We start from the raw sequence: 144,179 nt of genomic DNA, 5'->3' as shown, positions 1-144,179 counted from the left end.
GGTCTCAGTGCCACAGAAACAAGACTGAGACTCAAGAGGCTTAGGCTGAGTTCCTAATTCTGCTGGGCTCTATACAGAGGCTGTGTTTTAACGATTTTTCTCTTACTGTCTGGCCTTGAACAAGACAGCATTTCTGAGGCTGCTTTTATAAAATGACATAAATGTATTGATTCAGCTCCTTTACTAAGTCCAGACTGATTAATTCCCAATGAGAGAGAGGAAACAAGTTAGGTGTAAGTTGTTTTACTAGCTAAGAGGGTTAGAGTGGCATGAATTTACATGCAGATTTGTACATATGCATAAATACACGCATATACAAATTCTGCTCACAGCACAGAAGGGAAGGATGTGACATATGTGTATTTCCACAAATAAGGACGAAGAAATTTTTTTAATCTTTCCATAAAGAACCTACAACTGGGAGCAAAGAAAAAAACAGAATTTCATTATAAAAAGGATTAATTTTCTAAATCTCTGAGGAGAACAAATGGAGTTGTTCTAGACATGGAAGTGATTTTTTTTACTCTTGTACTTGCTATATTAAGTATAGTTGGATCAATATGATAGGCTGGCTTGTAAATATATGCAGTTCTTGACTGTGCTTTCTACATATAGTTATTTTGTGCTGTGTGGTGTTTTGAATGCAAATACATGGCCAGATATGTAGCTAATGGTGTTTAGTGATTGATCTAAAAAGCACTAGAAACGGTCTCCCCTGTATCTGAGTTATGGCTGAGTAGGTTAGAAGGATCCCCAGCTTATGAATGTCCCCTGAGTCCAGCAGGTCTCCCAGCAGCCTTGCTGTTCATGAAATCTGTCTTTGTCACAAACAGCAAATCTCGGGCTATGGAATATCACAATCTCATTATGGGATGTCATCCCACAGCACAAATACATTATTCTCTGTGGATTTACAAACAGCATAGCCGACATTGCCACCCAGACATGACAGATGTACTGGGTCTAGATTTACACCGAAACATGATTTACACTTGTCAGGACAGTGGCAAGAACAGGCTGCAGAGAGGACTAGAAATACTGTCAGGAGAGTTTCTCCTTCATGGTTCCTTAGACACCATAATCCCTGTCCTGAAGCATGGGAAGGGGGAGGGAGTAGGTCTCCCTTGCTCTTTCAATTACAGCTGGATGTAGGGAAAAATATTCTGCTCAGTATTTCTGTCTGCAGGGCCTAAGCTGTGCCTTCCACCTGTGGGAGCAAAGCATGTTACCCCCCCACCAGTAAATAAGTCTTGTAATGTCCTTGTCAGCCCAGTCCATGGATCCTAGAGATGTATCTTAGAGGGTGAGGGATAATGTCTCTGTCTGTCCAAGTTGCATTGACTTCAGTGCAAGTGGAGCAAGGATTGAAGGTGCACCCTCTGGTGGCTCCATAGCAGCCCTAGCTGCATATTTGTGTCTCCCATTTGATCTGCCATTCTTTGCACCCCCATCCACTGAACCAAAGGGCTCAGGCCATGCACAGAGAGCAGGGAGAGAAGGTTGTGCTGGTCTGTGCTGACTGCCTGCCCCGAGGCGGTTCCACCCTAACAAGCACATGCCCTTCTCCAAGGCTTTGCAGCAGTATGCAGTTCCCATTATCCAATTGCTACCAGCAGCAAAGAACTTCCAGTGCCACGTAGGGAAAGACAGGCCTTTAGGAGAAAAGGCTAGAAGCTGAGCTTTCCAAAGGAGAAACCTTATGGGTTTCTGCTCCTGTGGGGCTATGGGAGTGGTCTGGGAATTCACTAAACTAGTTGCTATGTTGAGTTGTCAAAGGAACCAGATTAGGCAGGAGACAGAGAGGGGCTTTTTCACCCAGGAGGCTTCAAATTGTACTCTGTGTGGTATGTCTCAGTACCATCCTGCACTCCCAGGGGAACACCCTTAGTGGCTTTCCAGGCACTCCTTGCATGCCAAGGCAAGCATCCCTTGGCCACAGCGTCTGCTCCCTGATTGAAGGCAGAGCTCTTGGCTTTGCTGATGCTTGAAATCCATCCTCCAGCTGAAGCTCTGTAGGAGCTACAATGCAGACCTGAGCTGCACAGGGAGCTGTCCTCACAGCAAGTATGCCTGCATAGTCAGGCTACCCTTTCAGTCCGTTGTCAGTTAACTGATGGAGGCAGGCTATCCAGCATCCCAGTGAATGAGGAGCAAAATGGTAATAACAACAATCATGCCAGTAAGAACAGGTAGGTTTTATTTAATCCAAGAAGTATCCTCCCTAAGAAGGGGAAACATAATTCTCTGGGAATTAAGGTAAATCAAACTGAAACAGGGAAATCAGCTCCACCAGACCCTAAAATAAATGTGAGCAGACCTCCAGGGTTCTGTGAGATGAGGCAAATGAGAGAGGAAATGATCCACTTAGAGCTAGAGTAGTCCAGATATCACGTTAGCATAAAGTGGACAGCAGGAAAGGCCTTAGGGGATGTCTGCAGAGCTCTGTCACCCACAGAGCCAGCAAGACTGATGGTACTCCATATCATGGCAGCCTGTAAGGCCAGCAGGGACCCACTGTTTCTAGGGCACAGGGAGGAGACTTTCACTGTTTCTTAAGGAAGGAGGCAATCAGAACATCCATGCATATGGGGCAGGAGTGTGGGGTGCTGCTGGGAAGAGGACGTACTCTGCTTTCTGGAAGTAGGAGAAGCAGTGAGGGCTGCTCTGAGGGAGCAGGGAAGGAAAGGAGCTTGGCTGGGATGTTAACAGAATTTGGAGAGAGGAGTGCAAGTTGTAGAGCTCACCCTGCTGTCTAGAATGGGACCTGCTCCCCAAAAAGGGGGTACTCTTCAACCTTTGCCTAAGGTTTGGACTACTATGCATCCCTAAAACACAGTACCCTTTCACATGAGCAGCAGGCCGCAATGAAGTGCTGAAGTGAGCTCTTGATCCAAATTCGAGGCCACCCTGGGTCAATGATCCTCTAGCCCAGCAAAATGGAAGCAAAGCAGAACAGAGCTGGCATATCTCCAACCAGCAACTTGCAACCTAATTTCCATTTCTCAACTCTGGGCATTTTAAGCCCAAAGCCTTTCTGAGTAAAGTGTCTGTGAAAATCAGGGCCTTTCCAATCCAGAGAGTTTGTTTATAGCTCAGGTCTGCATGAGTCTAGTGCTTGAATTTCCCATCTGTGAAATTTTAATGGGTGAGCTGTAGAAAGAAGAGAGTTCTGCATGGTTTTACAGTAAAATCACAGATTTATGTTTTAAATATCAGATATCCACTGTGCAAAATCACAGTCAAGTACAACGTGAGTAAAACAAAAAGTGAAAAGAAAATGAAAATTAAATGAAAAAAAATACCTGCATGAAAGTGAAAATCCATTAACAGATTACAGCTATGTTGCTGTGGTTACCAGTGCAACTAGCCTGTCTCCTTCCGTAGAAGTTAGTAAGCTAGATGATCACTTATCTCTTTATTTCTACTGAGGATACCTTTTTTCGCAAAGTTCATGCTAACACTGATTCATTCTGGGCTTTAAGTAAAAAAAAAAAAAAAGTGGAACTGACTCTTTAAATGCTGAACAAAAAAATCATACAGAGGAGAAATTGATAGTGTTGCCTATGCAATGACAATGTGATGTCCATTTACAAATCAGGTGTATCAGACACTGCCTCTCCCTAAAACAGCACAGGTTTGAATTCAGTGTATAATTACATTGTTTTTCTAACCCAGGGAAATGGGAAATCACATGCCCACCTGGGAAATGAGCACCTCTAATGACGAGGCAGCTGCAGAAGCAGCACACAGACATTGCTATATCTCATTAGGTCAGACTTGCGGGGGAAATTGGCAAAATTAAATCTCTACAGCCAGCATTGCAGCATGATTGTTATGGGTCCTGGTGCAGGGAGCAAAGTGGGGCTCCTGTCCAGCCGGTCCCCAGTACACAACTCCCCATTTGCCATCTTCTTTGGCCAGCATCCAGGCTGCTACACTGGGGGTCTTGTTGCTGTGTGCTTCATGGCTGCATCCTCCCACACAGCTTTGAAATTTATCTGGACCTGTTTCTCTTGACAGATGAATAAAATTGCTTCTGAATGCAAAGATACACAAGATATAGCTGTGAATAACAGCTACCCTTGAGCCCAATATTTCACCTCATTGCCTGATCAGTTGGAAAGAGAAGCAGGAGCTTTCTTGATGGTTGAAGGACTGAAATATCGATGCTTCTGTGCTGAATTCACGCTTCACCATAGCCTGTCTCTGAGCCTAGGCATTTCTGCTCACCCAAGATGTACTGACATTTACCTTCTTAAATCCATTACTCTCTGGCTATTCATGGGAGCAGCACCTCTTGAAATTCAGGTGATTTTAGTAAGTATCCAAGTATGAACTTCCTTTGATTTGGCTTCATAAAATGGTTCAGGGTTGCCCAGAGGGAGACACTCTGCTTTTGGGTTACCAGCACTTCCACCTGGAGTGAATCAAGAATGGCGTTTCTACTTTCACTCTGCAACTTACCATCTTGCAGACTGCCTTTCAAAATCTCACTAACTAGCAGTCCCTGAGGTCATACACTACATCATTACCAGAACAAGGACAAAGACCCAGAGCAGGAGAAGAGTCCTGTGAAACTGCTTGGCCATGAAGTCATAGGAAATAGCTGCTACATTGCTGAAGGCTATTGGTTAGAGCCCAATTTTCATCTGCAAGCAACTGCAATCTCATCTACATCCTGCCTGCAGTGCTTTGCCAGGAGCCCATGTATCCCCTTCTGTTATTCTTTCTTGATCATAGCAACACTCTGTTACTTAATCCTGGGTTCTGCCTCATGAGAACCCATCCATGGCAGAGTGCAGTCAATAAATGGATTTACCTTGAGGTCTTCAGTGGGTGTTAGATCAGCTCCAAAGTGTACTGGTGGCTCTTCTTAAATAACATGTGTCTTAAATTTGCCAGGCAACCTTTCCGAGTGTCTCTGTTTAAAGTTAGTCTTCTAAACCCTTCTTTTGGCATCTGGCTGAAGCACCAGAGCCTTCTGAGAGCATTAGCTGACTGATATTAGTGACACTGCAGCCATGTCTCCAAGATGTCAAAATACACACTTTGTTTGGAGTAGGAAACTGTTGGGCTGAATTTGTTTGCAACAGGAACAGAGTTTTGCTCTGAAGTTTGTTGTCTGTAGTACAAGGAAAGGTTATATTTTATTTATGGGTGATAGACCTTTGAATAAATACATCATTAGTGCCCATAATCCCAACACTTACTTCTGCTCTACAATAAAAATGAAGCATTCCATCACAGTTAGAAATATGGCAAGGCAAATATCAGCCTTTTGGAACTCTGGAAAACTTCTTAGGTCTTTCACTCTGTGTTTATGTGTGTGTTTTCACTGGCTGAGGCCAAAGCCTGCCTCTGTTTCTGTAGCTTTCAGTATTTGGCTTTGAGAAGAGATGAGAAAAACGTCTGCAGAGTTATCCAGCTCGGCCAAGGGTAATCAGACTCAAATACGGTGAGACTACAGGACAATGCCTATCATGTCCCTGGTGCCTTGAGTCTCAAAACAAAAGGTTTAGGTAGGTTGAAGGGTCCACTGAAACCTTGCCAATCACCCTGTGACAGATGATACAAATGTGAGATTTCTATAGGCCTTCCACATGAAGTGAGAAAAAGAAAAGAAACTTGTGATTTTCACTTCTTTGAAAGTCTCCTTTCCTGCAACACCAACAGGAATGTGATGCTGGGTGAATGTGGGTACATGACTCTCCATCTGTCATGCTGGCCAATATTACCTTGTTTCTGTGGTTCTTCACAGACTTATGCTTGTGTGAGAGTTCTCTGAGGCAAAGATCCTCTTTTTTTTTTTTTTTTTTTGGCACAGCATCTGACACAGTAGGGTTTGAATTCATAACCAGCTCTTGTGCGCTAGCATAAAACATTTCTGACATGAGCACTGTTTAAGAACAAATCAGACTTTTAAAACTGCATGTTGCTTTTGTGCTAAGCTTTTGTGTACAGGTGAACTCCATCCTTTGAGATCTCATAACGGAGCAGGGTTTCATGCTCTGAAGATGTGGCAAAGGCAACAATTTAGGGAATTCTCATGCCCTACATCTCACCCCACCTACCCGCTTGGTTTTATCAGTGCAACTCTTTCTGAGGCCTGTGCTAAGACCCAGAATAGGGAACTGATCTGGCTTTATGAAGAAGAAAATGGCTAAAGAATGAAACTGTATATTCACAGATGGACCACTAAGCAAAGTCTCAGACCCTTGTACAACCAAGGGAGTTCATTGCAGCAAGTGAATGGGAACCAGCAGTAGTACTGGGTTGAGTGTGGGAATCAGTATTGCTGCTAAATGCTTGATATGCTGAAACACAGTCTGGAAGTGGTGCTTTGAAGTCTTGTCTTCCTTCCAGTTTCTCTTTCACCCCATTAAAATAATAAAACCTCCTACCCACTTATTAAGAGCCAGTGTCTCTGTTCTTAGGGGAGATGCTGGGTAGGACAGAGCAGGAGCACTGAAGTGATGCTCATTACCTGAACTGGCAGAGGTGCAAATCTGGGTCAACAGGGACTGGTTGGGTCAGGCCAGGCCAGGGGTGTTGCAAGATTCTGTTTCAGTGCTACATATAGCTGCTCTGCTTCATGCACACTGATCTACTTCCATTTTCTTTCATCTCATGCAGAGCACAGAGTGCAAGGGGACAGGTGCTCTGATTCCTGTGATGAGCTGAAGTCAATGACTCCTAGTTTGCTCACCTGTGCAGCAGAGAATTCAGTCAGTTGAGGTAACATGCTGACATGCATTTTGCCCCAAAGCCTCTCCAGCTAGAGCTGTGAGAATGACTTTTGTTCTGCCACAATGGAGAGGAGAATTCTCATGTATATTTTAAACAGCATGCTGAAAGCAAGGACTGATCTTCCTTGCTAAATCCAAAGAAATTATATTGAACTCAATGAAAATTGCACCTGAAATCTCTCAGAGTGATAACAGCATCAGGTCTTGCAAGCTCTCTCTTATGCCTATACGGTTAATTGCCATTAGCAAATTAATTTTCATTTGCTTCTGTCTAAATGAGCCATGAGAATCCAGCCATCATTACAAGTACGTGTACTAACACTGGTAGCATTGTCCTTTCCTGTCTACTGCTTGTCTCCTGTCCTGAGTTGATTTGGACACAAGTGACATCAGTCGCTTCCAGAGCACTTGCAGCCAGGGTAAGTGGATGTGGCAGAGAAGGAAATTGCAGGAGGACCTGACCCAGCAGAGAAGCAGGGGGGTACTGCCAAAAATCAGTCCAGGAGAGGACTGTGACATCTGCAAATCTAATGGAAGAAAGGATGTGATTTTATGGCATCGCTTGTAATGCAAGAGACCATAAATTCATCTATAATCCGAAGTGGACTAAAACTTTCAGCAGACTGTTGATGGAGGATGTGTCCACTTACCTCACGCTCTTGCCTCAGAACACCTGATTGATAGCTGCTGGGTATGAATAAAATTGGCAGGTGCTCTTGTGTAGTCATTGTCTGCCTCATCATTATAGCTACAGTTCTATCCCATCCTTAATTTTGGTAACTGCTCAGGTACAAATTCTTGCATCTGCAAGGATTTGCACACACAAAATTGTATTTTAAATTTGGAGGCCTCTTTTCACCCTCTGTTTTCACTGGAGAGTGCATAGTTGCTGACTATGTTCCCTTCTGGGGTGGGGGACCCTCAAGTAGACAGATAAACAAGTTTGAAACTTCTTTACTCCAGCAGGCTCACACATATCTGCTTGAGGAAGCCACACTGCAGTGGAATGTCCCAACACAATGTAGGCTGGTCAGAAGAGGCAAGCTGATGTAGTTAGAGAAACCTGCCAGCAAGAAAATGAGGTTTAACTTACCCCTGACACCTTCATTGTAGGGGGCTATATGGGAAGAACATTTGACAGCTACCCCAATTTTACAATAAATTGTGCTGGTGTTACGGAGATGGACAGACAACTGACTGGCTGACTAACCTTTAGGCTTTGATACACAGTCATCAGTGTCAACTCCCCAACATGCTGCTAGGCACAGTTTCTATTACAGTTTTCCTGCTGGAAATTGAGTAAATATACTTAAAACAAAGCAAACTAAAAAGTCACAGTCCATTAACAATAACTGAGCAGAACTGAGAAAGGAATAACAGGGTAGCTCAAGGAGTCAGGAGCTAAATTACCTGTGGAGAGCATAGATAGGCAGGGATACACAGATCAGACTGTACCATAGTCACCAGCCACTGTGTATTATAGCCAAAATCTTGGTCAGCCAGCCATTTATCCATCTCCATAACACCTCCTGCATTGTGCATCTGCCCATCTCTGCTTGTCTGTTACACACAGTGCAGTGGGTGTCAACGGCTCAATAGCTTTCGCTTATAATATACCTGGGCTGGCCTGGCTGAAGGCATGGTTTATTGTATTTTTATCCATAACATTTTGCAAACTGTTCCTCTATCTCTCTTTTAGTCTTCCATGAGCAGCTGTTAGTCTTTCTTCTGCATACTTAAAGTCGTCTTTTTCTTCTCCTCTAGCAGCATGTTGTTTCCATGCCCTGATTGGAGTAATCAAAGGAACCTGAGAGATGGCTGGTTCATTCAGTTTGATTTTCTGCAGAAAGGTAGGCTCTTTCTTTAAACCTTGGAGTAATGTAATACAGGCTTCCTCAAATCTCCTTTCCCATAAAATGAAGAAGCCAGTTCTGCCCAGCTCAAGACGCTGTTTGAAGTCAGATTGTAGGTGTCTGTACATCAGTGGAAAATGCCAACATCTGCACTGAATTGCTATCACACTGGGCTCACAGCCACTGTCTAGTTTCATCCACCTGCTTCATCTACTTCAGAGCTCTGTGGATGAGGAACTCCTTTTATTTCCTGCATACATAGAGTGTAGCTGCCATACACTAATCTAATACAAACCATAAAACCACGGTACAATTTACAGCTAAGTTGCTGAGGTATCTAAACCTGTTCCAGTGGATTTCCTGATGTCGAAGCTGATGTTTTAGCAGAGCTTTTGTTATAGCTGTATAAAAGCATCTCTGCACTATGACAAAGACAGTTCTAAGTCTGAGACAGTTTCTCTGCCATGCCCTTGTTTCAGGGTACAACAACTTGAAAAGGACGTGGTGGAAGGAGGGAACATGTTGGTAACATCTGGTCACACAACATAATGCCCACATTTAGGACATGCCATTGTGCACATCTAGTTTCATAATGGAGATAGGCAAACAAGCCAATCATGTTTAAGCAAACATGCATGCATGCTATTGTTTTAGTCACAAGTGGACCAACATGAAACCATGAGGACCTTCCAAGGTCCTTTGTAAGCAGTAGCATTCCTCCTTGGCAAATAGATTGGGAAATAGTCCTGTGGACATCTTTCCTCATCATTTTCTCAGGTGAAAGGAGGCAATTTCTCAGCTCTGGGATGTCTTCTGGAATATATCAGCTAGCCATTGCTCTGTAGTTACTCCTGATGCACTTTCAGGACTCCCGTCCCACTCTGGATTTCCTCTAAGCTGCACATAGTGAAACAATGCAGGAGAATGAATGAATGCTGTAGAAAGGTCCCATGGGTCCTGAAACTTATGAAATTCAGGCTGCTGAGTGGGCTGGGATGCTGACCTGGATAAGGATTGAAATCTTGGCACTTAGCTACATCCCTAGGAGCTAGCAGCTAGGACTGACAGATTAAATTATTTGCTATTTCTCAGGTAACAGCTCCCAGCCTCCAGTGTGCATTCTCCTGTACCAGAGAGTTTTGTGATGTTCTGTATCCATGTATTCATGTTTATTTTCTGTCATTTAGTCTGTATGCAGGACACAGACAGCACAGTGGACCTGTTTCTCATGGCTTTCTTCTACTCTGACCATGTATGCCAAAACAAGTCTTTAGAAACACCTCCTTCATAGGCACCTCCATCCCTCCCCATCTGCAATATAAACACTTACTGGGGCTTCTCAGCTCTAGAGCAGAGCACAATGGGGAAAAAGGGCACACAAAGGTATTGTTAGACACCTCGTTCTTCCCCACATTCCTGCCCTGAATACCAGCTAAAGCAACAGAGAACCAGGCTATGAAAGGGACAAAATCACACTGGAGAGGAGATGTGTACACCCATACGCAGGCAAGGCACACGGACAAGGTATCAGGCTTGGTGTCTGGCATGAATGGGATAGGAAATTTCCTTCTTAGTTTGCAACTTCTCTCCTACCCTTGCCTGCTGCCTTACTATGTTTCACTGGTGGACAAGGTTATCCCTTCCCCTCCAAACATCATCATATGACTTGAACTGCCACTGAAGGAGCACAGACATGGGCCAACCCACTGCAGACCTGCGTGGGGTCTGTGCCAGGCAGTGGAAGGCTTTACCATGCTAATGCCCCATGTCGTCTGCTGAGGACTTCATCTAACAAGGAATTATTTATGTTCTAGTGCCAGGAAGTAATGTCGAAAAACACAATTAAAATGAATACTTCTCTGAGATATGTTGTGCAAGCCAACCTGGAGAGGAAAACACTGTAATCTTTTTGCTGTTATTGTAACATATTGCCCATAAGGAATAACAAGTATCAACTTCAAATTAACTGTGATACACACACTGAAAGCTAAGTGAAATGAATGAGGAGAGACCAGAGATAAAACAGGCTGCTCTCTAGATATTATTGTGAAAATTAAAGTGAGTGGATGGAAGATATACATCACAAAAATAATCTATTATGCTCAGTGTACTAGAGCAGAACTTTCACCCTTTTAAACTCTCATTAAAATGCAGCCATTTTTGTTTCAAAGGATTAATATGTTGGCTCTAAAGAGAGAAGAAAAATGTGATTCATGGTGTGCTTGGAATTAGATATTGTTAATTGAAAATATCCCTAGGCACTTACATAGTGCTTTTCAGCTCAAAATCTTGAAACTAGAATTTTTTTTGTGGATGAAATTCATTCATGTAAAGGGGCTGCTGAAAGACTTGTGTGCAGCAAAAATCTCACCAAACAGTACTGTGGGAGCTCTTGTATGCTTACACTGTGCACTAAGGCAAATATCACCTTTGGGCAGAAGGCTTTTGAAAATGTGGGGACTCACTGTCACATAGGAACAAAATGCCTGTCTGTAAAAATAGCAGAAAATGATTTATGATGGTTTGGCTGCAGCTGAATGGATATTTGTACAGCTAGGTAAAACAAGCCCCCTGGAAACTCTGGAAAAAACGCACTGGTGCAGTCTGACTTCTGTCACTCTGAACGTAGAAAAATATTCATTGTGAAGTGAGAACTTTGTAGCCATGTGCAAACTCCTAATCAAAATGAACATAGAGAAGAAATTACTAGTGGTGGTTGTTGGCCACAGCGGACTTTCCGATGCTCTGAATCCTCCAGTTTATCAGGGCGGCTCAGAGCATCATAAAGTCCACTGTGGTCAACAGCCACATCAAGGTTCCCCAAAGTACTTCCACAAGAGCTCAAAGGCAGGCAGACTGTTAAGGGACTTGATGAATTAGGGTCAGCAGCACTCAACTCACCTGCATAGCAAACAAGTTTCTGCTTGGTAATTGGGGAAACAGGCACACAGAAGTATGGTGGCTTGCCTAAAGTCACAGAACAATTTAGTCTGGAGTAAAATGAAAAATCCTTGAGTCATGTCCTTTTCCCCACCCTCCCAGTGTCAAATGAAGAAGGAGCACCATTCATGAGTTATGGTAATTTCATAAAGCATCAAGCCATTAAAATTAATAAAAGCAGAAACAGCTAATTCAGAGAGTGCTCTGTTCTTCTTTGGTCTCTGGAGTATTACAGTGACATTCTGTAGTGGTGCTGTGAGGATTTATGGTTTACTTGCTTGTATGGTACTGGCATTGACATGTTGGAGTGAAGATTTAGCTTTGTAAGCCATTTGTTTCTGAACTCATTGTGACTTTGTTTGCTGCTAAGTGGCTGGGATTTAGATTGGCTGGGACAGTGATGTAATCAAAGTCACACTTTGGTACGTGGAGGCAAAATAGGTAATTTCTATCAGTGCTAGGCCAGGAAATTTTGCAATGCGCCAACAGATGAAATAAATCACTCTGGAATAAAGATGAAGAGGGCACCACGCACTGAGAGGAAGGATCTGTTTGAAGTGGAGAGAGCAGGAAGACGTTCTTCATGTGGCTAATTGATGCAATAATTCCAGCAGGAAGTCTTGTTACTGATGAATGTATCCAACACCTTTGAAAGCCCCCTGGGAAGCAGAGGTGATGAACATCTTTGATAAGCCATTTTCTTCAGGCTTCCATAGCCCTTCTAGCCCCTAATGACCTTCTTGTACCATCAGCTGGGGTCTGCCACCTACAACTCCTGGAAACAGGAATAGGATCCTTTCACACTGTGTCTGGGAGGCAGATAACAAGATAGGGAAAGATATAGATATAAGAACCAGTGAAGACGACTAAATCCAAAGTGCTGTATTCTGTACCCAGCTTTGGCTCTGGCTTCTCCAAGGAAGAGCTAGCTATAAGCTGCATGTAAAAGGCCAGTGATATTAAAACACTTGGCTCTGAAGAGACCTGGGAATGAGAAATGCCTCACAGAAGAAGCTATTATTGTTGTCATTTTACTGTGGGCAGTTCCCTGTGAGCCTCAAAGAGTGGTGGAAGAGAAGGGTGGAATGGAGGAGGCTGGAAGAAAAAGCATTAGGATGGGCAGAGGGCACTACCTGGAGTGGGCTTATGACAGGGCTATGGACAAATCTCTTATACCAGAAACCCAGGGAAGTCAATGAAAAAGGAGTTATTGTTGTCAGCAAGGTCAGGATTTCACAGAGGCCTGACCCTCAGCTTTACGAAGTCCAAAGTATAGGTCACACCGTCGCAAGGGGAACTCCAACAAAGCATGGCACAGGAGTGATTTTTGCCTTTAAGCTCTTCAGTATGTCACCATGGCTTTTACGACCCTTTCTTCTCTCATATGTGTGACCTCTTCTCAAAGCTCTGCAGTGAGTTCCCTGCATTAGCCATTAGTGCCTCGCCTGAGGCAGCAAACATGGAGACAAGGGGCAAAGAAACATTTGGGTTTCACAGGAGCTCAGTACAACATTCTAGAAACATCATCTCTGCTTCCTGGACAAGATATAGTTAGGTAGAGAGCTGAGTTGGTTCTCAGATGGCTTTCCAAGCACATGGCTGGAAAAACACTAGCGGTGTTTCAATTAGCACTCTGCAGCTCTCCAGACATGCCACGGTCCTCAGGGCTCTGAGTTCACTGCAACACTGAGCCTCCATGTGTTAATGGAGTGGGACCTGCTGCTGTGTGCAATGCCTCCACAAAGCACACTTTCCCTGCCAGCCCAGAGGGAAGAAGCGGCAAAATCACTGAAATTGTTCGGCTCTAGCAGAAGGTGGAGTTTGATGTTCTGTTATAAAAATCACAAACAAGGACCCTCATCCTTGGCCCTCGCTGGCTCCCGAAATTAAGTAAATTTTCCACAGAAATGAAAGGAAATTTAATCTGAATAAACCTCCAGAATTTACTAGCTTTACTTTGGTTAAGTAACTAAGGAGAATTTAAATGGATCATTTATTTTCCCGTGGAAAAATCCCATGAACTGTAATAAAGGAGACCCTGAAAGGCTTTTATCTTAATTACTGCAGAAAATTACAGAGAATTAGATCCTTTCTAATGGTTTTCTGAATCATCCTTTGGGATTTGATAGCAGGAATATAATTCGCTATTGAATTGTATAGACTAGTGGAAAAACAATGCCTATAGAAAAGTGTTCACTATCTATTAACGTCTATAGGGCTTCCCTATAAAAGGTTTCTAAAAGCCTTTTATTTACAAATACTTCCAGGGAGTTCTATTATGCTGCACACCTTTGTTTATAATGCACATTCATTAGAGTAAGAAAAGCAAAAATAGACAGCACAGACCAGTGATCTAGTTTCTGGGAAAAAGGACTGTGTGAAATCACAGGAGACCATCCTCATAGCCCCATGAAAATGCATCACATCATAGCCCAGAAAGGCAGAAAAAAGCTAAGGTTTTGATCCTGCATGGAGTTCCTGCTGGCAGACCTTTGTTCCCACATAAACTCTGCAGCTCTAGGGAGGTGCAAAGAGCTTTACTTTGGATTACAGCTTCATAGACTAACACTGTAAATTGATAATGGAGTTTGATCATACCTTGGAAGCTTGCATGCAAGACACCATGACTGCATGTGTAATACAGCAATAACTGATCAATTCCTTGTTTACTTCCTTCAGCTGAGCAGCCTGCTCTTTCAATTGCAATTACAGACCCCTCCTGAGCAGACTGTGCTGTACACAGCCTGTTTCTTTCTCCCCTAGTACTTGTCACACTAACAGAATAGGACTCCCCAAACCCTACTCTGCACCCTCGCTCCCACCTCACAGATATCAATACCGTCACACAACTATAGGGAGAACGGGGTCTTAGTTGTGCAGTCACTTGCTACAGGTCCAGCCTCACAGTTAACATGCTTAAGCTTCTGAGGAATTCTTGCATTCAGAGCATGGTGGGGTGCTGCCATGCACTTGGTGTATTTAGGGGTGATGCTAAGCTCCTCTTCCAAACTTTCTGGTCAACGGGCTTTAAGTAATGACTACACAATATCTGCTTTGGGACTTTTCAATTTCTGATGGACATTTCTGTTCCTTTTTCTGCTTATGCTAACTCCTATTGCTCTGTTGTTATAGAACCTTGAAGGAAAAGACCTTGCTGAGTGTAGTTGTATGCTTTTCAACAGATTTGTTATTCCACCACCTGATGGGGGACATGCCTGACACTAGCGCTCTCTGCCAGAGTTCCCCTGAGTTTAAGCAGTACAGCTAAGGCTGCCAGATGCAAGTGTTTGCAGAGCTGAGAACAAAAGAAGTCATAGCAAATGTCTAGGCATCTATCTTCATTCACCTCTTGCAAGTTCACAGCAGGGAAAATGGAAGAAAGATGACAGCAGCAATGTCAGGATTTGCCTGTGTCTGCAAAAGAGCTGAGGAGGGAAGAGGAAACAGAGTGACTTTATATGACTTTCTTCCCAGGTGACAACATGCCAAGCTTTCAGAACAGGGTCACAGAGGGATTCTAGCACCAAAGGATATTGTTGGTTTTTTTGAGAAAAATTAAATTAGGAAAATGTTACAAAGGTCCTTCTGTGGCAGGTATCCCAACATTGCAGACCCATGCATTGAAAGTCCACATGACAAAAGGTGTTTGATAATCTCAGACTAAAGGATGTTTTTCATTTCCCAGGGACCCATTTATATTCAGGTATTTGTATGCCAGCTGCTGGCACAAAACACTTAATAGTAAATACAGATTATTCCGGCAAGCAGAAAACATCATGCCCAATACTGGAAATAGAAAATAAATTATTTTAGTTATTAGATTTATAAGTTGAACTAAACCTAGAAAAACACATTCATGCATGTTGCAGTTCTGGCCAAGTCCTGGCTCACTGACATCTTTCTTTTGTGAAAAGCACAATTCCTTTGATTTTCCATAACTTTCCTTCTCCACCCACCTCCCATTTTTTTCATTATTTTTCATTTGCAATTGTCTGTCTTGGCAGACAGACAAGTCCTGTGTTCAGGACACAAACTCCTACTCCTTATTATAGACCACTGAAATGTTTTATCTGACACATTTGCAGTCTGTCACAAGCATTACAGGAGATTTTTTTCATTATAGATTGTTGCTGCCTTTTGTTTATCCATCTCAGGTCTTCCCTTCCTCAGATATGAACCTATCTACCAGCCAGAGCTGTGCTGAATGCTGCTTCTCAGCAACACAAAAAACAAGCTCTTTAAAATCTGTCTGCAGTGGCCAGGGGACGTCCCTTTTGCCATCAACTGCAGAAAGGATTTTAGTGAAGTAGGGCAGTTAAATACAGCACAGAGCTCAGGCCTTCTGGATTTCATTTTATGTTAATGTATTTTTATAGAAAGACACTCAGAAAGCTCTTAGATCTTCGTGCTAATGAAAGGGAAATTGATACCGAAGCCAGTGGTCTGACAATCAGTTACAGATCAGGATATTCTAACAGGAAGCACAATGTGGGGAAAGGTGGAGGAAAGGGACTATTGGCTTTCAACACATGACCTGTGTTTTCTCTTTGTGTGGATGCTGCCACAGGGAATTGTAGCATTTCCTGCAAACCTCCTTTTCCCCACTGCTTTATGACAACTTGTAAGAAAGAAGTGTGTTCTCCAGGGACATAGGAAAGAGTCTGGGGGCTGGAGCCTTTCTTCTTTTCAAAGTTGGAAAAATATCCATCTTTTACAGCTACAACCACTACCCAACGGTCTGGAGAACTGAGTCACTGAGTCAATGTGGGATTTTAAATAACAAATGATGCTGGGATTGGTACATTATGAAGCGCCGAAGAAGTAGCAGAGATGTCTAAATCACAAGGACGGCTTCTATTTTACAGAGTTTGCATGAAAAGTGCCATGTAGAAATCTGCTCTAGAGCTCCAGAATATGATGTGGGGGTTAAACTGCTGCTGGTAGCCACCTTGTGAGCAGAGGGCTGGCACAGGAGAAATGGTGTAATTGGTTCTTCTCACCCTAGATCTATACATCACTGCAGGCACAGACCCGCTGGTAACTTTTCTAAGCTCCTGGGTAGCAAGAGAGTTGCTGAGTGACGTCTCTGAGCATACAGTGAAATGAAACAGAAGTGCTAATGACCAGTTCTTCATTATGTTTATATCTGGTTTCCAGTACAATAGGGCCCTGATTCTCATTTGTGGCTTTTGATATTATTGTAATACAAGTAATTAGCTACAAATGAACAACAATGAGTGTAGTCAAGCCATACATAATGCATGTAGATGTGTAAAGGAGCATATCTTGCTGTTTTTATTCTCCAATCTGCCCCACTAGAATTTATTTATTATATATGGAACCAAACCTAAACACCAAAGCTGTATCCTCTCCATGTAGGGGGAATTTGCACGTAGATCAGGGATTTCATGTTCTGGACATATCCCTGTACCAGAGCATTAGCTCCAGTACAGCACTACAGTGCTCAACGCTGCTCAGATCTGAATCCAAATTTTACTACTTTAGATAATCCAAATTTAAAAACAAAACTAATGACAGAAAATTGACAGAAGCCAGGGAAATGAGCAGCAGAAATATTTCCAAACATTGTTTACAGAGGCCCTGAGCCAGCCCACTTACAGACTATGAAGTTTATCAGATCAGCTTCAAAGGTGTCTGTGTACAATCTAATCACACTTAACAGCAATGAGATAAACAGATCACCAGTATATTTTCACCAAAAAAAAAGGACACTGAGGCAAGAATAGTAAATGATCTGGCTGGGGTCTTTCAATAGTTAGTGTCTGAAGCTGGCTGAGAATCAGGAGTCTGCTTCTTAGAACCTTACTACAAAAGCCTCGGTGGATATACGAGCTAGATATATTTCTAGCTTGGGATATGCACGAAGCATCTGCTATTCTTTTAGAAAATGTTTTAAGCATCCTGAGTATGGGTACTTTGAGGCTGGCTACGACAGATGCAATGCCATTGTTTCAAAAGATTTTAATGAGCACAGCTCCACTGCCACGTGGATGGCTTGATGCTGTATTCTGCTGACAGGATGCAGGAGATCACAACTCTTCACAAGGGGAGGCATTTATTTTTTTTAATCTGAAGGAAAAGTTTAAGTCTGTCAAGGAGGCAACACACCCCTTTTTAAAATTGTCTCAAGATTGTGGTGTGTGCTGGGTGCTATTGATCTGTCATAATCCTTTGCATAAGGAAATTGTGCCTGTAAATCACCCAGATTCTTATTTACAGACACTAACTTAGACAAAGTCTCTGGTGACTGGAGGGGGAACAAGGGCAGGCAGAGCTTCTCATGGTCTCTGGGAAACATCTGGGACATGCTAGGTGTTTGGAGAGGGACAGAGTTGAGTATAATCCACGCTGCTTTGGCTGCCAAATTTCACAGCTGGTGCCACACATGTCCCTATGTGGAGACAGCTCCAGGTGGTGAAATTAATGGGGTCCATGGGCCAGAATGGGACTGGCTTTCCTCTATAAATGGGGGAAGGGAAGGGGGAGCCCTGGGTACAGAGCAGGAGCCAAATTCCTTGCCAGCTCCAGATTTCCAGAGTCTGTGAGTGCTCTGGTAGGGCTGTGTGACTACATGTTCACTACACTTCCTTCAAGTCTGGCCTCTTTAAAGCATGCAACTTGAATAGCAGAGCCAGGGAGAGATCATGAGTCCAAACTTCATCTGAAAGTCTCTCTTTGCCCTGAGTCTACACTAAACTTGGCCTTTGTTGATCCCAGCCTTGTGGAGCCTGAAGACTGCTACCTGTAACTGCTGTTTTGAAGACATTTTTGGGCTGCGTGAAATAAAGGCAAAGTTTCTGGCACCAGAATGAGGGGAAGTCCTGACGCAGAGAAGCACAAGGAGTGCTTTGGTGATGTCATGGCATGCTGTGACATTCCAATCCTGTCTGGGAGTCCCAAAATGCCTCACTCCAGAACCAGACTAGGGACTGATAATGGAGGGAAAGACCTGAAGAGCAGCGAAGCAGCTGAAGTACATAAGGGTATCACTGGCAGCTTAATGAAAGTGAGGTCCTGATAAACGTGAAACTAGGTTTGGTGCTACTCTGGGCTCCTTCCTCCTGGGACTGTTGCAGATCTGGGAATTAAGGCCATGCAGAGAAAGTGTGCAGGGAGGAGAAAAGCGAAAAGAGGGAAATCTCAGCCTGGGTTCAGCTACCAGTGGGAAGAGCAGAGCTGGGTGTAAAGACAGTGAAGGAGAGGAAGGAGGATAGCACAGCAGGATCCTTGGTCTGCTGCTGAGCGAATCCCTCCGTGTGCACAGCTCACATCCCTGCTCTGTGTCACTTTTCTTATCTGCACAGGCAGCCTGTTCTATAGGCCAGGACCAGGTTTCTGCAGCACAAGGCACAAAGAGCCCTCGAACACCTTAGAAGGTACCACAATAATATGAAGCAGAAATTGCAGCCACCAGATTGGAAAAATAGAGCACTTCCAGCCAGTAATTTTGTTCCTGGTGAAGCCCCTTGCCACATGAAACTTGAGTTACAACTGCTTCAGTGCTAAGTACAGAAAGGGAAGATGTTTCTCAAGTTTACTTTTAGTCTCAGAAAATCTGGGTACAATTTCCATGAAATGAGGGATGAATCTAGCTCACTCTGCATCATACTCTAATTACCAGCTGCAGTGAAATATCCTAAAATGATGTATCTGAGGCTCCATCTTATTTCTGGATCTTGTTCCAATTAATTCCCCCTACCAGTTTGCAGCACCTAAATGAAATGCAGTGAGCGTCAGGCCTTGGGTTGCCTGGTCTTTCTCCCTTGGTATCCTGGGCCAATTGCTCTTCATATCTACTGCAGACTTGTTTTGCCAGTCTTAGGATGGTGGTATTAATACGCACTTGCTATCCAGCAGTTTTTTGAGACAGCCTATTCAAGTGTGAAAGGCATTTTGAGGTCTCAGGTCATGCTACAGAAGTGAGAACAGTTATTTCTTCTCTTTCGCTTCATTTCTCTGTGGCCTGTTCTATTTCTAAATGCTGGAAGTGGCGCTGAGCAGAAAAGAGGATATCTGTTCTGCAGGAGAAAAAGAAGATGAAGTCTGTTTTGCAGGAGAAAAAGAGGAAGATGCTTTGAAGGAAAGAGAAAACACATGGAAGAAAGGAAGAGTGGATGTGAGAGGGAGGGCACAGATTCCAGGGCAGGCAAGAAACAGTTTAGTAGTCAGGGTGTTCAATCCCTATCCTGAATAAGGTGAATATCCTCATTGGTAAGTCTTGGGCCCAGTATGGCAGAGGCCATAGATTCCTCCTAGGCCCCAAATAATGCTCACAGGAGGAGCTTTGAGGATGCTGCAATGTTTCCAGAGACTTCCATTTCAGAAAGAAAAAAGATTTGGTAGAAAAACTCCTGGCCTTGCAATCCTTGGTACTTGCAATCTCATTCTCATTTATTTGCTCAAGTAATCCCCAGTGCTTGATTTACGTAAGACTTGAATTAACTGTGTATTTATTCAGAGATCTTAAATTGCACTGATGTGATGAGGTAAAATTGCAAGCTGATGCAGTTTCAAGGGTATTAACAAGCATATGACAGTGTGGCAGATCCCACTTGCCACTGAGGGACCCAAGCGCATTCAAAGGTTTCCAGAGAACGTGGTGAAAAGGCTCCTTCTTTTGCAAGTACAACTGCTTTTCACGATGGAGAATTTCTCTTAGCGCTGAGGTGGGGCAGACAGGTATGGCACCTGTCAGAGACTCCTGAAGAAAATTAAAACTGTTTGTTTGCTCTTGGTGAACAGTGTTGGTTTGAGCTCAGACACTAAATAAAACACATTCTTTGGTTCTGAGCAATTTCTGAATAATGCGTGTACCAGAAATACAACAAACTCCAGATGAGCAAGAAGCACGGAGCAGTTAACACCCTGATCTAATGGAAACTTTCTGCAGATATGAAGGTGACTATAACTTCAAGCAGAGGTGCCATTAAAAAAGGCAATCAAACTGAAATCTCCATTGCTTCTGGCATTAGCTGTTTCTGAAGCACTTTATATTTCCAATAGGTGTTTAGTGAATTCAGACAATCAAAGCTAGCTATGAAGCTGTTACTGAATGGGATTTAAACATTTGAAATGAAGAGGGGGAAAATGATAATGGAAGTCTGTGACTGATGTGGGTGGAGAGTCAGCGTGACCATTTGGAGACCCACTGAAAGACAGAATCTGAGACAAAATGCTCGTGAAGAAACTACTGGAAGTCCCAGTATTGAAATATGTTGCAGCAAATAAGATACGGTTAGGAAAGAAAGCTACTCAGTCCATGAAGCCTGTGGAGAACATCAACTTGAAAAAGATGAGGCAAGAAGGTTGGGGATGAAAAGCGTAGCTCATATCAAAACGTCCAGCTACTTCGCCAAGTGGTGCCAGCGATGCGTACATCATAGCTGCTAGCAGTTTGCACCACGCGAAAGCCAAACAAGGATACCCACACAACCAGAAATGGTTCTAGCAGGCACACGGGGGGCTTACAGATGCTCAGAGGTGGACAGGGCAAAACAGAAGATCTTGAAGTGGTTTGGGGTTCAGCAGCTAGTGTGACTTCTGCGGGAGCGGTGTTATCACAAGAGGGAGCTCTCCGCCTGTGGGAGATTGCCACCCCAGACAAAAACACACTGCAGAGAAATAGCAACGGGGCTCTCAGACCCTGAGAGGGGCAGGAGGCAAGAGGTCCTGAGTGCTCAGACAGGCAGTGACCGCAGCAGGCTAGCATGGGGGGCATGGGCTGAGTGGCCACCAACACTGAACACTGCTAACTGCTCTTCTGGAAGTCAGATCCCACCTTATGTTAATGCTATCAGTGACTTGTTTTTATTTGTAGGCTTTGCTGGGGAGGGAGATGAAGGTGCTTGGTCAAAGTCAAACATGGTGGCAGTCAGAGGTTCATGTGACAATGCAGCTGATCCCCAAGGCTCAGGCGGTGAATGAAGTCCATGTGTGTCAGAGGCGGCTGGGAGCAGCATCTGAACAAAACAGGGCCTGTGTACCCAGCAGAGGGCATGTGCATGCACACACACGCACTCCTACCCTTACCTTTGGGACATCATTTCTTAGATAATGAGCACATCAGTGCCTGCAGAAGCTGTGTAAGTAGTTACAGGACAAAGCCAGAGCATAACCCGTTCTCCTTTGAATGGGCTGTGGTTTCTGTTACAGGGTCCAAGCCTACCCTTGATTTTCATTCTTGTTTCAGATAAGGTCCCACTGCAAGAAGTGCTGAACTCCCATTTCTGACCAGGATTAGTGGTCCAGAGGAACCAAGCCACATCCCTGAGCTCGGGTCTAAACACTAGCATCTGTGTTTACTACGCATCAGGGAAACCAGCCTGTACCCACTTCACACTGAGCTTAGTTCCACCTTCCTGTTTTTTCTCTGAATACCTCATGCCTAATTTTGGTAGACACATTTTACCATAGTCTGGGACTGAGCTGAAAGCCTTGTTTTCTGCCAAGAATCTTGAGAGGATAATACATATCCAAGCAGTTTGCATCAGCACCATAGCATCTGAAATGCCCTGTAGAAGGCTACGCAATGTATTTGTACGCTCCCTGGGCAGGAAGACAGACAGCTCTTCTAGAGGATGCACTAAGGTGAATAATGGGTTGTGCTATGTATGTTCAATGATGGGACAAGGCACAGAAGATCAGGCTAAAGGGAGAAAACCATTCCAGGTTGAAAAGTTAGAAGGCATTCAAAATACATGCAGAAGAAAAGCACGTAGTCTTGATGATGGGGGAATGGATGGAGATCAGAGATCTGGGCTCCTTGCCACAGGCTGCTTGACCTCAGGCAAATCTTCTGAGATTCCATTTCCCCTCCTACCCTTTGTCTATGTAGCTCCCAGGAGCTTCTAGGCAGGGTTGGTCTCAACTGCAGCAGTGAGGATACTTTATCTTGGTCATTGCTTCTAAGACATACGATAAAATTATTTCATATATATATATATATATAAAACAATCTTCAGGATGCCTTATGGAGCAAAAAAGGAATAAACGCAGAATGCCTCTGGAACATGTGGGAGGAGCAGAGTTTCCAGGCGGTTATTAACCCACTTGCAGGACAAGGCTTTTGCTTAAGTTTAAAATTAAATTAAAAAAAAAAAAAAAAAGGAATTTCATCCCGAGCCGGAGGTCTGGCTCCAGCCTCAGCACCCGCCCGCCGTGACGCCGGCAGAGGAGCAAGCCCCCCCGCGGCCCCCGGCCCCGGCAGCGGCCCCCGCTCGGCCCCGCTCCGGCCCGGCCCCCAGCGCGGCGGCGGCTCCGCGGTGCGGCGGCGGCGGGCGCGGCGCGGGCGGGGGCTCAGCAGCGCGGCCGCTTGTTGATCGCGGCGGCCGGCGCCGCTCCGCGCCTCCCGGGCCCGCTCCGCGCCGCGCAGGCAGCCCCCGCCCGGGCTTGCCGCTGCGCCGCTTGCATTCTTCCATTGCAACATTGCAAACCCCTCCTTTTTTTTTTTTTCCTCTCTCTCCCTTTCTTTCCTCTTTTTTTTTTTTTTTTTTTTTTTTTTTTTGCATGAAGATGGCGGCGCCTCTCGCCAGCAAGGCAGGGTCCGCCGGCACCAACAGCAAGCCTCCCTTCCCGGAGCTGGATTTCCGATCGGGAGCCAGGGTGGAGGAATTGAATAAACTCATCCAGGAATTCACCAAACACGACCAGAGGGAGTACGACGACCAGCGAGCTCTGGAGATCCACACGGCGAAGGACTTCATCTTCTCCATGCTGGGTAGGGCAGGGACCGTGTGGGGCGGGGGCAGCGGCGATGCCGGCGGGGGACCCCGGGGCAGGGCTGCCCGCCGGTGCGGCACCGGCGGACCCTTTCCCCGCGGGCGCCCCGAGCTGGGGGCTCCCCGGCCGCAGGGCGGGTCTCGCCCCGAGGAAACTATTTTGCCTGTCCTATCCACCTAGCCTTTAGCAGCGGTGTATTTATAAACACAGAGGAAAAGCTGGGTCGCAGAACTGGCCGGTGCCGGAGAAGCACAGCCAGCAGGGCTGGAGGCGAGGCGAGCCCGACCCTTTATTGTTTTCCCCCCCAACTATCAAGGCTGTAGGAAACACGGATTTTTTTTTTATGGACCGCTTACTTTGGTTATTAGACCGGCTGATGCTTGTACAGGAGCATCCTCTAACTGCGTTTCTTGCTTAGGTTGCAAAACTTGCTGCGAGTGGAGCAAGTCAGATTGTGGCGGGGGAGTCCTCATCTGCGTGAAACTTTGAATCACGGGCAGGGCTTCTTAAACCAGGGTGAAACATGTGTTGGCCCTTGCAGAAATCACCTGGGCTCTGGCATGACTAAGGCTTCTTAAGATTACCGGTGGAATGTCTAACAACTCTGATTCTCTAGGTAGTCAGCTCCTGATAAATATTTACCTTGTCTTGACTAAGAAATCACTCACGGGAATGAGAGCCTTCAGGATACGAAAGGATACTCTTTAACATGCAGGTTGGATCTTGAAATCAGTCATCCAAGTTTAAATCAATATCTCAAACATTTTTGCATGTAAAATACGAACATGGGTAAACAGCAGGTGTGGCCAATGAATGGTTCTTTGTAGCTCAGAGGTGCACATACACCCTGGAAGCGTATTTGGCACAAACCAAGTGTGTGGTCTACACGTACACTGTGAATAACCTACATCACTTTTCTCATCCAGAAGCACAGAGCTATCCTATTGCAATAATAATTATTTCTGTATCGGGGGCAATCACTATAATAGACCAGTTCTCCTATAGCCATGAACATACCTACACTCAGTAAATGAGAATCTACCTGTCCATCTGGTTGTCTTGTAAGGTACCTGGATAAGTGTAATTGCTTGCTGTGGGATTTGCAGAATTTTGAATGTGTATTGCTTTTTTACCAAGGGCTGGACAGGATATAGCTGACTAAATTTAGCTTGAGAACAAGGACAACAAGTTGAAAAGTCAGTAGCATGTGTATTTATAGTTGCTGTTATAAATATTTTTCCCTTCCTGTTTAAAAAAAATGATGTGGTGAAGCCATGGTTGCATCAAAGCCTGTAGGATTTTTGTTATTGAAAACCTGATCCTGTGGAAGTCATCCACTATTACGATCTGATACATTTTTCAATCAGGGGGTTTAAATAACTGGCTGAGGAAGCAGAGCTGGATAGGACGAAGGAAAAAAGAGTGGAGAGAAAACAGCCAGAGCAGCAGTTCTGGGTGTGTGGCTTGCAAGGAAAGAAAGCTTTATATGATCCTGTTCAAGCATTCCTAGTCTTTGCAGGGGACAGGGACCACAGCATTTCTTCCTGCCTCTTGTGGGAGAAGGCAATAGAAGAAAGACAGAAGAACAGGCTGGAGCGTGCCTTGTATTTCTGCAAATGCACCTTAATGCCTTGCTGTTCATGAAAACAGGGAGCCTCAGGGTGTTCAGAAATAATGTAAATTAATGTGGCTCTTTGTTAATATAATGGCTGGGAGATGAGTGTTCTTCCGTTTTAAATGTATAGACTAAAACCGGGGTTTAAACAAAAGCTATATTTCTGTTTAAGTTTTGCCTGAAAATTTTCAATGATGAGGCTTGTTTCTGGAAAAAAAAAAAGAAGAGACTTAAGGACCAAGCCCAGGGCAGAAATGGAAATGGGGTGTCTCATTTGTCTTCATTAAACCCAGAAGTTGTGTTTGTGGATCAGACCCTTCTTAGCCAGAGAGGCTCTTAAATCTAAAAGGATTTAACTTATTAATAAATAGCTCTTTCCCCTGTGCCTGATCCCTCCCATACGTACTGCTCTTATCTCATCGGGTGATGATAGGAAAATTAAACGTAGCTTTCCTGATTTAATTACATTGGTGTGTAATTGGTGGATGAATGATAGGCGAGGAGACTTTGTGCGGATTCTCAGATGTTTGTACTCTGCATGGCTTGCCCTCTAGGTCAGATCTTTTCTTTCTGTTTATATTAACTCTTTTTCCTTTGTGTTATCTTGCCCTGGCTATTAGCGACTGAAGTCTGGGAGATCTCAAGAGTTGGGCTATGACAAAATTAGGGAGAGGTACTGCTTGTTATGCCTTTGTTCAAAATCTTGTGCCCCAAGCATTGGAATAGGACTGTAAATGACCTATCTATCTGGTGGGGGAAGTGAGTCTTTTCTGAATGTGGGCAATTCCTGGGCATCCCATTCATAGTCACCAAGGCGGTATGGTCTTGCTGACACCCTGCACTGAAACAACAGGTGTCTTTTGGTGCCTTTGCTGGGTGAGGTCCTGTGCTCGCACTGAGCTGTGCCTGATCATTGCTTGTCTCTTTGACACAGGTATAGCTGAGCCTCAAAGGAGGGGAAGGCTGTATTAATCAAGAAAAAGAGTGGAGAAAAGACGGTCTTGTGTTCTGGGCAGCAGGCTGGCTGGGAGTGACTGAGGGACCAAGTCTCTGCCTGCCAGTTGTGAAAGGAGCTAATTGCTTACTCTCCCTGTGACTCGGTTTGGGGTTTTTTTTTTGTGCTTAAAGAGTGATAAAGGAGTATTTTTATCGAATGATGCTGTTACAGTCAATGATATTTTTATTCTTAAAGCACTTGCTGCTATTGTGATGAGAGGTGCATAGCACTCATATTACAAAACCTTTTAGGGGTACCTGGCCTAGAGAGTATTGTTCATGCAGTACAAGTACTTCCAGGAAACTTCTTTAATAAACATTACTTGTCTCTTTCTGTTCAGCACCTAAATAAAAAAGTGTTGTACTGCACAGATGTGCAAGGCTTAAAAAAGCCCATATATTGTGCTCTTGGGAACTAGAACATTGCATATTAAACAACCCCTTGAAATTTCTAGTGCTATTGCTGCCTCAAACCAGATCATGTTATTAGGGATACTGACTCTCGTGTTTTACTTCTTAACAAGAGGAGAAGAAAAGAGCAAGGAGGTATGAATAAATACAGACGATACAGAGGTATTTCCTCCACTCCAGGCACACACTGGCGTTCAGTCATCTAGAGCAGTTTTCAAGCTCTTCAGGTTGGTATTTTTTTTCCCTTTCCTATCATGAGACTTTTTCTTCTCTGTAGAGTCAGAAGAGGGATGCTCAGGTCATTTCATGCCATTCTCTTTCCTCTCATTGCACTCTCCCTCCCCAAATCAGGGGAAGGACTGGTTTAAATTGGTGCTAAATTGGCCTTTTCTTTTTTTTAAGGCCTCTGTCTTTTTGTCACTTCAGTGATTGCATCTCAGTTCTGCGGGAGAGGACTGGAGCTGCCCACCAGGACAGGCCACACTTCGAGGATTTGCAGCCAGCTGCAACTTAGAGCTGTTGACAAGACCTCTAGTGAGCTTGTATCAGCACCTGATACAGGAGAGGTGGTGAGCCTATTCTGAGAGCATTTGCTTTTTCTCTGGTGTCGGCCTGGTGCTAAGCTGGGTATGCTAACACGTATTTGTGGTAGAGGCAAGTCTCATAGTGGAGGCAGAGCTAGCATCAGCAAAAGATTTCTGCTGCCAATACCAGCTTCCCAAATGGAGCGAATTACCCTGCTGGGCCCCTGCATCTGTAGCAAGGCTTCCAGCTGTTTCTTGGACTGACAGCGCCCTAAAATATGTGCAGTGGAGGTGCAGATTGCTGTGCTGAGAACACAGGTGCCCTGACAACATCTTGCTTTTGTTAGCATCTTCTACAAGAGAAGCATTTCGCAGTCCTCCCCTGTACCCGAGGTCTGTATAGCAGAATGACATTGATAGTGCGGCTCTGTTGTGTGGGTTTGTGCGGCATTTTTTCTCCCTTTCCCTACCTGGCACAACTTGCTGATGAAACCTTCTATTGTAGACTAGATTTCAGGCATTGTTGGAAGTATTACCTATTTGTCTATGATACATTACGGAAATTCTCTGGTTTCTGTTGTGGTGTCAAGCTGATGAAATAGCAACAGGATTGGAGTGATCTCTCTAGGGTTAAGTCTTTTGTGTGTGTACGCCTTTTCTCAAGAGAGGCCAATCATGATAGGAGCACACTGTACTCTGAGGCCTATGTTAATAAAGGCTCCCTGCTGGCATTCCCTGTGCTGCTGAATGCATAATGCACAGCTGTTAAAAACAACCTTACTGTATTGCAGATTTCATTTCTGGCTTCTGTTGGGTCTCCTGTCCCTGCAGGCCACATGTTTCTGTACTTGCATTTGACGTTGTGGGGTGGTTGTGTTGTTTTTTTTCTTACGGGACAGGGTGCTGCAGTGATAAAGTAGCCCTAGCAAGGCATTGGTGGCTTCTGTTTGGTTGTAGCTACCAGAAGTCAACCAATTTAATCTAACTGGGAATTCTTTCTGTGTAACTAGTTAAAAAGCTTCCTCTGTCTCTTTGTTCAAAGCCATTGCTGCTCCACGTGTGCAGTGAAAATAGCTTGAAAATCTTTCTCTCAATTGGTTTTAAGATGCTGGTACTTCACTTGCTCAACTACTGTTTTGAAACATTAGGCTGTGATGCAAAGTATTTAGTGTAATAGCTAGGAACATGTCCTAAGGGCACAAATTCTCATGGCAGGCTTGTCAGACTGCCCACTGCCTGTTCCTTCAGTCTATGGAAATATTTGTAAAAGATTTGGGTGAATACTTGCCAAGCCCAATTATGCAATTATGTTTTAAGGGCAATTTTATAATTATAGTGGAGGATGGTAACCAGGATACGTGAGTTGTTGGGTTTTTGACTTTTCCTTGTTTCTTCCACATGACTTTGCATGAATGCTAAAACATTCGGAACAATTCTAGTCAGAAACCAGTTGTTCAACTTTCTTTTAGGCAGCTGGCTATTTTTATAGGTGAAGCTAATTTAAAGGCAAATGCAACATTGCTCAGGAAGGCTGGAGGACATGTTTTAGTATAGCTTTGGTAATTTATAAGATGGATGTGTACTCGGAGACCCAGAGCAGCCCATAGGCAGAGTCCAGTCTAGAGAAGACTCAGGATGTAATAGTCCTGCCTGGACTTCTCAAAGAGACTCTCCAAGCTGTGCAAGTTTTTTTGGTAGTTGGGATTGTCTTTCTTAATTTTTATTTGGCAAATGCTAGGTTCCTGCTGGCTTTAACCATCTCCTGTACAACTAAAACTTTTGCATCTTTTCTTCGGCCTTGACATGTATGTACACTCTTGCCCCAGTGCGTGCCCCAGTCCTTTTGCTGCAAAGATGGTTTTCCCAGGCACATCTCTGAAACCCCTGTGTTCCCTTCTCTGCCCTGGTCAGACCCTAGCTGTTTGTACTCTGCAAGATCGGTTAGGTGAGAAAGTGCCAGGAAGAAATGTGATTAAGGCCAAGGGATTAGCTCTCACCTCCAGTCAAGGGGGCTTCAGTTGCCAGGGCTGCTTCGGCATGACACTGTGAACAGTGATTGAGATGACAACTGCACCTCCAGGCATGCCTCTGTGAGACCCTGTGGTGGCAGCTGCAGGTGGAGGCTCTGGCATAGACCTCTCAACTCTCTTTGAGTCTGAGAAAAATGACCCGCTACTGAGTCCATTACCTATGGCTGGTGATGCTAGTGTATGAAACTAACTTGAGAAGCAAGAGCTGTAGCTCATTTCCTATGAAAAGAGAGGCTTAAGAATTGAATGCGTTGTGTAGGGTGACATACCTCCTGAGCCAGGTTTTCCTTTAGCAACTTACAGCTGGGATGGGTTAAGTTCCATCCTAAAAGAAAATCATTAATTCTGCTCATTGGTAGCTTTCCCTGCCTTTCCCTGCCTATCGGAACAAGGAGATAAAATTTCCTGAGAGTAACAGTCCGTTCATCTGCACAACATACTATATTACATTTAGACTTTCTTTAATTTGCCTGTCTTTGGGGTATGAAACAAGCAGTAGAGTAGATGGAGTTCTGGGGAAGCAAAGAAGGGTATCTGCCATGCTTTTTTCTTCGGAAAAGTGGAGGACCTGTCATGGGAGCTAAAGCAGAAGGCAGCTTTGGATGTTGTACTCACAGAACTTTCCCTTATTGAGAAAAGAGGAGTGTGCCTGCATGTGAGCAAGGGTGAGAGCGCTGAAAAATGACCTTTAGGTGGATGTCTCAAGTTATTTGCCCAAGTCTTGTTCTGATCACTAGTAGTGTGATGTGAGTTCAGGAGACTGAACTGGAGCTTTATTGGAACTTGCAACCATACTTCATAGGTTCCCCATCCTAACTATGGATTTTATATCCAGTGAAGGTTTATGACTTCAGTTGGCGCAAACCTGTCTTACTGTCTGACTAACAAAAATATGAGGGTTGGCTTCCTTTTCTGCTAATACAACTGGAAGGCAGCTTATGAGACATTCAAAATAGATCTTTCAGCAGCAGCTGATGTTCCAATTGACAGATGCTGCTATGGATTTTGCTCTCTTTAATAAAGAGAACTCCACTGTTTGCTTTCATTTCTACCGTTCTGTTGCATTCCATTTTACTGCATATAGCAATTGTCCCGGACTGAGTGGATTAATCTGCGCCTAAGTACTTCAGCTAACCTGACAGGCCCCTGAATCATGTACTTCTGCATTAGATAAACTTTCTGCATTTCTTTCAAAGCACCATTTCAGTGACTTTCTGGTTATAAGGGAATCAACATGTGCTGTAGCATTCAGTTTGAGGAAGATAGATTCCCTTCTCCCCAACATATTTGACTTTTGAGCTTTTAATAAACACTTGATGCTAAGGAAGTTACACCAATCCTGTTAATGCATTATATTTCATCTGTCAGACAGTATGATTTTAATCTAATTTAAAGCATTTAATTAGAAGGTTGTTAATGCATTTTGTTACGAGCATGCTGGTGTCGAAAGTACAAATTGCATACCACTGAGTGGGGGTGATTAATTGCTTTAAGGTTCGTAATATCCATGTCTCTGAAACAGCGGTGGTAGCTACTTTCACCCACTCATGTTTAGGGCTGTGGGCAGAAGTTTGCACAGCACTGGGTAGCTTCAGCTTGTAGAACAGGAGGTGGGTGGCATCCATTTCACCCTAAGAAAATCACTCTGTAGGTAAAACACTGAGTCAGGACACTCTAGACCTATGTTCCATTCTGAGCTGCCCCCAAATTTACACAGAGCTGCACAAGTTTCTGAATATAATGATACGCAGTGGGACCGTGGTACTACCAGAAGCCTTCCTTGTCTCCTGTGCTAAAGCAATCTGTGAAAGGTGGGGTGGTGCCAGAATAGTGGAATGTCGTGGTGCTGCCGTTCTTCATGATGGGATGGTTTAACCATGCAACCCTCTGAGACTGAAGCTGGAAAAGGAAGTCTGTTTTGGGGAGTCTAGCCTCAGAAAGAATTTAAATAGTGAAGGCAAATAGTTGCTCTGTCATTGGGTGTTGATCTAGTGGCGTTGGGATCAAGTACAGTTCAGCCTCTGAGAGAAAGGTTACAACCTGAGCAGTTAGGCAGTTCTAGCAAGTAATCTTATTTTATACCGAAGGGATCCCAAAGCAAAACTGGGACAAATTAGTTTAAAGAACGCATCCTGGCCACAGTTTGCATGCTGATGTAATTTGGCAGAGTCAGGCAATGCCACGCAGTAAAGGGCAGCAGTTTGGGACAGAAAGCAAGGGAAAAATACAAGACATGGCCAAAGCTAGAAATCCTGCTGGGATAGCCATAAGGAATTGGCAGAGAATTTTTTTTTTTTTTTTTTTTTTTTTTTTGTCCAATGACACCTTTCTAAGGTCATGATTTAGATGAAAAGTAGAGGTTTATGTGTGGGACGTTGTTGGTCTGCTTAGATCTTCTCTGCTGTGGCTTTCAGTCAGACCATGCGGAATTTCTTCCATGCACTGATGGAGTGAGAGGTCATAAAAGATTTGGTCCAGAACTGCTGAGCAGCTAGGGAACACGTGCAGTTGCATCTAGAAATAACAAAGTTGGTTGTTGCTTTACTGCTTTTTCTGTTCTAAAATATCTTATCTCAACTCTCCTGTTCATGTTGTAGGATCTTTTGACACTGCTCCGCACCTCTCTCAAGGAAGGATGTTTTTATTCAGTGGTGCACTTATGACCTTGTTTAGAAAATCGGGTGCTGAGGTTGTGAGGAAGGAGTTGTATGGAACAGCTATCAAAAATGCTAAGACAAACACTGCAATTAGCTTCTGTGCTTTTCCCTTCAGTACTTCTACTCTTTGCATTTTAATGGATCTCTGGAAGAGCTGGTGATGCTTTGGGTGACTCCTCTTGGAAATGAATCCTGTGCTAATAGCTCTGGCTGGGCCTGATCCACAGGCAGATGCTTGGAGATATTGCATGTTTGTTTTGTGCCTCACTAATTAATGTATAACTTAGTGGTAGAACAGCAGGAAAGCTGCGTTTGCTGACACTTCATGATATAATGATTTAATCCTTTGTGACACATTCCTGCTGAGTGTCAAAGCTGATAACTCTAATCTCTGTCCCTAGCTCAGTGCGACGGGAACCTGTTCTAGAGGGCATTTTGCAGGAGCTTGCAAGCTCTTGTAGGTACTTTGTGACCAATTCGTGTAAACTTTTTTTGTACGTTGCCACTCTTGAGTGTGATTGTACAGCATTGCCTGGTGCACTGAGGAGTCTGGAGCTGAGTGCAAACAAAGGAGCTAACTGACTGCATTCAAATGAAATAAGGCTTGTCCTGGGAGGAGGGGGGAAATACCCTAATCTCCCTCTAAATACACTTCTTCCTTGCCAACATTAAGAACAGTGTGGTTATATTGATTCAGTGGTGCCTAGACCCACTGCTCTTTGTTATATATTATTCTGAAGCCTGGGTATGGATGCAGATCTGTACACAGGGATAGCTGTACAGCTACTCCCCAGTGCTTATTCCTTGGGATAGAACCAGCAGAGCTTGCTTCTGTTCCAGCATGGACAGTGAATTGCTGTTTATTTTAAACTTTTGGTTGAATGGTATTCATAAAACAATTTGCAGCTCTGCAAATAGAGGAGGGAATGTCACTGTAACAACCCTTCAGGGGCTCTGTTGCCTTCTGTCTCTGAAATTTGCCTTTTGAAAGTTGCATACAGTGTGCTGAATGGCAGATCAGGTATTGATATTGGCCCCTTGATATTAGGCCTTCAAAGCTTGAGTTGCTGAAATGTCTGTATTTCATAGACAGTAGGGCAACCATGTTCTAAGCAATCAGTAAGCTGAGGAAAATAAGAGGAATGCAAGTCTCTGCAAGTGCAGCATGTCTCTCAACAAGCTGCACCTTCTGAATTAACTGACTTTTTTTTTTCCAATGTGCAAGCTGCAATGCATATCTAAGTGCAGTATTGAGAAAAAGGAGCTATTACAATTTGACTGAGCATGTCAGAGACTGGTTTTATGCGCTAGGTTGTCTGTCAAAGCTTGAACCTGTACCCCCAGTTTTTCCCAATATCCTGTGAATTTTGTGAATGTGCAAAGCATGCACTTGAGGCAGCAATATTATACTGAAAATAGGTACTTTGATACAGGCTTGTAATATCAAAGAATGACTATGTCCGTGCAGTTATTTTAATTATCTTGGGGAGGGATTCATATGTTCTATGTAAGCACTTAGCAAAACTATTTGCACATTATCAGAGCTGCAGAGTTAAGTTACAAGTTAGTCTGGAAAATCAAAGTTAAAAAAAAAGTTATTTTGATCTTCTTAAACCTAAATTCTGGTTCTGGAAACATAAGGCACTCCTGAGTTACTTTAAAAACTAGAAAATCCCTTTTGGCTCCTTCACCCAAGCTGCAGACAGGAGGTTTAGAATCATGTTTTTATCTCATCTGCTTCTTAACAATGCAGGTAAAGAAATGGGTGTCTAAAAATCTGCTCTTATGCTGAGACCAGTCTTGTAAGACATGGCTTGTGTATATGAATCACTCTATTGTGCTAGTGTATGTCACTCTGAGTTCTCAACATTTTTTAACTAACCCTTTCTTTACCTTGAAATGTGTATGTGCCTTTATTTTATTCTATTTCTGTCTTACTTTGCCCCAAACAAATAATTTAGCTGGAAAATATTTGCTGTTCAAGGGCAGTGATGACAGTGCTTTGGAGTGTAGGAGAGTGCTGTTGAGAAGTGATATAGCCTAGGTTTGCAGGTGGAGGTCTCATCCCCGCCTGGCAGAGGTGTTGCACTGTGGCAGGCTTCACTGAGCCGAGGCCAGCCCTGCTCGGCAAGGACTGTGGGAGTCCTGTGGAAGAGATTTCTGTCTGAGGGAGACAGGAGCGGGGGAGACAAATGAACAAAATCCCCAGGCCCACAGCATGTTGATAGACCTCCTGTTGTTCTTAATTTGCGTCTGTAAATGGCACTGGTTTCCGCTGTTGTGCACCAAGACAATAATAAATAAAAATCCTTAGCGTTTATATACCACTTCACAATTTTCAGTGTTCAACGCACATTAACTAAGTCAGCTGAGATGCAAATATTCTGTGAGCAAAGCTACTCTTCTTGCTGCCCAGGGGAACCTTTCATTACAGCTGGGACAAGGCTTTCCTTTTTCCCCTTAACTGGAGCTGTTGGCAGGAATGTTCTATACAGGGACGGTGTCTTTCTTCCTGAAGTTTTTAAACCTTTGCATGTACCCTTGTTTGCACAGGAATTGGACTACTCCCAAGTCATATGTAGTACTATTAAGAAAATTATGCAGGAGATTTGCCTGTACATTCTGTGCCGCAGATATGCAGACCCACAGTTAACAGATCTGCGGTTTCAGAAGCTATTGAGTTAGCAAAGATGTTGATGCATTAAGTGCATCTTTCTGTGCTTGCATAAGGCCTTGGGGGAACACCATAGCCAGTGGACCTCAAGGCTCAGGAGGGGAATAAACATCTGTCAGTTCTAACTATGCTGGATCATCAGACCATGTGCTGAAGAGAATTGAGGATGCTTGGTGGATGGATTTGGTCCATGTTTCACTAGATCCAGCACCTGCTAGAGCACCAATCTGTCTTTTGGGGCAGGAGAAAGCCCAGCAGAAGGCCTATTGCCAGGTAAGAGATGTGTTTTGAGGGCTATTAAAGACAATAAGTCCTATTGTTCACAATCCTGAATCCCAAACATGGAGTAATACATGCATTGGCATGAATCTGATTTGTCTGGCCTTTCACTTGCATTCTGCCTTGGCATTTTGTGTATGTGTGTAGAGCCAGTGAGGGGGAGTTTGGAGTTTGATGCACCTCTGTCTGTACCTTTGAGCTGGGCAGGACTGGTTCTACTTTTTATTTGTGAGAATAGCATCTCTTTTTAGCATTCGATTAGTGTGACTAGAAGATAAGCATCTTTTTTTATCAGATCACATAATAACCTGGGTTTAGTGATTTACCTTGGAAATAACTATTTGGCAGTCTTTGTAAACTGATGCCTGGTGCTGTAGAACTGCCCGCATGCTTTGTAGTTATAACCCTCTTTCTAATCCGTGAGGTTTAGTTATAACTAGGTGGTGGCACTTCCAGATTGCCTCTTTGTCTAACCTTTTGGTAAGTTTCTTTTTTAGAAGTGATGCCTGCAGGTTTGACCTGAAACTGATTCTGAAAGAACAGCATAGATTATAATTTTCATATAAATGGTTGTATGAACAGGAACACCATTAGCCTCTTAGTGACCTAATTACGCAGGGAGGTAGCAGCGCATTTTGAGATCAAAACTTTCATCTTGCTACAGCTTTCCTTTCAGCTAGCAGTACATGGGAGAAGAACAGCATGTTTCTTGCAGGTGATGATTTCTCTTTCAGTGGCTTTGATATCCTCATTTTCCGTTTGAAGTTAATGTGCAGATTGCTAGGTGGCATCACTCAAAGTGACTGACTGAGCTGCTGTTGTATGTGAAGATGTCTCCAAGACAACTAATTTCCCGGTCAAACAGCACATTGGCTTCTGCCATGAGACATTTTAAGGGAGCTGGTCAGCTGAAGGAGCAAGATATTTTAACAGTTTATTATTAGCACTGTAGCTGCCAAATACAGCTCAGAGTCTAAGGCTGAAAATGTTCCTATTAAACACTGTAAATGAATAGCTTAAAAGAAAGAATTGTGTGATTTGACTAGCAAACTGATTTGTCAGAGAACTTCTACCAAATAATAGGAATTAAATCTCTACCTTCACAGTTAATTTCCTACAATTATATATGTGTTGCCATGCTGGAAGTATAGGGAATTTAGAGACCTTCTTTCACTCTTGTATTTTGTTGTTTTATGTCCAGACTTCCCTGCTACATTTCAGCTCTGCTTTTTTAGTGTTAGCGTGCCATATTTTTTTCTAAAATATACCCCAAAATCAAATGTTTGTTTCTGTTTCTCTTCTGCTCTAAAACACAGAAGGGTTTAGTGACTCCTTCCTGTTCTGAAGTTAGGATAAAATAAGCTTGAAGCGTTGGATTTTTTTTCCCTGTTTTGTTCCCTCCTCCTAGTCCCCTTGGTCTCCAGAGGAGCAGTGTTACTAGACAGGTGTAGAGCACTTACAAGAATTTTTCTTCTTCATTTCCAATTTTTTCTTTTCTTTATGAAATACTTCTATGCCCATCCTGTTTCAAGGGATTCTGTCCAAACCAAAGTCAAAAATACTCACATTTTTTCCTGCCTTGCTTGCAAGGCTTGGCTGTACTGCCTAACTCAACAAACCCCACCTTTGTCTTCGCTTTGGAATAAGAAACAAGCAGGCTTGTTGATTCCTGCTGCATTAATACTATCCTCCTCCCTCACGCTGATGTAGTGGTTATCAGGGGGTAGGGTGGAAGCTGCTTGCTGCTGTTTTCATGAGACCTCCCAGGAGGCTGCTGCAGTGTGGATCTCCTGCACTCTGGCCCCAGAGAGCTTACAGCACTTAATCAGGCTCTAACGACTGGAGGAACGCAAGCAAAAACTGCTTTGCTCAGTAGTGGGTGGAGAGAGGACACTGAGGGTGCTAGTCTGAGAACACTTGAAGATTTTCAAATGAAAGCCCAGGAGAGACAAGGATTCATTTCCATGTCCTGACCTCTGTCCCATGGCACATCTGAACCTGAACTCTCAGCTAATAACCCCTGAGCCCGTAAGCTGCCTTCTCTGAGCATGCCTGCATGCGCTGGGGAATTTTAGGAATGCGGACTTCAGCACAGTGTGGGGTTGCTGCTGCTCACCCTCTGTTCAACCAAGAGCTTTAGAATCTTCAGTAGGGTTGGTATTGCCACAATAAAGCCCCATTGTGGTTGTTTGCAGCATTCTTTAACTAAAGATTTATTTTCCTGGGTAAGGTTCCATTAGAACAGCAGGAGCCAACATCAGATTGCTGGAGAGAGGCCTCTTCCCTTCCCTGGCACAGCACAGCTTCACTGCTGTCCCTTCACCATCCTGTCTCCCAATCCCCTTGTTTTTAAGGCATTAAAACTTTAGTGACTGGGATATTGAAGAGGCTGTATTTAGTGGTGTATTGCCCCAGATTACAGGGGCAATTGGTCTAAGGAGGTAAGAGGAGAAAGTCTGTGGGCGGATGGAGCTGGTATCATTGATGCAAACCTCTCTCTTTTGATGTCCCCTTCATGCTAAAGCAACCCTTTCTTTAGCCTCCAGCTAATTGAATTATTCCTGTTGGCCAATGTGGGAGGCCTGCTGTTGACCCGTATGGGAGGAAGATAGGAACTAAGCTGGTCATATGGGCCCCACCGCCTGCTTGGCTTTGTCCACAGCTCTGTGTCCTGTGTGTCTTTGTTCTGCGCGCGTGTCTCGCACAGCAAGGCAGCCTGAGTCTGTGGGTTTGTTTTCTAGCAGGTATGGTAACAAGGGGTGAAGGAATGCACTCCTTAGTCCCTGTCTCTACTTCTGGTGGATAGTAAAAGGTCCTCCTATTTGCTTTGAAAACAAAGGAAGGCAATGCAGTTTGTGTCCTCAGTATGGCAGAACAACCATGTGAGCAGCATCTCTAGAAAGAGCCGAACAGTGCATCTTGGAGTCCCATCCAAACTCTGTTAGCACAGAGTTCCTACACATGCAGGCGTTCAGTGCCACACTCGATAACTAGGCAGTAATTCAAGCTATTTGAGATGCTACGTGCAGTATAAGAAGCAACCTGGACCCAAATGAGAACCCAGTGTGATTCTGGAGGAAAACGTAAGGTTATTTTTAGGGTTGTTGCTATTGTGTTCTGCACCAAGGAGGATAATGCTCCAGTTTTGCACTACAGTTCAGCATTGTTCTGCCTTATACCTCATTTCTTGGTCCCATCTATTTTAACTGGCAAATATTGGTTGCTTGAGTACCTCCTTTCTTGACCCTGTGTCTTCTCATCTAGGTGCTGGACAAAGCTGTAGTTTGAGACAATCCAGGGCTTGTGTTCTCTACAAAAGACACTTAAAATCATTCCTTCTTGTCTTGCAGCAAATCTATTTCTGCCCTGCTGATGGCCTGGCTTGCAAGCTGAAAATGTCTGGATAGGATTTATTATGCTCTGAGCATTACATTTTAAACTGCTTTTAATGGTAGATGTTAAATCACTGCTGTCCCAGTTCCAAGCTCTGTGCAAAATTTCTGAGTTCTTAGGAAGGCATTTCCCCTGCCAGCAGCCTGTGACCACCTCTGGTTTCTGAGAACGACAACAAGTTACAGGGCTGTTCACAGGACAAGCAAGCAGTAGTTTGGTGAGGGACCTGTATGCTGGCCAACATCCAGGCATCTGTCTGGCTTTAGAGAGCAGAGCCAGGCAGACCTGGTACGGCTGTGATGTGAATGAGGGATGTTTGTATTGGTGCCTGGGTGCAGACACTCCACTGGGACACAGTGATTGAGAGGCTCTGATTTTGGCTTTGTTCCTCCCCAATTGAAGCATCTTTGAAGCAGCGAGAAAACTGAAATTCAGTGTTTCAGCACTGAGCTGCTTACAGCAAGCTATTTTATTTTTGTACTTGTCTAATAAATACTGAACTGTTCAGTGTTGTCACTCAATGTGGCTTTGTCCCTTGCTCCTAGGAGCCTCTGTATAGATTTCCCTTGAGACTGGCGAAACATAGCCATAAAGTCCTGTGACTCAGTGTACAATGCAGGCTGCTTCCTTGCGTATGACATGAGATGCGCACTGTTCTAGCTGAGGCTGTTGTCTGTCACCTTTGCCTGGGGAGCACTAAAAGCACTAAAACAGAATCTAATGTTTCTCAAACCACTTAATAGTCTTAAAGCCCTTTTCAGCTACTTGCAAAGGCAGCTGTGGCAGGTGGGCAGGAGATGACTCCCTTGCCAAGGAGAAGGAGATGCCTTCTGGGTTGCATGTGTTTGCAGGGGGAGCAGAGGGCCACCCAGGACTTCCCACTCTCAGGCCCATGCATTTCACCTGGTTCCATCCTCCCCACGGGGCTTTCCTTTCCATCAACATGAGTACTATCATCTAGTGTGTTTTCCTTTCTTTATCGCAAAGCTGGACATCATACAAAATAGTCATCCAACACTAGGCTGGTGGGAAATGTTTTGAGATCAGCATATCTAAAAAGGCTGCAAAATTTTACAGTACACTGTGGCAGAGTTTTCCAGAGCTTGTGTTTGACGGAAGCAGGATAACCCCAGTCCTCAACACGGTGTTTAAAACCACTGTTCATAGCAGTGTTTGCAATGATGGCAGCTAGAAGCAAAGCTCTGGACCAGAGTAGCCAGAAGCTTATAACCCTCTTGTATTTGATAATTTTCTGCTTCTGGAAGATCTGTGCTCTCTAACTCGGGGGTTATTTCACTTTGCTTACGGTGGGAGAGGCAGGCTATCATCAGTAGGGACTGGTGATACTGGACCAGGGGTTTAAGCAAAACCATTTTCAGCAAGAATGCTTTCCCCAAGTGGGTCTGCCTGTCTCAAGATAAACGGAGACTCTGACTTCTTTTCTGCTTATTCTCACACCTGTAAAGTTTGAACAGACCGGTTTAACGGCACTGCGGTATGGCTTCTTCCCATATTAGAAAGGAAGGTGCTGAATATGGACATCCCAGTGTGCATGCGTCTGTCTGTCTGGACCTGTCCCATCAATTAAACAGGAGCTGACGTCATATTTGAAGGTCAGCTGTTTTATAACCTAATATTACCATTTTTTTTTCCTCTGGGTTTATTATCTCCCTCCAACCTGCAGCTCGGCACCATCTGGTGCAGGCACACAAGGGAGAAAGATTAGAGGAAAGTAAAGCAGCTTTGTGCGCTTCCCCCATTGCTTCCGATGTACAGAGGAGTCTCTTACAGTATTGAATTTTAAGTGGTGGGAAGGGCTGGATCCTGTTAGCTGCCTAAGGGAGGGAGAAATAGTCTGTGCTTAGCAGCGATCTGTCAGGAAGTGTCTCATCATTCCTAAGGGACTTACTGTGGCCACAGAGTGCTCTTTGCTGCATTTTATTTTATATTTAGTCTTGTTTTTTTTATGACCTGTTTTTCCTTACCTGTAAATTGCCAGAAGCACTCCTAAATGAGGTACGCAGAGAGTGCTAACCCAGGCTACAGTCTGCTTTGGTAGGGAAGTGCTGTGAACCCCTGGTGTGCATTTACACCTGGCAGAGCCGCCAGACTGACACATCACAAGCATATTCTGCCACAGAGGGAAAGCTTCATCTTCCCTGGTGGCATCTGTCTGCACAGACCCAGGAGATGCACATTTACTTGTCCAGCCTCAGTCTACGGTGAAAACGCACCAGTTGTTTCCATGTCATAGGCAGGGTTGGGTTTGCACTCAAGCTTCTCCCTCTCTCCCATCCTCCTTCCCTCTTTTTCTCCATCCGTCTGGAGATGTGATCGCTCTCTGTCCAAACTGCATGGTGATTGTTTTCTGTAAAAGCAAAGCTCTTTTCTTTCCACTAATAAAATGATAATAATTCAGGAATGCTGATTTCCTAGGCCAGCAGGGTTACTTGTAAACTAATATCTTGTTGTTTTGCTTCAATGTTGCAAATTTTGTGTTGAGCTATTTTGAAACAAAATATCTCTAGCCATAAATAAATATTGTATTTAGCTGTTTGGAAAGGATGGCTAATTGGTGCACACCGGTGGATACAAATATACAAGCTGAGTTATGAAAACATTTGTCTGACTGTGATTCATGGTATGGATGTGGTGCTGTATCATGGCATATAATGTGCATATAGACTCTTTTTTGTCCACCTTTTCTTTGCTGCTGTGTAGCATTCTTCTAAACTGTGATTTTGTCAGGTCAAGGCTGCGTTGTACAAATTCCTTTTCCTGGAGAGAGGGTAAGCTTGGAGGCTTTTGGGGAGGTTTAGTAAAGTAAAAGTAAAAATCTTTTTTAAGAAAAAATAAAATTAGTTTCTAGCCCCTCTCATAATATAAAGAGTCTTGAACTAACAACAACAGACATTCAAAAGAGGAAGATTTATTTGGAAACAAGGAGGGAGTTCAGGGTTTTCTGGTGCTTTACGTTTAGCTTCAATTTGTAACAGAAAAGTGTTTGTCTCCTTTCACACATGTTCTGATGCAGTTCTTTCTGCTGTAGTCTTTGAGGATGGGATTGGACTTTTTCCTCTTCTAAATCAGTGTAATGTACAGTGTTTCCTCAATATTTGATTCAGCTTTTCCCGTCCCCAGCATCTTGATTTATACAAGGTTCTTCCCAGGGAAGATCCATAGTAAATGGAGCAATAGTTCCTGCATTTCTTGACAGGTTTGTAGGTTTATAAAGTGCACTTGTCCAAGTAGTGAGACAAACTAAAGTCTCTGCACATGACAGTGAAGAGTTGAGAAGACAGATGCACCTAGCAGAGTGCCTGACCAACTCAGCACAGTCTTCTTAATGTGAAACTTTGCCGCCTTGAACTGAGCTTGAAAATGGTACTATAGATTCTCATTTGCAGCTTAACTCTGAAACCAATTGTGGTCTGGCCTGCTAATTGCTTGGAAAGGTGTTTGCTACCCCCCACACTCCCCCGCCTCCCTTCTGGTTTTAAGAACATTCTTGAAGTAATTTTGGTCACTCTGTCCACAGCAGATTACAGAACATTTTGTTTTCTGTCCGGACTGGCTCAGTTTTCTCTATACCTTAGCACTACATAAGTAAAAGAAAAAAACCCTTATTTGTCCTAGCTTGCCATGAGGGAAGACTAGATCTAGGAGATGCTGAAATGGTGGTTGAGGATGGAGAAGAAAAGCAAATGGAAGGTTTAACTCTTTTTTTGCAAGTTTGCTTAGTTGTTTTTAGTGCCCAAGAGAAAAGGAAGGAGGAATTTTTTATTATTCAGGTCATAATGTGGCCTTTGCAACCTAAAATGCTCCTAGAGGTATCACTTTTGTGCTTCTAGTGCTCTGTCTGAAAAGGTCTCTCACTTCCCATTTCAAGGACAGCATAAGACAGCAGTGCTTGGCTTGGATCATTGCGAAATCCCCTTATCTGCCTGTTCTCACTTTATTTTTCTTCTAACTCTTGTCTTCATTGGTATTGAAAGCATGCAGCCAAGGTTGATGAGGACAAAACTTAAGCTATGGTCAGTCTCTACTTAATTCTTTGCAGCTTTTCTTTAAGGAGGAGTGTGAGTGAGCAAAGCTATTAAATCTCTCTCTTTTTCCTTTGTTTTTCTTTCTGTCCCAATGCAACAAGGAGTTTTAATCTGCCTTTTGAAGAGCTGAGAGCTCAGTCACTGATCTGAAATGGTACTTGTACTGTGCCTGGCGGTACTGAGCAGTCTGCAAGGAGCTTGGGTTCCTCCATCGCTCGGTCTTTTCTTCTGGACGTCAGGAGATACATACACCTTATGATTACCACAGATGAGGTTGCACATGCCAGATTTCCAAATGTCAGGCTTCAAAAAAGAGGCAACATGATAGCTGGCTTTGGTACCCAAGATTTCTGCCCCAGAAGAATGTTCTGCTGACAGACATCTTTGTGTAGCTCCTGGTGCTGCGGCCAGAGGGGCACCCACACTGTCTGGTGAGGTCTTGGCAGGGAATGAACTAGCAGTACTGTTTCATCTGATACACATCCAGCAAAGCCATCCCACAAGTGTCAGGTTAATGGTTGGCAATAATACTTAAACTAGCATTTCATGTTGAAACAGAGGCTTTTGGTTTATATGCTAGTACCTCTAGGAGTTCTTGGTGGGGGACAGAGCCCTCTAGTACTCAAGTCTGTGCAATGATTAATGGAAAACTGTGATCTTTGCTTTGAAGATGTCTTTAGGGTATAAGTAGCAGAAGCACTTTAAGTAGTCCTGTGCCTTCTGCTACTTTGTTAACTTTCACTTTCATTGGGTTGTTTTAACCATTGACTGGACTGTTTGCAGTTGCTTGGTTTTTTGATCTTTGTATCTCGGCAAAAATCCCCGCTGGTCGTCTTTCAGGGTTTTTCTTATTTGTTTCTGGAAGTTCCCCTGTTGAGGAGCTTGGCAGGGAGTTGCTCACTGTCTCTTGCAATAATTGAGCTGGTTTAGTGAGTTACGGGGAATAAACTGGATTGATTTCCCTTTTGCAGTCTGGGCTAGAACAGCTGATTCCCTTGGTCTGCTGTGTGCTCAAGGCCACAAGCCAAGCTGCTATCAATTTTACCTTCTCCTCCTGTGAAATTGCTAAAGAAAAGATGCTTTCCAGATCATGTGTGTGGAACAGATGTGGCTTATATTACTAGATGATTCAGCTAAAAATGGTGCCAAAACATGTTCCAGAACTCTCAGCTGGCTGTTGGGTTGAGAATAACTTGATAGAAATGCTGGGCTGGCTCTGCCGTCCATGTCTGTAACTGCAGCCATGTCAAGCGCAGTTCCCTTTGATTTGGCAAAGCTCTAACAGAGTGAGGGGATGAGGAGTGCACACAGAGGTCTTGTGCCATGAGGCCAGGGAGGTACTGGAGGTGTGTGTCCAGGACTGGGCGCTGCCAGCCTGGGAGCATGAAAGGAATACAGAAATGTGATTGCCATAGGCTTGGTTAATATGTGGAGGTGCTTACACACGGCCTGTGCCCAAATTACGCATTGCTTCTTCCACTCCAAGTGTTCCTTTATTGTCAAATACCATCAGCGTAGAGATCACTGGGGTCTTCTTGGCCAAATGTCTCTTTCCACCTTCTGCTGAGATGGAGGAAATTCTGTTTTCATAAATAGGAATGTGATTAGCTCACCTATTTTTCCTTTTGCAGTCACACTTGGCATTCTCCCAGAAAGCCACTGGAATAAGCTTTTTTGAGGCTAGATGTGTACACAGACTCACGCCAGAGATGGGACTGGGCAGCTGCCTGAAAGTCTAGCACTGTAAACGCACATTTGTTTATTTAAAGATTGCTTATATGTAGACTGAGAAATGCAGAGAATGAGCAGAAGTGCTTGATCAAATTCAGTCAATATGTCTTAACAGCGCAGCTCTTTGGACTTTACTGCTGATGTTGTAGATCGGAGCACTTTAACCCTAAATCAGATTAAACTTTTATACATGGGTGAAGTCCAAGTGAAGTGTGCTGCTGTTGCTGCCTGGGGAATCCAGCCCAAAGAGTCTGTTTTGTAACCCATAATAGGGAAGTATTAATCTTGACTGATGAACAGCTGAACCAGACATGTATTTTACTGCACAGAGGGCATTTATGGTGAATACAGAGTAGTAAGTCTTGCACTGGAGAATGTGGAGTATACAGTGGTGTGTCTATGATAGTCAGAAATCACATTTATGCAAAATGATTGCAGGGTACCAGCTGCCTCCAGCAGCCAGAGCACGGGGTGCTAGTAGCCCCACTCATGGATGCATCAAAGGGAAGAAATGTCTACAGGTGGTGGTGGTGGGGGAATTGCCTCCCCTCCCTGTTCCCAGAAAAACTTAAGCTCTGTCAGAGTCTTCTGCTGAAAGCTATGTTACATTCGGCCTTAATAAAGAGAACTAACTGTAGGAAGAACTGTGGTTTGTTTCTGCGACTGCTGAGTCAGGAGGGGGTGGAGATGAGAAATGCAGGGTTGTCATTCTGTTCCCATGGGAAAGCTGTTCGCACCTTGGCACAATAGTTCCTCTCAGTATCTGTCCTCTGGGAGCTCTCTTTTATGGTTCAGCAGCCCTACCTGCCTTCCATTAGAGATCAGGATGCCTCCCTATTGTTGCTTGGTTCTGGACTGTAGTCTGTAAAGCAGATCTCCAGTGCCAGTGAGCAGAGCAGCCAAAAAAGCAGCCTCTACTCAATGCCCGTGGTACCTCTCCTGGTAATCTGGGAGAGGTCAAGTGTGCCATGCTTGGGTTGCTGCATACTATTGGATGTAACCTTGGTGTTCCATGGGAGATGGTGGTCCTTTAAACCGTGGGTGGTGCTCCCCATGCTCTGTGCCTGTAGAGTCCAGCTGCTTGGGGAGGGGGCTGTGTTTGCACAGTCTGGCTTGCCTATTTCTATGTAATTTTTGAATAAGGCAATTGGGGTCCCAGCTGTGCCTCTCTGGTTTCTTTTGTGTTTGATGTTGTATCTTCTGTTCTCTGCCCAGCCACTGAAGATTTTCATGCAGCTCAAAGTGCAGGGGCTGGTGCTTTCAAAGCAGGAGGCTGGATGTCCTTTCAGGTTAGTAAGGGCAGGCTCTGTCAGCAAAATCTTGCCAAGATGCTTGTAGTTTTTGCCAGGAAGGCTCTTTCCTACCTTTGCCTGTGTCTGAGCAAAAGGCGGCACCAAGCGGCAAACAGACTGGGCTCATACTGCAGGGTTTCAATGGCAACACTTTGCTAATCATAAATTGCATCTCTTGCACTTTTTGGCAATACTGACAGAAGAGCTCGCAGTAGAGGCTGGGTTAATAGCGCTTTTGTGTTGCTACCAAATTCTCTTTAATGATAGAGTACTTTGTGGTCCCTTGAATTTCACTCAGAACTGCATGCATGCTTTGGTGCTAAGCAGTAAAATGCTGCGTATTGCAGACTAAGGTGTGCCTTGGTAAGCTAAAAACCACCCAGTAAACACAAACACAAGCCCAGGTGGATGCAAAGATGAAGTAAAATATATTTGCCAAGCTTTTATTTGCTTTTACTGCAAAGATTTTAAGTGGAAGCGTGGGTGCTAATTGGATAAAGCGGCTGTTTTGTGTATTCAAAGTGTAAAAGTTTTTAGTCACTTGCACTCTGAGTAAGTTGCTGCAGTATCAGAAGTTTGCAGTTCCCTCCCTAGGCTCTGTGACCGTTGAATAGTGGAGAGGATACAGTAGGCTAAAAACATAATTTGGAGGAAATTAATTTCTCTCTGCCCCACCTCTTCCTGTGAGCAAAAGGAGGGGGAAGGCACAATGAAGACATCTGTTCCTTTGAACCCACTCACAGACTTGCTGGGTAATAAAACTGGGGGAGAGGAGGAGAACCTATTGCTGCTGTTCAAGTGGTTGCTAATCGCTGGTTGTTGAGTGCTGAGGGGGTGAGCTTTTATCAGGTTGACCTTCTTAGGGGATATTGAAAAGAAGCTGGCACTGACCTCTGCCAGGATTTAAATCCAGGAGACTCAGAATCCCTTTGTGCCCCTTTCAAAGAGGAGGCAAATCTCCGTGGTAGCCACGCTCTCCCCTCCGCCTCAGGGTAGGTGCCTCTGCTGCGCTGACCCAGATGCTGCACTCTCCTCTCCTGGATGAGCCCTTCACTGCCAGCATATGGCCACGATCTGGGCTGCAGCAAACTAAACAGGAGCCTGCAGAAAAAGCAAAATGATCTTGTCCCCTGGACTCAAAGCATGCCTTACCTCCCATCCACATTTTGCTCTTTTTATGTGTAGTGCTTAAAATCTTGTGGCTGTAAGCACAGGGCTGCGGGGTCCTCCCCATCCCCCCTAGCAGGCTCCTCCTGCCTAATCTCATTGTGCTGCTTAGTCACAGCCAAGACCACTCTAATGGGTTTAAGTGGCCCTGCTCCTGGCTGGGTGTGTTGTGCTTTATGTTCAGCCTGGGATGGTTGATGTAAGTAAGAGATCAGGCTGCACACATCTACTGCTTCAGAGTCCTCCTGTTGTGTCAGCAGGTGCACGCATGAATATTAGGTGTCCCTCGAAGTATCCTATCTGGAAACAAAAGCTGTGTAGTAACCAGCATGTTAAAAAATGCAAAGGGGGTGATACATTGATCTCAAACTAAGAAAATGTGGCCAACAACCCTTTTATGAGCTCAGCCACAGAATGCAGGGGCAGATGGTCCCTTAAGAGTTTTCCCAGGCCCTTAGAAGTGTCTTAAGGCATAAACCAATGGTTGTGGCACCCACCGGCACCAGTAAGGTTGATGGGGGGCATTCTTAACTTGTGGATTTTGAGTCTCCTGTGTATTCTTCCATGACAATTCTCCCTTAGCTAGTGAGGAGCTGTCGGAGAAATGGCCATCTGGGAGACGGTATAAAGTCAATAAACCTGGGATGTTTGTTCAGAGTGGGAATGGTTCTGCCTTATACCAAAGGTAACAAGCAGGCAGCTGCTAGAGAGAAGAAAGATGGCTTTGTGCAATGATGTGAAAACTGTGAGCCAGGAGCCTGCTGGTAGGTATTTGCAGAGCTGGCTGGGTTGGACCGGAAAAGTCTCTTAGGGGTGTGATGGACACAGAGGTATCTCTGTATTAGTGAATGGGATGGAAATCAAGGCTGAGCTGAGCAGAGGCATTCAAGATGAGCGATAAGTTCCAGGGCACTGAGTGAAACGGCTGATGTCTTCTGTGTGAATGCATGCCTAGTGATTATGGCTCTCAGCACAGCTGAGAGCTGCAGATACACAGTCCCTGAAAAAATTCTCATACAGCCTTGTAGAAACAGAAATCTCTCTGGCCTTTCAGTTTCTCTCCCAAGGTGCAAGTCTGATGAACCCACACAGTGGAGGAAAAATAGGGACTTTGTTATTGTAGGTGGCACTGGAGCATGATGATGTGATTTAAAGTGATGGGATTCTCTAATTTGTGGCTATAAACCATAGGGACAGACATACTATGTCATAGAGATGAGAAAGGAGTATAGGAGCCCCCAAACACCCCCCTAAACTGTAATGGGTGGCATAATGTGAAGGGAAGAGGCAGCACCACAATATATCAGTACATATAGTGTGGCCTATGAAGCTGAGCAAGCTAGCAGGCCTAAGCTGCTGCAGTGGCCTGGAAAAAGAATGTGAGAGCCAAACACTGACAGAAGAGAGGCAAGTGAGGCTGGAAAAGCAATGGGCAAGACAAGAGGCTGGTACTGAATTCATCTTATGAGCTAAATAGGAGTTTGTTCCAGAATTAATCACTTGAAATATTAAGCAATGGAGACTGCTAAGGTGTTATACGCAGTGTCCCTAGTAGGCATAATGGTCCCATACCTCAGGGACCCTCTGAGTGCAGGATTCTAAAAAACAATCACCAGAAAGAACCCTGTGTTTCTCCACCCAATGTTTTTATCCCCCTTCTTTCTCTTATGGCATGGAACATCTTGAGGTGCTGGGAAGAGCCTTTGGAGACAGATTCACCCCTTTGCAAGAGGAATAGGAGGGAAAACCTAGCACTCATACATCACTAAGCTCCAGAGGAGGCAACAAGTGCCTCTAAACAACAGAAGACTGCTTGATGCCAGCACAAAAGGGTGTAATGCATGCAAGAGCTCATCAAGGGAGAGGAACACAAAGCCAAGGATGTAATTGATGGGAGGCAGCCCTCAAAAATGACATGTGTGTACTAGTCTGTGGGTGAAGTGAGCAGCTGAGTGGGAGAATGATGCTGCAGGGAAACCTCGTGAGGTCGGGATGGAGCTGCTCTGTCATTAAATACGTGATAGTACCACAAGCTGATCTGCTTATGCAGATGGCTACTCTAGCAGTATGTTTGCTTAGTTTCAGTGCAAAGCTGTAAGCAAAGACAAGCAGGAAGGAAGGAAATGAAGGTCAAGAAAGTTCCTTTATAATAAATGCATTAAGGTGGTTAAAGGGGAGTGGCAAATCTCTCAGTAATAGGTTGCAGCACATTCCCTAGGCTGGGTTGGCTTTAGTTTTAACAGAGATAGAAAGCAGAGCAAAGGAAAGAACACAGGTTAGATAAAAAGGGATACTCTGTCTACCCAATGGGTAGGAATTCAGGCTGATAGACTTTATTGGGGTGTCTGGGAAAGGTTTGATCATATGTGCTAACATCAGGAGCTCTCCTTGTCCTTGAAACATCTTGCTTATCTGGAGTAAATGTGAACACAAAAATGCAAAACTTAGTCAGTTTTACTCATCTGTCAAGGCACTAGGTGGGAGCAGACCTTAGAACTGTATTTAGAGGAGGTTACAACACTGCCTAGCAGAGGTTATAATACTGCCCAATCACCTTCATGGAAAAGAGGTTTTTACACTGCAAGGTAGCTTGAATAAATTATTTGATTTCCTTCACTGAAGCGGCTTTTCTGGCAACACAAACATTGTGCAACATGATTGTACAGCATACTATATTTTGTCCTAGAGGCAGAGGAAGAGCCACCACGGATTTGGCTAGCAGATCATGTTGGGGTCTTCTAAGTTGACAAGAACACCAGGAATGCAACCTGTACTGAGAGTTTATCTCGGAACAAGCCAGGCTTGTTCTTTCTTTTCTCTATCAATCCCTAGCCAGCACTGAGTCGGTAGTTAAGATTTGTATGCAGCACTAGTAAGTATGGACTCCACTGTGTGCGGGAACTTAGAGGACACTTGAAAGGAAAGGCTGGAAAACAGAACCTATGAAGTATTGTTCTCCTTTGTGTGCTAGCCTTGGGCCTGAAATGTCCTGGATGGAAAAATTGCTTCTACTAACCTGTGATGCTATTGGCTTCATGGAAATGAAATCTCTGTGCAACACTGCTCTCTCTTCACCCTGCCTTTCAAGACAGAGTTTGGTGCAGACCCCTGTGGTGCTGCTAGGAAGAGCAAACAAAGGGTTGCAATAGTGTCCTGGGAGCCACTGCCTGGCCCTGCCATATTCTAGCAGGCTGAAGGCAGGGATCTGAAACCATTCATTAAGGCTTGGTGTGCTCTCAGGTGTTAAGTTTTGCTGTTCACTCTAGCCAGGGTGTGATGGGGAGAGGGACATCTCAGCACCCTGCTTGCCATTTGGTAGCTCTGTGCAGAGGATGGGTTATTTCTAATTTGAGAGCTGTACTGAGTCTAGAGTTGTTTCAGGCATTGCTTCCCTTTGCTTGGCCTGAGCTGTTCAAGGAAAGCGCTACAGCACAGATAGACTCGGTTAGGAGCCAGGGAAATGGACCCTGAGAAACGGACCTTAAAGCTATGATTCTGCTTCAACAAAGAAGAAGAAAAACATGCTGTGAGTGTCCTATTAGGGCGCAGATTATTTCCCACAGATTTTTCTCTAGTCAGGAGCAAAGCCCACCCTTGGGAGCTTGCACCCAGATTCCCAGTGAGACCCATGTCAGATGGTTCCTCAGGAACATGAGTAGCTACTGTCCTCCACAAAGCATAAGGTCTCAGCCACTGTGTAGGGAACCGCAGAGCTGTCAGGCCCTGCTTTGGATGATGTTGATGCTCAGTGCTGCTGTCAGGCTGCCTGGGATCCAGGATGGAGGCAGACTCTGGGGAGTGCCACCCCACAGGCCGCAAGAAATAATCCTTTTCTGGTGTCTTGGGGTAGTACGGTTAGAAGAAACCTCAGGGTCTTTCATCCCCTCCTGAAACAACCAGGCAGCTGGTTTTACAGGCAGGGTAGTGGACTCAGTAGGCAGTTGCTTCTGCTCTGAGGAGGTTGTAGCTCTAGTCTGACTGATGCATAGCTATCTGCAGGGTGGGATGGACAGAGTGTTTCTTGCTAACAAATCTCCATATCTTCCGTTTTGTCCTGACAGCACTCTTCTGTTACAGCTCTTCTTACTAATCTCCCGTATATCAGCTTTAATTCAGCAGTGCACAAACCAGACAGACTAAGTTTGTCAGTTCTTTCCTCTGGAGCAAGATTTATTAGCCAGCAGTGCTAGAAGGGATGCGTGTGCCCTGGTGCCTTCCTCTCTTTGCCCCATTCTCTGTTATGCAGTGGGATTTGTCTGGGCTGATAATACTGCTATTGCTTACAGAAGCACTCTGCCCAGACCTGTCATTGGCTGGTAGAGAAGTTGTTTTTTTTTTTTTTTTTTGATCATCAGGCCTGGGCCAGAATATAATCTCTCTCTCTTCCTTCTAAAGCAGCCATAGAGCGGCCCGAACTGTTGAGATAATGCTCTAGGAAAGAAGCAGCTTAAAATAATGAACTCCTGACCTGTGGCATTTGCTACTGTGTATTAAGAGGAGTCTTCTCTTTGTGCTAACCTCCTTTCTCCCCTGATGAGAATGTCAGTGGGTGGGGTGGAAAAGGGTGATTATGATAGGAATTCTGGTTGTCTTCCGTGCTGCAGCAGAATTACAGGCACCAGTAAACTTACCAGGTGGCCATTGAAACGCAAGCATTTCACATGACCTGTAATTACAGCATGGAGCTTGTTGCCCCGTGACACATGAAGGCCAAAATACAAACAGGTTTAAAAGGAGTTGTGCAAATTCATACAGAATTTGTCTGTCGGTGGCTATTTAGCATTTGCAAGTCTGCATGCGGAAATCTCTAAGCCACACGCTGCCGAAAGCTGGGGAAGGTGTATCAGAGGAGGTATTGCTGTAGGCTACTCTGCCTTTGTACACTTTCCCCTGAAGTTTCTACTCCTTGTCACCGTCAGTCAGTCTGTCGTAGATGAACTGGCCCAGGATTGTTTGTCTACTGTTGTTGAACACTGACTGTTGCTTTGTCACGATCTCCCTCCCACCCCTGTCATTTTTGCCTTTTGCACAGAGACTTGTCACGCAGGCATCCCAGTCAGAGCCTGCTTGCGTGAGGCATTGTCCTAATGAGCGCTGGAGCTCAGAAGTTCCCTTTTCACACAAGCAGGGCAGCTGCTCCAGTGTGGGTGAGCGAGGAAAGGCAGACGCAAGTATCATGAGCAATGAGGGTGTTTAAAAATAAATGGCACTGCAGTTCAGTTGTGCAGACAGATCAGCTGTTTTGCGTTTTTCACCTGTGTGAGATTCTCTGATGTGCCCGCCATTGTATTTTGCAGCTTGATACCTTCTCATTCCTCCTTCGTTTGCTGAGCCCTTGTCTCTGGCACTTTGACTACAAGGATCTCAAAGTATGTTAAAGAGAGAAACGTTAAAGCGATAAATGCATCAGTTTTCTGGCATCTTATACTACCCTCACTCATAGCAGCGGAATATAAAGTATACTATCCAACCCCCTTTTCAGCCGCTCTTTTCCAAGGGGCCTGCATATGAAACTCAAGAGTTTTGCTGCTGGGAAGGTGATGCTGCTTAGTGTTTGACTAGTGTCTGGATGGGTGGCATGTACACCAAAGGTCCTTCTCTCTGGGACCAGCCAGGGAGGGATGTGCTCTGTAGCTGACTGTGGGGCATAGGCTCTCTTAAGGATTTTAATCCAAAACATGTAATTCACAAAGCTTCTCTTGCTGTTCAGGCTTTGGTGTCCATCGTGCAAAACTTCAGGGTGGGGAGAGACTTCCCGTGCTGGAAATGCTGCTCTGTGACCTGTTATCTGCTGCAGTTGGATACCTTTTGGCCTGGACTGCTAGGCAAAGGCATCCTGTCAGTCTTCAGTGCCGGCTTTTTTCCTCCTACAAAACTCTTCAGGCAGCACACTAATGTTGCTGGGTTTCTATTCCAGTTTTATTTCTGATGCATGCGCCTCTCTTTTCCCCAGCCCTCGCTCTGCTCCTGTCACCTTAGCACCCACCATGCGGCTTTGGGTGAGACTTTCAAATGCAGGCTGGGTCAGCCTCTTCACCTCCAACAGCAGGTGAGACAGAGACAGATGGCTGGGTTGATTTTTACAGGCTATACATATGTGTTAGGTTACCTTTCTGTGTTTCTGTGACTTTAGGGAGCCTGTGTGCTCAGAGATAATACAATGCTAGTCTATGCACTACAAAAATTTGCAACTTAAAGCTCTTTCATTAAGAAGAACTATTGCATTCCTTTAGGACTACTTGTATGCTTCATCTAAACTTCCTTCTCAAAACATCACATTAAAATGTGGCTGTTCTCAAGAGCTGCATGCATAGCCTTTCTGGCATATGCAAAAGAGGTGCTATTGTTTTACCTTGGTTTTATTCCCTAGCTAGTCACGAGTTCATTTATTAATTCGTATTTATTTATTATTTGCAATGCCCAGCTATGTAACCTCATTGCTGACCCCATTCTGTAATCAGTTTTTCCCCTCTAGTAGGAAAGAAAATAAGCACATCCCACAGTTTGTGTTACAAATTGCTAGCATGCTTGTGTATCTCAGCATTGACTGTGTAGCTGTTCACGTCTTGTGAAAGCTCGCAGAGTTATTGTTTTATAGAATCCAATCCAGTTCCCACCTAATGGAAAAAAATCTTATTGGTTTCAGTAGTATATGGATCAGTCTTCTAATCCTATGAAGGAACGTAGCTGTATTCTTCTGTGGATTTTAGCATGACTGTATGCTGAATGCCGTAATGACTGCTGCAATATTAGCCTGCATATTTTCCATTGGGGTGTGAAATCATCTTGATGTTTGGAACTGCTCAGATATTTTTCTAAACCATTGCTTATCTCTGCATGGGAGCTCTGTGCTGTAATAGCCTTAGGACTGATTGAATATTGCATGCTACTGGACTGTGAGTTCCCCCTTAATCCAGGGGATTCCTACAGTCTTTTTGAAAATGAGGATAAGGAAAGGGGAGGAGGATGTGCGAAAGATTGTAAAAGGAATTTGTAATGAACCTTTGCAGACAAACAGTTAGGTATTACAGGTCTGATATAGTGGTTTTCTGTATAAACTGACTGATGTCTTACTTTGAAGCCATTCTGTAGATTTCCATCATGTTTTTAATCTTTGTAGCATTATTGAAGCGTATCTAAATTCTACGGAGAAGTTTTCACGGACTTCTAGATATGTGGGGTCTCTGACAATGTTTCAATATAATGTTTACATACTTTTGGCAGGTTTTATGGAGTGCTGCATATACACAGAGATGTAGAAAGGAGTTTAAAAATAATTTTTGTGTGTTACTAACACCTGCTGTATCGAGACACAAAGTAGTACGGTGGGTTTTCTGTCTTTATGCTGTCAGGTTTAACTTGCTGCACTGGATTCATCCTGAAGAGTTCATCAGAAACTGGCTAGTTTCTCTGCTTCTGCTTTGAGCCTGTTGCTTTCATGCAGTGCTAAAATAGTGGCTGCAGATACTAACGTCACATTTTCCGTAAAGAACAATCTTCTTAATAAAACCAAGACCATGGAACTTCCCCTTCCCTTTCCTCTGGATATAGTTTTTCTCCTTCTGTCTGTAAAAGCTGGTTAACTTTTAACCTCATTTAGTTTTCCTTGGAACTGACAGCTCCCGCTGCTCATGTGTCGTTTCTCTGAAACAACTTTGCAAATCCTTTCCTTTACGCAGAATAGTGGATGCATGTTCCTTCAGGGTGGTGGAGGGCGCAAGCTGCAGTATGCTGGCTGCCTTGTTTTGGTTCCTGTTTCAGGGGGATTTTTTGCTGTAGTGTTGCATATCAGCAGACCACTTGTCGACCTTCTTGGATCCTTTTGCATGGCAGTGGGAGAGCCAAATGCCACCAAGTCAGAGGGTTAAACAGACTGCGAGGATCAGCTGCAATGGATGAACGGGGCAGCTGAAGCCCTTGGGTGAAAATTTGGTACTCTGAAGTCTTAGTGACCTTGTGCAGCGCTACAATTGTTTTTCAGAGGGGGAACCTACCTTTTTTCTATGATGAAATAGAGCTCCATTCATGGGCTCATCCCAGTACTCTGATAGCATCAGGACAACAAGATGTGTCAATAGTGTCTTCCCAGGCCTTGCTGGCAGATGAGAGCAGACCTCCCTTACACAATTCCTGCTTTTTCTGGCTTTTGTTGCTCTAAGAAACCCATCTACCTAGCAATGGCAATGAGCTGAAGAGCCCTGCCATCCGTCCTGTGTATGGATGTGGAAATAGCAGCTTCCAGGCCACCAATGGTGACAGCTTGGGGAGAGTTATCTTGGCACAAGGACTGCAGAAGTGCTTCACTTGCATTTGGTGCTAGATGTCTGCTTATTTTTGGCTACTGGAGTAATGCCAGCTCTGGTGTGTGTGTGGAAGAAGGGATTTGGGCAGTTAAAAAGCAGGATGGGGAAGAGGGGTCAGGCCTGGCTGCTCCTCAGTGCCTTACAGGATCTTCTTACAGCAGAAGCCTTAAGGGGCTGGGTGTCCTGCTGCAACACCCATGGGCAGCCCTTTGATCTGTCCCCAGTCTCACTCCTAACTACTCTTCTTTTTTAACATCCACGTGAAATATGTGGGGGTCTGGCCTAACATGTGCTTGGCATGAACAGAGCCAGAAACATGCCTCTGAGCATGGGAAACATGCTCTTCCTGGGAAGTCTGGCCAGGAGCACAATTGGAGCAAGTCAGATATGGATCACAGGGTTAGGATAACGATTAGTCCTACCCTTCCCCCAGCCGTAATTAGCTGTGGTGATGTCACCCTCTGTTCTGACTTCTCGCTGGCATTAATTACAGAGCTGCAAATTTCCTGCCTTTCTCTTTTAATCGCTCGCTGAGAAACTCAGAGTTTACACCCTCTTTTTAATATCTGCCAGCAAACTTCCTCATCACATGCTACAGGGCCTAACTTCTGGCTCATAGCACCGCCTGGAAATACGCTTGATCGGGGTGCTTGCTCAGGTGCCTTTCTGAATGTGAACACTTCCAGGTCAAGAATACTCCCTCTCCTTCTCTTGAGCTTGTGTCCTTCCATCTCATTTCATTTTGGATTCAGTCCTGAGGAGCAAGAGATGTTTAAAACCCATAGTGATGTTACCCTTCCCTTTAAGGGAATTCTGTCCCCTCTAGGAAATGCAATCTCTACAGCTAAGCTGAGCTATAGCCTTAATACTAGTAAATGAGGAATTGGTGTAGGAACTGCTAGATGAGCCTGTTTCTGTTGGAGATACCCTCTCTACTGGTGCGACAGGGTTTGGGAAGTCTGAACTGGAGCAGTTCTGCATAGCTTGAGGGGCCCAGGATCTGTCCTAGTCCTGCGAGGACCGTACAGCCCTCTGCTTGGACTGCACCACTGCTGGACTCTGCCTGTGCTCCTTAAACCTTGCTTCAGGGACTATGGCTTGAACACAACCAGTAGTGGCTTGTAGGACATCTCTGTCACCCATGGACCCTCACGAGCTCTATGCAGCCTCTCATCCTTGGGGTCAAATGGGAAGGGTAGGAGAGTACTGCTAGAGGGATGCAGGAAAGAGATAACAGTGATTGCACTAAGAGTCGTCAGGGGAGAGAAGGACTCGGACTGCTGAGGGCAAGTGAGATCCTGGGGGCCAGGAATGTCGGCATGAGCTGGCTGGATTTATAACCAGTTCAAAGTGGGCAGTCCTGGTTAAGTGCTGAGGCTCCAGATCTGGTCCCTCAACCCCTGAGCCAGGCGGGTGCTGAGAGAAGGAAAGGAGCCTGTCTCCTCTGTTGGGGTGCTCCTCTTAGCGTGTGGGTATGCAGGGCTGCCTGTATCCCCAAGCAGGCTACCCTAGGCAGCTTCTGTGCTATACGCAGAAGCTGACATGGGATGTGAGGAATCCAGGATCTGCACTAATAGTCCTCCATTTAGAGAAGAGCATAAAAATATGGTTCAGAGCCCGTTCTGAGGAAGCTAAATCCAGAGCATCTGTAGAGGCATTTGAAGGGTTTATTTTGGTATTGCTGGATGATATTTGCCCCTGATCTTCATACTTGTTTTGCGGCCATTTATTTCCTGGATGACTTCTCAGCCTTGTGCATTTTGCTCTGTACAGACCTCAGCAAGGTGGCCTCGTGGCTCCTTCAGTCAAGCATCTCCCAGTCAATCCTCCTTTTGTTTTGGGTGTCTCTCCCCTTTCAAGTGGGGTGCGTCTATTACAATGGATCCGTCAGTAACATGAGGGGGAACATATCCCATAATCAGGAACGTTCTGTCTAGAGAGAAGTGTTTATTATACACAACTTGTTAGGGGCTGTCAATCAACCAGGCTCCCTTTGTTACTCCATAATGCATCATTAATGATGGCTGCTGCTGTGCATTTAATTTCATTGCACACAAGGGCCTTGTCTCTGTCTCCCCATCCCCTTCCCCCTCTTTATAATGACCAGCACAGCAGAAATTAATAAATTGATCCAGGGAAGGAGAGCTACAGGCTTGCTATAGGCTATGTTCGGTGTCCTTGCTCTCACTGAGTTGTACGTTACTCTTGGAGAAATCTCTTGGATGTCAGTAGAGCTATTTTGGGATTACTACTTGCTCTGCATCCCAAAGAAGGGGATTGGTATCTCCCCGCACACATACATGAGCATGGATAACTGGCCATGTAAAGAAAGGCCAGAGGCATCTCATGAAAGTGATCTGTTGAGCGCCGGGGATGCATACACCACATCCTTTTCAGCTCTTCAATTCTGTCCCCACCACTCTGGATCTTTGAGCCCTGAGAACATTCTGATGCTTTGCTGCTTGTCATTTCACTCATTCAGCCCAACTCAATTAACTTAAAAGAAGAATATCAGCTCCTCCAGGGCTTGTGAAAGGTGGCTGGGAGAAATAAGCTCACTGGAGACTATAAATTCACTAAGAAAGTCAGTGCGTCCCTTGGAATTTGTGGTTTCCTAAAAAATAGTAAAAAAACCTCAACCCTGAAAATCCCCAGTTGAGACTGATAAGAGGAAAGGCTAGTGGTAGCCTTTTGTTTATTAAATAAACCTATGTGGTTTGGGATTGGCCTGTTGGAAGCTCTGAAGCTGATTTTCCCCTACCATCAAAGTTTGCAGCCTTCATCTGCAACTGAAATTTGGAATGCCGGTAATGGCTAGGATAATTTTGCCTTCTGGCTGGAGTCTGCTAATTGGTTTTGGTTGGTCTCCTTGTCTCATTTCTTCCTGTTTGAGTATCTCTAGGGCTTTTTTTGAGCAGAGAGGGCCAAGCCCATGTGTGAGCTATGGATACCAAACTCTCTGTTTTTGTTGCACTTTCCAGGATTAGAAATTACTTGAATTGCCTGGGTACTTCCCTGCTCTGTGGAAAATCCAATCCTGTTTTGTGGTCCTGAACCAGCTGCCTGATGTCTATCTCAGCACCAAATCTTGCATAAGTCCTTATGTGGTGCTGCCTGCTCATATTATATGCTGCTTAGGTGCACAAGACACTGACCTGTTTGTTCACATGGAAATGGTGGTTTGTGTGGTCATTCCAGCATGAAAGCAAGGAGTGGCTTGCGTTGAGGGTAAGACACCAGCACAAATATTTCTGCTCCATTCTCCTGGGATTTTCCAAAGGAAGTCCCATCCTTGTCCTGATACCTGTTTCACAGAAAGACCTGTAGCTACTTCCCATCAGTCCTGAGGACACTGCATAGCAATTGGAGGAGAAGGAAATCTGGTCAACTTCAAATGGACTTCTTTAATTCTCTCTCCCCACATCCTTGGCTCCAGGCCATACTCTTTTGGGATTTCCCCCTGGCAAACAGCTTTGGCAAGAGTGCTCCAGGCTGGGTTCCAGCTTGTTCGCCTTTGTCCCGTGTGTGTTGGGGCAGCCAAGCCTGGCTGTGGATTTCCGGTGTTGCTGGATGGGATCCCACGCCTGTCCGTCTGCATGGGCACGACTTCTCCCTTGTGTAAAAGCGAGGGAAGAGGAAGCTACGCATGTGTCCTCTACTGGTTTACAAGAGAGAAAAGCTTGCCTTTACTGCTCATGGCCAACAGTGTGGCCTTTCAGTCAAGAGAGCATGCTGCTCTGGAAGGCAAAGGCCATGAGCGGTGCTGTTTTAAACACCTGATAAGCAGAGCTGTTGCAAAAACCTTTGATCATTTTCCAGCTGAAGGGAGTAACTCGCAAAACTGCTTTGCCTCAATTTTCCGTTGCAAAGGAAAAATAACAAGAGTTGATGTTTCTTTTCTGGAACAGAGCACTTGACGTTTTTTAAAATGTTTTGTGTATTTTCTATTTGCTCTTCCTATACCCAACTATCTGAAATATTTTTAGATTCTTACTCTTGTGAATAATTTCAGAGGCTTTATGGCCTTTGTTTCAACTCAAAAGGAAGTCAAATCTCAGAATGTTTAAATCCTGGTCATAATGGATTTCTGTCTTCTGTACTGCTCTGTGGATTTGTTTGATATTTAACAAACACAAAATTTAGCACAGAGGAGGACATATTTTACCTTTTGTTTCCTATTTTTTTCTAAGACCCACCATTTCACTGGAGTCACGTTTCTGGAATTGCTTTCTCCACTCTAAGGTTGCTTTCTCCCTCCACTCAGCACTAATTCTGGGGCCTCCAGTGGCCCACCAATGGAGCAAATGGTCTTTTGGTGCTGGGCTGTGAATCCGTTTTCCCAGGATAAGAACATGCCACTTGAGTTAAGGGAGTCACCATGCATTCACTATGGTGCTGAGGACATAAAGTGGCTTTCCGTGTGATAACTTGTAGAGTTTATGCAATTTGGCAGAGATCCTAAATGCACATTACTGGGAGGAAAGTGTGAAGATGTAGTGACCAGTCTTTCCTAAAAAAAAAAAAAAAATTGTTAGCTTAAAATTTTATTCTACTCTTTGGTTTGACCCTGTAAGCTGAATTCAGCCCTTGGATTTCAATAAATGCATCTAGTAAAAAGGATTTACCAGTTTACCTGCTAATACTTTCTTCTCCTTTAGTGGAAGGTTTTTCAGAGAAGACGTTGCTATGCGATAAACGGGTGCTGAATTTCATCTACAAGACAAACTGTGTGAGAAGCTTAACTGTCTAGGTCTTTGTGATGGTAGGAGACTGAGCAAAAAGTTGGTATGAGAGTGAAACTCTCAACTTCACATTCCGGGTTCTTTGCTGAATGTTTTTCCTTTACATCCAGTGAATTTTCAGGCTTGTTTTATCTTGAGGATGGAGCTATAAACCTTGGTACTTCCCCCCTCATTTGTGGCTAGTGTACAGCAGATAATTAATTATGGAGTCTTAAATCACTGCTTGAAGCCGTAACACCAGATCATCATTCCCTTTAAATGTCTCTGGCACAGGCTCACTATCTCTGATTTTCGTGTCTCACCAGTTGCTATTTTTATGTGTTTTGTATGGAAGAGGCTGCACCAAATAAAGCTATGTGTTGTAGTAAGTGCTTGTGGACTTTAAAATGGCTCCCACTCTGTTATGTGCCTTGTAACCTGAATTCCCAGCTCAGCTTTTTCCCCATGCCAGGAAATGTCTCCTACCTCTGAAATTCCTCTCGAGAGATGAAAGATTAGCTTTATGCTGTCAGGAGCTGTCATTTCAGGCAATTAGAAATAGATCAGCTGACGCCTGGTAGTTTTGCAAATATCTTGCTTTCCTGCAACGGCTTCATTTCTGGCTGGTTTAGAAGATTACATGCAAGGTAACTCTTCCTGATTACCCACATGCACTCTTTGTTTCTGGCTGCTATTTTCTGGCTGCTTTTTCACTGTTGGTGAAGTTTTTGATAGCTGTTAATGCCACTGTGAGGTAGCTTTATTTGTAGTGTAAGAGGGGTAGAAGTGGCAAATTTCTCCCTCCTAGTTAACCCAGTCTCTGAAGAAGGAAAAAGAGAAAATAGAAGTTGCTATTGCTGAAGGCAGAGGCAAATAAAAAAGCAGCTTTTGTTGCCCTAGAGATCTGTCCTCTACTAGGACTGGGAGGAAACATGCAGCAGGAGCTAGAGAATTGCATCAATAGAGTGAAACTCTTTGCATGCCCATCGGCTACATCTTTCATTAGGAAGCGCCTGCCAGCCCTCTGCTGAGCACCAATCCTGACCCACCTGTCTGGTCTTGTGCTCTCTCCATATAGGTGCTCCTGCTTTCATCTGTTTCTAGGTTAAATATTGCCACCTGAAAATGCAGTTCCCAGAGGAGACGCAGTCAATGTTAGTGAAAGGCTAGCATCTGTTTCTTTGCATTTTAGGTTGAATTTGGATTCCAAAATCAGTGTGGGAGAGTGAGGAGGAGGCTGAGCCATGGCACTAGGAGGAGCACAGCCCTCTGGTGACCTCTGCATTGCCTCCAAAGCATCCTGTATGTATGTGAAATTACGAACTCCAGGGCTTGGTTATGCTGCCAACTGCATTTTGGCTTTCTCCTCTGTCTCTGAGCCTGTATTTTAACTGAAGTAGAGCTAGCAGGCAGTTAACCTGAGTGCTCTACCTTGGAGATGTGCTACCCTAGATAATAACATAGTTTCTACCAAACTGTTGTTTGAAAGAGGTCTCCTTGACAACTAAGTTTATTGGCAGGGATCTGTTATCACTGGATGGAAGCTAAACAGAGAGCCTGGAAGGTAACCAAATGCGAGAAGCTGGCCTGTCTGCTATGTCAGACATCTTCAATGGCCAAGGCAGAGGAGGGTCTGCCCGCATCCAGAAATAGCGAGGCATTGAGGCTCTTGGCTCCCTGTGTACACGTAGATGGGGGGAAAGGAAAAATGATTGGTCTCAAGGAGCACTGTGTTCAAAACTTTGTTTTATCACAGTCTCTGAGTCCCTGGGGGAGCCTTTTGTGAGAGAGTCTGAAGGGTGGAAGACTCTGGGCTCTGGGGCTGAGCGACTGTGCCCCTGATGCATCAGCTGAGTGCTGAAAAAGGCCAGGACTTGGACAGATGGAGTAACGGAGACTGGAGGCGGGGGAGCCTGGCCTTGCGCCAGCCTGTGGAGTGGGGTGGGTAGATCACAGAGAGGAGCTGGAGGGGGGTCAGAGGAGGATAATCCTCAAGCGGCAATGAAGACCGCAGCTGTTGGTGTTAGAGCATGGCATTGCAGAGGTTTTCTGCTGCTGGGCTGTGGGTATTAGCAGAAGTCTGCCTGCTCTGAGAGTTGGGTGAAGTGGGGCACTGATGGGCTTGTCCCCTTCCTTTGATCAGTGTCCCAGGGGATGTTCTGGGACATTCAGCTGAAGGTGGAGGAGCCTGGAGGTGTGCAGAGCCCTGGACAGAGCCTTGTCCGGCGTGGAGTGGGTTTCTAAGACCTATGACAGTAGTTGGAAGGGAAGGCAGTGTGCTGCTGGAGCTGGCATTTGGATACGCTGGTGTGTGTTGCCTTAGAATAACTGCTGATCTCAGCCTGCATTTTTGTCCCCCTTTACACCAAGTCACAGCACTCTGCCCTGGCTGAATGCTTCTTCCCAGATGCCCCACTGGGGCAAGTGGGGCACTCTGGTGGGAACGACCGGCTCATGCTGAGCAGGGAAGCAAGCAAGGAGCCCAGCAGTAACGCTAGCGAGCAAGTGAGGGCTCTCCAGGCCCCTGCAAGCCACTTGCTACTGTCCCTGGCAGAGGCACCCAAATTGTGCTGCACTGCAGGATCTGGCAGGCAGGCAATGGTCCCTGTAATAGAGCCTTTTACTCCTGCTCTCTGTGGCATTTCTAACTCCTCCAGTACAAGCACACATTGCTGCTGTTTTGCTGTGAGACTGCAGAGAGTTTGGCTGGGTGGAAGATCCAGCAGAGTTACTGGTGTGAAAGTGGGCACCTAGAAGATCACAGCGAGGCAGGGACCATGAGGTGCTGGGAAAAGATGCACTGCATCCTTGCCCGCCAGAGAAGAGAGCTCTCTGCCCTGGAAAGACTCTGCCCTGCCCTCGCTATCCCTAGGGCTGCAGACAGATCTCATTTTGGAGTGTTTTCCCAGGACATCACTGTCCCAGGGAACAATACATGGGATTCTTCTATCTGTTTCCTAGCAGTGCCACCTCTCCACCTCCCTATATGAGGCCTGGTGGGTTTTACTTTGCCATTGTTTTACCCAGGAAATTTGTGGAGGGAGCTGATGCCAGCCGTCCAAGGGGAACCTCAGAGGGAAGAGCAGTGAGCTGATTTGCTAAACCTGAGGCACTCAGAAGCTATGAGTTGGACTCTAAAAATAAAAACTCTTGGTGTATTTTTATTTCTGTTCTGTTTTCTTCAGCTTTTTAAGTATTTCTGAGCCTCATCTCCGCCAGGGTATTTTCAGTTATTTGCAGCTGTGATGGATAGGAATTGCTAATTTTTTTTGTCATAAATTTAAGCTGAGACTTTTGCCCCATCTTGGGACTCCAGAAACTGGGGTCTTCAGCAGACAGACAGATGCAGAAGACAAGTAATTGGCAATATGGCCAAATGCTGAGCATCAAAAACTTATCAAGCACCTCCAGCACATCTTTGCTTAGTTCCAGGACCTGAACACAATACAACCACTTGTCTATGGCTCAGGATTTAGAGGCTTTGGGAGGCACAGGTCTGTAGGTGTCTATTAGGTTGGTATGTGGAGGTGATGGATGAGAATGGATCTTCTTCTGTGTCACAGCCAAAAATGGTTTGTAACAAAACATAACAGTCATTACTGTCCAGCTGGCAGGGGCTGTTGATAGCTACTGTCTCAAAAGTGCAGACAGGTCTCTCTTTTCCTCTCTCTCTGTTCACTGGGAAGTTTGAGATCTGCCTGAAACTCTGCAAGCAAGAGCTGTCTAAGACCAGTCCCAGCCCTGCTTGTTCTCATTCCGCAACTTGGGATGCGCTGGAGCAGGCAGATCAAATAGTTACGAAGGGTGTGAATAAGCCCTGGGAAAGAGCAAGCGGGCGGCTTGTTTTATGTTTGCTTCCCTGTGTTTGTGTGAGTCACGGAGCTGGCGGTGGTCCTGCTTTCACCTCGCAGAGAGCAGAAGTAAGCGTGTAAGAGCCCCACACCAATTTGCTGAAAATAGCTGAAAGCCACGCTCTTCAGATACTCACAAGAGATTGCAATTCCTCTGTCTATTGATTCTTTGTCTCCCCCCTTCCACTTAACAGCTTTTAAAAGACAGTAAAACAGGGCAAGAGCACGCCTGCAGCCCACAGTGTGTGGCTGTCTGTCCCAGCCCTTGCCTGGATGTCACGTGCGTGTGACCTTGCAGGGTGTACATCAGTGGCTGTAGGGCAGTCAGTGGGATGGTGTGTGGAGACAGACATTTGCAGCAACAGAGAAGAGGTAAAAAATGTCTTCTCCTGTTGCCCTGGCGGCTGCTGGCATGCCATGCCGCTGCCACGGCAGCAGAGGGGCTGGCTCTCCACCATCACACACCAACTCTGCCCTGAGCAGTCAGGGGCCGAGGTGGTTTACACCTGAGCTCGTGCAAGTCTCTAGCGGTTGTGGCATGCCCCTGCTTATTCTCCAGTGCAGGGGGAAAAATACCAGTTGAGTGCCTTGCAATGGTGCCAGCTCATAATTGCATTTTTTGCTTCTGTTTTTAATCAAGAGTGATGTTAAATTTCATGCTCTCGTTAAAGCTCCAGCTTCTGGAGCCAGTAGATGATGCTGTGAGAATCCCAGCTTTGTTTCTGAGCAGGGGAAGGAAGTCTGGAAAGGCAGTCTGGCAGCTTGCATCCTGGGGGCAAAGGTAGCAACGAACCCTGTGTTCCTTCCATGTTTCCATGGGCCAAGTCCATACATGAGCTCCTATTACAGGTTTTGAACACAAGGGTTGGCAGAGCAGCCTTTTATCTAGCCGGCGTGTTGGGAAAAGCAGGAAGAGTGCTTTGGCTTGCAAGGGATACAGGGCTTGCATGATGGGCATGTATTCAGGTCAGCTCAGCTGAGCAGAAGGGAAAGTGAGAGAGGCTGCTGTCACTTAAGCCGTTGGTGTGGGGAATGCAGTTGTGGTTTGGGGGCTCACTGAACCAGGGCTGTTTATGTGCTGAGCATCTCAAGCAGGCGAGAGAGCCAGCCATCTCCCAGCATTCATCCTTCATGCAATCAAGTGATTGCTCTTCAGCAACACAGGCTCCCCTGAAGCCCAATTCCTGCATTTCCTCCTTGCCTTAAGCAGTCTTTGCTTCACTTGTTTCCACATTTGTTTCTTCTGTTACACAAACTCTGGTCTCGGGCCTCTGAGCTGAAATACTCTGGGCTTTCAAAAGCATGACTCTGAATTGCAGAGTCTCCGGCTCCTCTCTGCTGCGTGCCCAGCTCATCTTACCCTTGGTAGAGAGAGCAACAAAGTCAGGGAGCTAGGGAGTGTTGCTGTTCAACGCTTAAAACGCATGTGTGTCTTCTGAACTGCCACAATTTTGCTTTAAACCCAGACCACTCTCCATTGGAGTCAAAAATTATTCCTTGGGGAATCTGCAAGCTTTGTGGCCATGTGAGGGCTCTTTGCCACTTCATTCACTTCTTCTGGTTCCCCTGCTATTTTGCAGTTGTGTGCCTGTCCTCAGGACCTTTATCGTCCCTGCTACCCTGACTTCCCCAAAGGAGAGTATTTCCTCCTGTGGTCTGTAAACTACCCCTCCACCCAGCCCCCTTGCAACAAGTGATCTGCCCCTCACACTGTCTGACTGCTGGGGCTGGGCAGACGTGCCCTGTGCACCACCCCTCTCCTTTTAACTGGGGTGGAATGGGAAGATGGATGTGGAGATTCAGAGTTATCCATCCATCTCCCTGTTTTCCAGACTCCTGACTGAGGATGGGTTGGGGGGGAACAAGAACATGACAGGACACCCTGCATCCTGCCCTGGAGCACCAGTGAACCTATGCCATATGCAGTCCTGTCCAGGGGTTTTGTTCCAATACCTGGAAACCAGTTCTGGAGCTTGAAATGGACTTGCTGTTGGGTTGCTTCTGGCTATATTTGTGTTGAGCTAGCAAGAGAGGTATCCCAGCAGTATCACCCATAAGAGGCTCTGCGCAGTGTTTCCAGGGTGGGGGGTATTCTGGGGTACATCTGCTAATGAGAAATATGTATTTGTGTCATCCATTAAGGTTTCTGCTGTCTTACAGCTAAGGTGTGGGTGTGACAATAGCTATTTAAATGCAGCTTCAGAAGTGTTTGTAGGAGATACCCAGCATCCCCTGAGAGCTGATTGCTGTTGCTTGGCACGGTGCTATAGTGCGTGCGGTGGCAGCATCACTAACACATTGCTTGCGGTAGCTAGTTTGCTATTTCTGTAAACTGGAAGGATACTTGGTTTTGTTCCCTTGACGCTCCCCCATCCCAGATATATAATGCATTGCCAGATGTTCACAACTGCCTGTGTTAGAGCACACACATCTAAGGCTGCATTAAGTGCACCCACTAACCACTCTGGACTCGTTGCTTCGCTTGCCCGTAACTCACCTGACACACGGACAGTTTGATGGATCTCAGTACTACCGGTGGAGTCGTGCTGTAACCTCCTACCTATTCTACAGCACATTGCTCACAGCAGAGTGTCTATCTTGAATCTCTGAGGAATCACACTGACAAAATAGGAATAAAATTTCTTTGAGTAAGAAGCTAGTTTGGGCATCCAAATGTCTCAGCTATTTAGGTCCATTTTAAATTTATTTAGTTCAGAAATTTTATACACTGGATTAAAACATGCAAATACCACTTTACAAGAACACTGGTTGTTTTTTATTTTTCTTAAAGCATTCTTCCCCTCCCCCATCTCTGGGTAGACTCCATTTATTGCCCTGAAACAGCTCCAAAATCCCAGTCTTGCTCTTCAGATATATAGCATAGATGTACGTGCATTCCTAGATGACCACCTTTGCATTTAATTTTGAATGCTTCTCGATTACTTTTGTTGTATTCACTCTGTTCTGAGGATGAAAATAAATAAGGGAAACTGATTAGTTAGGCGTTGATTTCACCTTCCCCTTTAGTCCAAATCAGCGGAGGGCTCTGTCCTTAAACCGAAGTACCTGCTTCCATTGAACATAGGAACGGCTCCTCTGCCTGTGTGCAGGTGCATGCTTGCTGTGAGTTTGCTTGCTTTTCAATGAAGAAATAGAAAATCTAAATTTTGAACTAAATTTACCTGCAATAATCCATTCAGAGCACTGCTCTTTTCGTAACTTATTAAAATGCATTAGCAATAAATTCTTAACAGTGCTTCTATAAACAGCAATTGTTCTGCTTTGAAGCCATGGTGCACCCTGCCTGCTCAGTTATGCTGCTGTGTGAAGTGGCATAAATACTCAAGGAGAAATGACACAAAAGGAGCCCTGTACAGATGGCTTGGGCAAAATGCTGCCCTTTCCCTTCAGTCGTCACAAGCTGGAAATCTGGCATTAAACAGGATTTGTAGACAGGTTTGGTGTCTATCCCCTCTCAAACCTGCATCTTACTCCCACCCCATACGCTGTATACTATCAGAGGACTTCTGATATACACTAGATGAAAATTATGTACCAAATCTGGTTTGGTGGAAGATAGCCTGGTACTGGAGGTCTCTTTCCTCTCATAGAAATAATTGTGTCAGAGCTGGCTTCCTCTTCACTATAAACCCTAGCAGGTGGCGGGGAAAGATGTTTGTATGCCTGCATGTGGCTTCTTCCCTTGCCCGTACCGCAGTGTGAAAACTATCGCCTTTTGTTTTGAACGGTCCTTTTTCTCTCCGCTCACAAATCCCATAGGCCTGCTGAGCGCTGCAGCCCAGCCACACTGATGCATTCGTGCCATCTGCTGACAGAAGAGATGATTGCACGTACCAGTTTTGCTGGAGTTTCTCACAACTTCTGTGGGGATCTCAGACACGGAAGGACAACGAACATGCCCTTAGCAAGGGGGAATGTTTCATCTCTTCTTCTTAAGGTGCCTGGATAACTGGCAGTAAAGTTTGAAATAAGATTTGAAGCTCAATATTATGATGTAAAGCATCAGCAGCAAAGTAGAATGTCCTAAGCTCAGGAAAGCAAAGAGATGTTTTAGTAGCATCATGATTTCATAAACCGTCTTTCTGGGAAGGGGTAAAATGGTACTTCTTCCTCAACCCCAAAGTTCTGTGGAATATTTCTTGCTTAATTTCTGAGTACTCAGAATATAATTTGGGGCAGGGAGTTGTGGTTTAGCAACCAGTTCTACTTTACAGGGTCCTCCTAGTGGTGCCCCCATCTATAGGCAGAGAATGCCAATGACATACATGTCTGAGCACAAGCAAATGTTGCCTCTTTGAGAATCGGCATACTTTTGCCCTCCTCTGGGCTATGCCTGTGGATAAGGGCTGGCTGATGTCTGAGCTTAGCTTGGAGGTGCCCCAAACCCCATTCAACATGACACCATCCATCCCTGGCGGGGAAGGAAATCTGAGTGGTCTTTTTGCCTGATGGCAGCACTCCTTCTGTTGGGTTGTTTTGTGAGCCAGGGAGAGCAGAGCAGTATGTATTTGGGTAGGAAAGCTCACTGGGGCCTCAGATCTGGGTCCAGCCAGTCATACAAGGTAGGTCTACATGGGCACAAGCAGAACAACCCCAGCCAGAAAGGCAGTGCAGCTCAGTATATGACTTGTGTTTTGTGGCTGATTGGCTTCAGCTACAAATCAGTATTTCTCTGTATCTGCCTCTGCCAGCCCCTTCCCCAAGTGCAGCCGGGAACAAATACGTACGATTGTGCTCAGATGTCTTCTGGGCATGAGCTGCACATCAGCTTTGTCTGACTTCAGGGATGAACATCCCTGTTAAAGGGCCAGCTCACACACTCATATTCCCGCTTCTACCCTGTGCAATTAATTCTATAAACTGTGTTAGCAAATTTAGGAGGTCTGTAATCTTCTTTGTTTGTCCATTAATCACAGGGAGGGGGGCCAGCTGTCAGTGGGAAACTAGTGAGGACAGTGTTAGCCATTGCTTTCTGTGTAGCAGGACTGTATTCAAGCAATATCCATTCCTGTTGTGCTGGCAAGTGTTTTCATGCAAGGGATAGCGAGCCCTGCAGGAGCTCAGCATCCACCGGGAGATTTTACAAAGTGTTTTCAAAGCAACATCTATAAAATATAGGTGAGATTTCTAATTACTGAATTCATTTGAGGGGTCTGTATTCTCCATGTACCTGCCTCTTCTAAGCCTAACTTCTTTATCAGCACTTGTGAACAAAGCTTTTTAGCATTTTTAATTATTGCTACAGATATATTAGGGAATTTGTAGGATTAAAATTCAAGATTATGCACTGTGTAAGACAATAAAGAAGGTAGTTTAAGTTCTGAGAGAAGCTTTAAACAGAACAGACCTGCTAGGACAAAATCTACCAGTATACTATGGTTTTCCTTAAGGCTTATTACTGGAGTGATGTGAGGTTCTCTATTAAATAAAGCAGAGTGTAAACAGAGCATTTCTAGTTCTCACATTTTCAGGGGAAAGCTAAGTGAACTATCTGAACATACTATGTTCTTGGGTTTGAATTTTCAACGGTAGCTGCCTTTCCTCTGTCCTTGCAAAAATGCCTGGAGAAAATGAAACTTGAAGATATTGCTATAATTTCATGGCCTGTCTCTTATTTCTTGGATGTTTGGGTTGGGGACACTGCCTCCTAAAACCTGGGGGGATTGGTGAGTGGGATCCTGCTCCCCTGAGCTTTTCAGAGTCACCAGGGTGAAGCAGCCCTGATAGGAGATGAGACTTGAAGAATGAGCTTTGATTGTCATCAGCTTTCCATTACAAGACGACTTTGAGATCCTACTCTGTGAGGTCTTTTGCATAAGTTTCTGACAGTTCTCTGGGCCCAAATCTTGCTTATGTCCATATACCACTAGGATTGTAGATGAAAAAGGACTTCGGGAGAGAATGGCTTCCTGGAACATACTTTGTGAATTTTATATTTGATCAGCAACGATTTTGCTTTCTCTTCTTTCCGCCTCACAATGTAACTATCACCCTGATGAGCTGAGAGATCACCAGGCCTGCTCTAAATAAATGTGTGTGTGAGGCGCTGTATCGTGCCAGGCAATCACAAAAAGGCTTTGCGACAGATGGGAAGCTGGTCTCCTGGAATTTCTCCTGAGTGAGCAGAGCAGGCAAAATGGGATAAGAGTCCTGTGCAAAGGGCCATGAGTGCTCCATGCCTGAACTGTTACTAGCATTTCAAGCCCTGTTACTGGTAATAGAGAACTGCTTCAAAAATACAGCCCTCATCTCACTGCAAATACTTACAGGGCATCAGCTAGCTGTGAGCACTGCCAGCCCCGGCCTCAGAGCTCCAGAAGCTCCTCCTTCCCACCAGCCAATTCATGCCTTACACGGGAAGGAGGGCAATTGCAATACCTGGATCTTGCAGGGCCACCTGGCTACGTGACATCTTACTGTTGCTTTCTTAAGATCACAGTGCATTTCACCTTTGGAGCCCTGTGCCAGAGTGACAGTGGCATTTTACTGTGTGCCTTCACGCAAGGTGGAGCAGGTTCTACTCTGCTGTAGCAGTGGTTGCTGTTCCCTTTCTCTTTTACTCTAATTGTTCCAGCTCCTGTGCTTCCTGGCCGCTGCATGTGCCGCAGGGATAAGAGATCCTTGACAGCTGCTGGGGCCGTGGGCTTGGCGCTCGATGGAGATCGAATCCGCACAGTACTTCCTGCTACGCTCTTTAACAGATGACAGTGCTCAGCTGCCCATAAATGACTATATTATCTGAGAATTTAGGGACTGACAGTCTCTGTTAGAAGCTTTTGCTGGCTTTTCTGTGCTGCCAAATATGACCTCTGCAAGATGAAGCTGGGGCAGGAGGGTAGGAGGAATGGGACATGGGCAGGCAAGTTTGGAGGGCTTAGGTTTTCCTCCATCTGTCTCTCATGGAAAGGGAGGAGGAATGCCTTTGAAATTTCTGCCAAATGTTCCCACTCACTTTAGGGGAGCTGCTCTGTTTTCTGCTAGCGGAAAATCTGGCCTATAACTTCTTCCCCTGGCAATGGGGACGAAGGGGAATTCCGCATGAATGTCAAAGCCAACCAGCACTTTTCATACAGCTGATGCTGTACATGGGGCCTTAACAGATACATTTCAGATAGGTGACTTGATCTGGCTCCACGTGGTTTTGGCAATGTTCTCAGTGGTGGGTGGGAAATCAGTTAGTACTGCAGGAAAGCTTGCTCTTAGCTTCATGATCTCATACACCGTTGTATTATTTAAGCCTTTTTGATTTCAGCACTTTCTGACCAAGGATCTGCATTCCCTGCCTCATCTTGCTTGTCCAATCCATGCTTATCTGCAAGGACAGAGAAAAATTATATTGTCATTCTGGCATTGGGTGTCTCAGCTGTATTTGGCCTATCTGTCTTGGCTTCCCCCAGTGTTTGGATATAGGATCTGTCAAAGGGGCCAGGCCAGGGCTGTGTGGATGGAGTACAGTGAATTCTGGGGGCTGGAGAGAGGATTCGCTTCATGTCTTCTCCACCAGATGTCTCAGAAAGGCTTCTGAAGACACCTGCTTTCCTTCTGCACTCAGACAATGGATTCCCTCTGTGTCCAGCACTCTTTTGGGGCTTGGCTGCTTTCCTGGAATCATCCTTCATTCGCCCTTTTTCTGAGCTGTCCCATGCTATAAAGCTCAATAGATTTAGTCATTGGTAGATGAAGAGAATGAAAGTGGTTGAAGGGGATCCCATTCTAATCATGTCATTGACCCCAGGAGCCAAGTTTGATGGATTTTAAGGGAAAATCAAGAACATTAGATTGAATTACAGCTGATGGCTGTTTGTTGCCATGCATACTCCACATGTAAGTTTTAGCTTTGCTGGATGATTTAGTAGAGAATTTTTGAGTCAAGGACAAAACTCCTGCTGCTCTGCAGCGAGGTAGAGCTGTTATTACAGGCCGGCACTGAGGATGGGCAGTGTTGGTTCAGGCCCACTTCATAAGGAATAGTGCTGTGATTTGCTCTGGCTGTGACTTGTCTTTGTAGAAAACAGCTCTGCTACAGAAACAGAAAACAAGCTGGTGGTTAAGCAGCTGGGGAGAGAATTTCCAGCATGTTCGATAACTATAAGCAGGAGGCTTGGCAGAACAACTCAAAGTGCATTTATGATGGAGGTTCTTGTGTTGTTTACAGGATGTGAGGGTGTGGTGGCATTCCTCTGGGCATAGACCCCTGGCTGGCACCTGAACATAAAGTGGTGTAGTAACTTAGCCCTTTCAGGACAGGCAAACAGATACTAGACAGTAACTAAGAACAGAAAACCATCCCAGAGGAGCCCAAAGTGCTTTTGCAACCTTGGAGTCAAGTTCTGCCCAACATGTACATGTGCCCTTCTGGCTGACTTGCAGCAAGAGGAGGGAGAATGTGTTCCCAGGTCTGGAAGGGAACAGCTTTGCCCATCGCTGGAGAGCTGCCACGTGTCTTCTGCGAGAGGCACCTGGGGCTGACTAGTCAGATTGGGATGAGAACTTGAGGGAGACTGGGGACTTTTTTCTCCTGTGCAGCCTCCAAAACCTTCCCCTGTCCTATTTCCACCGTTCTTTTCCAGTGTCATCAACACCCTTTGTAAAGTGGTGGGATTGGTGTTGGCTTCTTCAGGGAGAATGTACTGAAAGGTGAAATTAAGTTTAAGAGGAAGGCTTCATTACATTGAGCAAACCAGCAGCAGAGTGGGGCTAATTTAGCAAGCAGGGCTACTGAGGTATTTCTAAGAGGACCGTGAAGACATCCACGCAGAAGTCACCTTTTCATGTGACATGCAGTGTTGACCACCTCATTTCACCTAGGGTGTAGCAATACTAGGGCCCACACAAGTGCTGAGAAGGACGATTGGGTATACAAAGTTTCAGTAAGTTGTTCTTTTCACCATTGAAGATGGCTGACTAAGCCATATAAAATCTTGAGTGATCTGTGGAAGGTGTCATGGTTAGGTGAGTTTCTTCATTTCCTAGCAAGCCAGCAAAAGGAAATACTTTTTGACACAACATGTACTTTGTGAAACATGGTGCTGCAAGGCACTGACTATACCAAAAATATAAACGATGTAGAAAGCAATGAGAGACATTCCCAGCACGTAAGTCCACCAGTGCTGTTAAAGACAAAACTGCAAATACTGCCTCTGGTTTGGGAAATCCCAAAGCCAGAGACTGCTTGGAGGTTGCAGAGGGAAAGTTATTATGCTGTACTTTCCTTGCTCTTACGCTCTTCCCCTGCAAGCAGTCAGCAGCAGTTGCCTGAGACAGGATGCTCGGATAGATGGATGTGTTATATACCGCACTGAGGTTGTTATGCTCTTGTAAAGAGCACAGTAACAGTGAAGGGACTAGGAAAACAAGGGCAGAACAGCCTCTCCAGCAAGCAGCTGCATGTTTGCACTCAAGAAGCTCGACCTGGTTTGTGCCCGCTGTTGTTACCTTGTAAGCAGATCCAAGAGAGGAGTCCTGGTAAGTCTCCCTCAGTGTAACATCTTGCTGAATACTTAGCAGTGCTCCGTAAGGGTGTGAGCAGAACTCTAGACCCCATGTAGCCCTTGCCAAATGTGTGCTCTCAGTCCCAGAGGGTGGAACTGGTAAAGCAATCTGTCCCCTGGCAGATTTTATCTCTGGGATTGCAGTTCCAGGATAAATGGCATCTTGTGCCATTTCCAAAGGGAATTTTATGTGTTATGCACGCTTAAAAATATGGACACCGTATGGACACCGTGTACAGTGTTAAGCAGGGTGTAGCAGCAAGCTGTTCTTATAAGCACACTTTCTGCCCCTTCTTCCTTCTGTTCTGCTTGTCAGCTGCTCTCAGACCTCATCACACATATTCTTCAGACCCTAAAGCACCTCCTTGACTTGCACTTCATATTCTTTGTAGGCTTTCAGCTTTCAGACACTCTTATCTTAGTTTGACTAATATGACTCTGGAGTAAGTCCATTAGATAAGCAGACTGGCAGGCTGGAAACCTGACATCAATTTGGAGGGTGACTCTTGAACTCTTCATTATCCAAACCAGAGTTGCACAGCGATGTAGGGCCTCCCTCTGCAAGTGCCAGTTCCAGCTCTGGAAGCAGTCTAGACCCAATATTGTGGTCTCTGAGACCTGAGTATTTTAGCCAAGCAGGTCACCGCAGTAACACCACTGCTGGCTTTGGTGCCAGGGTGGGTTTGGGTGTTTGTGACAGCACTGCCCTTTGCTGTACAGGCACACCCTTTGAATCTGGGCTTTTTCTTTCTTTTTTTTTCTTGTTTTCCCCTTGCATCATGAAATACTCCTCTGCATTGGCATACAGGATTTCAGCTAGCTGGGTGCCTTCCACCAGGGCACATGGGAACTGCGAAAAAACTGGGACACTACTTTTAAGATTGTTTTTAAAGATGACTTTGGAGAAAGAAGCTGATTTCTCTTACGAGGGGGCGCTGGGTCCCTGCAGAGTGTTCTATCACCGTATCACAAGATTTCTAAAAGGAGCAGAATCAGTAGGACACTGGTCTATCAGTCTGCAAAGAGCAGCTTCCTTCGCTCGCCTCCCATATCTGACTAAACTGGTATCACACGGTTCAGTCTCCCCACTCCCCTACCAGCCCCTGCCTGCTTCCGCCAACAGTCCTCTCAAAATGTGCCTTGTAACTAAGGACTCTCCTAAAGAGCTGACTCTTCCAGTTCTTCTGCGTAACAAAAACTTGTGCTGCTCATAAATAGATTTGCAATTACCAAGGGAAACAAGAACCCGTGCAGCCCAGCTGCATCAGAGCCGACCTCCCATCCTGTCTTAAAGAAGCCCCTGAAATTCAACACATGTCACTTGGGCATAGCTGGGAGACTCTGCAGGGATCTTTTCTTTGAACAACATTCCTCTTCTGCAGGATCTGCTGTTTGCAGCAGGATTGTCAAGGAACCACACAGTGCCTGCCTAGTGTCTTTACGAAAAATGACAAAAGCTTTTTGTTTTTTGTCTAGCCTGGGGTTTCATGTATTTCTTTTAGCACTCGAGTAAGAATTGCCTGGCCAAATCAGAGGATCCTGAGATTTATCGTGAGCTTACAAATTGGTTCTCTGCTAATAACATCTGGTGTCTGGTTAGTGCCATCTGAGTAATTCCAAGCACTTTCTGAGCATCCAGGAGGTCAAACTTCCTTAGCTTTTGGGGCTGACAGGAGGGTAATGATTTTATACAGAAGAAAAAAAGGTATGCCCGAGGTTATGCATCAAACTGGGTAGAACCGGGAGGGAAACTCAAGAGTCCTGGCTATGCTGGGTCCTGTGAAAGGATTAAGCAGTAGAAATGAGGGAGGTGGTGGTATATGTGGGTGATCCCTAGCCTTGCCTATAGAAGACATCACCTATACAGGGAAGATCTCTTCTATATGTCATCTCCCTAGGCTGCCAGGGGGCATGAGGGCATACAGCCAGCAATAGTGTTTTTTGGCCACCCTGCTGGGGTGAACGGGCACTACCCCTGCCTTTGACAGCAGGTATATCAGCTCCCTGCAAACCTGGGTGGGCTCACCAGGTTTGCAGGTTTGTGTTAGATCCTGGGCTCAGGCTCTGCACCTCCGCAAAGTGTGGTTAGTTTCCCAGTGACACATTTCTGCATATCCCAGAAAACATGCCTGGAGCTGGGGCATGCAGTGCCACAGGGCAAGCTTCCCTACGAGGGCTCTGTGCTGCTGCTTGCTAAAAGTGCTGAACCAATGAGGGCAAATGAGATCTGTTGAATCAAACACAATTCCCAGCATTTCTGGTCTCCTCAGAGACGTGATTGCTTCCTGGAACCCCTCTGGAGAGCTTCCCTGCGTGGGAGTTGACTTGCCCCAGGGCCTTGGATGGGTCTATGGAGGAATTTAAACATACAGCCCTATTGATGTCAGTGGGGACTTTCTGATTTCTTGTATGAGAGGTATGTACCTATGTTTCTTCTCAGGTGCTGGGGATGCGATAGCAGCAGCATGATGCTCACTTTCTTTCAATATGATTACTAAAAAATGTTGCTTAAGACAATAGCCAGGTCTGTGCAAGACTGGCTGCAAGTAACAGGAGACTTGTGCTAGAGCACAAGCTAATGCTTTGGGAGGGCACACTTTAAATGCAAGGTCAGCCAATGATCAGTGCCAGAACACCACATCATTGCTATTGATTGAGGAAATGAGTGTCCAAATTTCTTGTTTAGTGGAGATTAAGTTACCTGCAAAGTAAGAAGGGAACAGGGGGAAGAAGACATCAATGAGAATGCCAGCTCAGGTGTTGGATTTCTCTAGAGAAAATCTCAATTTTAATTCTGTACGCTTTCTCCTGGAGTATGAGGAAGAGAGGAGCAGGGAGAAGGACACTTCTAATTTTGTCCAGTTCTCCTTTCTCTCCCTTCTGTCCATGTGCATGTGTTGAAGTGTGTAAAGTGTCCAAGTGTCCCAGTTCTTCTGATCATTCACAGACAGCACTGTGTCCCTAGGCTGAACACACAGTGCTTTGGGTCTCTGGGCAGGGTTGGAGAGGGTACTCTGGCATCTTCTGAAACCCATCGTGGGGCTGAAGGGCAGGTACCAGGCATGTTTATTCTGTGCTGCAGCTATTTTTAACAGCTGATGTTACACAGGCTCGTGCTGCTTCTGAAATCAGATTAGATGGCAAAGTCAAGAGGTGAGCGGAGAAGCTCTGTAATGAGGAGGAGCAGCTAACATCACTTGCTGAATTGCACTGCACAGCTGCCTGCAGGCTGCAGCCAGCCCCTTACCATTAACCTGGGGTCTTTTCCTTCTGGAGAGAAGGGGCAAGCTCTTGGCTGTATACCCCACAGATAAGCTTGTGTGCATCATTTACACGTCTCTGGGGATCACCATGGCCCTAAAGGTCCTCAGCAGCCTGGCCATGGTATCTTTATGGTTTAGTAGCCTCTTGCTTGTCTCCTGTGCTGGTGATATGTAGAATACATTTTGATCTTAAGAAGTTGAAGATGATCTGTGCAGGACTACATTAGCTTTCTGAGTCAGCTTGGAAACCCTTCCTGGCACAGAAAGTCTGCAAGGACAGGGGTGTTACAGTAACTCATAGTCCCAGCTACAGGGAGCCTTGCAGGCTGTGCGGGAGGAGTGAGTGATGCAAGGGTCAAGGAAGAAAATCAAGGCTGTGCACTGTGTGGACTGTCTCCTCCCCAGCAGGCTGGTGTGGAACGTGAGCAAGGCGTTTGCTACTGCAGACGCTGGGGTCTAGGTTGGAAAAGAGGAGCAGTGCAGAGCTAGTGCCTGGGTCTGGCTTGGCTCCCAGAAGAACTCCTGTGATATGCTTCTGCATGCAAGGTTCTGCAAGTCCTCCTTTGTGGAGCCTTTCTGAGCACCCCACTGCTCTTTTGACCTCTCTCTAGTTCCCATGCAGCAGAAGTGTCCCTTAATTCAGTGACTGCCCTGAACATCACCACATTCAGTTTGATGAGACCAGGTTAGACTAACAGAATGGCATCTTTCTTTGCTCACATTTTATTTTGGTGGCAATGGTTGTGTATCTAAGGCATCAGGAAGGAAGGCTTCAAGAAGGAACCCCAAATTAGGAAATGCATATGTTAGAAATAAGTTTTTGTGTAATTTTTTTCTTGTGGTCAGTTTCTTCAAAGACAAGTCTGTAGGTTCCTCCTTATTTACACAAAGCTGGTCATGCAATACCAGCAGATCCCAGCACACACTGCAATGGTCGTGAAATCAGTTCATCTGAAGTTCTGTAATGGATGGAGAGCATCTTTGCATTGCCTTTTTTTTTTTTTTTAATGGGAAGAATAATCTCTGTGTCATGTGCATCAGAGTCTCAGTTCATTCAAGGATGTATCCGGAATGTAGGTGTTATGTAAAAATAAAATCTCTTTTCTCTGTCTTTATTCTCCTTGTATCACAGTGCTTGGCATAGAAATAAATCTTACTTTCCTGCCACTGAGGGAACAACAACGGAATAAAATTCTGTCTGTAGAACTCATTTGCTCACCTGCGTTACTCTGAACTGACTGTTTAGTGAACTAACCAGCAAGCTTGGCCTACAAGTGCTGCTCCTAATTCTCACATTCCCTGCTTTTCTTATGTTGTAAGCGTACTTACCTGTTACGGTGTCAAGTTTTATAGCTTGGGAAGGTCTTAAACTAGTTACACAGCTAGGAAAACAGAACTTCTTTAAGGTGCTTTAGACTGAAGTGGTAACTGAACACCAATTTCTTACTTAGCAAAATACCAGTTTTGCCAAACAACCTTTTCAAAAGAACATGTCACACAAGATATGACTGCAAATTATGCGTTTTGCCTGGTAGCAGCAAGAGACTTCTTAAATATCAGTGAACCTACTGTGATGCCATGAAAGCTGGTCCTTCAGCTAAAATAAATATTTTTGTGTTTGACCCTACAAGTTCTGGGTTTGGTCTTTACAGACAACTCCACAGGGCTTCTACAAATTTCACAAGGTTATCTCTAACCCCTATGCCCTCCTCCTCCCAGGTGGTCCTGGTACTGAGATGGAAAGAAGAGAACTCAAATGGCCCACTGGTGCTATTATCTTAAGTACTTGGGTCAAGTACCTATCTTGATATTTTTCTTCTTTGCGTTTGCACTTACATGCTTGCTGAGCTGGAGTGCCTGCTCCTGTTGTACGTAGACGTGGTTCTCTCAGCTTGTGTTTGGGCTGTTGAAACTTGGGATGAAAGCTTTGCGCCAGGGTAGTGTAGGCCATACAATGTTGGCTAATGAGATGCCTTGAAATCCCTGCATGTTTCAAATAGATTTATGAATAAGGGGGGCAGTTTGAACACATTGCAAACCCCTAAAGCCTTAGTGAATCCTGAATTTGGCCATCTCAACTATTTATAGAACACTCTATGCCTATTCTAAATATATTTTCCTCAAGGGGACCTCATCTCAACCCCCTGCTCCACAGCTTAAATCGGATCAGCAATGCTGCTATGATCTGTTAGCAAAAATTCCTTCTCTAGCTCTGTGGCAGAGCTGCAGATGTTGCTGGTCCAGGCCTTGGAGGGGAAATTCTCTGCCAGGCAGAGCTCAAGTGTTTGGATTTAAACTCTGCAGCCAGCTGGGTAGAGAGATATTGATGATATATTGGGTCATCTCCTGTAGCCATTGCCTGATTATTTTTTTTATATTCCTCCTCTGCTGGTAGGTCTAGAGTTCTGCAGGGGGAAAACCAAGTGACTTATAGGCAGTGTATGGCACCTTTCCCTTTCAGAAGTCTTCAGCCTTGCAAACTAGGCTTAATGGTGAGCACACAAAGCATTTTCTTTCTAGTGGAAGTGTAAAGAGTGTTTCGTGGGCAGAAAGCATTTCCTGTTGCAAGGATGCTTGAAATCGGTGCTCTCTTTTCCTTTCTCTGCTGTAGGGAAGTGTCTCTTCTGTGGGAGTGCCTGCATGACAGTGCTTGGAGAGCCGTGCTTCTGACTCTACAGGATGGTTCTTCCTGAAATGTCTTCCACACAGAAGCCTCCTCTTTGCTAGCTGGCATTTTGTAACCCCTCTGGCAGTAGAGCAGGCTGTGCAGGCTTTGTCCAGTGCAAGCTTTGCTTTGTGTTAGTGAAGGCAGGAGTGCTCTAAGATGGCATAGAACTAACATTGCAGGAGTGGCTCCTGCTCTAATCTGGCTTTGGAGGTTGATCATACATGTTCACTGTTATTTTCCAGGCAGATGAGCATGGGGCATTTAGAAAGCAGGGTTTGAGTCCCACTTGCTGTTGATTGGATGGGGTCAGACTGTCAACTCTATTGCTCCCACATAAGGACAGAGGATCTCTTCAGGCCAAGGAGAGCAACTCATCCCATGGTAGATTCCGTAGTACAGAATCTCTCCCTTTTAGAAAAATCATATGATTTTTCAGTCAAAGGCTCTGGCTGTACCATAGGATAGAAGTTGTGGTGCAAAGGGCACACTGCAGAACTTCACAGGACATTTTTTCATCCTTCAAGTTTAAAAATATTTAGAAAAATACATCCTCTATTGAATTGTATATGTTTGAACAGTTTCTTCTGTAGGCTAGTTACATTCTATCTGCCTCTCTCAGGAACATCTGCAGATCTGCATGGCAGATGCTGCAGATCACAGTCCTGAGCAGAAAATTTTGGGTCAGTGTGGAGGCAGGATGTGTCAACAGGACCTTACATATCCTGAATAGCTCTGGTGCCCCACACTAAGGGTCAGTACTGACTTACATGCTCAGAAAAAAACAACTTCTTCCAGTCCCTATGATGTGATTGACCCAAACTCTATTCCATGGGTCTTAGACTCAACTTACAACTGGGGTGTAAAGCACCAAGACTGCTTGCGCTGGTTCAAGGACAGGATTTGGAAGCAGTGTGTCAGTACTGTCTCCAGAAATCATGTCAATTTAGGTACCCATTAGAAATCCCCTTCTGGGTGCAACGAACTAGTGACTGCTGCTCACTTGACCTCAGGGACAGAGAAGCCTGTGCAAAGCTTTGCTACTCCATAGATCAGGGTAATGTAGCTGACTCTGTATCTAAGCCTCAGAAAATGTTTTTGAGGTTGACAGAAGCTTTTCTTGGTTATTGTTACCCTTTAAGGATGAATGGGGCAGCATGTGGCAAGATCTCAGAATGGGCTTAGCTCAGGACTTAGCAGGAAGAGTTTCTTAGCAATCCTCCAGTATTTCATCCTCTTGCAGCCTCTGGAGCTGCATGAAATGGAAAGGGTTATGTCCTTGCCTGCCTGGCAGGAAAATCATCCCAGCTCAGTGCAGCAAAATGGATTGGGTCCAGTGCTCTTGGAAGCAATAAAACAGGTAAAGTGTATTGAACAAGGAATTTCACATGGGGGATTTCACTGTGACCCTGAATATTGTCCCAAGATGCATTCCCCTTCACACACAGGCCTCTTCCTACAGTCTCCTTGGCTCTTCCAAGGAATCAGTGTCATCATAGCTTTAGATTTTGCTCTCGTCGTGGCTTACCTGTGTGCATGCAGATAGCGTTTCCTTGCCCCTGTCCTAGCTTGCAGGAACGGACAGGTGAGTCTCTCCGAAAGCAGTGCAGTGCCACTCAGGCTAGTGCAGCACTCAGCACCGTGGGGTGCTGCTGCTGCTGCACTCTGCTAGGGAGAGCCACTCAGTTCAGGCAGTATCTGTGATCCCATGGGGATGCATTAACTCAGGAACGGCTCTGCAGTACCTGGGGCTATGCCAGAATGGGTGCTCAGACCCTGGTGCTGATCATTTGCGTTAGCATTTCGGTAAAGAAACACTCCTAATGTATCTGTCTGTGGTTCCTGGTCTGACAGTGTGATTGGCAGCTCTCTGGCTCACCTAGTCATGCCTCTGGCTAGTTATTCCCACTGATGTCTCTCTAAGACTGGCTTCCTTGTAATGGAAGGTCTCCATTTGACCACTCTTTATATAACCAAACTATAGTGCCTTTCAAAAAGCAGAATAAGTAATGCATGCCAACAAAAACTAATACATTTGTGCTTGTAAGAAATAATGATATATCCCTTTTGCAGTGCTTATAAGAAATCCAGCTTCTCCATTCAGAGTCACTGGCCTGAGTTTCCTGATGGCCTGGGTGTGTTGTCTGAACTGAAGCTGGGAAGGAATCAAGAGCATTTAACCTCAAGACGAACACCAGGAGTGAAACAGCCCAGATAGCAGAAGCAGACTACAGAGCAGTTGAAGTGCAGAGCTCAATTTTAAGCCTAATTTGAACATTGAATGAGGTGCTAATATCTCAGCTACTGTGTGGAGTCTCTTCTCAGTCTGCTGTTCGCGTTCTGTGAACAGAGTATAGTGGTATATATAGAATACACAGGGAAAAACTAGCTTTGCGCAACTGGTGCGGGCAGTGCAGGGTGAAGGGAAGTGTCTGTTTTTGGTGATGAAAATAGAAATCTGTCTTCATGTCTGTGCTCTTGGGAGCTGATCAGATATTTTATGGCATGATACCATCATTATAGCTTGAAGAACCAATTTCAGAGCTGGCTTCTTGTCGTGGTTTAACCCCAGCCAGCAACTAAGCACCACGCAGCCGCTCGCTCACTCCCCACCAGTGGGATGGGGAGAGAATCAGAAGGGTAAAAGGGAGAAAACTCGTGGGTTGAGATAAGAACAGTTTAATAATTGAAGTAAAATAAATTAGAACAGTTAAATAGGCAAAGCAAAAACCGTGCACGCAAACAAAACAGAACAAGGAATTCATTCACTACTTCCCATGGGCAGGCAGGTGTTCAGCCACCTCCAGGAAAGCAGGGCTCCATCACGCGTAACGGTTACTTGGGAGGACAAACGCCATCACGCCCAATGTCCCCCCCCTTCCTTCTTCTTCCCCCAGCTTATATACTGAGCATGATGTCATATGGTATGGAATAGCCCTTGGGCCAGTCTGGGCCAGCCCTCCCCCCGGCTGTGCCCCCTCCCAGCTTCTTGTGCTCCCGGCAGAGCAGGGGCAGTTGAAAAGTCCTTTACCACTGTGAGCGCCACTTAGCAACTACTTAGCAAGAACAAAACGTCAGTGTATCCTCGACATTGTTCTCATCCTAAACCCAAAACACAGCCCCATACCGGCTACCAAGACGAAAATTAACTCTATCCCAGCTGAAACCAGGACACTTCTGTAATTGCCTGATAGTTTAACCTGTCTCCATTCCCCTATAAGAGGAGGACGTGTTGCCTTCATTCATGTTGCCCTGTTCATTAGTAAATGTAAAGCAAATTGTAAAACCAGACGTGCTTGAACTAACATTTGTAGCTATTCATTCACTCACGCACAAACCAACCCCCTGATGCCAGTCCAACTTTTTTCTTATACCAGAGAGAAAATAAGAACAGTGAGTCAATTAGTATTCTCTTTTCTTTTTGAAGTATCGGGGAACCAGTTGGATACCATGAGCAACAATACAGTGAAAAACTGGTTTAGAAGGTGTGTAAGAAGTTAAATTTAGTCATGGAAGTAGCTTTTCTGTGTTTTACCAGAGGCTTCTGCTTTTTTCCATTGCTCCCAGTACGATATTTAGGATGGACTTCACCCATTCCCAGGACTGCAGGAAAGGCCCTGCCCTGAGTCAGGTGGGACTAGAGGTTGGCTGAGTCCTAGGCCTGATGTACCTTTGTGTTACACGAACAGTGACGGATACCTCTGGTTGCTTGTGTTCCTGCTGGGCCTGGGATGGGTTTCAATCCTGGTTAAATCCTGTATCCCAGATCTGTTTGCCTTCTCTTGAAAGGACTTCTCTTTCTGTCTTTTGCAGGCATGGTTCAGAAACTTGACCAGAAGCTGCCTGTAGCCAACGAGTACCTGCTGCTTTCAGGCGGTGTGCGGGAAGGTGTGGTGGACATTGATCTCGATGAGCTGAATGTTTATGCACGAGGCACAGATTATGACATGGACTTCACCCTGCTTGTGCCCGCACTGAAGCTGCATGACCGCAACCAACCAGTCACGCTGGACATGCGCCACTCGGCTTTGTGCCACTCCTGGCTGAGCCTGCGTCTGTTTGATGAAGGAACTATCAGCAAATGGAAGGACTGCTGCACAATCGTGGACCATATCAATGGAGCTACCAATTATTTCTTCTCTCCGACAAAAGTTGCGGACTGGTTCTATGACTCCATTAGCATTGTTCTCTCCGAGATCCAGAAAAAGCCTCAGCGAGGGATGCCAAAGGTGGAGAAGGTAGAAAAGAATGGGACTATCATATCCATCATTTTGGGAGTGGGCAGCAGCCGCATGCTGTATGATATTGTCCCTGTGGTGTCCTTCAAAGGTTGGCCAGCTGTGGCCCAGAGCTGGCTGATGGAGAACCACTTCTGGGATGGGAAGATCACAGAGGAGGAAGTCATAAGTGGGTTTTACTTAGTGCCTGCGTGTTCCTACAAGGGGAAGAAGGACAATGAATGGAGGCTGTCATTTGCCAGAAGTGAAGTGCAGCTGAAAAAGTGCATCTCCAGCAGCCTCATGCAAGCCTATCAGGCCTGCAAAGCTATCATCATCAAATTGCTGTCCCGCCCCAAAGCCATTAGTCCGTATCACTTGAGGAGCATGATGCTGTGGGCTTGCGACAGGCTACCAGCCAACTACTTGGCCCAGGAGGATTACGCAGCCCATTTCCTCCTGGGTCTCATTGATGATCTCCAGCACTGCTTGGTCAACAAGATGTGCCCTAACTATTTCATCCCCCAGTGCAACATGCTGGAGCATCTCTCTGAAGAAACTGTCATGCTGCATGCGCGGAAGCTGTCCTCAGTCCGCTCAGACCCTGCCGAACACCTTCGAACTGCCATCGAACATGTCAAAGCAGCCAACCGGCTAACACTAGAGCTCCAACGGCGGGGCAGCACCACCAGCATCCCCTCCCCGCAGTCAGATGGAGGGGACACCAACCAGCCTGACGACCGATTAGCCAAAAAGTTGCAACAACTAGTGACTGAGAACCCCGGGAAGTCCATCTCCGTCTTCATTAACCCAGATGATGTCACTAGGCCCCACTTCAGAATTGATGATAAATTTTTCTGAGCTTTTGTCAATGTTTCTTGGGATTTTTTCTTTTGTTTTGTTTTTAAAAACTCTTGCAGTGTGCAGGTTTTTTCGTTTGGTTTTCCTTGATGACTTAGTCTCTTGTTTTTTACATATCCAGCGTAGATTGGATCTGTTGAGAGCAATCTGAATAAATTATAATTCCTGGTTCTGCAGGACGGTGCAGATTTTGAAACAGTATATTACTATTTCATATGCTGCTTTGATTTTTTTTCACCCACCCAGCCCCATTGTCTGTGAGTAGTTTCTAAAGGAGAACATACACCGTAAACACACATGCCACAGTGTAATGTAGATTTTTTTTTCAAGCTTCCATACATTATGTACGTTGTTGGGCCTGGGGAAGGGAGAACTCACCTTCCATTGCTTCAGAAATCCAATTCTTTTTCCATGAGCTTCCATCGCCCGAAAGAAATGAGGAGAAACTCTGGGTTGGAAAGTACTACTGGTAATTTGACGAGGCCAAATCTACTGGGCTGAAGCCCCGTTCATCTGTTCTTCATACTTCTCACACTAGGGGAGAAAGTTGACTTCAAAGATGATGATGCAGCTTTTGGGAGAAATAGTTGTTTCTGTTTTGAATTGAATTGAATTGAATGTAATTATTCATAATTGGACCATGTACAGTCCAGAGGGTTGTTTCTGCTGCTTTTCCATGTGGAATAAGGTTATGGAATGTTAGTTTTAGTGTGTGTAATTATTCAAAGCCTTATTTAAATTCTATTAAAGAACATACCATTATAAATGTTAATTGCACTAATGAAATCTCTGCCATTACCTCAGTCCCACTGTTTGTGTTTCTTTCATGAATTAGCATCTGTTATTAGGTCTCAGTATTGCAGATTGCTTGAGGCCCCTCGGGTCTCATGGTTTCAGGTGATTTCTTGATTGTCTTTTGTAAAAGGCTCTTCCTTGTTAGCCCTGCTATGTGTGAGAAGTCAGATTTTTGCATTGGCATATTTCTTTGGATGCGTATTGTGTGTTGCAGTGCATATTGCATTAATATGTATTGCATGGTGTTGAAACAGGTTTACCATTAGATAAGGATGTAATGCTAAAGCAGTGGTATGTGCAAAGTGAAGCAGCCAGACCTCGAGCAAAGGAGCTACCTTGCTTCTGTAATGCATGTATTAGGCCTGATCCTTTATGGCAGTTACCATTCCCTTGACTCCTGTGGACTTTCTGACTTACCCTGGGACATACGAGATCTTCCTTTGGTCTCATGTTTGCAGAAGTTGTGTTTGTATGTAAACTTGTGGTGCAACAGTAGCCTTGAAAAACACATACGCTTTTCTTTTGTGTGTAGGATAAGATGTATGGTAACAAGGGTTAGTCTAAGCCAAAAATAATTCCAAGAGTTCAAGGACAGAGTGACTTTTTGTGGCTGGCTGGCCAGTGACTGATATTTAGGCCTTAAATCAGCAATTTGGGCTTACTGATTATCCCAGAGAAGCTGTTCTGATCCAAACTTGATGCATGTTTTAAAATGTGATTATTAGAGCAGGTCGAAGTATTTTTTAAATATTTGACAGACAAATGAGGTGCATATCTAGTAAATTCTAACAGATAAAAATTGTGTATGAAAAACGTGTCACTTTTTTAGCCCAGCCTTTCTGGTAAAGAAACCAGGCTGGTGGAGCAACACACCAGCAGCTTTGGAAACTCCTTTATTAGATGGCAGGGAGGTTTCAATACCTGATCTAGTGCCCAAGTCATGTCTTAAACCGAAACTTTGGCTCCTCCATCTCTTGGGCATATTTGAAAACTTTGCCCCATTGCTGTAGCCAAGATGTTCACATTTACCCGAATTTACTGGTGCACACTTACATGAGCCTGAAGAAGCTCTCAGAAGTTGCTGGCTAGATGGAGTGGATGAGGATTTAACTTTACAGCACAATTGGCTCGTGATCGTGAGCCCCGGTGCAGCTGCGGTTATGGTCCAGGGAAGGACATGTATTGACTTCAGCGGAAGCAGAACTGGGTCCTACCAGTGTGGCTATTGCCAAAGATGAGTCTCCATTTAAATCTGTGCAACCTGCCAGGGGAGGCAGGAGAACCGACTGGGAATCCACTCCAGAAGTGCTTGGAAAATGCAGATTCGTCGAAATGATCTTTTCCCCAGTCTCCGGGACTTCTGTCTGTCTGTTTGGAAAAAAGAGTCTGGGCTCCAGGCTGAAGTTTCCCGTCACCACATGAGAGAGACCTGCTCAGCACAAAGCAGCAGTAGCCTGGCAGGCAGAGTACTTCCCCGGGAGTCCCCGTGTCTGTGCCGGTGCTCCTGAGTTATGCAGAAACACAGCCTTCCTCATGCCAGTTCTATGTCCTGATGACCAGCAGTTTCACTAGCCCATGTCAAGCTCTGGTGTGTGCTCCTTTTTTTGGTTTTAATTAAAAAACATTTTGAAAAGTATCCATCTTGTTCTTCCTGCGTTATGAGGAAAATGTGTGTGTGTTGGGGTTTTTTGTGGGGAGAGGAGGCTTGGCTTTTTACTGGACTGGAAAGCAATTTCCTGGGTAGGGCTGAGAGAACGTTGTATCCTCTGCCTGGGCCGTCTGTCTTCCAGGGAGGCAGAATCCTACTCTCCAGGAGGTTTTGAATCTCAGTCTAGTATTTGCTCCTTTCCACATACTACAGCTCAAACTAATGAAGCAGGTTGCCAGCCCAGAGAGGTGATGTGTGCTTTGTATATCGGAGAACATCAAAGGCTCTATTTTCTCCCTCTGCTACTGTCCCCTTTTGCCTTTGCACATATGCTGGGACAGACTTGCGAAATGCATAGGTGTCTATGTGGGATTTCAAAGTAATGAGTGGGTTTAGATACCAGTTCTTCACTACCCCCTGCGAGTTTCAAGGGGACTGCAGTGCTTTTTCTGTTGAGGAGTTCTTGAAAGTCCTTCACACGAGCATTTTAGAGCACCCAACCCCACGGGTTCAAGACTTGGCCAATCTGACAAACATTGGAGTAAGAGGGGATTTGCTTTAAACTAGCAATGTAGTCATCTTCCCTACTGACGTCAAGAGGAGACAAGTCAGTGCTGTGAGCCCATGTCTCAATGGGGGATTCAGTTCTGCGCCCACTGCTATGGGGGATAAGAAAGATTTATTTTGCTTTTGCCCATTAGTTACCTTCCTGCTGGCTTCTCCCTGTTGGCAGGTGTTGTTGCAAAAGGACTGGGACAATTAGTCGGGGGGCTAGCTGCATGCATAAGAATGTAGGAGGTCTCATTTATGTGTCTGCGTGTTACTGCCTCCTACACTGTTAAATGGGAGTGGAGTCCTAGCCAAGAGGGTCTGGCCTTGAGGCATCAGAAAGGTGGGAGGAAGAAAAAGTGCCCTTCAGAAGCTCCACTTCCATTTCTCAGTGTGGGCCTCCTGGAGCGGCCTGGCTGTGGTCCTACTACTGGGACAAGCTTTTGCCTCTGCTCTTTCTGTAGGGCTTGTAGCCAGTAGCACAATGGGAGGAGCAGCTGATTTGACTGGTTCCAGTTGCCACTTCTTCTGGGAGACCCTGAAGAACCGGTCAGTTCCTCAGGGGGACACCTGAGCTGCTGCAGAACTGACAGAAACTCCAGCCAGCGGGGGGCTGCTCTCTGTGCTGCCTTGGGGAGGGTACTCAAATTAGAGCAGACGGAAACAACAAAAAGCCCAAGAGTTTTGTGAGAGCCTGCAGTCTCTGCTCCTTCAAGGATGTCATGTGAAGCCTCAGTCACTTCTGGCTGGCTGTGATAAATCAGTTTATCCATGTTTTCCAATACTCTAGCCTGGAGAAATGTTGGTGCTGTAACCAGAAAACTACAACTGAGCATCAGAGTCATTCATTGCAGGAGACTGAGCAAACTACTGGCAGGAGTTTAACCATCCACTGCCCAGAAGAGAAGCCAGTCCTCAAAAGCTGTCGAAAGAGCTGGTTTTTTAATGATCGGTCTTTTCTGTTGTCCGTCACTGTGAGAAATATCTCTAATTTTGATTGAAATTCCTGGACTTTCCCTGACTGCCTTGTTCCAGTGGAGAGCAACCTTGCTTTGGCAGCTATGTTGGTTCTGGGCTCGACAGGGACATCCGAGCTCTGTGCCCTTCCACTTCTTGGCCTCCTTATGGAGGACGATAGTAGACTGCGAGACAGGCTTGTGTCTGCTACAAATTGACAGGTCAGTGACTGAAAGAGGCACTGAATGACAGCAGTCACTCTTGACGTGAGATGTGCCCTCGGCTCAACTTCTGTTGGCCAGTGTTGTGGGCCATACAGAACAATCTCCAAACTCTCTCTGTGGGCACTGTGCTCTAAAACAAGTATAGGCTTCACGCAGGAGAAGTTGTTGTCCTGGTGCCAAGCATCCACCAGTAGCTCGCTGTCTCCAATCCGTTGGTTAAATTTTCTGGTAAATCTGGGGTTACAGGGAAAAAAGACTACTTAAAAGCCTTAGAAGGGCAGAGATGCCTGAAGGTCGCATTGCTCTGCTTTCCGGAGGCCGTGATTGGTGCTTAGACTGGGCTCCACTCAGCTGCAGCTTCTGAAAACGTTTCTGTAAAGAAGGTTTATTTAAGTGTCTTGCCAATCTGCTTGCTGTGTGAATGCAGATGGCAGCTGGGTAATCGGACCAAAAGTGTCCAGGAGGTGGTGGCTGGGGCTGGAGGGTCACAGGACAGGGCCCAAATCCCATTAAAGTCCACTGGGACTTGAAAATGTGCTTGAAACTAAGTGTGTGCGCTTTGCTGGATCAAGCTGTTTGTGATCAGGCCAGAAGTAAGCAGACATCTGTCATATTTTATTAATCCATGCATAATGCAAGCAACCATGCATAATGCAAGTGAATGTGGCAGAGGGAAAGGCGAAGATAGATTTTGCTAATGATTATTTCTCAAAATTTTTTTAAAGGTGTGCATAGTTGGTGCCTAGAACTGCTTAAAACCATCATAGAATCATAGAATATCTCAAGTTGGAAGGGACCCATAAGGGTCTTTGAGTCCAACTCCCTGCTCTTCGCAGGACTACCTGAAACTAAACCGTATGACTAAGAGCATCATCCAGACACTCCTTGAACTCCATCTATGCCTTTTTGCAGGTTCAGTGCTGGATACGTTTTGCCACTCTGTTTTGTATTAAAGTGAGTATGTTTGAAAGGTCACTGGGCAGCTGAGTGCAATAATGTTCAGATTCTCCTGGCATTACTCAGTGATTAGAAATATTCAGCATGCAAATAGCTTGTTCAACTTCAGCAAGTACATCATCTCCCTCCTGCCAGCCTGGCTTGGGGTGAGCTAATGGACTTTTAACATTATACAGCTTAGAGAGTGACTGTCTCTAATAGCTCCTGATTAAGCTCTCCAGAAAGGCAAATAACCATCATGGGGCAAAGGCTAAACAAGGGTAGGGGGGCAAAAAAGCAGAGATATTAAAAAGTTGCTGGCCAAGGGAGTCTTGCTGACATGTTTTGTATTTAGGGAAATTCAGCATTATATTTAGCACATTTTTGCTTTTGAGAACTGTCTGTTAAATGGATTCAAATTTATTTCCTCTGAATGCTTTTAGAATAGTGATAAAATAGCCCTCCATCCCTTCTCCTCCCCCTTTGCCCATTTATAACCTATTATTTTAGGACTGCTCTGAGCAACTATTGTGTTATCATTGTCCCTGGCTCAGCACTGTGCTTCCAAGCTGAATGTAGGCTTTTGGGGGTTATTTTTATCTTACTGACCTTCTGTGGTAGAGGAACACGCTCCCATTCAGTCTCCAGACAGCCTGATTTGCTGAGCAGAGAGATGTGGATGCATATCGGGGCATCAGGCTCTCTTTAAACTGTCTTTCCCTCTCATTTTTTTTGTGTTAGGAATATCAACGTGGAAGACAAGACTGAGGTCTTGCTAGGTACAGAGAAGACACGATACGTGATTCTGAAGTCAAGCAAGCTCTAGTGCAAAGTGAAAATTGAGCCCAAACAGCCACTTTTCTCCCTGATTCTCAACCCTTCTGACCCCTTTGCTTTAGCTTTCTTTTGGGGAGGTGGAGAGGAGAGACGCGAGCTGCTTTTGTCCACTTCAGTGGATACAAATCATAGCTTTGGCTTAGGCTGTTAGACACCTCATTCATTAACGGCTCTGTGTCCAGGGCTCCCTATTGCTTTACACCCTATCATGACATTGGCAGGACAGGGAGAGGATTTTATGATCTGTTCAGCCAATTCACAACAGAACTGTGCAAAGAAAGGACTGGGCTTTTTTCATGAAGGGCTAGCGACCTTGTGTCCTCCTCCTGCCTCCTGTGTGCCAAGGTTCACACACAGTATGTTAATAGCCGCTTCTGAGAGCTTTAGCTGGTCAGAGGGTAAAGGCCAAGGTGCTTCTGTGCAAACCAGCCAGCTCCCGTTCCTGGCCTTCGGCATCCCTTGCAGGGCAAGTCTCTCCTATCTGAAGCCGGTGCTCTCAGAGCAGATTTTGGCTGTCTGTGTTTGCAGAGTACAGGCCAGGACTGCATCTGCAGATGATGGCAGGCCAGGGGACAGCTTCCCACAACTGCCCCATCAAGAGATAACTCCACTTGGCTGATCTGAAACAGCGCAGAGGAGAAAATCCTTCCTCCAGGGAGGCCACTGCAAAGTCTAACCTTTCCCACCAGCACTGTGGCTTGTGTAGTGACCAGGAGAAGACTCCATGACCAGTGCTACCATAAAGGCACCCTTGTGTCTAAGAGCTTATGAGTGTCATGCAGCAGCCACTATCTCTGAGAGGTGCAGGGGCTCTTCTACCTCCTGCCCCAACGTGGGATGGAGACCCGGACTGTCTTAGGACTGCCCTGGCAAGGACAGCAGAGGGGGAGCTGGAGTGGTTGAGGACACACTCTCCCCTCACTCTGACCCCCAATCTCTGCAACACCACCATAGCAGCAGCACGTGGTTGCAGCTTCTATGACAAGATACCATTTGTGGAGCTTTCAGGAGGAGAGACTGGATCACCCGGCAAAGATGGCTCTCAGGGAAAACCTGCAGTGAGCCCAGTGATTCCTGTGCCTCCTTACTTAGGGAAGTGCTCAGTGCGTGCGAGGCCCTTCATTGTGCCTTACACCTTCTTTGCAGCCATGTAAACTAATGTCGAAGAGTTGAGGCAGTGAGGAACAAGGACCAGTGAAGGACATGTTTCCCCTCTACCTCGCATGGTGTCCCGTACATGCGCATTCAGCTGTGATTGTCCTGCAAGGATCCTCCAAATCTTCTTCAACTATTCATTATTGATACAGGACTCAGAGGACCCACTTCAGTCATGGAGTTCAGCCACCACTACAGTCAAAAGAGCCTATACTGGTATTTTTGATGTTTAGGCTCCAGAGAGTGTCTAGTCCACTCCCAGCCCCACACTTCTTAATGCCCTGTAACAGGCAAAAGGGCTGTAGCAAGAAAAAACCTCAAAGCTGCAACCTTCATTTAGCTTCCCTCAGAGGTTCCCTCTATTTGCCGATGGTTCTGGCTAGTCTTGGTTGATGTACACAGTGCTATATTTATTACATTATTTTGTTAACCACTGGGATTGGCAAGTGTTGTATTTAACCCCTGTACTGCTGTAGGTACAAATAGATGTTATCTTGCTGAGTACTTGAACTGGTTGCACTAACATCATCTCTGCTACTAATTAAAATGAGGGAGGGAATGATGGTGGGAACTTGTTACAGAAAGCCTCCAGAAAAAACACGAGCCCATCAGTTAAAGGAAACTCTAGAAGCTGAACCCAACGGTCCTGAATCCCACCAGCCTGTTGTGACCCAAGGACTGATAAGTCCACCAAGGCATATGTTACCAGGTCAGTAGTACACAGCTAGTTCCTCACTTGTTCTTTCCCCAAGGCATGTCTTTATTCAGCATCGAAACCCGTTGAAGGCAGAATGTGAAACCCAGCCCGCCAGGAGGCATGGAAAGCAAGTGCTGCTTAACTGGTTTCTCCAGTCTGTTTCTCTGTTGCACCCAGCCAGCCCCATGCTTCTCTCCAAAGCATCTTTAAATAAATTCTCCAGAGGTGTTCTGCTACACAGTTATAATTAAAATGAAATAAAATGCTGCTGAAAGGAGCTGAATAAATACCTTGTCATACTTTGTTATAATCACCTAGAGCAACCTCATCGCCTGTGTCATCTGTCTCTCCAGCTTACTCGTGGAGCGGCAAGCATCATGGTGACTGTGCATAAAAGGAAAGGAAATGCAAGTTCATGTGAGTTGGAGTAAATAATTCAGAGGCACTGGCTTGTTCTGATACACGGTGCTACCCAGGGTGGCCAGGGCATACTGGTCCAGCACGCACAGAAATCATGCTCTCCCAAGTAAAAGCAAGCTACGGGGAAAACTGAGTGAATCCTCCAGCCTGTTAACTTTCCAGCTCACTGAACAGGTGGATACTCAGCGGTGTGACTGTGTGGGGGGCTGGAGTGAGGCCGCAGGGTGTGAGAGCAGTGTAAGTACGCTCAGGCTGGTGGGCTCTTTGGCTGGTGCTGCTGTGCCTGCAGACGGGCACCTGTGGTTGCACTACTGTGCCTCATTGTGCAACTGACTGAATATGGTCAGAGCTCGACTTTGAAAGCCATTTCTGAATAACAGCTCAAGAAATAAACTGCCAAAAAAAAAAAAAAAAAAAAAAGAAGGAATATTTATGGTGATTTCTGGAGAAGAGAGATGTGATTAAAATAAGCCAGCAACCTGCTTTACGTCTTTGTAGCTTACCACACTCTGTGATTGAAAAGAATCTGTATCTTCCCTTGAAATCACCAGGAACAGGAATAGACCAACGAATGCTGATGGGAGCTGATTTATGAATTACACTAAATATTGGAACATAATAGACATGGGTGTTCTTCCAGGCTGGGCTCCTCTCAGAGGACATGGCCTATCACATGGCCTGTTTCCTAGCCCAGAGAAGTTATATGTTAATGAATAAAATAAATCAGTGCTGGGAAGAGAGCAAGCTCTCCGCATGTGAAAGCCAGGCAGGCTCCCAGCTGTAGCCTTTACACCCTTCATGCATTCCTGGAGTTCTCTTCTGCTTCTTAGAGCAGGAGGGACACCATGGCTCTGTCCTTAAAGCAACTGAGTGAGTTTGGACCCTACTGTGGGAGACAAAAGGCTGCAGGAAGCCCAGACCTGTGCATATCTGGGCAGTGCTGGAATAGTGCAAAAGGGTAACGAGGATTATTTTGCCCATCCCTGCAATCAGCCTCAGATCTGCATGGCATGAACGAGAGCCATTGGGTTTCTTGGGAAACAGGCTGTGCTGTGAAAGCTGAGAATCGGCTCAAATCTTGTCATTTCCCTTCCAAGGCAAAGTGCAATTCTCCTGCCCGCTCTCTGATGTAAGCCCAGACAACTGTGGATACTTAAAAAATACACTCACAAAAGTATCTCCTTTCCCTTGATAAAAACTCCAACCACCTAAAAAGCAGTGCATCATGCAGAGCCCTTCCACAGAGCAGAGCTGAGAGGGAAAAGAACTTCATGTGATCAGTTTTAACTTTGTGGTGGACTTGGATTTCCTGCCCAGTTGCCAACTCATGGGGAACCTTACTGTATTGTGCTCTGCCTGGAAGGGGATTTGTTCTGCATAGACAGCTCTGATAACTTTGGAAAGGTGCAGCCTTGGAGACAAATGCAAACCCGTGTCCCACTGTTCCGGCTCAATACTGAGCATCAGGCACAGCGGTGGTTTGTCTGTGGCTGCATTTGTCAGATACTTGAGCTTTTAGTCTTCTAGTTTCCTGCTATATCAACGTCTTAGAAGTTCTCCTGAACAGTGAAGATCTCCAGGAAATGTTTCCCACCTTGATACTTCTGTCTAAAAACGCAAGGAAGACAGTACAGTGCAGCAGTGCAAGGATGCTAAGGGGCATGTTAGATAACTCCCATACAATGTGCCAGGGGATCTTCACGGTGTTTGCAGAACAGGGTCCCGCCTGGTTTGCCTTTCCTGCCCCTCTGTGCCATCACACCCTTGCACACACTGGAGAGGTCTCAGGCATGGGCTGGAGGTGTTGGGGACAGCTACAGCTCTCCCTGACTGACTGACCAGCTCTCGGTTCAGCCCAGCAGAGCAGTTGGTGGGTTTGGATGATCACGGCTGTTTGGTGACCAGCTGTCCCAGTGGCCACATCCTGTTAACTGCTCGCCTTTTATTTCAGACATGTATAACGCCAGCTATGCAGCTGCATATGCCTTGAAGAACTAAACGTATCTTTGTACAAAGCTGGGGGTTATGAATTGCTGTGGTTTATGACTGGGGGTGGGATTTATTTATCACAAAGAACTAAGTTAATTTGACTGTTTGTGCAACCAGATCTGAGGTCTAAGGGACCAGCAAGGTATTTACACATCTGAGTCATGCCCCTCATGCATCGCTGGTGCTTGCTGGCACAGACCCGGTCCCTCAAATGCTTGTTTAGTGGCATGCTGCCATCATCATATAACTCACCCCAGCTTCTGGCTGGGTCCACATGTAACCTCATGTACTCCTCTGACCTGACTGCAAAAAGGTCCTTCAGATCCAAATGCCATTTCTCTTTGAATAGTTACCACTCTCGCACTGAGCACTTCCCTCAACAAGTGCATCAGCAAGGCAACCTGCGGAGCCAAAGAGCTCTGACCAGCTGTAACACAGCCAAGGACCATGGCCAGCTGGGAGGAGACGGGGTGCACCTTGTCTCGCCTTCCCAGTGCCCTGTGCTTGGCTTGGAAATAAGACCCAGGTCTTGTACTGCGACATCCAGCAAGCAGAGCTGATGTGCCTGCACAGCGCGGCCCCGGACGGGGCCAGCCCAGCACTCGCAGGCAAGGCAGCTCTGCACGCAAGCTGATCTTCTCTTCCCTTCAGTGGCACTAATTAGACCACATGCAGCTCTTGTTTCTGGGAAGAGTTCTTTTAGAGCTAGCTCAGGTATCTCGCAACTGTATGGCATTCGCCAATTTGGAAATATCCACTCTGCTTAGAAAGCTAAATGATGTCTCACAGCAGCATTGCAGCCTCCCAGTTCTCACTGGAAATAACCTTTTGGTATTGTCTGCCTGTGGCCTTGTCCCTTCACTCATCTGGCAAGATAAAACATTAATTTGAGGGTCAGGGTGACAATGGGGAAGATTTTACATCAATTTTACACGCAGTACTTCAGCAAATGTCCGCATTTGCGAGCCTGAATTCAAAAGATGAAGGGAGGGGTGTGAGGATAGAATAGAAACACAAATACATGAATGTGTTTGTAAAATCATCTCTTGTATGCATAATTCACTTTTAGTACCTGATTCTCATTCTAGTCACAGAGAGATTATGTTGATTTGCACTTCTGCAACCACTGAAATTCCTTTGCAGTCTGTTAGAGCCAGGAATTTCTGTTAAATATATATATATAGTATTTCTCCAGGTTCATTTGAAGAGAGTAATAATATATCGTCGTTCCCAGTGGGGACATAGCTGCCTCCTAGCTTATGTCTGCTGACATGCATTAGAGCTGGGCTTGAATGGCAGCAATCAATAGTGGGAAATGCAGCAGCTGAAACTGCTAAGTGCAGCTCTAATGTTCCTTATGCAAACGTTAACACTCACCAGAGAGCACACCTGCCCGAATGAGCAAAGAAAGAAAGAAATTGCTCTATCTGCTAAATGATTCCCAATATTTCCTGTTGGTTTTTTGTGGTCTGCATCTCTTATGAAAAAAACACTTGCTGAAGCTGCAGAGGGTAATACCAGCCAAAATTAAGAAAAGAGCATCTCTCCTTTTGGGACAAATGTGTGTTGCCCACCCACTCAAGTGCAGGTGGGCTACCCTGGGCTATCTCCAAGCACATCAGGACACAGCTAGCTGGGTTCTGCCCACCTCATCTGCTTAGAGCCTACTGAGCCCTATCCTGATGCAGACCAAAGCGGGCACATGTGTCCCTGACTTGGCTCTTGAGCAGAACTAGTGCATGGGTGTTACATCCTTCTGCATAGCTCCTGGGCACCCCTATGCCCTCCCCAATATTTTTATCCACTAACCAGCCGCTCAGCTGCTGGACCTGATTGCCCAAGTAGCTGAGCACCTGCTGCTTGCACCAGATTAACAGGAGCTGCGTGTCCTCGGGGTTGCCAGTGGCTGGACCTGGAATTTGCTCATGCTAAAAGCCAATTCATTTGCTCTGAACACACAGTTGATACACGGAGGGAGACCTCTATTATGAAAGGCAGACCCTGAGGGTCTGGGATCACTTTCTTACTCCACCTGCAAGCTGGAGTAATTGCAGTGATGACTGAGCTTCATAGCAGTACTGACCTCCTTCCCCCTCTGTAATACCCAGAAAAGTGGAATAGGAGAAGGAGAAAAAGAACTTAGTTTTCTTATTTCTTTCTGCTCGGTAACCCTGACCTTCCTGGCACACCTGGCTGTCGCTTTGTCTGGGAAGGCTTATACTCACCAGCTGGCCCCAGCACAGCTCAGCAAGGCTGGGTACAGCAGCAGCCCAGGTGAGGGAGGTGGGCGTTAGCAGCCATTTGGCAGAGCAAGGTTATAAAGGAGGAAAGGGGGCCACTAAGAAGGTTGTCCTGATGGGTCTCTGTGCTCTGAGGGGTGATTAGGTGGAGACCGCCATCAGGGGAAGGTCAGCGATGGACTGAGAAGTAAGTGAGACTTTTTGTAGGACTAGTATGACTGTGCATAAAGTAGGAAGCAGCTCTGCATCCAGGGTCTGGCCCCTTGAGGAGCTTTGGGCAGATCCTGTGGTCAGGAGGGGGCTAGATCCTGAGCTGTGAAATGGTGATCCCTCATTTCAGAGGATGTGTGCGTTCTTTCTTATCTTTCTATTTCTTCTTATCATCTAGAAATAACAGCAAAGCTGCAAGCAAACTTGTGAGCTGAGTAAGATGAAAGGCCAGGGTTTGCTTGTGTATTCCTGGAGCTGGTGTGCCTAGAGAGCCTGAGGCAATGTTATGAGTATTTGAAGCAGCAAGTGTCCGGCTGCCTGCTCTTTCACTAGGAAAGGGTCAAGGTCACAAAACAAGGAGGAGTTGTTAGTGTGACTGCCTTGCAGATGTGCTGTCTGGAGGAGTTTGGTTTGGGAAGAGCTGAGTAGGAGAGAATTGCTTGATCGTGAAGGCAAGGAGCCTTGGAAATGCTGCTGGGCTCAAGTTGGCTGAAGCTGTTGGTTCCTTGTGTGATAACGTTGCCTCAGCCAGCAGCGCCTGCACACCTTCATCTGCAGGGAAATATGTGGTCAGACTGTAAAGAAAGGACATATCCTGGCACACAGTCAGCTTTATTTACTGCTATCACTAGTAAGCTGGACACCAGCAGGTATTTATCAGCTGCTGTAAACCCCTGTGAGTTGTTATGGAGGGAAGGCGAAATGTTTCCTCGGCTTATGTGATAAATTGCTAGGAAGGGTGCATTCTTTTACACTGTGAGTTGAGGGAGCATAAGCCTGCTGAGCCTTGTAGTCCATGTGCTTTGTATCTGCCCTATGGGGTGCTTGCCTGAACACAGTTTGGGGGCAGGTATGCCAGAAGAGCCCTGTTTCTGCTGTGGCTGGGTGCATTGGGCTGCAGCACTGTTAGCCTTGCAGGGGTGACTGCTGTGAAGCCAGGAGGTTGCCCCAGCTGGGAGGACAGCTGAGCTCACTTGATCAAGCAAATTCAGTAGCTTGATTAGATCCTTACCCGAGGAGTACGTTGTCTGCATGTTGCTTTTGGATTATCCCTGCCTGAAATGCTTGCGGTAGTGACTTCACTGACCCAAACAGTGTGAGAGCCATCAGCAGAGCACAGGTGGGCTTTTTTTAATGCTAATGTGTGAGTGTCCCAGGCTGTGTTCTCAAAGTCTTTATGGCCTCCACAAAGCTTCCAGCTGTTAAAAGCAGAAACTGTGCAACAATATGCTCTCTAGTGTACCACCACCAGTGACTGCTTACCCAGTGCTGCCTGATTTTGGCTTATTGTGTTTTAAAGGTTGTAATTCCTCACCACGCTGCACCACCTCATTTCTCTACCTTTCTAAAGAAAGAAATATAGCCTGGAAAAGCAATACACTGCTCTTGAGAAGTATTGTTTGGACCACAATTTCTATCCCATTGTTATGTTGCTACACCTCTGCTTGCCTATGAGCATAGCTAATGGGTATGACTATACTATCCATCTCTGCTGACCCTAGACATGAAGATGAGAGCAGTTGCTGCCTGATTTCTTAGTGAAGCCTTCATGTGAACTGTCTTGAGGGTGTGAACCCAAGGGTATGTGACTTGTTAAAAATGCAAACAAAACCCCAGAGAAGTAAAACCACCAAGAGCTGGAGAGGCTGGTTGTGTTGGTCCTGAAATAAGAATTTCAGGCAGGTCTCTAAGCCACAGGTGGTAGGTGCGTTGTCATTGCTCTCTGCATAGCCTGATTAGCACATCAGTGGAAATGGGCAGAAGTCAGAGTTCTCAACTTTAAAGTTTTAAAGATAGAGTGTGAAAAGAAAAGCCATCACCTTCTTTCTCCTGTACCCTTCCTTCTATGAGGCTCTAGCCACTGCCTCTAGACATTTTTTTTTGGTGAATTTTTAATCTTCTATTTCTCTCACCTACTGGTTTCCATTACAGGTGGTAGAATAGGAGTTTCTCTTTTCTGAATTCCAACCTCTGGATGAATCTGAAAATCTAATGGGAAGGGGTTTTCTTTACCTGCTCTCATTTTACCTGATATGTATAAATGCAGGATGAACAGTCTTACTATAAATGTGAATGGCTCACTTCTCAGTATCTGACTCCAGCCAGCTGCTGTTCCTGTTTCTCATCCCTGATGCTTAGTGAATGAGGGCTGTTGATTTCCATATGAAGATGGGCTAAATCAGCAGCGATGCTCCAGATCTTGTGAATTTTCATAATTGCTGAAGGATTTGGTTATCTTTGGTGACAAGTCGTCATCTCTGGTGGGAGATAGGATTGTTTCATGCAGCCCTTTATATTCTTGAAATGATAGTGCCCTTTTACCTTTGAGATTTTTAACAATGCAGAAAGATAGTATTGCATGACCTTGCTTTTGGCAGTGAGTATGAACTGATGGCAGCCAGCAACATTTTCATCTGTTCTCAGCTCAACTTCTTCCTTCCCAGTCCTCTTCTCCCTGTTTGCCCTTGTAATTGGAGATAAGCCGGACCCACATAGTTATGTGGTATCAGAAATGTAATCTAGACATCTGTTTGAAGGGCACGTTACAAATGCAATTCACAGAAGTCAGATGCCTACAGTCTATTTTCTGTGAGGTGCTTGGAAAAAATCTGAGCTGCAACTATTGATAGATACATGTTTGAGGGGCACCTGGAGGTGTCTGATGTTCTCACAAAAACAACACAATACTTGTCTGAAAAGTAGCTTTGCTCAAGGACAGCTTCAAACTCTTCATGGGAGGGCAGGCAGGGGCCACTAGGGACTTTGATAAGGCGATGAAAGCCTTGAAGTGATTCATTTTTTTTAAGCAGAACAGGAGTTCAGGCTGTGCGGGTCTGCAGAAGAGATTTTAAAATACCTTCTCATGCTGTCTGGGAACAATGGAAGACTTGGTGAAAGATCAGGTGTATTTTCTGTCTTTGTGCCCTATCCAGGCCATTTTGTTGCTGAACAAAACCCTGCTTGCTGTGCAATGCAGCAGCTAGCCAAGGTTCAGATGCCCAAAGCTGGACCTGCTTTCCAGAGCATCACTGAGCTCCTACCTTTTGTTCCAGAATGACAAACTTGTAGAAACATGGGGGAGAAAGTCTCAGCTGAGGGGAAGCAAGAGTGGGGATGAGCACTTACATGCAGGTGATAAGAATTGTCAAAATTTCTTGGCTTTGTTGAGATATTGAAGTCCTCCAAGTGCAAGATAATCCTTACTTCCAGATCTTGTCCCTATCAAGGGTCTTCCTCTCAGGAGGCCTCATGGCCACCTACAAGCAAACACATTGTTTGGCAAGGCTAAAGCTAAGGAAATGGAAAGCTTGGAGGAGAGTCAAGGGAGATATCCAGACCAAAAAGAGCTGTTTGGACCATGCCATTGCTTTGAAACAGATGAAGCTGCACCTGCCTTCCTGACAGATGGGTTGAGATCTTGAGGCTTTATTAAAAAAAACAAAGGTGTAGATTCTGGAGCCTTTAAATACACAAGGAGATGTTCAGATAAGTGATTGCTGTGGAATCCTGGTTGTGCTGGATCTGGGGGCTCTCGGAACCACAGCAGTTAAGCAAATGATTGCATTTGACTGAAATTGTGAATATGTTCCTTAGCCTACCCCTCTGCACAAGCCTCTTGGATGTTTGAATCCTTTAAGTGGTGGGAATGAGATGTAATGCCCTGGCTGGGTGGTCAGTGAAATCCTGTGTTGTGAGGCCCAGTAATGCTGGGTTATCTAGATTAGACGCTGCATCTGATTAACTTGCTGATAATCCTACCTTCAGTAATTTAATCAGGATGGGGATTGCAAGGCCAGGATCAGGCAGAAATAATGGGCGATTGCCCCCTTGCGCATCTGTAGTACTTGGAACTCCTTGTTTGTGGCAATATCTGTAATGCGTTTAAATAAATATACATGTGTGGTAGTGCTGTGTCGCCACTGGTGTCGCGACTGGAGTCTCCTGTTGTTTCTCACTGTTTGTAGGTGAGAAGCCAGTTATTGAGCGGCTTGGGGTGACACAGATTCCTGCATTTGCTTTCTCTGAATTCTCACAAAGTGTGTGTGTGAGGGGACTGATACATGATGCCAATTTAAACAAATTGGGATGGCAAAGAGAATGATCCAGTCCAGTAAGAAGAACAGATGGTGTTAACCTGCTTGTCAGATAGAGGCAGGACTCCTTGCCTACTGCTATGGGAGGGCTGGGTGGAGTGATCCATGTCCTGATCCCACCTCTGGCAAAGGGTCCCTGGGTGTGGGTTGGGAATGAAGCTGCTTGGACATGCGTTTGTAAAGTGCCTACAGGGGGGCTGTGTTCATGTTATCTAATTTGGTCCAAAAGGCAGGGATTTAGACTGCCTGACACCTGGAGCACCAGGTCCTACAGAAAAACTGGTACCCAAGGTATCCAGCTTCCCCAAACCTTATTAAGACCTTATTGTGAGACCCACCTAAGCACATGCACATTGGAATAAGAACTGCTAAAGGGAATATAAAAAGGCAGCTTTCTCCATATACCTTATGAACCCGACCCTAGTAGCTAAGCAGAGTCTTATTCAAGGATGATTGGTAGTGCTTTAGGATTTGGGATTCATGCTGCAAGATACAGGCTAGAGGATAACGGCTGCACTTTGAGCAGCTCCATGCATAGCTGAGTGTCACACTTTATGTAGGGCTTTTACCACAGTGCATACACGTGATCTATTGCAAAGGCATTTGAGCAATGCTAATATGCTTAGAGGTATAAAATATGTATCCTGTGCAGACCCACAACTTTGCAAGGACTGTTAAAATAAGCCTAGAGTGTAAATACTGACTTTCGGAAGTGCTCATGCTGTGTACAGTGCAGGGGATGGGGGAAAACCCGAGCTCGGCATTTCTTGTTCCAGCCAGGAGAGGGCAGAGGTTCATACACAACCCCGCGTGGCCTCGGGAGGCTGCTGATGTTTAATGATGGCTTTTAATGGTCACTGCCAAGGGGCTGAGCACTTGCAGCTGAGGCGATGTTTCCCCTTCTAGATCATGACACTGGAGGAAGCATGCGGCAGCTGTGAGACAGAGCAAATGCTCAGCCACGCCTGGGGAAGGAGGCTCATCCTAGCGCAGGGATGAGCAGAAGTGAGAAGATGCTGAAATCAGGGGAAGGAGGAATGAAAAAAAACTAAGGGAGAGAATGGGTGTTGCAGGAAGGGGAGGAATAGCAGGTGGCAATGGCAAGCCTGGGTGCTGAGCAGGGAGCCGAGAGCTTTCCTCCATGTGGCAAACACGGCTCGTGTCTGTATGCAGATGCCAGAATTGCAATGCTTCGTGCATGTAGGAGGGCTGCAGCTGGGGAACGGGGGAGATGGCTTAGCTGGAGCTCACAGACTGGAGGGCTGCCTTGGGAAGGAGTCTGCATGCGCTGGCCCAGGGTGTTTTGATTCAACGTGACTCCTGTCTGGTGCTGTCCCCTTAGAGGTGGCACCCTGAGCGCTGCACTGAGAATGTAATTTTGTTGCTTAGATATTCATGACATGAGGAATTTTCAGGATCAAGCAGTAAGTGTTTCCAGCAAATGCTTTTATTTTGGAGCTGTTTGCCAGTTGATGCTTTCCTGGTGCTGGCAGGAAAACATCTTCCCACTGGAAAACAACCCCATTGCTTTTTCCACTTGCTGTTGCTACTGGCTTTTTTTTTTTTTGCTGCTACCAGTTGGCTGCACATCCCATCACTTGGTGTTTCTGCTGCTCTCAGCCTTGACATTGCATCTTCTTGTTTCCTTTCTGTCTGTCCTTTTGATTGCTACAGTTGGTCCCCTGTCACCCTGAACCTCTTGCCTTCTCATCCCGCTGCAATGTGGAGCTTGTTCATTCCCAGTGCTGGTTCGCTGCAGCCTTGCCTTCCTCAGCTCCTGTTACTTGAAGGGTCTCAAATCCTACTGCCATGCTGATTGTGCTAAACTTTTCCAGTTTTGCCACCTTGCTGACTAAATAGTTTTCCTTCTCTAGCTTTCTTGTTGGCATGGGATTCAGTCACAACTGGCTTCCTGCCACCTTGAGTCAGTCCAAACCTTCCTCCTCTGCCTTCATTTCTTTTTCTGACCAAAATCTCCTCTACTTTTTTTTTAAGTTTAAAAAGAAATGCAAGATGATGTGCTCTCCTTTCTTGTCCATGTCTCCTGGATGTGAGCACAGGCACCTTCTCCCATCTCCCAGTGTCTATTCCTATCCATGCTGTTATTCTTCCCCTTCAGCCCACCCTCTCTTCTGGCAGCTCTTCCTTACAAAACAAACTTGTTATTCAAGCCCCCACATGTTTCTCTAAATACAGCCCATCTCTGCACCTTGACTTGCCAAGTGCATTCATCAGTCAGCCCTTCTTTCCTCTGATGTCCTTACTCTTACCACCTGGGATGTTCCTCCTCTGCTCTTCCCTTCCCTTGACTGTTTTTCACAAAGTCCCTTGGAGGATGCTGTTCTTCCCTTTGGCCTTTTCCAGTCTAAATTTGTCCAAGTGTCCCATATCACTCTGTCCTTGGGCCCTTTCTCTCTTCCCTCTACATCTTATTTGATCTCATTCCAGCAGTAAACTGTCTTTGTAGATGCCTTGTCCTGTCTTCTCAGGCTGAGAACAGGAGGAGACAGGTCTATCCTGAAGATCTCTCTGCAGATCTGCACAATCTGCTTCAATCAGTCTAGAGCAGAGCTCTTCATTTTCCCCTCACCTCCAGTCCATTCCTGCTTCCTGCTTTGCCAGAGACAATGGACATTGCCATCAGGCCCTCACCCTGCACGTCATTTACCTTGGATATGTCACTGGATTCTCAGGCCACAGGTATTTTAATGCATACGACCGTGTAAGGTGCCCTCTCCCACACCATGCAAACCCTCCCTGGCATCTTTTCCATTATTGACACAGCTTTCCCCCCCTTCATGCGAGTGATCTCAGGCTCCTCCTGTCTATGCTGAATGTTGCTTCCAAGGTGATCCCTTTCCCTAGCTCAGGAAAATATCTCTTGGAGTTGGTGTTTCTGCAAAGCCAACCACTAATGCAGCAAATACTGTAAAACTGCCCAAGGAGCTGTTTTCTTCTTCCCAGCATTCATTATCTGTGCAGCTGCTCCTCTGACAAGAGAGGAATGTCCTCTTAGCACTGTTTGCTAAAACTGCTGCTTGGTTCCGGTATTTTAGTTTTGAAAGATAACCACTTTGACTAAGAAACAGAAATACCCTTTTGCCTCATCAGTCAGCTAAGAAAAAGGTTCTAGAAATGCAGGGGAGGAAAGACTCATTTTATACGCAGTAGAAAATGAGAACCTGGGAAAGGGCTTTGAAAGGAAAGGGCAATGGTGATCCATTCTGACCCTCCTGAAGCACATGGAGATCAGCTTTAGGCATGGCTGGGAATGGGTAGCGTCAGGACTGTGCTCCTTGATATCCTCTCAGCTGGCTGTCGTGGCCAGATCTGGTCTGCATGGCAGATGTGTGCAGCACTGACACAGCTAGAAAGCTCTGCTATTCCAGGGCTTCTGAGATGCTACAGGATCTTCAAGGGCAAGGCTGGAAGATGGGCAGAGAAACATGAGTCTTTCTGATCCCATCTAGGTGGTAAGTTGAGGGCTTTCTGGACTTGGTGCTTGAAAAGACCTCTGAAACCCACCCTGGACAGCTCTCCATGATGGGAAAAACAACCTCTTATACTTAGCATGTGTTGGACTCTGTAGAATAAAGGAAGAATCTGCACAGGAGCATGTGGTTCTTCCAACTCAGTGCTATGCTTGTTGCAGTCCATTTGAACATCTAACTGGCAGCAGGTTACAAATGCTGCCCATGATCTCAGTCTTGCTTCATCCCTTGCTGAAAGGTCTGCAACAAGAGCAAAGATGGAGAACTGCTGTAGAGTGAACATAATTTAAGTAACTTGCTGGCTACACTGAGTGTAATCCCAGATTCTTCCTTGAATCTCCACTATTTTCTACATTTATATTTAACTGTCACTTGGAAGATGCCACTGCAATGTTTAGAAAATACTATAGGTTGCTATGTCTCCTCTGCCTATAGTGAGAAGGTGGGTTGTACTCACCAGGTAGAGCTGAGCTCCTTCTAAGCAGTCATGCTTTGCAAGTCTTGGGTTAAAGGTGTGTGGTTTGGTTGTGCAGATGGGTGATGCAGCTGAACTCCCCTGCACCTCTTGGCCATGCTGTGGCCACAGTTGCCAAGGGGGCAGCAAGCAAGAGCCTCCAAATGGTGTTCATCCTTTCAGGGTCAGGCTGATTTTCATACTGTTTGGGTTGGTTTCAGCCCAAACTTCTGGGATGGATTCAATGAGATCCCATCAATCAAGGAAAGCAAGGCTTAAAGAAATTGCTCTTTATGTATATAAGCAAAGCAAACAAACCAACCAAGCTTTTCTATAAGCAAAACCTCAGCAGATAAGAGCAGAGGCAGGCAGTATCTTGGCAGGCTTATTAAATAAGCCATTGAAGACTGCCTGTACCTAGCATCCAGCAGATTTGGGACAGGTGGCAGGTCAAGTCCATTTCTGGATACCACATTGGTTGGAAACCAGGGTTCCCTGAGCTTTAAATTAGAGCCATCATACATATTCTGGGCCTGACTGGTGCTTTTTTGCTGGTGCCAGACCCCTCTACCTCCAAGGGAAGTGTTGTCCTTGCATCTCAATCTAGGTTGCCACAGGGGTTAGTATTCTCACCCCATAGTTTATATCCCACTTAAGAGACACTGGAGCAGAAAGCAGCAGCATCTCTTTGTACTACAGAGCTGCTGGAAGCTGGTGTGGGTTAGAATGGCTTTTGAGGTCATGCCTCACCCAGGCAAGGTAGAACTTATTCACTTCAGAGATCAAGTTTCTCCTACAAGCATGAAGAGCTGTCTCCTTAGCTTGCAGCCTTTCATGTAAGGGAGGAAGGTGCTCTAAGGATGCTGTCTGTTCCTGTGGATTTGATTTTTGGGAGAGAACTGAGCCAGATTTTTTTTTTCCTCAATTTCTCCCAGCAAAATGTATGAGTTTGTACTTTAGGCTAAGCATGTCAATATTTTTTTTTTTTTGCCTTTACCACAGCTGTTCAAGTGCTTAAAGTTTATGTCACTCCCTGATGTAACCATCTAATGTGGAGATAACTTCACACATCAGTGTTGGTCTTCCCATCTTTGCAACTGAGAGTGAGCTAGTTCAGTTAGGATTGCCCTCTGCTTTTGTCATTCTTCCTTCTTCACTCCTCTTCCCCTTGTTTTCTATTACATATCTCACTTTTATTTGAATTTAACTTCTGTTCTCAATATTTTTCATGATATCTGCCAAGAAGAACTTGAGCGCTGAACTGGTCCAGTCAAATGGCTGTCAGTGTTGCTGGTATCAAGCAGCACTTATCTGACTCTTGTATGTGGACAAACTCTGAGTTTCAGCTTGAGTTATCACAGAAAGATCTGATTCCTTGAGGCATGAGAAAGCCGCACTACGAATACATTGATGCTAATGGTCTTGGCTCTACAGCTTTTATTGTGTTTGTTATTTTCTAACGTTCTGGAAAAGGTAGCATTAAAATGAACAGTGTAAACACAGGCAAGTGGAAGGAGTGTTGGAGCTGGATAGGAGATGACTCTTTGCCCAAGGCTCTGCCTGTCCCCTGCCTCAGGGACACTGGAGCAGTCTGGCACATGCTTAGGATTTTGATGGATGTCAGCTGGTGTTGAATAGCCTTCTTAGTGGGCATCTCACAGGACTGCAGGGTCTGCGGGCAGAGTTCAGTGGCCTAGAAATGGCTCTTACGTGGTAGGAATAAGGCAAAAAGATTTCCTCTGGGGATTTGGACCTCAGCAGAGGTCAGTCTGCTGTGATTTCTTGTAATAGCAGATAAAGAATAGGAATGTTACTCATCCCTGATGGCTGTAGAGCAGTGATGAGCCAATAGTTTTTTATTGTAGGAAACAGGCGTAGGCAAATAGGATTTTAAGATAAATAGTCCATTCTCCATTGAGCACCTGGCTCTTAGGAGGGCTGAGCTGCCAGCAGGAAGCTCCTTGCTGCCTCTGCCCTGTAAAGCTTTTTTTCCTTGTGTAAAGCATTCTGAATGCATGTAATTACCTTTTTTAATCAAGTCAAAAGGGTCTAGTGCTTAAGTAGCTCCATTCAGCAGCTTATTTACATCTTTTCTCTTTTTTACATGAAAGTCTTAAGCTTTTTTTTTTATAATGGTATAACAACCTGACTTCAGACACCTTCCTCCCTGGCCCCACCTGGCAGAGGAGGTGACAAAGTTATTTACTAAACTGAATAACTAGAAGTCTGTGGTAGGGCTCAGAGGGTCTGAGAGCTAGTCCTGAAAACACAGCATGATGCTGCAAGGACTGAGAACAGCCTCTAGCTTCCCTAGACTTTTAGGAGCTCAGGGTGCTCCGTACCTCACAGGAAACTAAAACTGGGAGTTGAGCTGTTTGGGTCAGATCCAGCTACCATTAAAGTCAACATCAAGACGCATGTTAATGGGTGTATACAGATGTTTATGAAGAATAGTAGCAGAAGAATGCTGGTGGTACTCTACTAGCCCAATGCTGATGCTCAGAAGGACGTTCCTCTGAGTCAGTACAAGGATGGTTATCTCCATCCATGATTTCCTTCCATAGTAATTTTTGATTTAGTTGCAAGTAATTGCAAAAGTACTCCCTTGTTTTGGCAGTTTTGTGACTGTTAGTGTTTTTTCCTTTATTAATATAATACTGGCTGATTAATCTCAACAACACTGGATCAATAATTTTATGTAATTAAACTGACTGCTTGCTCAAAGGTTGTGGCTTGCTTTGGTCTTTATTCCACACACCAGCTCCTAATGCACTTACGCTATGCTTCTAGTAACTACTTGGATGATGTAAGGAAGTGACAGCAGCTGATGATGTAGTAGTTATTGTTTTCTTGTTTGTAATCAGAAGCTATGTTCATCGTCCTCAGGGTAATGGATTACAGCTTGTAGATGTTCTTTGTATTTTACCCTACCTATATTAAAAACTTCTCATCTCTGTTTACTCCCTTTCTCCCCCACTGTGTTCTTTCCTTTTTCAGTAGTGTTAGAGGTCCTTCCTGCTGCTGCTGTGTCATGGCCTACTTTCTTGGAACCTGCTGCTTTGGCTTGTGCTTATCTGAGCACAGCTCATGGCATGTGGACGTTGTTTGAGCACGGTGTGGTAGAGAGCTGTTTTGTTTTCTGTTCTAAAGGAATCTGTTCTGCTGGCTAATGATGACAGCTAATGATGCCCATTGGTTTTTGGGAATAGATGCTTCAGAGTCCAAAAAAGGACTTCCAGAAGTGCTTGGCTGAGTTCTGTTCCCCATTGCAGCTGGTTTCAAGGAGTGCACTGCTTTCAAGGTTAGACCCACACTGAACATCAAGGTTAATAGTTATTTCTTCCTCTGGTCAGAACTCAGTGCAGCTCCTCTTTGATTGAGCTGTTAGTTGTCTTTAAAGGAACATTGTCTTTAAGCTCTGGGCGGGACAAGTGACCTGCAGTGCGAGCAGCTCTGTATCTAGCCAGGAAGTCTTCTGATCTGGGTGCTGAAGTTGGCCTCTGGGCAGTTTGGGAACAGGCTGCGACATTGGCACCTAGATTCACACTCCCTGGAAATCAAAGTGAAGAAGTGAAACTGGCTTCTGGCCAGTTTTGTGTGGAGCTTGGTACAGAAGCTAGGTCCCCTGGCCCTTGAGATAGTGCCTCTGTGCCTGGATTTGTTGCTGGTTTGGATGGTCATCACCAGAAACTGGCACTGAGCAGATGAAATACCACCACTGGTGTGACTGCTCCCTCCTGGCACATCCAGCCTCATGTAGAAGTGTCCCATAAAGATGTGGCAGCATGTGTGTGGCTACATGCATGACCTTGCAGGCTGGCTGGTGCCTCTGCCCTCATGAATGGAGGTTCCCTCTAGAGAAGGAGGCACTGTGCCAGGGTAGCAGATGGGCAGGAGCAGCAGCAGCTGGGAGACCATGTATGATCATCACGTGGGCTTACTGTCTGCAGCAATGCCAAAATGGCCACTTGGCTTTATCATGTCTGTGCTCAGGGTTGCTCCTAAGCCAGCTGCTTCCAGAGGCAGGGGGCAGGCAGCACTGATTGCAGCAGGCAGTGGGCTCTGCTCAGCATTCACCATCAATGGGGGAAGCAGCAGGTTCCTCAGGGGCTGGAGGCCTGGATAATATTTTCATCTCTGTCTGGAGCACCATCTGAGAGCAGTCAAGCTGACTCCTTGCTGTTCCCTCTCACCTGTCCAGGCTGAGCTCTTCTCTGCCAAGTAGAAGCCTTACCTCCATACACCTTGTTCTGTTCCTGCTGGGGAGAGGGTGTAACTCTAGGGACCGCTGTTCACAAAGCGAGCTGGTCTGGTGGGGTGGGCAGCTCTCCAGTTGTGCATGCTGGCCAAGAGCCCTGCTGATAAAACAACAGTGCAGGCAGCCCTGAAGCAGCCCTGTGTTGGCAGCCCCTCAGAAACCACTCAGGACTAACATCAAAGGTGAAAACCACTACCTTTCACAAATGGTGGTCTCTGTCCCATGACAAGCGCTGAGGACACACTGGAGCATTAAGAAGAGGGTCTGTGTAGGGTGGTTTGTGCTTGGACTGAGCCACCTCCTTATTTGTACCATGATTCCAGCTTACTCTGAAAGCTTGAACATGCGAGGAAAACAGCTGACAAGTGAGGGAAGCAATGCTGTGGACATGGTATGGAGAGTGGTGCTTCAGAAGCTCTCCTTCCACTTTGGCTCAAAAGGTGTGGATGGGAAAGAGTCCAGGCTCAGCACATCCACATCTCCTGAGTGCTGCAACGCTTTGTCTTACTGTGGTTTGGAGAACAACTCGATGCATTACTGAGATGCCATTAATGTGTGTATCTTTATTTGATGCTTGTTACTTGCAAAGCCACAGTAGACACAGATCTGACTTTCCTGAGGGGGCTAGAGGAGAAACAGTGATCTAACTCAAGCTGATCCAGCTTGCTTGATACTTTAACGCAGGATGCACAGTTGAAATGTAGAGTACAGCACCGGCAATATTGTATTCCTTTCTACTGATAAGTAGTTTGAAAGGTGACCTGTGATTGGAAGGGGAGGGAAAATATCCACCGGACTTGTTCCCTTGAATTTTCTGCTTTGTATTGAGGAGAGAAGCCTTGAAGGGCCTTCATCTGTATTCTGCTTAGGGAGGGGCTTCTCTCTTCAAGCTGGCTTCTTATTTTAAGAACATGGATCTTAAGACTTTGTGATGGTTTAATGAGCTGGAAGGGAGATTGTGATGTCCCAGATGTGACCCAGAAAGATCTGATAAATTGTGATTGAAAATCAATGTGTGGACTGGTGGGTTTGGGTGTTTTGCCTGAGCTCTGTTCCTACCTGCTGTTACCTCAAAGGAAGAAATGCTTCAGAGCTTAAAAGCAAAGCAAAAATTAACAAAATGTTTCTTTTGCCTTGCTCCCCAAGGGTGAGCCCTCTGAACTCCTATTTCTTGTCCTTCTCCATTGAGAGGACCTCCACAAAGAAAACAAACCCTAGAAGAAAGCAACCTACCTTTGTTAATGGGGAGCATGTTATGGCTGTCCCTTTCAGGACATCGGAAAAATAGATCTCTGATGTTTGAGAAACTTGGTCTTCATATATTCCCTTGGCAGTGGGGCTCAGCCTGATGCCTGCAGCTAGGAACTGTTCCCCAGCTTTTCCTGTGAAGCTGAATTATTGATGGCTGTTGGCTTTCCAGGGAGCGCGCAACTTTGAAAGGAGTCTCTTGGTTCCTTGGTCCAGTGCCTGATGGTACAAATGGTGCCTCAGATTATGTTCTGAGTAACTAGCCTGGCTATACCTTAAAAGTTAGGGTGTCTCTTTGCCCTCACTTCTCCTGTTGAAAGTTGTTCTTGAACTTGGATGTCAGGAACCTTAATGTGCTCAGAGAGCTTTCCTGGTTTTAATCTGTGGGAGTTGATAACTCAAGTCCAAGAGTTTTAAAAGAACTGGCTGAGGAGTTATTGAGCACTCTGGTGCATATTCTGATTGCATTTTGGAACATTGGTAAGGACCAATAGGCCTTGAAAGAGCTGTTGTTTCATTGCTGTTCAGAAAAAAACACGCAGGCTGACCTCAGAAGCGTAGTCTGGTCAGACTGGCATTGGTGGTGGGTAAAGACACAGCAATGGGGAAATAGGATCCCGCCAGTTGATGAAAGAAGCAGAAGAAACAATAGAAATCTAATTTGATCTTCTAGTCAAATCATAAAGTCTAAATCTGCTTTGTCAGTTCTCTATAGTGCATTTTGACTCAAAGTTCACCTATAATACCTCAATATTGAGTCCTGAAATAAAACTAATGATATTCTTCACGATAATGTAGGGCTTAGTAAGTGGGCTAGGAGCCAGTTAATATGTGAATTTTACATGGTGGGTCTTCATCCAGCTGGGCTGTTTCTAGTTGATTTTCAGGGGCATGTTCTTGCACTAATATGCCATCTCTAACTTATGTGCTCTGCCACCTTGTGGGGTGGTAGCTGAGACCGGAGCAGGTGTTGTTCAGAACTGCCTGGACTGTGCACCAAGGGGTATCACGTGCACAGTGTTCGCTTCCATAACCAAATTCAGGGCTGTGCTTCAGAATGGGGCAGCAGTGCCTGCAGGATGGATTACAGTAGCTTGAACAAGGAGCATGAGAGCCTCTGTAACCACTGACTGGTTTGCCCATACTGGGCTGCAGGTGAGAAGGTGAATATAAACACCAGGATGTATAAAACACCAGCAGGAGAGAGAAATTACTGTTCCTGTATTTAGAACCTTAATGTAGTGCTGGAGCCATCTATCCTCTACATGTGCAGCTCCCAGCACAGTGGATGCCTTGAGCTGCTCTTTCAGTAACACAAATCATAAAAATAAGCACAGAACCGGGTTTTACCATCCCCATCGTACCAAAGTTGAAAACTCTGTAAAAACTTAAGAGCCACAGGAATAATTCCAGTGTGGAGAAACTTCCTTACAGGGACGACCTTAAGGAGCTCAATCTATGTTCTCCGAAGAAGTGACTTGATCTTGGTATGAATGTTTTATCAACTTCTCATTAGCAGGGGACTGCTTATTTTATTAAGCAGTCAAAGGGAGAACAAAACCCAGCGACTGGATGCAAAAGCAGAAAAGCACGAACTAGCCATGGAGTGGATGTTTTATGAATCAGCATAATTAATCTTGAAACAACCTATCTGGAGAAGGCCTGAACCTGAGACTGGGCATCTCCTAAGAGATCCTCGCCATGTTGGCAGGTGTTGTGGGCTCAGTCTGGCTTATCTGATACAGGGAGGTGAGGGTGAGCGGCGTGGTCCCTCTGACCTGACCAATTTGAGCGCTGTGGGCTGGGGGCTTGCCTCAGACCATGTGCAATGCACACATCACTTGTGAAAATCAACCGGTGCCTATGCAGCAGCCGGGATGTGTTGCGTGTTGTGCTGCACAGATGCCATCCCTGCGTACCCAGGAGATGGTTTACGTGCCCGGCTCGGGAGGGAGGGCTCCGGCGGGACTCCCGCAATAAATAAGCGGGTGCTGGTGCCCACGTTGCATAACGCGCTGCTCCCCGCGGGGACGGGGGAGCCCGGCCCGGCGCGGCCGAGCGGCCGCTCCTCCTCCGCGCCCCGCGGAGCCCGCAGCCGGGGCCCGGCGGTGCCGCGGTGCGGGCCGCGGAGGCGGGGCGCGGGCGGGGCGCGCATGCGGGCGGCGCCAGGCAGCGCGGCGGGCCGCGGAGCCACTCGCCCCCGCAGCACCGCTCGGCCAGGGACAGCTCCCGCCGGCGCCCAGGTAACGCGCTCCCCCCGCGGCCGCGCTCCGCTGCGCGCCGCTTCCCCCCGCGGCGGGGGCGTGGGGCGGGGGGGGCTCGGCGGCTCACGCCGGCTTCCCCCGGTGGTTGCTTGCTTGCAGCTCCGAGGCTGTGACGGCGCCGTCCCCCACCGCGGAGCAGGCAGCGGCGGCCGGCTCTGCCCTCGGGGCTTTCGGCTGAGGAGGGAGCGCGTCTTCCGGCAACTTCCCGGCAACTTCCCGGCGCTCGCAAGGCTCCGCGATGGAAGGGAAAGGTGGGTCGGGGGGCCGGCGGCGAAAGGACCGCAGTGGCCGGGCCGGGAGCGCGGCGGGGGGCCGGGAGCCGCCGTGCCGTGCCGTGCCGTGCCCTGCCGCTGTGGTGGGTACATTGCAGCAGCGGCAGGGAAGCGGGCTCGGGGAGGCGCTTCCCTCCCCGCTCCGGCGGGGGGTGTTCGGTCCGTTGCGTAGCGGAGCGTGGGGAAGGGTGTTGGTTCGGTTTTGGTTTTTTTTCTTTTTTTAATTTATTTATTTTCCTTTAGGGCGAGACAGATGTTAGTTGGTGATTTGTTTTCTTAATGCTAAGGATTTGCATAATAAATATGAGGTCTGTCCCATGTTTTTTAGTCAGCCAGCGATGGGGAGGTTTTTAAGAGATGAGAAACATTTCATAATTAGAATGGTTTTTAAAAAATCTCAATTTTTTTTCTGAAATGAGAACAACAGGGCTATAGAGCTCTGCCCTCATTACATTGCACATTTAACACATCAGAACATCCTGATAGATGGGGAGAAATGCAATAAGTGTTGTGCTATGGAACTATCCACCCTAGAAAGAGGAAATCATTAAATATTGCCTGCCTAGCTTGTGTGTTTGCATACATAGAGACATAGACCTCATCCAAACATATCCCTTCGTGTTGGGCATATATATTTTGTTTCCATACATAGCTATGTAGTCCTGCACATTTATTTACCTATCTACCTCTATAATTGCATCAGACATCACACATTCAACTGGTACATGAACTCAAAATCTGTACATGTTAATTGCCAATGAAATATTGATGGTAAGTCAGTCCATGCAGAGGAGAGGTTAGCTGCCATTCCCACCTAACCCTAGCTGCCAGCTCTCCTGTATAACAGAAATCTGGTAGCTGTTTAATTGACAGAGATCAAGACAGTGGGAGAATATGGACTATAATAATTCAAGGAAAATTATGGTAGACTTGTATAACACAATACTACATACCTTCCAGGGAGCCGAGCAAGCTATATTTAAACCTCAGGTTTATTTTTGTAACTATCTTGTCAATCAGGGCTATAGTTCTCCTGTGTGGGAATATCTGATTATATGCTGATTAAGGAAGGAAGCTATTTCAATCATACGGAGGCAGTATGTCCTATAAAGTACAGTTTCTTGTGGGCAGTGATCAATAGAATTACCGGGGCTTGAGGACAGGTAAGTACCTTTTTTAAAAAAGTGTATCTGCAAAGACTTGACTTGGATTAAAAGCTCACAGCAGTCATGTTAGCCTTGAGATATATATATATATTTTTTGGCTATCCACACTGTTTTCACAGTTAACCTGAGATGGGACACCTTTACCTTTTTGAATGTCCTACCGGTACATGTCTTGATGCGAAACAAATAGACTGTGACTTTAGTCTAACACGTTATGTGCTTTGTCATGCACTACACAAGCAGGCAAAAGGCTCTCTGTGGAACTTCTGATGGAGCTCATGTAGCTGGAGGAGTTGAACCGGGGGCAGAAATGTAACATCTGCAATAAAATAAAAGAAAAAGGGTCCAGCTAGCTGGTGGCAAAAGCAGCACCTGAGAGAGGGTCACCCGATTCCTATCTTGTGGAAACAGATAGCGACTGCTACGATGCAGTCGCTGCCTGAGTTGGCAACGAGCAGCTGAACAAGGCAGCCTTTCAGGCCACGGGTACTTGTGTTTATTAGTTGCAAGACGGGCTGCACAGCAGTGCCTCTTGGCTTTGGTGGAAGGGTTATCAGGGGGTCAGACAACCCCGAGAGTCTCTACTCTTATCTTCTGCGAAAAATTCTCAGCAGTTTGCTCTGACTAGAGATTTTCCTTGATGAGGTAGAGGTGGGGAACAAATACTCTCTGGGTTTTATCTAGCTATGCAGAAAAAAAGGCTGTTCAGGGCAAACTAGCAAAAATCAAGGTACTAGAATGGGACAGGTCCAAAGTAGAGATGACCTTAAAGGGAATACACAAGCAACTTTGGCATCTCAATGGGAGAATGAGAAGGCAGATGAAGTCTGCTTACGGCAGGGATCCAGTTGTGTTGGCACTGAAGCAATTCTTGAAACTCACTTAATGTTGGAGTAGCATGAGAAGGCCTATGGTGCACAGATCTAACAGACGAATTTTGTGTATGTGTATAGTGAGGCACAATGCAGGATGTCTCCCCCGAGGGAAGGCACGAGCCAGCCCAAACCCTTCACATTTTCAGCTTTTGTGACTAATCCTAAATGGACTTGCAGCTGCATTGTCCTACTAGGGACTTGTTTATGTTTTATTTTCATTACTATCCAAGCCTCTGCATTGCAAGTCCTGTGTTAAAAGATTGCTGCTTGTATACGGTGTTTCTCTGAAGTAATCCCTTGGTTTTTAAATGCTTTCTACTGCAGCCCTTCTCCCACCCCTCCAGTCTTCCTCAATGCAAATCTTAGAACATTTCAAACTTAGCGTTATGCAGATACTGGGGAAGAGTGTGTGCTATATTAAGCAACATAAAGTCTGTTTAAGAAAACCTACCTTCTGGTCCCTGAATTCATCTGTCCCTAGTGACTGCTGTGGATGTTTCTGCCTAGGATTTGCCATCCCAGGACAACTTCGTTGTCTGAATGTGGCTGGTGCTGATGCTTTGCAAAGCCTGCAGTCCTCTAAAAAAAAGGACTAAAGGCTCATCTCTGGCGCTGCTCAGAGCAGCCGTAACTGATTGCACTGGTTGGACTCATTCATGAGAGTGAGGGGAGAAGGACATATCCTACTGTTTGTGCAGTGGGGGTGCAGGACCAAGGACTTTACTGTTGTTAGGACTGTTGCAGTAAGAGTGCAAGCAGGAGGGTCCTGGTGTGGGGTGAGGTGGTGGTGCAGCCTGTGCCTCCTTCTAACAGTTAAACCTGGCTAGAGACAAACATCTCTATCTCCTCCCAACTCCTAAAAGATAAATAATTGTAGCACTCCATGGATCTGCAATGTTACCAACACATCATGGTGGTCTAAAAGTAACAGTTGGCCTTGTCTAACTTTCAGCTTCTTCGACTTACTCTGTTCTGCACATTCACTGTCTCCAAACCTTCTCCAGCAGTGAGAAGCTTAAAAGTTGTAGCTGTTCCCAAAGCTCATTAGGCAATGAGGGAAAGGAGGGCATTGTGGGTTTGGACTCTTGTTTTGCATCTGCTACCTGATCCCAGTTCTCTGAATCTCGCCACTACAGCAGTTCCTGTAGGCTGCAGCAGTAAGCGATACCACTCCAGGCATCCCAGGAGCTGGGCTTTGCCAAAGCTAACAATAGTTAATGTGGAGGTTAAAGAATACTTGGTCATTTGCCAGATTCTTCAGTCACAGTCAGAAAGATGCTTAGCAGGGGAAGGAACATCAGAGTGATGTTCAGACTCAGAGGCTGGGAAAGAAAGCAGCCAAGCAAGAGTCAAGCTGCACAGTGTGGAACGTATCCCTAGCTTCTAGATGGAGCGGAGAGGGACTGCAGGCTAGCCTTGCTGCAGGGACGGCTCCCTTCCTCCAAAGGTGCTATACCCTTTTCTGTAGCCCTGAAGACACAGGGAAATCCCTTTCTGGCAGTGAAAAAGACATATTACTACTTTTACCTTGTCTGAGGTGGGAGGTGGGGACCTGATGTGTCCATGTTGCATGGGGGGCAGGGGCATAGAATCACAGAATATCTCAAGTTGGAAGGAAGCTCTTCTGTAAGGGCCCAACCAGTTCTTGGTGCTCTCTGTTCTCCTTGGAGGTCAGTGCTGGGCACTGGTGGCCCTGGTGAGGTTTCACCACCTGGGTGCGGGGCAGGCTGCTGACAGCGCAGGATGCTGTTAGCTGGGAAATACAGCAGGACATGTTCTTGCCAACTGGTCTACTGGGACAGCAAAGCTAAAGCACATTGTTGGCTACCCCACTGAGATCTGGAGGTGCTCTTGTCAGTCCTCTGAGCACGGGCCTGCCCTGTTGGATAGTAGTGTCAGGTTGGAGAGACATCCTCCATGCAGTGGGTCTTCCCTCAGGAACACTATCCTTGTGCTCAGGGGGTGGGGTGGTAGGAGCCAGGAGATCTGGCCTTATAGCTCTCTTCTACTAGAGAGTCCCAAAGCAGCAGGACTTTGAGGAGATGTCTGCAGAGGACACCTCTGCAGAGTGACTGTCCCAGGCAGATGCTGCCACAGTCATACTATCTGAGTCATGTTCTCTTTCCAGTCACAAATGCTGGGAGCAGGCTTTTTGCTTTTGCAGGAAAGCCACAATGCTGTTGTTCATAGACACGCAATGTTCAGGCTTTTACGTGAGGTCCTGTAAAACAGTAGTAAGATCCAGTTTACCTTGGGCACAGAGTTGCCCTTCCTGGGACTGGCAAACAGGTCTGAGCTCTTTGCATCGTGCTGTTTTGTGGACATGTTAATGGGCAGGGTGGTTAGATCCATCTCTCCCTGCTGGGGCTGCTCTGAAGCCTCCTTGGCCAGACCCAGTGTTGTGGGCCAGTTCTCTCTGCACAGCTCTCTGTGTGCTATGTCTGTAAAGGACAGAATCTTCACCTTGAAGAACTTGTGATCAAAACCCAACTAGAGCCAATGAATGCTAGGATTGCAGACAGGCTTTGTGGACAAGGTGAGAGAGGGTGGCAAGTGAGAACATGCAGTTCTGGAGATTACTGTGCACTGTTCCCACCTTCATGGCTTTCTTCAATGATCAAAAAAAAAAGATCTTAGTGATCCCAGCTGTAGTTCACGTCCTGAAGCTGTTTGGGACACTCACTTCAAAACCTACATCATCATGCATCTTCCTGACGCGTTGTGTATTTGTTAGAGGTGAGTCTGCAGCACATATTACCTACTTAGAAACATTTGTGTGTTGAAGTAATGCAGATTGCTTTGGTAAAGACTGTCATGCAAGTCTTGGTTACTTCTTTGTAATGGAAACCAAGTAGTAGCAGAATCACTTTTGTTATGAAACTGTTCCTTTCTTTGAGAACATTTGCATCTTTGTCAAGATGGTCAGAGGCTTCTCCAAGCAGCTCATTTTCCATAGAGAAGGTAGCTGCACGATCTCTGTGTTTCACAGTGCTGTGCTGTGTGAGATCCAGGATGTGTTACAGCGGCCAACAGTTCTCAAACTGGCTGGTTGAAGTCTGACACAGGGAAGCATGTTTGGAGATGTAAATAAACGGCCTGATTTTTTATATCTTCCCCTGTGGCCCAGGCTGTGTATTTCCATATAGGTACCAGCTTTCTGTATAGCAGGGGAACACTTTGGTTGCCTGACCTTAACACTGTATCCCTGAGGCTGGAGTGGGGTGCTGTGAAGATTGCTTTGCTCCTGTGCCTCAGACTCAATCTCAGCTGAAAGATGCAGGACGGAAGTGTAAGGCACTAAGCTAGCACCACATGCAGGCATTTCTTTAATGAGTTTCAGAAAGCAAGTGAAATGTCTGTTCATCTTACATTAGAAATCACATTAAACACAACACAAATATGACTCTGTCCTGGAAGGGCTCAAAGATGGTAAGAGCTCAGGTTGCTGTGTGGGACTAGCAAATGAGCAAACCTTGGCTGCTTGCCGCCTCCTAGACGAGCAGATAACAGTCTAATACCTTTATTAACCATCAGTTGGTAGCCGCTGAAATACGGTGGGCAGGCATCTGCAACTTCTGGATGAGAGGATGACCCAAGCCTATCTGATGCTGGGGGAAGTAGACGTGAAAAGAAAGTATCTGTGCTCTAATGGGCCTCATAATGAGGAGGGAAAGGTGGCCATTCTTGTATTCCTTCACACCTACAAACCCCCTGTATTATTAAAACAAAGGGGAAAGAGGACCCTCGTAATAAGCTTAAATGTTATAAAAATGGGAGGAGGACTTAGTCATCTGGCTATACTAAAATACCCAAGAAGCAGACAAATTCCTCCACCCCACTTCCACGAGTTACGTGGGAGCTGTGGAAGTTGCATTTAGCCTGAATGAAATGCTGGAGTAATTTAAAATAATTTTTTAATGCATTAAGTTGTTCTGATGTACCATTTATACGTATAGTGGCTGGAAGCGTAATCTGTGGATACTTTGAGTAATGACCTGCATACAGCTGTTTCATCCTTAGTTCATTTAGGGTCCAGAAATTAAAAAAAGAAACTTGATTTTTTTTTTTAAGCAGGTTTTTGCAAAAGGCTTAGCTTACTGCAAAATTTTTCTTATCTGCTCTTATCTTTCCCTCCCTATCTACTCAGCTATTCAAATCCTGTCTGAATTGCATTCATTTCTAATGTGCCATAAAAATTGATATGCAAAAGCTAGTTATTTAGGGAGAGATGCAGAAACTATTTTAGTCTGTGTCTTTTGACCTATAAATGAGATAACATGATTAATTTTTACCTGCAAAGCTTGGTGTTTATTAGCATGGTAAAAAGCAATTTGACAATGAAAAATATTTCTGATGGGCATAATAATTAATGCTTTCACTCAAAGCGTAAAGATTTCAATAATGCCGTTATACTAAAATGACTGAAGAAAGAGTTTACTATTTTCCTGTCAGTGATACAAGGAAGTTTCCTTTTTTATAGCTCCTATATCCCTGCTTTTTCTAAGTGTTCTTTATACTCAATAAGAATACAAATCATCACGCTAATTCATTGAGTTTCTTCTCCCAGGTCCCAGGTTTGGATGAACCTTATGATTTTATATTTATGCAGGCTAAACATTGAAAGCTATGGCTTTTTTCTTCAGATTGAATTAAACTATTTATGGTGTCGTCATGTTTCAGTAGAGATCTTGTGGCTTAGATGATGGCTGTTTGCTCAATAGAGTGCGGAGGGGGCAATGCTGCTGTGTGCCTTGAACCACGCGGCCGAGGGAGGGCTGTGTATGCATCAGGATGTGTACTTTCAGAAGTAAGGCGTTTTACTTGCTATTTTTAATAGCATGTGCAAAGCGAGAAATCAGGAAAGTATGGAATAGCATTTCTAATTTGGAAAATTGTTTTGAGCTGTGATTCTTCCTCTTGTGTTTTATCCCTCTGTTGGAAGCTGATTTAGACTGGCTCTATCTGCCACCAGACTTCAATAGGTAAGGTTAATTTACTGAACGTAGCTACTGGGAGGATTTAGGAAGAAAAGCCAGAAGTGCTGAATGTTTTATTGCTATAATGAGGGAAAGTTGCCTTCCTTCTCAGTCACTGAGAATGTATTATTAATGCAAAAACACTTCCCTTGAATTTAATGCTATCTCCAAAAGAGACTGACAAGATTCAGGAAGATTGAAGCATATCTGGTCACTAAATCTCTTATGCCATGCTTATTCCAACATGAAGTGCTATCACTGATTTTTATTTTAATTTTTCTCTCCAAGTTCAGCCAGCCAAGGGTTATTGGTAGGATGGGCATGCTCAAGTGTTGTGATAGTCCCTACTCAAGCAAATGTTGATTTAGGGATCCTGAGGTCTCTTCCAGCTGATGTTGGTTTCTGACATAACCCTACTGAGGAACTTGAAGTCTAAATCTGGTTCTGAATTCTGTATCCTGCGCCTTCCTCCTCCCATTCACATACTGGTCTGTACCCCCTTCTCAAATCTGAGTGTTTATCATTACTTGGGGCATTAAGGAGCTGAATCCACGTTGTGGCTGGAATTTGGCTGTGATTTACTGGGGGGCCATGGAAGAAACTACAGGTGGCTGTGCAGTTTGAAAGATCAAACTTGTATGAAATTCCGCATTGGAATAAACTTCTACCTTGAAGGACAGCCCTTGGAGCTTCATCCTTTTATTGATGTGCAGTCCTGAATGTGTATTTTGGGGGAGAGCTTTAGTGAGTATAAAACTGACCTTCAGTTAAGAATATCTTGCAGCAATGGCTCTAGAATGGTAAGAAACAAACACAAAACACCAAAATATTCCAGATGTCCAGAATTATTCAATTTCATCATAGGCAATATCATTTGGAGATTCAGCTTAGTTTTATGAAGCTTTGTCTAGGAAAAGACGTACAGTATGAACTCATTCTTTACTTCAGAATCCTTGCACATGCTGTTCTCGCTACAATGCAAAAGTATGCATTTCACTGCCACTTTAGAATAACCCCAAATTCAGTCTTATAAATGCTAGTGGCCCCAACACACTGTAAGCAAGAGGGAAACAGCAGTAATACCAATAAAAAGAGGAAAGATGTAGAATCCAGCACCTTCTAGTCTATGGAGGAAAAAAAAAAATTACTTGTATGTAAAGGAAGACTTGGATTTCCTAATTTGATACTAACAAGCCATTGCAGCATAACTGGGTTGACAGTAGAATAAGCTTTCTCAGCAAGACCTGCTTTCTGTAATATTTCCAGCATATTTGATCTCTTTGAAGGATGAATGTGAGCTTTTGAGACATTTTCTAGCCTTAAATTCATATTGCCTTTTAGTATTGACCAGCGCCCCTGGTATTCTGAGATTGCCTGTTAACCAATGCCGTACATTATCAAATAATTGCATTGACAAAGTCAGCTGTTAATTTTTAAAGTTTTTATTCCTATCAGTGTGGCCCAGTGGAGAAATTACATACCACAATTTGTAGCCATTTTGTTGCCATATGAGAAGTGAGGGAGAAATCAGCAGAGAAGTTTAAAAATTACTGTCCTGAGTCTCCTCTTCCAGTCAAGATTTTCAATAAAGCCTGCGGAGCTACTCTGGATTTGCACTTGTGTAGGTAAATGCATCATTTGGTCAGTAGGCAAAGGCCAGGTCTTTAATGAATGCCTTACCTAACTGAAAACATAATGGAAATAAAACTGACTATGTGGTGTGAGACCTATTTAAGTGCCTTTAGACCTTAATTATTAACTACTTAAGAAGTAGTAAAGGTTTGAAGAAGTCATTTTATATTGGTTTGAGGGAATTTAAAATAACAAACAGTTGTGGCTTGTTTACCTTTGACTTTCTTCCTGCTGCTTTGAAGGCAGTTTACTTTATTGTTACAAATTATATAGCTTTGAGGCTTTTGTGTTAGCAACTGCTATTAAAATTGCTATATATTATCTTCAAAAGTCAGAACATCCACCCCATCTTACAATTACTGTTAAGTACACTTGTAACAAGTGGCTCTGTGCTGAGACATGTCTCTGCCATTACTACTGAACGTAGTACCAGGTATCTAGAATTACCTGTCCATTTTATCTGCGTGATTCATCTCTCGGTAACGTGTTTCAGGCTTTCCTACCTAAACTGTATTTATAGTGCATTCTCCTCCCCAAAAAATCAACAACCAGGAATAGCAAGCCTTTGGTGTGTGTTTGTTTTGTTTTTTGTTTTTTGTTTTTTTTTTTAAAAAAGCTAGGGTTGAATTTTCCACCTCCTTTGATTAGAAGGTTCCCAGAAATAGTGAGGACAAGCCTGACATACTGAAGCAATGCAAGCATGCAGCCGTGGGCAGTATACAGAGACAAAGAACAGAATGTGTTTTAAAATCTTAATTATTTATAGTAAGAAAATACTGGGTTTGATTAAATCGTCCCTTCTGTGGTACCACCCTATGGCTGACGACAGCAGAACTGAGTGCAGAATTTAGCCTCGTGTTCTGCTGTCTGTGAAATTGAGAACAAGGTATTGGGGCCGATGCTGAGCTTTGCATGCACAGGGATCTTCTAGTGCAAGCAATGCTCTGTGCTGTGCAAGTCAGTCAAATGATAGGAGTTTTTGGATTGATGGCCTGTTATAGACATACTGCTATACATACAAAAACACAGGCAGTTCCTTTTTTATTTAAAGGTTTTCAGGAACAGTGAGTCCAGAAGAGTCTCGCTGAATCTCAGCACTGTTAAAGCTGGCATCACCACCACTGAAATGAGTTTATGCTCATGTGGAGCATGAGTTTATACTGGTAATCTTAAAGGCAAGGTTGGTGTACAGCTACTTTACTGCTCTTGTCTTCCTGAAGTCATCTTTATTACCCAGAAGCTGCACAGCAATTTGGTCATCCAAACCAAACAGAGCATGTCCTGAATGCAGCTTTCCATCTTACTTTGAAAGTGGCTGTGGTGGGCTGTTGGCTTGGAGAACATTAGGAAGGACCATGTAGGTGGACATGTCCCACTTCTGTCCCTCCCCTGTACCTTCATATCAATTCTGTAAGTTGGACTTCGGCTTGAAGCCTGGCTGCGGCACCCAGGAGTTCTGTGAAGGCTTTGTCTTCTGCAGTTTCCCTGCCTGTGGGCAGTCCCTCTTCTTAGTGTCAGGGACTTCTGTTCAGCCACAGGGGTAGTCAGTGGTCTAGCAAAGGATAATATATGACACTTCGGGCTGTCCTCTGCCTGTCAGGAACACTGAAGTAAGCATCTGCCTCTTCTCACTCCTGTTTGCAAAGCAGCTGCCTAAAAATCAGGTCTTCTATTTTGCAAAAAATCTCATTTCCTGAAGTTTCTGTGCTGAATTGGATTGAACCCAATATTTTTCTTACCATTTGGGCCAGTCAAGGGCTTCCTGGACTCTGCACTTACTGATGGGTCCTGCCTGAGTTCATCAGCACCTGTGGTATTATGAACAACACAACTGAGATTAGAGACTCATGTTTTTCAGCTGAACAATTTTACTGTGTGCTGGTTTTGTAAGGAGGTATCACAATAGCCAGCTCTTACTGATCTCTGAGGGACTGTGGATTTCATGGGATGCTTTTAAGGCCTCTCCAGGTGGAGGTACATATGGACCATAAAGCTTTATCATTGTTTTTAGTTCTTGTATTATTTCCCTAATCAACCTTATAGGTCTTCTGTCTGTTGAAATATGGAGGTTAAGTTGATGGCGAAAATGGTTGTTTCCAGCTTTCCATTTTAACTTCCTTTGTAAAAGAAACAGTGCTGTTTGCCAGGAAAGGAGAGTCACATAGTCAGGAAAGCCTGTATATTCTTCTCTTCAAAAATACTGTATTTCAGTCCTAAGTAACATGTTTTAGTTTGAAATTGTTCTGAGATTTCCTTTGGGGAAAAAAAATTATAGAACAAAAACATTTTTAAACAGAACAAAGAATAATGCTTCATTTAAAACTTTAAAATTTCTCTTTTTCCATGGAATACCCAAGGGCAGTTCAACAGAACTGGTCATGAAATTGCAAGTGTTACAATTGTCTATATCAAGTATTTCTGTGCAGATGTCAGCTGCAAATGTTCTGCCCATGCTTTACCAATGGTTACTGGCTCAAATGCCTTGCAAGGCCATGTAAAATTGTTTAGTTCCATAAAGATGGCTGATCTGGCCTCACCTGGATGGATTATCTTGTAGCTTTACCAAAAAAGCATCACTCAAACCAGATTGCATTGTCTTGGTTTGTGAACTACATGGTTTTTACCCCATGTCCCAGAATAGCCCCCGTTGGCACCAATAGCTATGAACTACGTATATTTACAGTGATGCTGTGGGGTATCAGAAATAGTGACGAAGGTGGCTGTCGGCTGATGGCTGCTGAATGCCCTGAGTCTGATAAATGAAAAGCTCATGTACCTCCTTGAGGGGGAAATGCAATCAGACTGTCTCTAATTATGACCCCAGATGATGACAGAGCAATCCAGAAATAGCAAAGTATGGGCAGTGAGCTCCCTTGATATAAGACAAACCTGGATGGGTCTGGTATTGGATCCTTCTTTTTCACTGAAAGACCTCTTGGACTGTCAGTTCTGTTCCTGGAGGGGCTAGTCACAACTACATGAGGCAATAAATCAGCTCCTGCTCCTCTGGAAAAGAAACCCCTTGGCTCTCAGCTCAGCCCCTGCTGGCAAAAAAGTGTGGGGATGGAGAGCCAGAGTTTCACACAGCTGTGCCAAGTCCAAGACACCAGCTTGTAAATCACCTGGATTCAGCCCCTTACGTCTGTTCTCTACAGTGGGAGAATGGCTACAGAAACCTCTGGTTAATGGAGTTACTGTGCATGGGGACTGTATGGCAGTATGGCTCTGTACTTCATGTTAAATGGGAGGATGGCTGGTGCCTGGGCAGTATGTGTTTATGTGCACACTCTGGGGTTGAGGCATGTCTTCATTACCTTATGTAGGAATTTTATTGGGAACCCAATGTGGTTGTAGTGTCTTACCCTGCCGTTCTGAGACCTTGCTTGGGTAGCATTTGCAATTCAGGAGTGCTTGGTTCCAGATCTTGATGTTGTGTTGTTGGCTAGAGAGCTTAGGGGGCTTTGGAAGGAGGTCTTGTTGGTGATAAGGAAGTGGAAGGTACAGAGCAGCAGGACTCCTGGGTTAAACCCTACCTCTGCATTTTTATGTGTTGAAATAACTTTTAAACCCTCTCTGTCCTGCTGCTGCTGAATGGTATGAAGATTAGTAAGGTAATGCAGCCCTGAAACCGGGGCACTGATGTCTTGTTTTCTCCTGCTAGTCCAAAAGGTTTTGAGCCATTTTACCACTAAAACACCTGTTTACCTCTGGCCTAGTATGGTGCTGTTAGCTTCCCTCTCTTCCTTTTTCTGAAGTTCATAGCTCAAAGGTGTTCTCTGAAACATCTCAGATGAGTTTAACTGGAGAGATGCATCCTATGCTAGCTGCCATCTTACCTAGCGAAGTTAAACTTTACTGGTTATTTATTCTTTGGATGATGGATCCTAACAGTTTTTCAGCACTTCAGCAACAAACAGAGCAGCAGTGTTTAATAACAGAAGGTAAGGAAGCATCAGGCCTGGAAGCATGCATTAGTGCTGCAGCATCCTAAATGGTGGTCAAAGATTTTAGAAGGATGAAAGCACAGCTGATCTGTTTGGCAGGATAGGTAAGGACACTAGGAAACCTCTGTTCTGTTTGGTTTTGTTTGTTTTTTTTTTTTCTCTTCCAGGTAATTCTATTGTAATATGGTGTCTTGTTCTGTGTTTCTTCCCTCTTAGCTGTTGCCAGGCCTGTATGTTTAGGCAGTAGTCTGATGTGGATATAATATGGTAGTGTCACTCCTGTGACTCAGTCAAAGGCCCTAATCTTGTCCCTAGTAAAGATGGTGATGCAGAAAGCACTGGAAAAAATAGAGGTCTGAGAACTGTTTCTATAACAGTGCTGTATCCCAGAGGGACATCTGTATAGAAACAAAGATGAACGGGCTGAAGTAGCAGTCCATATAACTGTCACTTTTTTGTTACAATCGCTAATCATCTGGCATTTCATAACATCTTTTCTCCTCCTGTGCTGTCAACTCCAATACCTGCTTTACAATCTCACGTTCATTGGGATGGCAGAAGATTGGGATCCCATAACTGCTTTATAGTTGGTTTGCTGTGAGACCCAGTGGATGGAAATTACCTTGAATGGTAAATGAAGTTACAAGTGCATGTGATCGAATGCCAGTGTGCATCACTGCCCTCTTCACATTTTATACTGCATGTGTAATGTTTCTATTAGCTATAACTGAAGGACTTGTTCATTTGTTTGCACCATTTTGCAGGATGCACCAGACTTCTGTCTAAAAGGTAGTCCTCAGATTTTTCCTACTAATAAGGCCTGATTGATATGCACTTTCTTGTGGGATCTAAATCCTTCAGTTAAGAGACATTTCACTTCCATAAAACATTTCATACTTTTAAATATCAGAGAATCTTTACAGAGCTATGAAAATATTATTAATATCACATATAATTTGACTCTTAATTTTAAAATCTACAGATGTTTTATGAAATTATTCTGGTAGCCTTATTAAGTTTAAAATAGTGTAGTTGATTTGGAGTAATAGTCTGTAAAGTTTCCATGCACAGCAAATCTCATTTTTCATGCAGAAAAAGATCTTCAAAGACAAATATTTGCAGTAATAGAAAAGGCAACATGGAGAAATGGTGTCGAAGAACATTATTCTTCATATAATTGTTTCCTTTCTTTTCCTTATGGATCTTCACTGGAGGAAAATACCCAGGGCTGTGTGTGGATGTGCGCCTCTAACAGGTGGCTAGTTTTAATCTCCCTTCTGTGAGGGGAGGGAATTGGGAATTTTGAATGACAGGGTTTAGGAGAGTTGTGCTTCTTTAATGTTTGAGGTCTCTCAGGTACTAGTTGGCTTGGTTTTGTGGGTGGTGGATGCATTTGGGACTGTTCCAGAGAGACCAATGAGTCCATCTCACCAAACCCTGCCAAAGGCACACCACTTGTTAGAGATACTTGCATAAAAGTGTGCGTCCACCATTGAGGACCAGGGAACCCAAGTCAATAAGCATCTGTCTCAGTGGGTGCTTTTTCTGTATTTGCCTTGTCATGTTCCCTTTGACTTCTGCTGTGATACCTGTCCTGGCACACCCACCTGTGCCAGTCAGTAGAACTGACATATCTCAAGTCAACATCTCAGGCTCTTATGAATTTGTATTTACGCTGCTGGTGCTTAAGCAAAGATGCCTGTAATGCTCTATACTCGATATTGTCTGTTTGAATAATGTAGCCGATTCACCAAACAAGGTAGAGCCACAGGAAATCAAAATCCTTTTATGAAAATGTTCCAGTTTGTTCTTTTGCAAAGCCCAGCCAGGAACAAGCAGTGTCAGCTCCTTATGGTGTTAGAGCGCTTTTGGGGTAACACGGCTCACCTTGTATATTCAGCAACTGTCCCAGCAGTCAATTAGAAATATTGTCAAAGGCAAAGCCTTTCAGGCCTGGTATAGACTTGAATAACTTTTGGAAGACCCATCTCTTGGAAAGTTCAAGTGTTTCAATATTAGCTTTTCCCAGACTAAGAAAAAATTGAACGGGAAATTTGTGGGACATGGAAGAAGTCACTTCAGCAATATTGAATTGATTTGTTTTGATACTTCTGTTTGAAACCAGCTCAACATCTCAAGGATGGTCAGGTGACATGTGTCATATGACATTTAATATTTTCGCAAAAGAGCCCAAAAGCTTGATTCTCAGTGACTTCAGTATTTTCTCCTAATGACACATGGCACAAGGAGCTGAGTCTGGCAGCTGGACTCCACTCTCCTCCCCTCAAGTCAGCCTGCCTGGTGAAACGCCAGCCTTTGTAATGTACAACACTAAGTTGTTGCATAGCTGTTTGCATTCATGGGTATCTGTGCTATAAAAAGGAAGGCAAGAGCTTTATCGGGGTTACAAAGGAAAATGAGGCACAGAGTAGAAGTACCTTGCTCAAGGTCACCCTCTAAAGTGCTAGGATAACTCATTCTAGCACAGTTAGCAGTAAAACACCTTTTCCATGGTACTCTGAGCTACAACATCAGAAAGTTCATATCTTTAATGAAAGACAGGGAGACTCCTTATTGCAATGTGGAAGGTGTAGTTCTCCAGGGACTTTCCCTCAAGAGAACGGGGGTATGAGCCACAAGTTTGAAGCAATATGTTAGTAGAGAGAGGCAGCTGAATTTATTAAAAATATTCTTCAACTATTTTGGGTTAGTTGAATATAGCAGAATATTCTTATTTGGCCCTGTATGATACTTCACTGCAGTTATCCTGATGAGACTGTCTCAGTGTTGAAAATGCAGTTTTTTTTTTTCTTGAATAAGGGGGGGGGGAAAATCCAAAAGACAATTCTCAGTGGTGATAATGAAGGAAGCCTGTGGGCTTGCTGAGGAAGCATCTGTGGACCTGGTTCATAAGCAGATGATTTCTCTCTGAGTGAGGATGATATTGTTGCCCTCCGTTGGCATAAAGAAATAGTAGGAAGGTCAGCTTGGAACAGCAGTAAGTCAGCACAGTATTTATGCCCACTTCTAGCACTTATGATTCCTGACATTTAGGGTCTTAGCAGGAAACATCCCATTTCCTCAATTGACCTAGGTATGTACATATCTCGGTGCATATATAGAGATTAGAGGATGCAGTTCTTAGTCTTAAATGAAGATTTTTGTGGAGTTAAGAGAAAGCTAGGTCTCTAAGGTGTTCACTTCCTTGCTCCACCTGCCAGCATACTGACCATCCTCGCAGGAGTACTGTGGTCCTTATAAACCAGAGTTCAGTGCCCTACCTGCAAAGCTTTTGACTGCTTCGGAGCATCAGCCTCCCTGAAGGAGTAACACTGACACAGGAGTGCACTGAGGACAGAGTGATGCCTTTGTTCGGGGTGGCAAGCATGAGGGTTGTGCTCTCAGAGGCATAACCCAGCCTTCAAAACCAGCCTTTGAACTGCAACTTCAAAAACAAGTTACCTGCTGGAAAATCAGGGAGTCCAGGGGAAGAGTTACATAATGCAGACTTAAATGTGTATTTTTCCCAGAGATGGGCGTGAGCGGCTCAGCAATTTAGAGGTGAGTGCATGTTCTTTAGGATGTGTCTTTCAGTAGGTAGGACCTGCGGTCCCAAGAAATTAATAGAAATGGAAGCATACAGAAGTATCTATATGTAGGTGACACTGCTGTCTGTTACGGAAAAGGATATATCAAAATATATAGTGTTTATTTCTGTAGCCTACACCTATAAGGATATACTTTGTAAAAAGATAATGCAGCTTTCCCAGTCCCCCAGTTCTTATGAAGTGTAGCAATTTAGTAATTTGTTAGAAAGCCTAGGCTTCCTCCATTCAGAAAACAACAGATACATCGGGGCAGTTTTGATTTTTGCTTTTACTCTAAATTCAAACTGTTCACTCTCAGTGGTTCAGTGTCTCATGGTTGATTGCTCTGTATGGAAGATGGATATTTCTCAAAGATCTATGCATAGTGTGCACAATATCAAGTGCTGTCTAATCTCTGCTCAAATAGTATTGAAAAGCAACAAACAACTGGGAAGACACTTATCAACACTTGAAGAAAAAGACTCAAGATAAGGACTGTTTTATAGTGTGTACTTTTTTCAACAAGTAGTGTATGCTAGAAGAAAGAATTTGTGTAAATCTGTCCTGCTGGCTGCTTATCTTCAGGCAACGTACCCAGGTGACAGGCTCTTTCTTGTATAAGTCCAAAAACCTGCTTGAGTGTTAAATTCGACCTGGAAACTAGTCAGAAGCCCAGGGTGGACCTGAGATTGTTATTGTAGTATATTTCCTGGACGAACTGTTGCTTGGTAGGTTGGCAGGACCATGGTGTATTAGTTTAAGCCCTGGATGCTTTCTTTGTGGTGGTATCTTAAAAGCAAAAGGCAGTGCTCCACTCTGAGTGTGAGTGGTGGTCCTTGCTCCATAGGGACAGATGTAAACAAGCAGGTTTATCCTGGGCTACAAACTGAGCTACCTGAGTCAGTGCAAAGCTCCAGGGTGCTCCTGCTGAACTAGTCATACATATGACATGGTCTCAAAACTGCTGCAATCTCACTTTTTTCCAGGCTTGTGCCTGCCTTTTCCCAGCTCAGAGTTTTGTGAAAAAGTGGTCTGTGCTTAGCTGCTGTGGAGGTGTATTGCACTGTGGCAGCCCCTCGTTGCTCATGGGAATATCTGGTTGGGAATGTCTCCAGCAAAGGTCGGTGTGTGCAGATGGGGACTGGGGTGCTGGCTGAGTTTTGGATCTGTCTAGCTCTTGGTTGGGTGAGAGAGCTGGATCCAGGGCCATGCTGTGGAGGGCTTTCTGCCTCCCAGATCTGCAGTCCTGGTGAGATGGACCGAGGCTGCTGTGCATAGCCATTGGGGAAGAGCTATCAAAAGTGTCAGCTCTGTCATATGTGCTGTGGTACAGCGGTGTCCTGCTCCCATTGCTGTCTTGCCCCATGCCAGCACTACTTCTGAAAAGCTATTTAACCAGGTAGGGATTTACTTAATCTCCTGCCCCGTGTGAACAACCAAAAAGAGGGTGCTAGTGGGCCCCTCGCTACAAGAAGGACATCGAGGTGCTGGAGCGTGTCCAAAGAAGGTCAACGAAGTTGGTGAAAGGTCTAGAGAACAAGTCTTATGAGGAGCGGCTGAGGGAACTGGGGTTGTTTAGTCTGGAGAAGAGGAGGCTGAGTGGAGACCTTATTGCTCTCTACAACTGCCTGAAAGGAGGTTGCAGCGAGGTGGGGGTCGGTCTCTTCTCCCAAGTAACAAGTGATAGGACAAGAGGAAACAGCCTCAAGCTGCGCCAGGGGAGGTTTAGGCTGGATATTAGGAAAAACTTCTTCACTGAAAGGGTAGTCAGGCATTGGAACAGGCTACCTAGGGAAGTGGTTGAGTCTCCATCCCTGGAGGTATTTAAAAGAAGGGTAGACATGGTGCTCGAGGACATGGTTTAGTGGTGGACTTGGCAGTGATTGATAGGTTAATGGTTGGACTCGATCTTAAGGGTCTTTTCCAACCTTAATGATCCTATGATTCTATGATTCTAGTGCTCCCAACTGCTGGGCACCAGCATTACGGATCAGCTTGCCTTTGTACTTCATCCTTGTGATTATTTCTGAATATGAAACACTATGTACAGATATTTATAGATTTGCTAGGCCTTTTCTGAAGCTCAACCAACAAGACGTTAATGGATATTTCTGTCATCAAGAATTCCCTTCCTCTGTTCGTTATTTGGGTTTATTGATTAATTTTGAAGCACTGCTTATTAGCATATTACATGGAAGGATTATGTTGAGACGTATCTGATAGATCTAGAGGTTCCCTCCTTTTGGTCTTTGCACAGTCATTTGAGGACAGAAGCATGACAACCCCAGCCTTCACTCATCTGTAAGCCATCCTGCTTGCTAGCCTGCCAGACAGTAGCAGGGATGCCCAGTGGGATGGGGACACAGAGACATTTGGTATCCCTATTTGTCCAGTCCAAGGTTTCTTCCCAACTCAGCCTTTATCAAGGTATGGGAACAGCTTGGCTTGTTTTGGGAGTGCCAGAGCCCTTTGGATGTTCCAGGGGAGGGAACTGAAAGTTATTGACCAAAACCAAACTGAGTTGAGGGTTGTAACCAGCAGGAGAAAAGGGGCATTTCCTTCCAGTGTGTGAGAACCTGCAGCCAGAGCCGCAGTGCTCATAAGGTCTCCGTACATGGGATTTCCCTTCTCTATCTCGGCCTAAGAAAAGAAACCCCTGCAGATACCTCTGAGCGCCCTGAGGCACTTCCAGTGAGCTGTTGTTAAAATGCACTTGGGTTTGAATGTGCGGAGAAGAGGGGTCAAGGTTTGGTTGCAAGGGGCAGAAATGGCTGCAGGTTTTATTGCAGAGATTTGAGGGTGAGAAGGTCAAGCAGATCACTTAATGGCGCAGAAGTCATTGCAGCTAATGGTAGGCTGGGGAAATTAAAACACATATATTTGATGCTGTGCAGCTTGAGCAGCTCACGAGTTGCTCTCAGATGCATTTGTCCAGCAGAGTTTTAGCAATGACTTTCTGGCCACTCTTGAGGTAACTAGAGAAAGAACAGGGTCAGATCTCTACCCTGAGTGTGTATTACCTGTAAGTCTTGTATGCACGCATAATGAATCCTTCTCAGGTGCCTTAGAGGAGCTAAATGAATAATGTACATCCTTGAGGAGAGTGGGGCTAATAGTTTAGGAATAACCCTTGCTAAGGCAAATATATTTTAAGAGTCTCAAATGTCTGCCTCAGAAAGCAGCTTGCGTAAGACACCCCGATGGCCAGGTGCTGAGCTCTAGTAAATCTTTTGTGTGGATGGAATGAGACTGCTTAGGTCTGCTGCAATATGCAGTAGAGTGTGGTCAAAGAAATTACAAAATAATTGTTTGTCCTAGGGAATATGGATCTGTGAAAGCCTGTTTTCCAGCTAGGCACTTTGAGGAAGTTTTAATGTGGATCTGAACACTGCCTTGGCATTGTGTGTGTGTTTATGCTTTTGCACCCCACAGATTCTCATTTGCCAAACAAATTAGTGTCCCACAGGTGACTCTTTGGAGAGTGAAGTCATCCCTGAGTGGTCAAAACCAGCCAAAGATGCCCTGAAATGGGAGAAATCTGTCCTCATCGTTCTTGGATGCTTCTGAATTTCTTCCCCTCAAACCTTGTTTTGTGCTCTTCTGGAAAGTCCCAGGGACTAGGGTACAGCATTATTGATGGTGACAGCTTGTCTCTTTTCAGAAGAAGGGAAAATAATATTTTAATTGATTTGTTAATTGCAGATCAGGGTCAGACACTGTCTGTGGAAATGTAATTGGCTTATCTTGATCTGATTCCATATTGGACAACTGTCTCTGTTCCAGCATTCATTACCTGCTGGTACCCCTGTGCTATGCAATGAGACAGTGGCTTTGGGGAATGAAACAAGCTGGGAGGGGTGTGTGGGCAGTGCCTCTTGCTGATGGAGTGTGTGGTACCCGCCCTGGCGAGAGGGGATGGACTTCAGTCTCGGGTGGCTGCTGCTCAGACAGGCTTTGCCAGCACAGAATTCACATATTTCCAAGGTGTTGTTTAGAGGAGTTTGATTACCAGGGATAGGCATTGCTAAGCTTGTGCAGCTCTGATTTAAACAGCTGATACCAGGACAGGCGGTCACTGCGTAGCTGTGGAGAGGAATATAGGAGGGGGATGGGGAAAGGTGAGCAACTGATTCCCTGGTTTGAAGTCCCAAAATAAGCCTGAAATCTATTTTATTCTGCTCTGAAAGAATATTCTTCTTGCCTGGGAATTAACATGGTTGTGATGTTATTCCAGCGCTGTAAGTGGGATTGAGGCTGTGATGTTCTGTGCCCTGGAGAGTCACTGCCTCAGAAATCTGCCGGGGCTCTGCAGTTGTCACTTCCACATTGTATCAGCATCCTTGGCTTCATCAGTGTTTCAGTTTGAAGCAGCATGAGCTTTTGATCATAAACCATTTTACTTTCAGGACAGCATGAAGGAAACTGCGTTATGCTTTGCTTGGAGGAGAGGAGGGAGAGGACTGTGCCTTTCTGTGTGTGTAATTTTGCAGCACGCTGAGCCCGAACCTTCTAACTTAATGGGACAGATTTGCAAATTCACACCTGCAAATTCTGCCTTCCCAGGGTTTTTGTGCGCAGACTCTTTATTCGTGCCCCAGAGAGCGGTCTGCACCTGCTTCATCTCGCTTGTGAGACAGGCCACTCGGATCAAGTGACAGTTTGCTCTCTTTGGTAATAAATGCCTCGTCCTGCAGCAGTGACCCCCTTTAGGGGGTAGTGAGGCTCGTCCAGGTGAGCAAGGGCCAGAAACACAGCCCTGCCCATCCATATGCTTACTGCAAATACTGTCACAGCACAAGTGCAACAGAACATGTATAGAGCACTGCTGCTGTCTGAGCCCACAGATCTCCAAGCTGTCAAGGAAAGCTTTTATTTTTGCTGGTGCCTGCATGTAAAACATCAAGGAGCTGTAGCACGCAGCTGCCCATAAGTCTGGCCTTGTTTCTGCTTCTTCCTAACAGTGGTTCGTGCATTGCATTTTTCCCCGAGATGAGAAGCTCAGGCTCCCATAACCATGGAAACCTGGTTTGTCTTCCCTAATAGCTTCAGCTGTACTCAACATCTGTCTCCCTGGGATGTGCACACTAACAACAGGTTAGTTGTGTGCACCTCTGGGGATGTTAAAACCTTTAGGCACCTCCAGCAGGCTCCTGTCCCACCAGAACGAAGCAGCAATGCTGAAATAATGCTTGAGGGGCTTATAAAGATATGCCAGGCAGGAGGGGAAAGTAGGGAGCGAAAGAAGGCTCTCCAGAGGCAGGAAGGTGTTATGAAGCTGAATAAGAAAATGCTGCATCTTGGTTGTCTTGCTCTGTGTGTGTTGGCTTGATGTGCTGGGTGTGTGGAGCTTTCTGTTGTGACTTTAATGCTTTAAAAAAAAAAGCCATTTTCCATTTTAAGTTAGCAACCCTTTAAACAGCTTGTAGCAGAGAAGGAAATCTGGGTATAAGCTGGTGAGCATAATATAAGCTTTGAGATGTGGTAGTGCTTCTCTTTGGTAACTGCATGTCTCCATACAGCCCCTCAGTGACTGGAAGGATGATTGCTGATAAATGTGTCTCATGGCTCTAATTTGGTGCTAGCAGTGTTGCCAGACCGGTTAACATGGGGAGAAGTGTTTTAAAAAGAGGCTTAAAAACTAATTTAAGAGGGTTCTTCTGCTGCATTTCTGCATAGACATGCATGCATCTGCTACAGGCTGCAATTGAAACTTTCCTCTTTGACTTCAAAAGCTAGATGTGTCAAATAAAAGCTAAGCACAGTTACAGCCCCAGACTCCAGGCTTCCAGGAGAAGCCCTGCAGACTGTCAGTCTCTCAGAAGGGCATTGCAGGAGCTGGCAAAGCTGTGCTCCTTTCTTGATGTGCTGAGCCCCATGCCTCTCTTAAGCACAGGAGCAGGCCTGGTGCAAGCTTTTGGAAATGTGTGGGGAAGTGTTTTCCCGTACCAAGGAGGTGTTTGGTGCAGTGACCTGTGCCAGGGCACTCTGTAAACTGGAGGCAGAAGCAGAAATAGAAGCAACCTTGTCCACTGGCCATTCACAACCTCAATGTGTCCATCTGTGAAATGGTGATAATATTTCACTGTGGATGCTTTAAGACTTAGTGTTTATGAAATGTTCTGAACTTTTGGATGGTACCTGCTGTACAGTCCCCTAAATGTCTTTGTTGACACAGCAGGCACATGAAAACACTGGCATCTTCCTAGTGTACAGTATGCAGAGATGCTGGTCACAAGTTAAAATCAGATGTTTCTAAAACAAACCTATAATATTAATCTGACAGCTATCCCCTGGAGGTGTTATGAGCATGAAGAAAAGGAAAAATAGTAGCAGGTAAAATCTGGTAAAATCCAGGTTGAGGTTAGTGCCTGAACAATAAAAGCTGTTTGGGAAATGCTTCGTACCTCTGCTTAATATAGCTATTGACGTACTACGTTTGAGCACAGAGCCACTGGTCTGTGTGATGGGTCCACATTTCTTCGTGGACATGACAAGCATAAATCTCTGCTTTCTCCATAGCAGCCTGCTAAGAGGGTTTTCATGCCAGTTGCTGCAGTGTTAGAAGATTGGACCAAATCAGGGAGCCAGTGCTCCAAGCTCACCCTCTCAGTAGCGACTGTGGCCAGCACAGCCATGCAAGATGTAGCCTTGTAATAACAATATGCTTCACAGAAACAGTTTTTAGTTTTCTGGTGCCTTGAGTGTTTGCTGAGCAGAGAAAGAAATGCCTGTCTCTTGTTTGCAAAATCCAAGTAAAGATCTTGGGAGAATTGATCCTGCCTGCGTGCATCCACGTACACAGCAACTGCTGTAGGTTATTTGACAGGCAGTTAGAAATCAATGTTTTTTTTCCCCACAGCTTTTTTGGTGTTATAGATGCTTTCACACTTCTTGTTTACACAGAGTGAAATGATCTTTCATCAGGATACCTGGATCCCCATCTGTTCAGAGTACTAGTCTCTATTTCCAACCTGGACCTGAGGAATGTTTTTCTCAAGTAAATTTAATCAAGATTTCTCCTTCTAATTAAGCTTCAATTAAAAGGCATTTTATGACCAAAAAACCTTTTTTGTTAATGCAAGAGCCAGCTGGGAGCACTTTTTCCCTGTAGGATCTCCTGGGAGCCGGCAGTTCCAGCTGTTGGCTGTGTCAGATGTCAGAAGTGCACAAGAAGTACACTGAGCTGTTTCAGTGCTTGGCAACACTGTTGGAGGGTACCCTGAATTGCTCCAGGTTTGTAGTTATTTTGTCCTCCTTGTAATAGGGATTTCTCTGGTAGTGCCAAACAGCAGCTCTATTTGTCCAGTGACTGTGGACTAGAATATATATACTCTGTGCGTTTGTGTATATACATATATATACACACATACATATATATATATAAATGTACTACTTATTAACTTTGCTACAACAGCAGCCATTTACCACATTGTCCATGCAACCTATGGGATGTAGTGATGGCAAATGTTACCTGAACTGTGTCTGGTAGCAAATGAGCTTAATTAGAGCAATATTGCAAATAGTGCCTTTTTTTTTTGCTCTAAGTTGGCTCTGGCATTTATAATGTAACACAAGTGAGTTCAAAGCTAATCTCTGTATCAATACTTCAGACTTGAGACTGCAGCTCTAACAATGTTCAGTTGATCTAGCATAGACATTGGGGTGTATGTGAGAGAAATAACCTCACCTGGAAGTAGACACAAAGTTAGACTTTCTGAGAGTTGTGCTAGAAAATATCTATTCTTATGAGTCTGTACTTAAGATTTGTACAATGGCTTTGAGTTGGGTCTTAATAATGGAGATAATAAGTGGAAGTGCATTCATGATGAACAAGTCAGTGTCAGGAACTGGGCAGGTGATTCTTGTAGAGCCATTGATTTGAAGTTGCCAGGGGTGACTTTGGTTTGCTGGGGCTGGTGGTAGGTGCTGGTTCTGTCTGCTGAATTGCATTTTCCTGGTGACCTGTTTCTTGCCAACCCGCGTCTATTTATGGATCAAATGGTGAATGAGTAACTCCTGTTTGGGCTACATTTGTGGAGCTGAGGAGCCCAAATGAATGCGAATGCAGAAGTGACAAATCATCCCATAGCTGCTGAGGAGAATATCTGATGATGACTGCAGCTGTGGTGCAGGCTCCACTTACTGTTAATATTTTTGCATCAATAAGATAGGTCTGCAAAGAAGTTACAGTTAAGGGTCATGTTCAGCAGGTTGGCAACTGAGCAGGGAAGGAGGACAAGCTGCTGGGGTGGTTTCAGGACACCCTGGTAATAATCATACCTCTCCACTTACTTGCTCTGTGACCTTAGTCAAGTCTTGTCCCTTTACTATGCTTTTGATGTGCAGTCAGGTTTTCTTTATTTACCTGTTGAGACTGTAAATGCTTGACAGGCACTATCCCTTTTTGTGTTTGTGTATGATAGTGCTTTCAGTCCAGATTCAAATCATTCCTTCAGGGTATTACTGAGCTGGAAATGATCTAGTAGCAGTTATGATATATAAAGGAGCTAAATGTGACCATCTAAGGAAAGTATCCCCCCCTTCAGGGAACATGTCTTTAGAGAGTCTGTTAATGGTTTACATGTTTCTGTAATGTCTAGTAACAAGCTCTCTAAAGCTGAGGGAAATCTGGAGGCAGTGGATTGATCTTATTAATGCATGGAAGAAGGGAGAATGGAAAACAATGAGGAACTGGGCAAAGCTGGACACCTCTAGCTTCTAGAACTGGTGCAAGGCTCAGACCTCTTCACTCTGATAGCGTGAGGCCAGTTAGAGGTGGCTGTGGCTCATTCAAAGCAGCTCTAAGCAGCAGCAGTTTGTAAAGCTCTGCACGGGGCTCTGCTCCTCGTTGCAGATCTGCTGCCTCTTTTCAGTGTCTTTAGAGCTGCAGCACACAATTACGCTGTGGCAGCCTGAACTCACTGGTCAAGTATTATTGGCTATCTTGAATTACTGCCTCTTAAATCATACTAAGAAATTATGGTGTAGTTGCAGATGCTAAAGCAGATGTGTTGCATCTGAGCCTAAAGCATGCAGATGGAGCCACATGCAGAAAAGTGTAAACCTGATATTGTCCACATTAGAGAGTGAGGACTGCAGAGAGCTAAGCAGGTATGTAGCTTTACTTAGCTCAGACTAATGGGATCAAAACACAGTTTTTCTTAAGTTTGTATGGTCCAGAGATGCTGCATTAAAAAATTAAGAGCATTGGCCTATGCTCTGCAGTGCAGATTAAACCACATTACTACAGTGACTTCTTTTGGACTCTGAAGCTAAGAAGTGAGTACGGTTGTTTTTTGACGTGTCGTAGGCTTTCTTGCTAGAGGCGGCTGTGTGCGTGTACGTACTATGTCAACATGCTGTGTTAAAGGAGCATCCTTGAGTTGCCAGGGGACCCTTAGCTGGATTCCTGTTCTGGCTTTTCAAATGATAATCCAGTCTCAATTTCAAAAGATCCAGCGACAGACAGCTTAGTTTGTACAACACTCAAGGCAGGGAGAAAAATGTGAGACCTTCTCTACTTTTGCTGTTGGCTTCCCCCAGAGTTTGGAGCTCAGCTGCGTCTGAAGCTGCACCTCTTCCAGGAGTGAGATGCCACTGATGCTCCTGCAGCAGGGTGAGGTCGCATGTGCCATAGGGCCTGTGCTGAGCAGATGCAAAAAGCTGCTCCTCTGGGCAGAGGAAATCAGGGGGGAACCAAATGGATCTGAGTTGCAATGACAAATTTTTGGCTGTTCTGAAGTTTGAATTTTGGGTTTGGTTCCAAATGTAGAGATGCTTTTTTAAGAAGCAAGTCTGCAAAGTCTGAACTACCCTGTTTTTAAAGCTACCATGCATGTCTCTACAGGGTTACTTCTGTCACTGCTGCCCTGTGTGACCTAGTTGTGAAAATGTACAAGGAAAAGGTGGCAAGGTATGGGCAGGAATTTTCTAGTGGTTGGGGGCTGTAGTGCCTATTTTTAGAAATGAAGTTGAAGGTGCTTTGAAAGGTAACAGATTTGATAAATGATTACACGCTATTTTAAATGCAATTAAAAGCCATATGAAGAGTCTCAATTTAAGGCATCCTCAATCACCAGTTACTTCTGGAAAGTAAGTAATGTTTCATCTCATTAGCAGTGCATACAGAGCTAGAGCTATATAACCAAGCCTGGAAAAGGGCCTGATACAAATCCCTGTATCGCTCCCTCCACAAATCCAGAAAAGCCAGAAAAATGTCTCTAAAAGGTTCTTCATCTGGCTGGTTGCTTGTGTATTCTTTAAAATAATAGATTCTTTCCATCTCTTCCTCTGACAGATCTCTCACTAAATGCTGTCAGTACCTCCCTTGCTTTACTTGCTAAGATGCTTAATATTGGAGAACCAAAACCCCATTTTCCTGTTTGAGAAGGCTCCTACAGCAGCTGAAATTAATAAATGTGAAGAGGATGTAAACCTAAGCCCATAGGGCTTCCACAGCTGGATAAAAGCTTAGGGTCCATGAATTTTGAAGTATATTTTGTCCGCGTGTGTTGAGCTTCCAGTAGTTACACTGCACAAAGTGAAACAGACCCTGAAAGCCCTGGATTTCCATGGTTAGTGTGGAGGCCTCTGCTCAGACCAGCACCTAGAGGTGACAAGCATCCCTTGCAGGAAGGAGATCTGTTCCATGTTCTGTCCAGCCCTGTGGGAGGTGATAAGGTGTTGCAGACCTTCATGGATCTCGGAGTCAGTAGAGGGTAGAGTGGGCTCCAGACTGCAGCCCTGCTGACTCAGAGCCTCATGTGTTTAATTAGAGTCTAATTGGAGTTTAATTTCTTCAGGTCAGGTTGGGACTAGGAGTTGGTGGTTACTCCAAAATAGAGGGGAAAAGGATCAGCTCCAGCTGATCCAGCACAGTCTTCCTCTTCCATGAAGAGCTGAGGGTTGTGCTGTTTCAGATGGCTAACAGGCTCACATGGAATGATTGCAGAAGCCAAAGCTCATGTGAGCATCCAATGAGGTTGCTCCAGTTTTGTTTCCAGTTATTTATGTCTGATGGTGCTTTGGAAACATCTTTGTGGGTCTCAGCTACTGTGGAGTCTTATCAAGGAGACAGATTTAAGCTTAAAAATTCAAGGGCTCTAGAGACTGAAGTCAACCTTTAAGGGAAATGCGGTTTTCCTCAGCTTAAAATAACTTTATTTATAACGTCCTTTACTCTCCAAGGTCTCTTTCAAGGCTCTGCCTGGGTTGCATTTTGACTTGTGCAGAGCAAAGCTCCTGTGAGGAAGGAGGGCTAGGAAATTCAGGGAAGGTAGTTTGGGGCAGGCAGGGGATGGGAAGGGAAGGGGGAAATGCCGATAAGGGTGACAAACAGTTTCACCTTCAGGAGTGATGAACTGTGGGAGAGTTGGCTGCATTGAGGGTCTGGCACAGCTTCAGCATGCGCACGTGGGGATGGATCAGCTGAGAGAAATGACTGCATTTATTCAATGAATTTACATGAGGTGCCTGCGTTGCCAGAAAGGGACGGGCTCCCTCCCCCTCCAAAACATCATCGGCTGTGTGCAGGAACAGCAGGAGCAGAGCAGCAGGCTTGGCAGAGGGACTGGGCTGGGAATTTTTCAGCAGAGCCTTTCCTGTGAAGGCTGCTGCATGAGGCACCCACACACAGTGTAGGGTTCAACTCCCTGCTGTCGTTACTGGGGTCTGGCTTTTATAAACTGAATTAATAAATGGTTACCTATAGCCAGCCTGCTGCTGGCTGCTCTATAGGCTGCTTCTGCCTCTAGCCAAACTCTCTCTCCCCTTCTCCCCCAGGTCCCCACCTCTAGAAGTCCACCAGCAGCTTCTTGCACGTCTGATTTGAGGTATCAGCTTCTGCTCTGTAGTTGTTTCCCTTAAAAACAGCTCCTATATGCAGGGCGTAGGGCAGGAAGCATTGATTTGCAATAAGTGTAAGGGACAGAAGAGGAGGAATAGGTCTGTACTGAAAGGTTGGAGCCACAAATGCTTTCATAGCATGTGGTGAGAGAACAGAGACTTGAGGTGGGGAGTCCCAAGGCACCTCATGCATCCTTTGGGTTCCCTCAAAGTATACCACACTCTGCAGAACAAACTCCACTTGCTTCTGTGCCTTTATTCCTGGCCCTGAGGAAATGTTCTGCCACGAACCTATAGCACAGAGGAGTCAAAGAGCTTGTTAAGAAAACATGCTGAAGAAGTTAAATTACTTATTCCTTAACTCTGCTGGGTTATTAACAAGGTGACTTAAAGAGGCTGCCCAGGCCTGTGACTGGGGTGCATTTATCCTAAAGGCCCCCCCAGGGGCTGTTCTCAGCACAACCTATTGAGCCAGAAACAACTGGTCCACGTCGAGAACTAGTGGGGGTCCTGCAGCTGATGCTCTCCTCCCTCAGCTTCCAGAGACAAAGAGCATTTGGAGGAAAGCCATCTCCCCCAATCCTTCTAAAAAATTAAATAATACACAATACACAGTGAATATTTAATCTTAAAATGGGATTTCTTTAAATAAGGATTGGATTCTTCACTGTATGCCTGGTTATAGCTGTTGCCTTGCTGCATGGTCCAGGGTCCTGCAGGATGTGGGCTGAGCTGAAGCTCCATGGGGTTTGGGCTCCATGTGAATGTGCATGTCCTACTTCCAATAATCATGTTTTGTGCGAGACGCTGAGGGGTGAGGTACTGTGATAACTACCAGCTTGGTGGGGGAATGCTGGCCAGCCCATGGTACAGCAGAGATGCTTCAGTCTTAAACTTTCATTCCTGAGAGCTGCCAGAGTGACAGAGCCTGTCCCCAGCAGCACACCACTGTCCCCACCTTGGAGCGATGCTCCCTCTGTAGGGGCCTCATGGGACACACAGAGCTGCTCATGCAAAGTCTGTGCTATGAAAATAATTCCCTGGCTGCTCTGAATTAATTCCTTTTTTAGCTAGAAAGCTGCATCTGAGTAGGAAAAAAAAAAAATCCTCCCATCATGTTTTTAATGTGCAAAGGAGAATCCATGACAGCATTTACTGTCCTGCATTCAGCCTTACTGACAGGTATCAGTACTGGTAATACTGCCAACATCAGCATTAACTGATAGAGTTAACCATCATAAACATGTATTGTTTTGGACCCGAGTTGGTCTGGTTTTGTATTGCCTCTTGTTAGACTGGATTTGCTAAAGGACAGAGCTCTCTGATCAAATTTCTGTTCCTTACGTAGGTACTTGCAAACTGTGATCAGATTGTCCTATTAACCTTCTCCCTTCGTTAAGGAGAACAGATGGTTCTTCTAGAGCCTTTCTCTAAGCTGAGCTTTTGGTCCTTTAATCATCCTCTTGGTGGTTCTTTGCACTGGATCCAGTTTTTCAATATCCTTCTTGAATTTCAAGCATTAAAACTTATCATAATTTTGACAGTATTAATGTCAAATGCCACACACTGTTTTTTTTTTTTTTTTTTTTTTTTTTAATTTGAGCATCCCCCATCCAAAGCGCCTCTGAGCTCTCTTGACTCCAGGACCATTCCAGCACAGTGTGCTCAGCTGATATTTTTCCATGTTGACCAGGAAGCTCCTGCCAAAATCAATGGCTTCATAGGATGCTGTTCCCATCATTTGTGTGGCAGTACTGAAGACTATACTGTATTCTTTGGTGTAGCTTATTTAGCCATGCAGATCTATTGATGTCTTCTCAGTTATTTAGCAATCCCACACTTTGTCATCTTCAGGCTTGATAAGTAATGATTTTAGGCTCTCTTCCACTCATTGACATATGTATTTACACCATAGGGCCAAGGACCAGCCTCTGCCAAGTCCTCAGTAGGAACATATATGTATACCTGTGACTATTTAGTCACCACTGCATGAGGTGATTTTCATCCATTAATACATATCGTATTATTTCTTCATCTTAATGAAATCATCATGTAGTGTGAAGCTAAATTCTGTATGGAAAATCACCAATGTCATTTTAATAACAAAAGAGTAAAATCATGTTAAGTAAAAGTTTAATTGTTACTTAAAACTTTTTTTGTTAAAAGTCAATAATACTAGATACCCTCTGTTCTGGAGAATTTCTAGTTTATACAGATTAATTTTATTGCTTTTTTAGTTTACTGGAGATCATTGTTAGGATTTTCTATTTGCCTTTTAAAATACTTAGCACATCAGCAGGTTTTGTTCCAGCCATTGCAACTTCCATGTGCCCAAGATGTGTTTAAAACCGATATCGATCATACTGAGTGTTTCAGGATATTCTTTTAAAACTGTGCTGCAAGTCATGCAAACCTGCTGAATTTAGGTTCTGCTTAATTAGCTGCAGTTTAAGGTCCTGCTTAGTTGGTACTAGAATAAGGAGCGCAGAACTGATGATATAACACATGCATACACCACCTAACTACTCTCCCCATGCAATGAAAAGTGTTAAAAATTGCTTGTAAATTTTTACCCCTGCCATGCGGAAATGATTGAAATAGCATTGGAGTAATCTTTAATTGCCTCAAAACCCACCTATATGGTTCTTATTAGCTAGATTCACCCCTGTGCTTTTATTTATAAACTTTACAGTTCCTAGCTTTTGGCTCCTTGTCATCACCTTTCCCTTTCTCCAGGGTGATATGTGTTTAATCCTGTGCTTCTAAGTGGCTTAGTGTTGGACACAGCACTTTTGAGTTAGTACGTTGTCATCTGGATGGTGGTGTTAACATTTGGAGGGCATTTCGGTAACGGCCATGTGGGGCTTCCGGTTTTTCCATGCTGAAATCTACTGCAATATCACAGTTTTTATTCATTTATTTTATATTTATCCATTCTTGATGATGGTTAAAGAACAAGAGTAAAATCTCAACTTTATCTTTTTTCTGAGCTATCATTGACTCAAGGTCGGGAAATACTGAGAGTTGCTCCATTTCTTCTCTACTTACCATTCCCAAATAGGTTAAAACCACTGATTTCTCCATATTGCTGTTGTGTGGCTGTCTCCCAGGATGCAGCACTGAGTAGTGGAGTTTTCAGAAATGAGCAATCCTGGCTCCTCTGATGTGTTGTAGTCCTACTTCTGCTGTGTAGCCAGATAAAGCAAATTAACCTAATAGGAGACATGCAGAGAAGAAACAAATCCTGCAGTTTATTTGCTTCAGTTTTTCTCCTCGGGTATTAATGTTTTGCTGTTGGTTTCTCATTTGTCTGGCCAAACCCAGAAGAAAAGATCTTTCTTTTGCTAAGACATACATCCTGCTTCTGAAACTTGATGGGGCATTATTGCACAAAGTCAATGTCCTCTGTGCCCCACAGGGTTCCCTGGTTGAGCACTTGTGAGCTGAGAAAGATACTTTTGAAGAAGAGCGAGGAGTTCTCTTCCAGTGAATTGCTCAGATGCGGCTGTATCTGGTGAAGCACTGCTATTAGTCCCTCAGGATAGTTGCCAGCCAACTTCAGAAGACCTGAAATTTGCATCTTGTCTTGGATCTGGGAGGATAGCAGGCCATCCTGTTGTTCTCTTGCCTCCCTGAAGAACACTTTCTATCCAAGGTTCAAAAGCTGTCAACGTAGACGGCTTGTGGGGCAGAAAATCTCTCCCAAATGCATGCATTGTGAAAGCACCATACGTACTTAATAGCTAAACCCAGAATTTTTAATGCTTTCACAAGGAGAGAATAGTGTATTCTTCCCAAAATGTGTAGCTTGAGCTGCATGCATACTGTACCTGTATGCGTAAGTTAGTGTGGTGCATGGTGCAAAGTTCAGTTAATCCATAGGATCTACCAAGTGCTCAGCCTTTGGGGGCAGAGGAGCAAATGCAGGCAA

The 144,179-nt window shown here is 45.1% G+C and overlaps 1 protein-coding gene across 1 annotated transcript; it reads left to right on the top strand.

Annotated features, from left to right (window-relative positions):
* Positions 1 to 23,065: 23,065 nt before the first annotated feature.
* On the top strand, positions 23,066 to 83,580 carry MB21D2 (Mab-21 domain containing 2; the record flags this gene model as incomplete). The annotated part of the gene is made up of 2 exons (XM_082319564.1): positions 23,066 to 23,276; positions 82,222 to 83,580. The coding sequence occupies 2 exons, from the start codon at positions 23,066 to 23,068 to the stop codon at positions 83,484 to 83,486; spliced, it is 1,476 nt and encodes a 491-aa protein (XP_082175690.1). The 3' UTR covers positions 83,487 to 83,580.
* Positions 83,581 to 144,179: the final 60,599 nt, after the last annotated feature.

The sequence above is a fragment of the Platalea leucorodia genome, assembly GCF_965183815.1.
Source record: "Platalea leucorodia genome assembly, chromosome: 8".
NCBI classification, from domain to species: domain Eukaryota; kingdom Metazoa; phylum Chordata; class Aves; order Pelecaniformes; family Threskiornithidae; genus Platalea; species Platalea leucorodia.
This window is presented reverse-complemented; position numbering and strand designations above follow the sequence as displayed.